The sequence below is a fragment of the Lampetra planeri genome, chromosome 6 (genome assembly GCF_965212315.1).
Source record: "Lampetra planeri chromosome 6, kcLamPlan1.2.h2, whole genome shotgun sequence".
Lineage (NCBI taxonomy): Eukaryota > Metazoa > Chordata > Hyperoartia > Petromyzontiformes > Petromyzontidae > Lampetra > Lampetra planeri.
In genome coordinates, this window is record NC_136112.1 from 17,202,175 (window position 1) to 17,324,070 (window position 121,896).

Below are 121,896 nucleotides of genomic sequence, written 5' to 3' on the forward strand. Positions count from 1 at the left end.
GGACGGAGCCGACATTTCAACAATGCCTGCCGGCCCTGCAGGTGTTCGTAGCAAGCGGCGGTGATTGGGGTGGGTTCCAGCGCCGGTTCCTCGCCCACCAAGAAATGGCTGGGTGGACAGACAACGAGGCGCTGTGTGCTCTCCCGGCGATGCTGGATGGCGACGCCCTGGGCACCCTCACCGCTGCACCCAAGTCGGCACGCTCCACGCTTCAGTCGGCGCTGCAGCTGCTGGCCACAGTTTATGGGCCGCCTTCCGATTGTCGCCAGCTCTTCTACGAGCGACAGAAGGGCGACAAGGAGTCACCACTTGCGTATCGCACGGCCCTGCTGTCATTGACGAAGGAGGCCTTCCCGCGTATGGACGAAGAGGGGATCGATGCGATGGTGGCCGAGAAAATTTTGCTGCTGGCCGATGACTTGGACTTCGTCATCCTAGCACAGGATGATGCAGACATGTCGTCATTGCGGGCTGCAAGGCACATTCATGCCAATCTCATTTCCCAGCGGAGGAAGGCTAACAAGACAGCTGCGAGACACACCGTGGCGGCGACCACTTCCGAATCTGAGGGGGCCTTTGCTGCCGACTGTTCTGCGGGATGGCGATCTGCCGAGCGACCGGCTCGGGACTTACCGAGCCACCGAGAGCAGCCCAAGTCTTCGGGAGCGCTCGTCGCGTGCTACAATTGTGGCCTCCGGGGCCACGTGGCGTCGGGATGCCGGGCTCCTCGACAGCGCGGAGCGAGACCTGGGGCTGCGGACGGTCCTCTTCACAAGCCTTCGCAACATCCTCGGGCAAGTCGTGGCACCCCACATGTTCGGCCTGCACGCACACCCACTTCCCTCTCACATGGTCCGACACACGAGTCTCGGGGTTTGGGTGCTGGTGCGTCGGTTCGCGGCTTGTCGGGGAGGGCGCTCCAACCGGGCCAATGGTACGAGATGGCTCACCGGGTTGTAGCTGCGTCGGCGGGGTTGTCCGTTGTCACGGGGCATATTGACGGGGTGGAGGTACGGGTACTGGTCGATACGGGAGCTTCGGCGACTATCATTTCGGATTTGATTTATAATATCCTGCCCGTTCAGAGTCGCCCATTGCTCCCTGTCGACATACCGTTTTACGCTGCGAACGGGGGCTCGTTAGGTATTATCGGCCAAATTCGAGCGCAAATTTCTATCAGGGACATTAAACTATCTGGCCCGGTGTTCGTCTCCTCCTCGCTGGCAATTCCGTGCCTGTTGGGGACGGACTTTTTGGCCAAATTGCCCATCAAAATTTAGATTGACCAGCGATGCATCGAGCTTCCATCGGGCCGACGTATAACGTTCCTGCCTTCCACCCCTGCCTTGCATACTGCCTGTGCAACGGTACAGGCGCTCGTTGCTCGAACGGTGCGCGTACCCCCGGGGGCACAGATGCTGGTGCCCCTGCGGTTGCATCGACCATTCGCTAAAGGGGTCTCAGACCAGGGCATTATGCTGGGCCCGTCTAGGGCCGGGGTGAATGGGCCAGATTTGGTGACGGCCCAGACTATTGTTAAAGGGGATGCGGACCCGTTTATCGCGGTCCTAAATGTCGGAACACGGACGGCGGTGGTTTCGCAGGGAACCGTGTTCGCACATGCAGTTCCAGTACCTGCGGAGATGCCGATCATTGGCCAGGTGGCCACCGATTCTCAGTCGCGGCTGCCCTCAGACATTGACGAGGGTTGGCTCGAGGCGCTGTGTGCTGAGTCACCTGACCTGTCCGACTCACAACGTGCTAAATTGCGCACCCTTTTGCGGGAATTTTCCGACGTCTTTAGTAAACATAAATACGATATCGGATGTACCAATTTGCTGCGCCACCATATTGACACCGGTGACAACGCTCCTATCCGACAAAATCCTTTTCGATTAAGTCCCGCCGAAAAGGATCATGTCAAATCGTCTGTAGATGACATGTTGACTTCTGACATCATTTCTCCCTCGACCAGCCCCTGGGGTGCACCCATAGTGTTGGTTAAAAAGCACGACGGGTCCCTAAGGTTCTGCGTTGATTTCCGGCGGTTAAATAAGATCTCGGTGGCCGATGCTTACCCGCTTCCTCGAATGGACGAATCGCTGGATGCCCTCGCGGGATCGCGATTCTTCTCCACTTTGGATTTACTCTCAGGATTTTGGCAACTTCCCTTGGACGACGAATCTAAGCCCAAAACAGCTTTCAGAACGCCGCACGGCCTCTTCCAATTCAATCGGTTACCCATGGGGCTCCACTCCGCTCCCGCGACGTTCCAGCGCCTGATGGAATTGGTTCTCGCTGGCATGCAATGGGAGGTGTGTTTGATTTACCTGGACGACGTTATCGTATTCAGTAAGACGTTCGAGGAACATCTTGATAGGCTTCGGGCCGTCTTTCTCAAAATGCGCGCAGCTAATTTGAAATTCAAGCCACAAAAGTGCCATTTGCTGCGCGAATCTGTAAAATATTTGGGTCACATCGTCGGCCGGTCAGGCATCTCAACCGATACCGCCAAAACGCGTTGTGTCAGCTCCTGGCCAACTCCCACCTCGGTGGGGGAGGTTAGAAGCTTCATCGGATTTGCTTCATATTACCGCCGGTTTGTCGCGGAGTTCGCTTTCATCGCTAAGCCATTACATGCCTTAACGGCCAAAGGGGTCAAATTTCATTGGGGACCGGAGGAGGAGGCCGCTTTTAACTCTCTTCGGGACGCCCTGGTGGGGGCCCCGCCGTTAAGCTACCCCGATTTTTCTATACCCTTCGTGCTCGACACGGACGCGAGCAACACCGGGATTGGAGGCGTGCTGTCACAAATTGTGGGTGGCGTGGAGCGCGTTGTGGCTTATGGTAGTAGAGTATTGTCTCCGGCAGCAGCGATACTGCGTCACCCGCCGCGAACTGTTGGCTATTGTTTTCTTTATCCAACAGTACCGGCCATATCTGTACGGCCGGCGTTTCACCGTCCGTACAGATCATGCGGCGTTGCAGTATGCCCTGCGTATTCACCAGCCATTGGGGCAGTTGTCCCGATGGCTGGAGATAATTCAGGATTTCGATTTCGAAACAACTTACCGTAAGGGGATTCGCCACACCAATGCCGATGCCCTGTCACGCCTGCCGGTCGCTTCTGATTGCACCTGTTTCTTGGGCTCGGGGCGTTGCAAATCGGCAAACGACGGCCACAATCCGGTCCTAGCGGCCGCCGTTGAGGCCCCTTCGGACATTGACCCTATTGCGGTGGGAGGGAAGGATTCCCTATTGGGCTTGTCATGTGCGGAGTGGGGGCGCCTCCAAATGGAGGATGCTTCCCTCCTGGCGCTACGGCGTCGCGCGGAAGGATCCGCTCAGGGAAAGTCGGGCGTTGACTCATGGGGGTTGTGCCAGGGCCTCCTCATGCATTGGGATGGTACGATCCGCCGCCACAGGCTGGTGGTGCCTTCCGCGTTGAGGGGTAGGGCTGTATGGGCCGCTCACGAGCGGCTCCTGCACCTGGGCACCCTCAAAACCCTTGCCATGCTTCAGCTTAATTTCTTTTGGCCGGGCATGGCAAGGGATGTGGACGATCTCTTGCAATCTTGTACCCAGTGTGCTCAACGGAAACCGCCGGCGAGGGGAGCCTGCCCACCGCTCCAGTCTATTTCGGTCACCCGGGTTAATGAGCTTGTCGTCCTCGATATTTTGGGGCCGTTTCCCTCCACGCCGAGGGGTAATAAGTACCTGCTGGTTGGCGTCGAGAATTTCACGCGATGGCCTATGGCTTGGCCCCTCGCCAACCAGTCAGCAGCGGCCGTTGCGGAGGCTTTTGTTCACGGCTATGTCCTTGACAAGGGCGCTCCGGAACGGTTGTTAACCGATCAGGGAAAGAATTTCACTAGTGCCCTTTTACACGAGGTGTGTGAGCTTCTGGGTACGAAGAAAATTCGTACTTCGCCTTACCACCCACAAACGGAGGGGATGGTAGAACGCCTGCATAGGACTATTACGTCCATGCTATCCCACCAGGTATCTGAGTCCCAAACCGACTGGGACCTTCAGATCCCTGGAGTCCTAGCAGCATACAGAATGGCTCCTCACGCGGCGACCGGATTCTCGCCGTTTTTTTTAATGTATGGCCGCGAAGTTGACCCGCCTGTCGCGACTCAGCTGACGTGTACCGCGCCGCACGCTAAATCTAAGTTGGCGGACCATGTTAAGTTTAACGTCCTCCGGTTGGCTGAGGCACGGGAGGCGGCCATGCAAAACTCTGCCTCGCGCCAGAAGCAAAATGAAAAGTTGCGATCGCGCCGGTCACACACGCACGAATGGCACCCGGGTGACAGAGCGTGGCTGCACTGCCCCCAGGTGCCATTGGCCACCTCGTCTAAGTTGTTGAGGCCATGGAGGGGCCCCGTGGAAATTGTGCAGGTTATGCGGCCGCAATGTGTTCGCATTAAATGGGGGAAACGTCGGTGGTTTGTCCACCCTTCACAGTTGAAGCAGTTCTTTGCTTCACATGCTTCCTCTCATGACTATGGCCGAACATGTGGGGGGTCCACTGACTTCGGGAGGGCGGGGTCGCTGTCTGCCTCTGATCCGCTGCTAACTGTTCCATCTTCAGGGGTCCGAGGACTGATGCCCTCTCTGCCGCCAGCCTCCTCAGAGGAGGTCGACGCTGGCTCGTCCAGGATGCCGGTGCGCCGCGCACCTGTACATTCACCACCTGCCGCCGACCCTACCGGGTCGGGCCTTTGTGACGGGCCCGCTGCACGGACATGCGCCAGGACGCGCCGGTTATTGTAAAGTGCTTTCCGCGCGCGTTCCGCTGCTGGTGGGCTCACTCACCTGTTTTTTTTTCCCTGTTGTGTGCATGGGGATGGGGAACCACGTTCGGTATATGTTGCATTTTGGGGAAGTGGGTACGTATAGGGGACCGTCGGTTGTTGTTGTTACACTTGTTCTTGTTATTGTTACGGTTACGAGGCACACGCGTGTTGACTGGGGTTAATCTTTATTCTTGGGGGTTGAGGGATTGTTGCAGCCGGGACGGCTGCGAGCTGTACAGGGGGGGGTGATGTAGGGGTTATTATGGGAGAAACGGCGGACGAGAAACACAGGGGTGTCTGCACTCACACACACGGGTGGTCACACCGATGTCCGCATCCGTTATCCCCCACTCCCCCGGCCCTCTGAAGGGATCCCTATAAAAGGCGGGGAGCCAGAGAGCTCGAGGCCAGTTCGACACGAAGCTGACCAGTGAAGATTGAAGACTCGGAGATTAGGCCATGGGACTCCCCTGTCTCGCTGCCCTTGTAATGGCCGAGCTGGGTAAGCCAGCGGCGTGGACCAAGAGCTCCCGGACCTCTGCCCTTGTCAGGGCAAGGCCGGCTTAGCTGGTGCCGAGATCTGTGCTTGCCAGGGCCAGATCAGTCAGCCTCCCATAGCCCACTAGAGGTGGACTGGGGAACAGGACAGAGGGCTTAGTACTAGGGTGGGTTTCCCATAGTACGGGTGAAGGGGCCGATACCCCTTCAACGATTGTGCCTGTCACTGAGTTAATAAACAGAGTGTGCCTCAACTCCGACCTCGTCTCCTCGAACTTACTACACATGCGTCAATCGCACATCCCCACCCTCGCCCACGTGCAGCATGTGTGATGCCGCCGTCACGAAGCCGTTCGGCAGGCGCTCCATCCCCGACCTCGCCACCAGCAAGCAATGGAGCCAACCCCTCGTCCCCCTCACCTCACCTCACATGAACACACCTGCACGCATCCCCCCCCCCCCCATAGAGCTGGAAGGGGAGCTCACCTGATCGACCGGTTTTTATCCAAGAAACCCTTATCGGGATTAACTCTTCCGGTTTCCGGCGATCAGGGAATTGGACGGCCTCCCCCGACGCTACTTTGCACCGCGGCGCTGCGACCGGCCTTAAGATGGTATGGCCGCGGCGAGGGGCAGTTGGCCACCGCAGTTGAAGCGCATCCCCCACACACACCACCCACGTGACGACGGGGCAAGCAGGGGAGGGACGGGACAGCATGAGTAGCGGGACCGCAGGGGCTCTTGCGCATAGTCACGGATGGTTGGGATAATTACGCTTGAGCGCGCAGGCACCATTGTTAGGGAGGGAAAGGGATTAATTAGAATTTACGCCGCGCAATGCCGCACATTGATTAGCATATCACAGGCGCCCGGAACCGCGGTGCGCGTGCTAGAGGGTGCGAGCCCATTGTTAAGGAAAAGCTGAGGGCCGCCATCCCGCGCGGAGCCGCATCCCTTTGATGTAGGGAGGATAAAAAGGGGGGCAAAGGAGAGATCGGGCTCTCTCACTCCAGTGCCAGGCGACAGGACGCTCTGCAGTCCAGCGACCCGAACGTCCGTGAGACGCATCGAGGTACGCTGCGAGGACGGGATCAACGAACCGCCGTGGGCACCTAACAGTGAGTAAGAAGGTGAAGTAGGATAATAGCCGATAAATAGAGAATAGATTCAGGGGTGGTAGAATAGGCCAGCCTCGTCGACTCATACTGATTTAGCATCAATTCGCAGGTAGCAAATAATAAATCATTAATAGCTGACCGGGTCTACGTGTGATCTCGCTGAGAGGTGGGAACGCGTGTGGTGCGGTGTACACAGCGGCTCGCCGCGTGAGAGCGTTGCGTAGAGCGGCGCACGAGTGGGTGTCGCGTGTGTGCAGGTGTGTGTGCTTGTGGGGGAAGGGGTCGGTGCGTCCGCAGGTCCCCGCTCCATCTATCGCTGCAGGGACTCGCGCAGTGTGAGGGCAGCGTCATTCGCCTCCGACCCCTGACCCCCGTTTAATAGCGCGTGATTTATGGAGAGACAACGCAGCGTTTGCAGGTGAACGAGAGCGTGCGGCGAGCTATGCCTCTCACACGAGCTCGCGGAGGGACGGACCAGGGAGGGGAGTCGTCGGGCGATGAGCCCAGCGACGGCAACAGCTGCTCGCAGAGTAGCGAGGGGTCGACGAACGGCAGAGCCCCTGCCATAGGTACGGAGCAGGGAGGGACTTCGGGGACCAGCGGCCCCAACACATGTGTCATTGGCATGGTTGGGAGTCTAACCCAGGCACACACCTGCCTGTCAACCGCCTAGAACTATTGACCATAACAATCAATGACCCTTATTTGGCGGACATCCTTTATTTAACCACGTTAGAACCCATTGATAGGAGATGATGCATCAAGCATCCTCTATGATTAGCACAGTCTTACATCACCACCCCCACTCACATGAAACATCTGTCACTACCAATTTCCACGACTGAGAGTCTAACTCAGGGGTTTCAACTGCCAGGAGCTTAGGCAGGCTCCACTGAGCACAGCTCAATCATGGGCAGGCGGTGAGCTGGAGTCAAACGCAGGCCCTTGGAGAGGGCATGCTCAGGGTAAGTGACATGGCCATTATGAGCCGTGTTCTATCACTCACTGTGAAGTTTTGGTGCAGGTGCGGTCGGTACTCACAGGGCTTCTGTTTCCCTTGGATGACATGGTCTCTTGTTCCAGTAGAAAAAAAAAACACTCCAGCAACCGCAACCAGAGCAGCAATGACTCCAAGGGCGATCCAAACTACATGTGATAAAGCTGGAGCTTGAGTTGGCATGGGAGTTGTATCTGTTGGTTCTATTAAACACACATGACACAGAAAGACGTGAATACCCAACAGATGCACACAGTTTACATCTCCTTCCTCTTCCTGCTATTTCCTCCTCATCTTGTGTGGTCTTTGCCTTCCTGCTCTGCTCATTGCTGTCTTGGGCCACCTCCGTGTCCACTCCCCAGTCTCTTGAATCCGCGTTCACTACTTCTACTCCCTTGCTCTTGGACTGCCCCTGGTGCCTCCACCACAAACTCATGTGCGAAGACAGCCCCAGCCGTGTGAGCCGTGCACACAAATAAAGTCAACATTTTCATTCCGGCATTTTCCCCAATCATTTGATCTCTGTATTATCTGTGCACCTCCTTCTCCGCTAATTCCTGTCTTGAGCTATCTCCATATCCACTGCACATGCTTGATCAGCAATTAAATTATAACAATAACGTTTAGTTTTATACAGCGTTGCCATTAATCACGCATCTCAGAATCGCCGAGGACTCACAGAAGAGCTGGAATGTAGCCAGGCGGTGAGCCAACGCTAACCCTTGGCCAAGCCCTGCAGTGCTCTATATATTAAGATGTTTTCAGCCAATTCACAAGTGTTTGTACATGACATGATCGTACAAGCAATCTCTAAAATGTGAAGAAGGAGTCTAGGTGTATACACTATAGGATGTGACATCTGTGAGGAACAACAGAGCCTGTAGCACAGGGTGGATGACAATCAGTGGTTGTGAAGTTCTGGGTCTTAGGAATTGAATGAATTTGAATTATAGCTTTGGGTTATGGGGAGAATGATGAAGTAGTGGATGTTAACTAGATCCAAGGAGGACATAATGCAAGCCTGGTCCATTGTGAACGTTCAGCTGCAGATACCCAATGTCTTCCATGCTTGGCTTGTCGTATCGATAAACCGTGATCTCCCAGCGATATCGTCCAACGTCATGGGTCTGGATGTTGCTGATGGTGATGGAGGCGTTACACTTGAACTCATCACCCACCCACGTCACTTGCAATGGTCTATGGCTTTTCTTTCTGTTTATAATCTTATACACCATGTGGTCGACAATGGTGATAACGCACACAGATAAATGATGCGATTCGAGGGTGGAAATGTGTGTACTCATAATACATAGTTTAACACGTAGGCTTTCCCGACTAATATTATCCATAACAAACGTTGTTTACTCTCCAACACACCGGTGTGCTGAACTAGTGACAAACCTTACTAATTGGCTATGTCGGGTGGTGGGTTAACGTCAAATTTATAATTACGCAATCTAAGCCAAAACACCTTTATTATGAATAATATTGGTTATCATTTAAATAGCTGTCATTATTTTAAACATTATTTAAATAGTTGACATTATACATCACTAACGCTGCATTCTAACATAAAAAGATGAGCCAATATTTTGGACAATGGCTCTTGTTCGGATGAGAGATAGAGCAGAGAACTGGATATAATTATAGTTGGATACTATTACACTGGTGTCTGAAAAAAAACATGTCATCATCTTTCTAAGCAGAGGGCGTAGATAAGACTGTGCAAGTGTGATCGTGACACACCTCATAGTGTCCGTCTTTGGTCCTGAACCACTCGACCAGCATGTGTCTAATTTCCGTGATCTTGCAGGTGTAAGAGTAGGACAGAAGAACCATGCTGCTGACGGGTCTCCTTTGATTGGGTGACAACGGCGAGGTCTGTGGAAAAACTCACGATGGTTACATGAGCAGTGGGAATGAACCTCTGGAAGAGGTGCTGTGCTCACATCTATTTGAAGTACAATGCTTCATGTTAGAGAACAATTTGCAGATGCAAATATCACAGAGCTACCTAAGCGTCCATTCAAGTAACGTCTGGTCCACAAAAAAAATCTCCACACACTCATCCGCAACACTGTGCCCTAAAAAATAAACGCATAGCCGTGACGTTTCAGGCAATAACCCTTCCTCAGAGCTCATTAAATAGAGAGGCCAGAGAGATGGTGTGATTCGCGGTTTGAGACTGCACTTCACACCATGGTGCCTGATGATAATTCAAACTTGGAAATATTTTGTGATGACCGTTTAACTTAAAAAAGAAACAGATCTTCAAATGCTCATGGAAACTAAGTGCAGCTCCCAGCTGTCTATCTCTCTCAGACCTCTGCGTATGTGCTTCCAAGAAAGGCCACGATCCATAATGTCACCGATTATTGTTTAAAACCTCAGTGTCATGGACAAAAGTGTTGAATATTTATTTGTTAAGTCTGATCTTGATTTGTTAAATCTGCTTGTGCACCACTGCCAATGCACCATACAATCTGGACCAGACAGTAACGCCTTCATAGACTGTACCGTGTTTCCACACAGAGCAATGTTGAATGATTGACAGTGAAACAGACATATTTTAAATGTTTAAATCTTGAATATATTTATTTACGCTGGTTTACCCTGGAAATGCTGAACGAGTCTCAGCACTCTTTTGTCAGGAGGGTGCTGCCAAGTGGTCTCAGTAAAGGACGATATTGCATCTGCTTGTGGAAGCAATGCCAACGGCTGTTCCCCTCGTGGCACTCGTAGCCACCACAGCGGCCAATGGTGGCTCTGGACGGGTGATTGGGGTGAGAGGGGCTGGTGACCCCTCCACCTTCAATTAAATATCAAACTAAGCTTGTGCCAGATGCCTCGGGAGGGGACAGGCACCTATGACAGCTCTTGGTCAAGCCCCATTTTGCGGAACCAGGAGACTGAACACGCACCCTTAGAGTTCCTCCAGAAATGGCAAAAAGCCACTGCGAGTGGCCATGTAGAATATTAAAATGCTCACTATGAAGTAGAGGATGCCATTCTTCTGTCGGGAGCTATACCGGTATCGCCTGGATCTCTGTGCTATTCAGGAGGTGCTGTGGACTAGTTCTGGCTCCATTCAATTTGAGGGGTGAACAGTCCTCTATTTGGGGCAGAAAGAAGCCAAACCACAGGGAGTGGCTCTTCTTCTGAACAGTTTAATGAAGGGGGCGATGGAGTTTTGGGGGACGGTGTGGGAAGCTGTAAGTCCCAGGCTTACACCCCCCACCGAAGATGAACATCAGTTGGAGGGATGCAGGCAAGGCCGATGAGTCAGAAGCTTTTTATGACCTCCTGTTCCAGGTGCCTGCAATGGTCCTTCTGGATAGTCATCCTTTTGGGTAACTTTAATTCCAGAGTTGGTCATGACGCAGGCACCTGGGCTGGAGTGATTCGAAGGCATGGGCCTGATAAGTTCAATAACGGTAGGAGGCTGCTCGACTGCTGTGCAGCCCATGGGTTTGTAATCACCAACAGGCGTTTCCTGCATTGACACATTCACACAGCTTCATGGATGCACGCCGGGTACAAATAGGAACATCTGCTGGTTTTTTAGTGATGGAACAGTGGATGCAGGTGAATATCCTTGCCACCAGGACCTACCGTGAATATGATCTGCTCACTGATCATCGTCTTGTAATCAGTAAAATATGCCTACCATTTTTTCACTCTGGTGGTGGGTGTCCATTTAGACCCCATTCAAAACCCAATTGCATGGTCACAGCTAACTTGTGAAACTTGCAAGCAAGAATATTATCATCGTCCACCCTCCTCTTGATGCGGAGTGAACATTGGTGAGGTTCAAGACTGTGGCTCATACAGCTGCAATAGCTGCTTTGGGTATGCGGTCCAGACCTCCCCAGAGTCTCTGACTAACAGAGGAAGTGTTCCGGCTGGCTGATAAAAAGTTACAGGCCCACACCAATCATCTACAGCATCCCACATCGGAAAATGCGGAGGCTTACCGCAGCCATTGTTCAGAGTGGTGGTGACGAGTTGCTAAGAAGATGGTATCTGCGTCAGTAGCTCGTGATCACAAGCCATTCTTAAATTCCTTCAAAACGATTACTTGCAGAACCACACCTATCACAATCCTTAGGAAAAAAGAACTGTGATTTGATCTCCGACCCTCAGGGACTGGTTTGCAGGTTTAATAAGCTCTGGTGCTCCCGATATTTAAGAAGAGGGATCACACAGACTGTAACAAATAGAGAGGTATCTTCCTCCTCAGTGTACTGGGAAATGTCCTAGCAAAAATTATTCAACATTGTTTTGCAAGGAACGCTGAGGATAGGCTTGCAGAGCCCCAATGTGGTGAAACGCCAGGGTGGACCTGCATTATTCTATGTTCGTTTGCTACAGGAGAAATTTAAGGAATTTTAACAGGATCTACATCACTGCTTTATTGACCTGGTCAAGGGCTATGATACCATCAATAGGACAGGGCTCTGGGTTTTCTTCGTGCTTTGGGAGTCCCTGATTCCCTGCTCACATTCATTAGGGATCTTCATGATGGTGAGCAGGCTCAGGTAAAGATTTGTGGCCGGGAGTCACAGCCATTCACTGTTTACCTTAAGGTGCGACATGGATGTCCTCTGGCGCCTAAATTATTTAACATCTTATTTGATCACGTTGTTCGAGAAGTTTTCCATGACTCTGTAATGCGAGCGTAAATGGGCAGGTCGGATGTGACGATCCGAGAGGGAGGAGTCAGGGTCACGTGGGAGAGGGATGAGTCAGGGTCACGTGGGGGAGAAGTTAGAGCGAGGAGACAGGAAGAGATCTGGGGCAGTCGAGGGAGTGAAGAGGGGAGACCACGTTGGGTGGTCGCCGTGCCTCAGCCTGGTGGCTGAGGGGCTCATGACGGCGCCAGCCAGCGGGGTGAGGAGAGAGCAGAGTGCGCGGGGCGCACAGGGCATGCAGGGGTTGCACGGAGCAGCCGAGTAGCTGTAGACTAGCGGAGGCTAGCACAGGGCGTGCGAGGTTGCACGGAGCAGCCGAGTAGCTGCAGACTAGCGGAGGCTAGCAGAGGGTGCGAGGTTGCACAGGGCAGCAGAGTAGCTGCATAGAGAGTAAGCGGGGCGCAAGGAGAGACAACGCTGGACTGAGGAGGAGGCCAGCGGGGTGAGCGGAAGACGAACACAAATAAAAGACCGACGGAGATCAACATCGTGTGACGGAGTCCTTTATTACAACTCTACCAGAGGAACTTCCATCTGGTACAGATACAATGGGAGGCTGAGCAATGCCTGGGGGCAGTCAAGGGATTGCTTCCTATTGGTCAATTATATATATGCTGATGAGCTGGTAATTGTTGGTCACTGAGAGCAGGAGTTGGAGGCACTGCTGCTGAACCTGCAGCGTGCCACTTAAGAGGCGGGGCCTTACCATCAACTCCACCAAAACTAAGCACTTTCATGGCTCTTTTAAGTAATCAAACATTCCACCCTCAACTCCCCATTGGTGACAGGGCAGTTGTGAAGAGTATGGAGAGGTTTTCATACCTGGGCAATGTGCTTATGACCAGCTCCCGTTTGATACCAGAGGTATCACTCCAAATAAGTTGAGCGGCATTAGATTTTTATCGGCTGTGTAACACTATATGGAAGTTACCTGGACTGTTACCTGGTGCCACACGAAGCATGCGTGTGTTCTCGACCGGTCATGCCATCCATTCTCTGTTTGCGACATGTTAATTTCCCCTAATGGAACATCTAAACTGGTTGAAAACCTTTAGGCTGGCCTGCCTATGATCCATCCTGGGTGTAACCAGGCTGGATTGTGTGAGGAGCTGAAAAATCCTTGAAAGGTCTGGACACAGTCCCATTGATGAGCTCTGGCAGCCAAAGCTGCGTTGGCAGGGGCATGTAGCCTGCATGCCCAGTCATTGCATGCCCAAACACATTTTGTTTGGCCGTAGTGGGGGCTTAACGGGCTCAGTACTGGCTAAAGAAAAGATTTACTGATTTGGTATGGGATGATGTGGAGCTGAGTGGACTTGCTGATAACTGGTACCAGCTGATAACTGGTACCAGCGAGGTCAAGTTCCGCCTCTATGGAGGATGCTAGTGAAGGATGCTACTGGGCAATTGGAGGCAATCACTCTCCAACAACAGTGGGGGCAGAGTAGTGATGCTCACAACAATGAGCGGAGCGCCGGGCAGATGAAACACAGCAAGTTGGCACAGTAGGGGTCACAAGAGGTGCATCTGCCAGTCATCTCAACCGATGGCACCTGGTTCTGTCCCGTGCCCTTCTGCACATCGACGTCACTATCAATTGTATGTATGTTGAACTTCATACTAATCGGAGGTGCAGGGGAAGGACAAACACAAAAAGCAGCTCTAAACAAATTAGTTTTGAACCTAAGTTAAAAAGTGCATAGCTCCACCGGCTTTCTAACATTGGGAGGAATAGTGCTCCAGGTGGCTACAGAAGTGCATCTGAAAGTTTACGATACAGTGACCGTATTTGTTCAATGGTTAGCCAAAAGTGGTCTGTGTGATGGTTTATGTTCCTTGACAAGATCAGCAAGGTATCGTGGTTCATTTGCGGCAAGCACTTTGTATGTACTGAGTGCAACCTTTTACTGTATTTGTAGTGAGTCCAACTGAGTCGCAGACGTTGTTCCTTTTAGAGGCAACACATTTATTTGTAACACCGTAACATAAAGGGGTTACTGCCACTTTACCAGATACAACCTAGGGTGGTGACCACCCAGCTAACTACACTATACAGAGGAGTTATTGCTACGAAGGGTTGGACCCTCACTCGGGTCTACGACCACGTGATTGCCTCGTAAGACAAATAGCTTGAGACGTAGAGCTTCCCGCTTGTAGGTGTTGACCTTCCAGCTTGTAGAATGTAGCGACCCCGGTCCCTATCAGGGACCGGGGTCTTATATCCCCCTATGATCAGGGCCGCTCCGCCCTTGGCCCCGCCCGCCTTCTCGAGCATTCTCGTTCCCTCTCGATTCTTCTCAAGAGCTCTCCCCGGACACGTGATCACCCACTAGCCCCCCCCCCCACCTGGGGCCCCCTGTGTGGACACTCCGGATCACGTGTCTATGGGGTCAACCAGAGTGTCATGGACCGGGGTAACCCTGCACCTGGGCTGACACTCACCCACTCCCCCTCGTGGGAGCCCCCACCACACGCTGTGTGTGGTGCCCGCACTATCCCAGTGTTCACCAAGCCCCGCTAGGGCTGATATTACACACAGCCACCAACATGGTGCTGTCCATAATGTAGGAGCATCGAACGGCACGGCCCTTCTGGTCCGGCGCCATACAGTGCCATCCCCGATGTCACTACACATTCATTCAGCAACCGGAAGTCAATGCAGCTCAGCGAGTACTGGAAGGAAATTATAGCATCTCACGACATGTGCCAAAGGATGTTATACTTGCTGCAGCTTGGTAGAGTAGTGAGTTGCAATAACCGAGCCTTGTCGATATTATGATACATGCCACTGGTTTGGCTATGTCATGACTCAATAGTGGTCGGATGTGTCATAGAGCCCTGATATGAACCTTGGAGGACCTGACTATATTTTGCACGTGGTGATCAAACGACATATTCTGGTCAAGTATGGTGCCGAGGCTATTTAAATGAGTAGAAAACTGAATCCTGGAGTCTGCGACGGCCACACCTGATTCTTGCACAATGTATCTCCGCTGATCCTGAGTCCCAACTAGCAGAACGCCCAATGTTACTGAATTAAGGAGAATTTCGTTTCATGCAAACCACACGTGTACCGCTCACATACAATCTTCGAGGTTACTGAGGATCTCCATATCAAACGTTTACTTCTCTGCAGTGTACAATTGGGTATCATCAGCTTGTTGATGGAACTTGATGTCATACGATGAGATGACATTTGCGATCGACAAGACGTATGTTGAAAATAGGAATGGTCCGAAGATGGACCCCTGTGGTACACCAACTAGGCATAGACAATGAATGTTCATCGCCAAGCTTGACAAACTGTGATCGACCATGCAGGTATGACTCAGTCCACCCCAGTGCCCAATGAGCATCTCATGGTTAATGGTGTCAAAGGTGGCTGAGATATCGAGGATTTTGACCCCAGATCTCAGTGTGGTCAGCTCAATTCTCTGAACTCTGCCCCATCAAACCATCTCTATTCCAAACCTGTTTACATGCCTAGCCGACTTAGGCAAGGAAATATATAAACCCGTGGTCAATAAAGGTGAAAGCACGCACAGATCATAGGCGTGACTTTGTGCTGGTGGCGTTTGCTGGTCGGCCCGTTCACCTCAACTGGTGGTGATGTTGCCATCATGAGTGCTAAATTAATCCTGGTATCCATGTGTAGTAGGTTCCAGGAGACTTGGACGACGTAGTTGGAAGCACACTTAACCACAATGTACATAACAGGCCGAGATGTACAACACTCGAAGGGGTATCGGCCCCTTCACCCGTCTAACAGGGAGATCAAACAATCTATGTCACGGCTAGCCTACTCCTAGGTCCTCCACTACAGGGCTAGGGGAGGCTAGCTAACCCAGCTCTGGTTAAGCTGGGATTACGGCACCCTGAGTCCCCAGACCGGCTCTTACAAGAGCATCGGCTCTGGGCTCTTGGGGCCACGCCACTGGCTTGCCCTGGTCGATCCTGAGAAGGACAGCGATCCAGGGGAGTCCCAGGGCCTATCTAGCAGGTCTTCTTGCTTCGCTGGTTAAGGCTGAACACTGAACCCCGAGCCCTCCGGCTCACCGCCTTATATAGCAACTCCCCCACTGAGGAGTGGGGCCGTGGGGGATCCCATCGCCGTGTTAGCCCCCCCAGGCTAAACGGTGCAGACGGTGGATGTGAAGTACCGTTGATGACTCCTGGACACCGTTGGTGAGGCACACGTATTTATTCCGTACAAGTAGTCACAACTGTGGACATACAATACTAGAGGGGGTATCGCCCCCTCACCCGGCTAGCTGGGAATACACTGCTAGCTATCTCTGACCTACCTCCTAGTCCTCCACTAACAGGCTAGGGGAGGCTGTCTGGCCCAACACTGGTAAGTCGGGCTACGGTACCCGGAGTCCCAGAGCACTAGCTCTGGTTCTCGGGACCACGCCGCTGGCTCGGTCCTGCGCGGCCCTGACAAGGGCGGCGTCCCAGGGGAGTCCAGGGCTCTAGCTAGACGATCTTCGGTCTTCACTGGTTTAGCTTTAACATTCTGCCCCGAGCCCTCTGACACATCCCCCTTTATACTCCACCCCCGCTGAGGGGTGGGGCCCCGGGCTGCCTGGTGCGGACGTCGTTGAGAGCACCCCCCCCGTGCACTCACGTAGCCCCGCCCACTGTGTTTGTTTCCCATAAGCTGCCATGCATAACGGCTCTCTCTCTAACACCCCTACATCACCCCCCCCCCCCCCGCATAGCTTGCAGCCGTCCCGGCTGCCAACATACAAAAAAAACGACAATAAAAGCGCATTTACCCCCTGACCGCGTGTGTGCCTCACTATTTTTCAACACAACGCGAAGAGAACAACAACAAGAACCAGAAAACCCCGAAGGGAAAACAACCCGACGCACCCCCCCCGAATAAATACGAATTCCGTAAAAGCAACGTATATACAAATCGCAAGGAACCCCCAACACACACACAACACAACACAATGTGCCAGGAGCACACCACCGACGCAGCGCACAGTAACCATACACGTGAAAATAAAAAAACAAAAAAAATTTCTTCTTTTTGTGCATCACAAGAGTCTGCGCATTCTTGCGCGTGTCCTTGCCGCAGGCCCGTCACACGGGGCAACCCCGGATGGCGGACCATCCGGTGGCAGCTGTCCATTTCGAAGTGAGTCTGCGCTTGATGTCGCGAGACCCTCGGCATCCCCCGTAGGGGTTGTTGGGCGGGAGCCCGTCATTCCTGGTGCACCTGGGGGCGGGACAGCCGGCAACACGTCAGGCGAGAGCAGCAGAGACGGACCCTTTGAGTCGGCCGACCCCCCACATGTTTGGCCACGCGTGTGTGGAGTGGGGCCTCGCACCGCAACGAAGGGTTTCAGCCTAGAGGGGTGCACAAACCACCGGCGCTTCCCCCATTTGATGCGAACGCACTGAGGCCGCAAAACCTCGACCACCTCGACGGGGCCCCGCCACGGCCGCACCAGTTTTGAGGAGGTCGCGAGTGGTACCTGGGGACAGTGCAGCCATGCCCTGTCCCCCGGCTTCCACTGTAGCACGTGCGCGCGACCCAGTCTGAGGCGCTCATTCGCTTTCTGACGCCTGTCGGAATTTAGCATGGCAGCATCCCGTGCCTCAGTCAATTTCGCAAGGTTAAATTTAACATGGTCGGCCAATTTAGTTTTTCCCAGCGGCGCAGGGATCTGCAGCTGTGCCCGAACAGGTGGGTCAGGTTCGCGGCCATACATGAGGAAGAAGGGTGAAAATCCCGTCGCAGCATGGGGGGCCAATCTGTATGCTGCCAGGACCCCTTGAATTTGCAAGTCCCAATCGGTCTGTGAGTCCGAAACCTGCTGCGACAACATAGACGTGATGGTTCGATGCAGACGCTCGACCATCCCGTCAGTTTGCGGGTGATAGGGAGAGGTACGAATTTTTTTCGTTCCCAGGAGCTCACAGACCTGTTGGAGGAGTTTGCCGGAAAAAAATTTTCCCTGGTCGGTCAGCAGCCACTCCGGAGCACCTTTGTCCATGACGTAACCTTGGACAAAGGCCTCCACGATGGCTGCTGCCGACTGGTTGGCCAGGGGCCAGGCCATAGGCCAGCGCGTAAAGTATTCCACCCCAGTCAACAAATATCTATTGCCCCTAGGGGTGGCGGGAAATGGCCCCAGAATATCCAGCGCGACAAGTTCGTTCACTCTGGAGACTCTGATAAACTGCAAAGGCGGGTTTGACTCCCGTGCTGGTGGTTTTCGCTGCGCACACCGAGGGCATGATGCTAACAGATCTGCGACATCCCTCGTCATGCCTGGCCAAAAAAAATCAAGCTGGAGCAAGGCGAGGGTCTTTTGGGTACCCAGGTGGAGGAGGCGCTCATGAGCAGCCCACACCACCCTACCCCATAACCCAGAAGGGACCACCAGCCGGTGTCGATGGGATTTCCCGTCCCAATGCATCAGCAACCCCGCGTGCATTTCCCATGCGTCGGCATCACCCGTCCCCCGCCCCGCCTCCCCGGCGCGACGACGCGACGCGAGGAGGGAGGTATCCTCCATCTGGAGGCGCCCCCATTCATTAACAGGCAAACCCAGCAGGGAATCTTTTCCCTGTTGTGCGATAGAATTTGGAAGCAATGTTTCGTCGTCGGCGGTGGCCGCCAGGACCGGAACCGGCAATGTCCCCTGCTGGCTTGCAACGTCCCGACCCCAGGAGGCATGCACATTCGGAGGTGGTTGGCATGCGCGACAGAGCGTCCGCGTTGGTGTGGCGAACGCCCTTACGGTAGGTGGTTTCGAAATCAAAATCCTGGAGGATCTCCAACTATCGGGACAATTGTCCCGATGGCTGTTGAACTCGCAGGGCGTACTGCAGTGCCGCATGATCTGTGCGAACGGTGAAATGCCGACCGTACAGATATGGGCGATACTGTTGGATGAAATAGACAATTGCCAACAGTTTCCTACGGGTGACACAATATCTTTGCTCCGCTGGAGACAACACCCGACTGCCGTACGCAACCACCCATTCCACGCCGTCAACCACCTGGGAAAGCACGCCCCCAATACCCGTGTTGCTCGCATCGGTGTCGAGCAAAAATGGTTCCGAAAAATCGGGGTAAATCAAGGGAGGAGCTTTTACCAGGGCGTCCCGAAGGGAGCAGAAAGCAGCCTCCTCCTCCTAACCCCAGTGGAACCGAACCCCTTTTGATGTTAAAGCGTGTAGGGGTTTGGCAATCGTCGCAAAATCAGCGACGAACCGTCGGTAATACGACGCGAAGCCAATGAAACTCCTGACCTCTCCCACCGAGGTGGGAGTCGGCCAGGAGCTGACACACTGCGTTTTGGCGGGATCGGTAGCAATACCTGAGCGCCCCACGATGTGCCCCAAATAACGCACCGAATCGCGTAACAAATGACATTTTTGGGGTTTGAATTTCAAATTAGCAGCCCGCATCTTTAGGAAAACCGCCCGCAACCTCTGGAGATGTTCGTCAAAAGTTTTACTAAAGATGATAACGTCATCCAAATAAATCAGGCACGACTCCCATTGCAATCCAGCCAAAACCAATTCCATCAAACGCTGGAAAGTTGCCGGCGCTGAGTGTAAGCCCATCGGCAACCAATTGAATTGGAACAGGCCGTGCGGTGTACGGAAAGCAGTTTTAGGCTTTGAATCATCGTCCAGAGAAAGCTGCCAGAATCCCGAAAGTAAATCCAGTGTGGAGAAGAATCGCGCTCCCGTCAAGGCGTCCAGCGATTCGTCCATCCGTGGGAGCGGGTATGTGTCGGCAACCAAAATTTTGTTAAGGCGCCGAAAATCAACGCAAAACCGCAACGAGCCATCCTGCTTTTTAACCAGGACGATCGGCGCTCCCCAAGGGCTGGTGGAAGGAGAAATGATGTCGGCGGCTAACATGTCATCAATAGCCGATTTGACATGGTCCTTTTCGGCGGGACTTAACCGAAACGGATTCTGGCGTATTGGCGCGCTGTCACCCGTGTCAATATGGTGACGCAGCAGATGAGTGCAACCCAAATCCTATTTGTCCCGACTGAAAACGTCGGAAAATTCCCGCAGTAGCGTTCTAAGCTGTTGGCGCTCTGAATTTGACAGGTCCGTCGATCCCGCACAAAGCGCATCGAGCCACCCTCCATCGCTGTCCGAATGTGGGTGCGGCCGGGGAGCAGTGCCGACGTGATTCGCAACAGGTTCCTCGCAAGGCACCGGCGTCGCGTGAGCAAGCACCGTCCCTTGAGGAACTACCACTGTCTGCGACCCCACATTGAGGACCGCGATGAAAGGGTCCCCGTCCCCTCTTACGACGGTCTGGGCCGGAATCAAATGAGGTCCACTAACCCCGGCCCTAGATGGTCCCAGCAGAATTCCCTGGTCCCCAATGCCCTCAGCGAAGGGCCGACGAAGTTTTAGAGGCACCAATATTTGAGCTCCCGGCGGCACACGAACTGTTTTAACGACGAACGCTGGTACTGTTACGAACGCCGTCCGAGCCGCAGTAGGGGAAGGCAGGAACGCCATGCGTCGTCCCGACGGGAGCTCAATGCATCCCTGGTCTATTAAAATACGAATCGGCATTTTGCCCAAGAAGTCCGTCCCCAGCAGGCACGGAACCGCCAGCGAGGAGGAAACAAAAATCGGGCCCGACAATTTGATATCCCCGATACAAATTTGCGCTCGAATCTGTCCAATGATGCCAAGAGAGCCCCCGTTAGCAGCATAGAATGGGACGTTAACCGGCAGTAAAGGACGGCTCTGGACAGGTAGAATATTGTAAATGCGTTCGGAAATGATGGTCGCCGATGCCCCCGTATCGACCAGGATGCGTACCTCCACCCCGTCAATGTGTCCCACCACGGCCGACGACCCCGACGACGCGGCCACAACGCGATGGGCCAACATGGACCACTGCCTGGGTTCGATTTGAGTCCCCATAGTGGTGCGTGTTGGCCCGTCGCAGCGCAATGTCGGCCCCCCGTTCGTTGCGGTGTGCGAGTGTGTGACGAGTGTGTACTTGGGCCAAACATGAGGGGTGCCGCGACTCGCCGGATTATGTTGATGGAGCTTGGGAGGAGGAGGGCCGGCGTCCTGTCGAGGCGTCGTCCCGCGCTGCCGAGGAGAGCGGCACCCCGAGGCGACATGGCCCCGGACGCCGCAGTTGAAGCAACGCGGGAGCGCCGGCGGCGATGACGGACGGTCGAAGCGGCTCGATCCATCCCGGCCCGACCGTGCTCCCGTCCCCGGCTGCCGTCGACGGTCGACGGCGTAAACCTCCTCCGCCGGGAGGGTGGCTGCAGCCACCGCACGCCCGGCCGCTGCCCTGCTGGCTTTCCGACGCTGTGACAGCAGGTTGGCGTGGAGGAGCCGCGCAGCCTGGAGGGAACTCATCTCCGTGTCCTCCTGTGCAACGACGGCGATGTCCAGGTCATCTGCCAGCAGGAGGATTTTTTCTGTGACCATGGCGTCCACGCCGTCGTCGTCCATTCGAGGGAAGGCCGTCTTCCCCAGTGCCAGGAGACTCGTCCTGTACGCCAGGGGCGACTCCTTTGCACCCCGCTGGCGATCGTAAAACTGCTGCCTGCATTCCGCTGAAGGTCCGTAGACCCCGGCCAGCAACTGCAGCGCCATCTGTAGCGTGGAGCGCTTCTCCCTCGGCGCCGATGTAAGGGCGGCGAGTGCGTCGCTGTCGAGGAGCGCCGGCAGCGCGCAGAGAGCCTCAGCATCCGACCACCGTGCCATTTCTTGGTGGGTGAGGAAGCGTCGCTGGAAGCCGCCCCAGTCGCCCTCCGCGCCAACAAACTCTTTGAGCGGAGGCAGCCGTTGGTGCAGCGCAGCGGTCGCCATGGAAGCTCGCAGGCTGCTGTCCCCGTAACTCGGCTGTGCTTCGGCGCGAACGGCAGATGGTATCGCCTGTCGCAGCCGTGATGACGCTCCCTCCGCTGGCGGTGACGCGGCAGCCCCAGCGAGAGCGATGTTGGACCCGAGGTTCAGGCCGGCCACGCCCTCAGCAGCTGCTGCGGCGATGGCGGGAGATTCAAAGTTTGAATCCGTTGAGATGGCGGGAAGGCGCATCGGACGTCGGTTCTCCTCGCCCCGTGGTGGTCCACCAGCCCCCAGCCGCGTGATGTGTTCGAGTGTGGCGGCAGCGGCGTAAAGCAGCTCCGCCAGCCTCGCGTGAGCCAGCCTCAGCCCTTCTGATGGCGGCTCCTCTTCATCCTGATGCCCCGGTAAGAATGCGTCCGGCCCCGGCTGCACGATGTCTTGTTGAGCCGTCTCGGGCTCGACAATTTCAGCGGTGTCCTCCACCTGCGGTACTCCGGCTCGAGCTGTCCGGCGCGTGTCCATGTTCGTAGTTGTTCTGACACCAGATGAAGTACCGTTGATGACTCTTGGACACCGTTGGTGAGGCACACGTATTTATTCCGTACAAGTAGTCACAACTGTGGACATACAATACTAGAGGGGGTATCGGCCCCCTCACCCGGCTAGCTGGGAATACACTGCTAGCTATCTCTGACCTACCTCCTAGTCCTCCACTAACGGGCTAGGGGAGGCTGTCTGGCCCGACACTGGTAAGTCGGGCTACGGTACCCGGAGTCCCAGAGCACTAGCTCTGGTTCTCGGGACCACGCCGCTGGCTCGGTCCTGCGCGGCCCTGACAAGGGCGGCGTCCCAGGGGAGTCCAGGGCTCTAGCTAGACGATCTTCGGTCTTCACTGGTTTAGCTTTAACATTCTGCCCCGAGCCCTCTGACACATCCCCCTTTATACTCCACCCCCACTGAGGGGTGGGGCCCCGGGCTGCCTGGTGCGGACGTCGTTGAGAGCACCCCCCCCGTGCACTCACGTAGCCCCGCCCACTGTGTTTGTTTCCCATAAGCTGCCATGCATAACGGCTCTCTCTCTAACACCCCTACAGATGTAAGCACCTCTCGGCGTACGGGCATAACCACGCCCAGTGTGTTTGTTTGCCCTCCGTAACACCTCTACACATGTGTAATGAGTGACTTCCACGACACGTCGTGTACAGGGTACTCTTCTTTATTTTAAATACGGCACAGCACAGGCCAACATTATCTTCTTTCTTTTCCGAGAACACACTTTAGATATTAACGTTCTTACTGACTACACACATGGTTGATCACACGGCGGGTTCCGCCCATCCACTCCCGGCCTCGCCACTACTGACGGCGTGCCAGTAAGGGCGATGAGAGATGACGGCAAGCAATGACGCATTTCGGACCCAAGACTCCATACACCGACCCCGAGTCCTCCTCTGCCCTCACTTATATTGCCGTAGGCGCGGCTAGGCTCCGCCTCCGGCCACGCCCTCTTGTGGAACCTTCTAGCCAGTTCCCGGAGTTGCTTGGCCAGCCCCGCCCTTTAGCTTTTGGCCCAGATACTTCTCTCTTTGGGATTGGATGATGTTTATAGTGGTGCCTGTACCTGTGCTTCCCTTTTACAACCAGTAGATGTCACTATGTCATTACACATGCACAAATGGGAGCAGAGGTGCAGCAATTGGCGCACTGAGCTCTGAACCCGGCATCTTGAGTCCGATTCGCTGCCACGGCCAACTTCAGCGGCAAGCGATTTATAAACTGGTCCTGAACCCCCTATTCACCAACCAGCAAAGACCAGCATGGTAAAGTATGGTTAAACAATACCCATAGATGACATGGCACTGCGATGTGTTCATCCAAGGGTAGATTGACAAATATGTGCGTCATAGTTTAACGTGTCTTTTTGTCTGTACTAAGCTGCGGATACCAGTGGTAACCTGAAAGTTGGTGGCATACTCATCGTGTCGCATGCATTGGGTCTGCATGACTGCAGCAAATGGTCAGATAAAAGTGTGTGGATAAGCACGACTAATACAATCTGACACTAGTGTAATAAACGACTGGACCACGATGTCTGGCTCAGTGTCCTTTATTCGGTTCGTGCTGTACACCCACACGGCTGTCTTTACTCTGTAGCTTCTCCACGGTGCTGACTCCAATGTCGGCCCGATCCACAACAGCAGCTCCGCTGCTGTTTCTCTCACACAGCCCCCCTTGGCTGTACTCGCTGCAACTCCTCTCCCTCCGCAGCTCTGACAGCCTCTTGCTGTCTCTCTCTCTCTCCGCAGCTCCTCCTGGCAGCCACACCGCTGCCTCTAACACGCAGCCTTTCTGGCTGTCTCCTCTGCAGCTGCACACCACTCCGCAGCTTCCTCTTATCTTCGGGGTTGGCTCCCGATGGCCGTCGGCGCCCCCCCCTCTCCACACTCGCCCGCGTGGCCTCACTCTATTCCGCTCACACCCCGACTGACTTCCCCTTCCGGTTTACCCGCTTAAGGCCCCGAACCTTCCACCCACGTCACATGACTCCACCCCCCGTGACGTCACATCCGGAAGGTCGCTTACGCCCGCATTACACCACCCTCCCCCGTAGAAAAATCCCAGCCGACCTCGGCTGACCAATAGCAAATCGTAATGCGGCGAACCGAGCTTCCCCCCCTAAAGGACACTAAGCATACAATGTAACAGCAAGAACAACAACAACGCAATTAACATCAACGAACGTACAAAAGCATGCAATAAATACAACTGTAAGAAAAAAACAACAAGACAGCAACAATCAACGAAACGTAAGCGATTTGGAACGTGTGCGGGTCGCCGGGCCGTCCCGGACGGTCGGCGGCCCACTCGCAGAACGGGAACGCAATGAAAGTCGAGGAATGACAGGGGGTAATCCCCCTGTCGCAGCTGGAAGTCCACCGACGTCCCGTGTCCCTAAAGAGTTAGTCTTGGGCTTGTCCTGTGACCGTGCCCGCAGCTGGGTCGGAAGGGCTGCAGGGCTCGAAGGTCCCGCAGACCTGGCAGGCGTCCTCCGAGCAGGGCCCCTCGTCCCCCGCAATGTCACGGCCGGCCTGTCTGGAACAGGTACGACAGGCGCTCTAGCAAGATCAATGGACGCAGGCAGGGGAGAGTCAGCAGCAACAGACCCCGGCAAGGCAACATTGGGGGATGACGCATCATGTAAGGGAGCAACATATGGTTTCAAGCGCGACGTATGCACAACCCAGCGACGAGACCCAATCTGGACGCGTGCTGACTGTGGGTTGGGAACCGCAATGAGGCGTACGGGACCATGCCAGGGTTTGTGCAATTTCGGCGAGGTCCCCGGACGTACCTGTGGACAATGAAGCCAAGCTAGGTCCCCAACCTTCCAAGGGCACTCCCCCTCAGACCGTCGCGCATATCGCTCGTTCCGGGCCTGGGCTTTGGCCGTAGCCACGCGGGCATTCTCCCGCGCCTCCGTGACTCGGCGAACCGTGTCCTGGATGTATTCAGGAAGTGGTTTACGAGGTCCCTTCACCCCAGTTCCCAATTGCACATCCACCGGCGGCACGTTTTCCCGACCATACATAAGGTAAAACGGCGAATATCCTGTAGCCGCATGAGGCGTCATCCTGTACGCCGAAAGCACCCCGGGGATGTGCAGATCCCAATCTGATTGTTGTTCACTCACGGTATGGCAAAGCATGGCAGACAATGTCCTGTTCAGCCGTTCAACCATACCATCCGTCTGCGGATGGTATGGGGATGTCCGTACTTTCTTAGTCCCAAGGCCCGCGCACACTTCCGCCAATAATTTAGAAGAGAAATTCCTGCCCTGGTCCGTGAGGAGTCTCTCAGGCGCCCCCTTATCCATAATATACCCAAACAAAAAGGCGTCGGTAATGGCCGCGGCCGACTGATCGGGCAACGGCCAGGCCATCGGCCAACGGGAGAGGTACTCAACCCCTACCAGCAAATATTTATTACCCCTCGCCGATGGTGGAAAAGGTCCCAATATGTCCAGTGCCACCAATTCATTGACTCGAGACACCTGAATCGACTGGAGAGGCGGCACGTAAGGATGTTTCGGCGGCTTACGTCGTGCACACGCAGGGCACGCGCGCACGTGCCCTACGACATCTGTCGCCATGCCGTGCCAAAAATAATGACGTTGCAACGTCAACAAGGTCTTCTGCACCCCTAAATGTAAGAGAGTGTCACAATGGAGGGTTCTAATCAACTCGAATCGCAAGGACGTTGGTACCACCAGGCGCCAACGTTCCTGGAACCCCTCCCGCCACATAAGCAGACCATCTCGGAGAGCGGTTTGCGGCCCCATAGCCGTACTCGGACTCCCATTGTCCCTAGCAGACCGCTTCCGCAAGGACACCAATGACTCATCCATCATCTGTTCCCGGATCCAGACAGACCTCGGCAGATTCAAAACCCCGTCAGCCGGTCCCGGTTCCATCGGAGTGTCCGACTTCTCGACGGCCAACGTAAGCGGCTGAGGGGGGTTTGGAATCAGCGAACACCTATGCGTCCCCGACTCACATTTACAAGGGGCGCGCCGCGGTAATCTGGAAAGTGCGTCAGCGTTCGCATGGCGCACTCCCTTCCGATGTTGAATTTGGAAGGAAAATTCCTGTAGCGTGTCCAACCAACGTGCCAACTGTCCGGATGGCTGGTCAATTTTAAGGGCATATTGCAAGGCCGCATGATCCGTACGCACAATAAAAGAACGACCGTAGAGGTATGGTCGAAATTGCCGTAGGAAAAAAACAACCGCCAATAGTTCTCTGCGAGTGACACAGTAGCGGGTTTCCGCAGGAGACAAGACTCGGCTACCATACGCCACGACACGCTCTACACCCCCTTTAGACTGTGATAACACCGCCCCAATACCTGTGTCACTCGCGTCCGTATCAAGAATGAATGGGTGATCGAAATCGGGATAATCCAATGTTGGGGCCGTGGCCAATAGATCACGCAGACTCCGAAAGGCCGCCTCCTCCGGCTGTCCCCAAACAAACTTCCGTCCTTTACCCGTAAGGAGATGCAAGGGCCTCGCAATCGTCGCAAAACCCGGCACAAATCTTCGGTAATACGAGGCAAATCCCAAAAACCGCCGAACATCCCCCACGGTGGCCGGAGTCGGCCAATCCCGGACGCACGCCGTCTTTTCCGGATCCGTGGACACTCCCTCAGCACTCACAATGTGCCCCAAATAGCGGACGGACCGTTGCAGTAGGTGACATTTCTTTGGTTTGAATTTCAATTTGGCAGAACGCATCCTCGTGAACACTGTCTCCAGCCGCGTCAAATGTTCATCAAATGTGCGGCTGAAGACAATGATATCGTCCAAATATATAAGACATGTCTCCCACTGCAACCCCGTCAAAACGAGCTCCATCAATCTTTGAAATGTAGCAGGGGCCGCATTCAATCCCATCGGGAGACAGTTGAATTGAAATAACCCCTGCGGCGTACGGAATGCGGATTTCTCCCGTGAGGACTCGTCAAGGGGAAGCTGCCAAAATCCCGAAGAGAGGTCCAGTGTGGAAAAGAACTTAGCCCCCGACAATGCGTCGAGGGAGTCATCCATACGCGGCAGGGGGTACGCATCTGCCACCGATATCTTATTCAATTTGCGGAAATCAACACAAAATCGCAATTTGCCATCCTTCTTCTTAACCAAGACGACTGGAGCGCCCCATGGGCTGTTAGATGGCGATATAATGTCCGCAGCCAACATGTCTTCCACTGCCCCCCGTACGTGTTCTCGCTCCGCAGGACTCATCCGATGCGAATTTAATCGAATAGGGGCAGCATCGCCCGTCTCAATGTGATGGTAAAGCAACGAAGTGCGGCCCAAATCCAAATCATCGGAGCTGAACACATCGGAATATGACAACAACAATTTACGCAGCGCACCACGTTGCTCCATGGACAGGGAAGAATTTTCGTCACATAAATGAGCAACCCAACGATCATCCGAACTCCTTGGCTCGGAAACCCCAGCAACAACTCCCCGGCTATGTGGACAATCATGGGTCGCAAACGCCGTAGTGGCATGTGCCACAACCGTACCGGCCGGGACACGGACGTTTTCTCCCCCCGCATTAAGCACCTGTAAAAACGGTAATTGATCCGGCCGGACGATGGTCTGTGCCCCCACTAACGCCAACCCGGTTGTTATCGTGGCGGACGGTGACAACAAGACCCCTACTGCTCCTAGCCGATCAGGCAGGGGCTTCCGATACCGCAAGGGTATAAGCATCTGTGTACCAGGTGGGATGTCCACAGATGCGACGGACAGCGCCTGCACTTGTACGGCCGAAGCAGGTCGCCCCCAGGGCGACGGCAGAAACGAGATTTGACGGCCCCCCGGCAGTTCAATACAATTCTCATTGATTTTGATCAAAATGGGCATCTTAGCCAAAAAATCGGTGCCTAACAAACAAGGAACCGCCAAAGATCTCGATATCAACACAACACCCGAGGCCGACACATCCCCAATAGATATCTTAGCATCCACCTGACCCACGATACCCATGCTACCCCCGTTCGCAGCGACGCACGACCCATAAACCGGACGCACAGCCCCCGGCGGAATGCCCAACAGATGGAAAATGACATCCGATATAATAGTCGCAGACGCCCCCGAGTCGACCAAAATGCGCACGTCCACACCTTGTATGGACCCCGGTACAGTGGACGAACCCGTAGCGGCCGCGACAACTCTCCGTGCCAATTTGCGCCACTGCGTAACTGAATGACAAGGCCCCGTCGATGGCCTTTCTTTAACAACAACAATAGGATCGCGCAACACAGGTGGTGGGTGAGGTGGAAAGCCTTGCCGAGTGTCTGGTGCGTGCCGACATGCCTGTTTCGGAGGATCTTTAGCCGACTTGACCGGTGCCGAGGCCTCCTGCTGCGGCGGAGCCGGGAAGCGGGCCCAGCAGTCTCTGGCGTAGTGGCCCCTACGCCCGCAGCGGAAACATTCGGCCTCGTTGCGCCGAAGCGCAGGCCTCGCCTCCTGACGGCCCCGTTCTGGTAGCGCCGCGCGCGGTCTCGGCCCGCCGCGTCCCGTCCATGGAGCAGAGGCGGCCGTCAGTTGTTGAGGGCCCCGGTCATCCGGAACATAGACAGCCTGCGCAGGGTTCCACCCCAGCGCATCCCCTTCTTTGACGGGCCCCCCCGTCCACGCCGTCACTTGTTTCCAGCGACGGAGGTTGAATTGCGCATCGAGACACTTACCAGCCGTCCGGGAAGTTAGCTTCTCATGCCCACACACAGGCATGGGGATCCCTAGATCCCGAGACAGCTCCAACATTTTCCCTAATATGAGAGGCTCGAGCAGGTCCTGTGGCGTCTCAGGATAAGCTGCCATGGCCAGCTCCAGCACCGCACCCCTGAACGCCACGGGCGACTCCTCTGGTGCTCGTTGTCGTTGAGCGAATCGCCGATGCGCATCATCTGGTGGCTCATAAGCATCGGCCATTTCTTGAAAAACACCACGTAAAGTTGCCTTCTTATCGGTCGTTATGGAACGGAAGAATCGGACAGATTCGTCGTCCAGGAGAGTCGGCAACACCTCCAAAGCCTCCGCATCGGTCCATCTTGCTGTGCGTACCGCCGCCAAGAAGCGGCAGGCGAACGCGCTCCAGTCCCCACCGACGGAAAATTCTTTAACCGTTGTAAGGTGGCGACTCCGACTCCTCTTCCCGCCGTCTTCCAATGGTGGTGGTTGTGATGGCAAATTCAAAATGGCGTCGGCCCGCGGCGTGGCCAAGATGGCGGTTTGGCGCCACGGAGCGCGCAAAATGGCGGCCTCTTGCCGCGTGGGCAATGGCGGCGGCAGGACAGGCAACGTGGCGGCCCGCTGAGCACCACTTGCATCATCCATCGTCCCTGGCGCGACGAGATGGCATAGATGCGCCAGGACGTCCTTAAGTGCCTCCAGTTGTACCGCCATCGCTTGCCATCGTTGATCCGCGTCTGATGATGTCGACGGACCCGCCACCGCGCCAACATCCTCCACTCCCGTTCCCGTGGTCGCCTCAGCCGGGCTCTCCTCCACCACCCCAACAGGATCCGTGGTTGGAGGGAGTTCGTCGTCGTCGGACGAAGAAGCCGATGCAGGCGCCGGATTAACTTTCTTCCTCACTTGTTTCGACATGCCGTTGCACTTCCGACACCAGTGTAATAAACGACTGGACCACGATGTCTGGCTCAGTGTCCTTTATTCGGTTCGTGCTGTACACCCACACGGCTGTCTTTACTCTGTAGCTTCTCCACGGTGCTGACTCCAATGTCGGCCCGATCCACAACAGCAGCTCCGCTGCTGTTTCTCTCACACAGCCCCCCTTGGCTGTACTCGCTGCAACTCCTCTCCCTCCGCAGCTCTGACAGCCTCTTGCTGTCTCTCTCTCTCTCCGCAGCTCCTCCTGGCAGCCACACCGCTGCCTCTAACACGCAGCCTTTCTGGCTGTCTCCTCTGCAGCTGCACACCACTTCGCAGCTTCCTCTTATCTTCGGGGTTGGCTCCCGATGGCCGTCGGCGCCCCCCCCTCTCCACACTCGCCCGCGTGGCCTCACTCTATTCCGCTCACACCCCGACTGACTTCCCCTTCCGGTTTACCCGCTTAAGGCCCCGAACCTTCCACCCACGTCACATGACTCCACCCCCCGTGACGTCACATCCGGAAGGTCGCTTACGCCCGCATTACACTAGTATTTCCATGTGAGCATGGGAAGGAGTCGTGTCATATTCTGGTTTTAGACGGATTCATTTTACCAGACAGACAATATAAGTGTTATATATCATTTTCACACGCTTTCAATATCGTAATTTTTACCTGTTTGTTCAGTGTCCACCTTGTGACTACACTTGTGGCCACTCCAGTTCTTATCTTAACGTCGTATTCATAATTGGTGTCTGAAGTGATTGTGGATATGGAAATCGCTCCCTTATACCGCACACCTTGGGGCTAGGTGCATTACCTCCACAGAGCAATTCGTGAGTTACAAGGCGTTGTTATCAGTGGATTATCTTCATATCAAATTGGGCTCAGTGGAGTGTAAGCACGTTGTATGTAGATCAGTGTCAAGATAAGCAACACAATGGTAATTATGGTAAAGGTGCAGCGCTGCTATGTCTCTTTCATGCCACTGCTGGCAGAAGAATCCCCACTAGAGGGTACCTGGCCTGTACTGCGCTATACAGTGATTATAACTCACACTATCTTCACGTCCGTCTATGATACTCATCCACTCCACCAGTGTGTGGGTAACGCCACTGATTGTCAATGTGTAGAAACAGGGCAGGAGAATCGTGCTGCCTGCTACAGCATTCATTTTCTCTGGGGTGACAACCACGAGTTCTGTAGACAAACAGGACAAGTTCAAGTTCAAGTTAATTTATTAGGTAGAGCCCTGTGAGCCATTCGGCTCTTGAATCGGGTGCAACCGCAACAAACAAAAAACAAAAACATGAACAAAAAACATCTTAAAGTGAATATGTGACTAAGTGCAAACAGAAAATCCAAGAAAAGACAGCAAAATATTGCAGAAAAAAACACCGTACACCAACGCTGTGTGCAAAAATCCCAGTGGGATGCAAGTCAAACAACAATAACAACAACCATAAGACAACTTAGATTAAGGCCATCAGTCTAACTCTGTACTACAAAAAACAAACATGGCTAAACCAATACACTTTTCGAAATCACCAAAATAAAGCTATGAAAGCAATGAAAAAGCAATCATAGGAACAGTGACGGAATTTTCACAATAAATCGCATAAACATGTACTACCAAAACCTTGCAAGCCATAGCTGGCTGCATGAGCCACTCCACAACAGCAGGAGCATCAATAGGAGTATTATAATTTTTCAATGCACCTTTAAGATCAGCACACTAAATCAAAACACAGGTCATACTTTGTAGCGATCATCCGGAGCGAAACATTTTATTTTAGGCCACAGAATAGCACTGAATAGACAAGAACACCTTTGTCAAAGCTGAAGCTCTGCAATTTAGTCGCGAGGTAATGCATTCTGTATTGTGCTCACACATGTATAGACAAGATTAGAAGATAGCATTAATATGTTTGTATACCAACTCCTAAAGACCAAGGGGCAGATTCCCATAGTTGAATAAAGGGCCGGAAACAATGCGGTTTTGGCAGTTATCCCCGTTCTTCTTAATGGAGCGCGTTTTCACAAAATATATGAAGAAAATAAATCCAGGTTTCTGGGTTATATCGTGTAAATAATAATGTGTCATTCACCCACCACCATCCGACAGCCAATTAGTAAGGTTTGTTGGGTAAACAAAAAGTGTCAATTAGTGACTACTTCAGCATACCGGTGTGGTGGAGAGTAAACCCACAACATTTACAATTTGAGTACGACGTTTGGCTGGTGATTACAACAACCCAGTCTTTCTGTTTCCGGTCTCGTAGGAGTACAGTAGAATGCATTCATGAGTACAGTACACAATACCTACTGATCTTATTTGAATGTTTTTAATTCTTGAAATTTCTACCATTTGTGTTTTAGCACTATTACCGATATTCCAATGAAGCCCTGATATATTGCTCATACAAAATAAAAAAAACTATGTCAGGAACGCATCCCCATATATACAGTGGTATAATGACCCGTTTTAGTGCCGATTGGATTAGCGCTCAGTTCTCCAGGCGTACATCATGAGCGCTAAGCGAGGACTATCTATACTAAGTTTTGTCAACCAATCCAAGAAGGCAGTAGACGTATGGATGGCAAAATTATATTTCCCTTCGTTGGGTTAGGAAAATGAATATTAGGCACTCACACACCAGTTTATTATCATGCGACAATAATTTATCGAGAGCAGTGTTTTTGGGGAAATTATAAACCTATGGAACCTGGGTCTGTCCTATGACCTCCTATAAATTGAAAAATAAGAAAAATCACTAAGACCTTTTGCCAGTATCGAAATTATAAAAAATAAGAATAGGTTGAACCTTTTCAGGAAATAAATTGCCAGAAAGGGTAAAACCTATTGTTTTATATTTTCAAAAAAAGGTCCCTTAGATATAAATGCTCGACCCGAGCAATAAGTGTTCTGATATGTGGCACATTAGGAATGGATCACTCTTTTAATTATATCCTTGTGCAGCAAGGAAGTAAAGTGTGGTTCTGTGAAAGTCCTGATATGCTGTGCAGTGCATCAATGTGTAATAAAAGACTTGACCACGATCTCTGGCTCAGTGTCCTTTATTTGGTCCGTACTGCATTCCCACACGGCTGTCTCTCTTATTCTCTCAGTGCTGGTTCCGATGTCACTCCAGTCACCATCAGCAGCCCCGCTGCTGTTCTTTGTCGCTCTTGCAGCCCCACAGTAGCTCCGCTGCTGTTACTCACTCTCAGCCCCCTTGGCTGTAATCGCTGCTGCTCACTCCGCAGCGCTCTGACAGACTCGTGCTGTCTCTCTCTCTTCGTCGCTCCTGCGACTCTCTGCAGCCACACCGCTGCCTCTAACACACAGCCTTCCTGGCTGTACTCTTCTCTCTCTTCGTCGCTCCTGCGACTCTCTGCAGCCACACCGCTGCCTCTAACACACAGCCTTCCTGGCTGTACTCTGGGGTCGGCTCCCGCTCGCCGGCGGTGCCCCCCTCCTCTCATTCGCCCTCGTGGCCTCACCCTTTTCCATTCACAACCGGACTGACTTCTCTTTCCGGTTTACCCGCTTAAGGACCCCAACCTTTCACCCACGTCACCTGGCTCCGCCTCTTCGTGACGTCACATCCGGAAGGTCGCTTTCGCCCGCATTACACCACCCTCCCCCATAGAAAAAACCCAGCCGACCTCGGCTGAACAATACCAAAGCGTAATGCGGTGAACCGACCTTCCCCCTTAAAGGACACTAAGCATGTAATATAACAACAAGAACAACAACAGCACAAAGCACAACAACGCACATCCGCATGTCGTACACGACAGCCACCCGGCCCCCAGGGTAGTGGAGATGATGTAATTCCGGGCCGCTTAAGAAAACCCCAATAATTACCCAAATAACCGCGATGGACGCCCCAGTATTTACATTTTAACAACAATATTATTTACACGTGAAAACAACAACAACAAAAAAATTTCTGCTCTACCCACCAGCAGTCCTCCCTTGAGGACCAGCACAGACCTCAGACGTACACAGCATGTACCCACAGTCACTCTCAACAAACCAACAAAACCCCTAATCGCACACCCTCGCGTGGAGAGAGCCACGCTCCCCAGCGGTAACGTTTAATTCGCCGTAACCCTCACCGTGGTCGTCAACCCACGGCAACATCCATTTACCATACTCTCAGCTAGTGCCATTTCGGGGATGAGCAGCACTCGGCCATGCTCCTCCCTTACTATCCCATCAGCGATGGACACACACCAGCCTTGCCAAAAATAATGACGTTGCAACGTCAACAAAGTCTTCTGCACCCCAAAATGCAATAGTGTGTCACAATGGAGAGTTCTCATCAACTCGAATCGCAAGGACGTTGGTAGCACCACACGCCAGCTTTCCTGGAACCCTTCTCGCCACATAAGCAGACCATCTCGGAGAGCGGTTCACGGCCCCACAGCCGTACTCGGACTCCCATTGTCCCTCATAGACCGCTTCCGCATGGACAACAACAACTCATCCATCATTTGTTCCCGAATCCAGACAGACCGCGGCAGATTCAAAACCCCGTCAGTCGGTCCCGGTTCCATCGGAGTATCCGACTTCTCGACGGCCAACGTAAGCGGCTGAGAGGGGTTTAGAATCGGCGAACACCTATGCGTCCCCGACGCACATTTACAAGGGGTGCGCCCTGGTAATCTGGAAAGTGCGTCAGCGTTCGCATGGCGCACTCCCTTCCGATGTTGAATTTGGAAGGAAAATGCCTGTAGCGTGTCCAACCAACGTGCCCACTGTCCCGATGGCTGGTCCATTTTAAGTGCATATTGCAAGGCCGCATGATCCGTACGCACCATAAAAGAACGACCGTAAAGGTACGGTCGAAATTGCCGTAGGAAAAACCAACCACCAAAAGTTCTGTACGAGTGACACAGTAGCGTGTTTCCGCAGGCGACAAGACTCGGCTACCATACGCCACGACGCGCTCTATGCCCCCTTTAGACTGTGATAATACCGCCCCATTACCTGTGTCACTCGCGTCCGTATCAAGAATGAAAGGGCGATCAAAATCGGGATAATCCAATGTCAGAGCCGTAGCCAATAGATCACGCAGACTCCGAAAGGCCGCCTCTTCCGGCTGTCCCCAACAAATTTCCGTCCTTTACCCGTAAGGAGATGCAAGGGCCTCGCAATCGTCGCAAAACCCGGCACAAATCTTCGGTAATACGAGGCGAATCCCAAAAACCGCCGAACATCCCCCACGGTGGCCGGAGTCGGCCAATCCCGGACGCACGCCGTCTTTTCCGGATCCGTGGACACCCCCTCAGCACTCACAATGTGCCCCAGATAACGGACGGACCGTTGCAGTAGGTGGCATTTCTTTGGTTTAAATTTTAAATTCGCAGAGCGCATCCTCGTGAACACTGTCTCCAGCCGTGTTAAATGTTCCTCAATTGTGCGGCTGAAGACAATGATATGGTCCAAATATATAAGACACGTCTGCCACTGCAACCCTGTCAAACGAGCTCCATCAATCTTTGAAATGCACTTCATAGCCAAGGGAAGATCAATCCCTCGGCAAGGCCAGATATCAACGACCCCCCCCACGGGGTAATGTTCTCTTATAGAGACAATAACGCCCTAACCCAAAACCCGTGAGCCGCCGGCACACCAGGTTCAGTCTGCCACCGCACAACTGAACCATGACTCCCCGAGCCATATGAGCACACGGCCCATTAGTTTAAGACATACCACGGAGGTTTCGCCTCCGGGCTGTCAGGTCAGCCATCAGCCATAGGCCGACGTGACCACCACTCGTGCATCACCCAATCAACAATGGCAGGCATAACAGATGGAATATTTGCCCCACCGAAGTTTTTCCCGCGCGCTCAAAATGGCGGCCCCCTTCGCCCAGCGCGTTCGCGCAATATCTCGCGCGCACTCAAAATGGCGGCCCTTTCCGCAAAGCGCTTCGACGCCATACCCCGCGTGTGCGCAAAATGGCGGCCCAACGTGCGAACACGTGGCCAGTTTTCTCCATTCGTGCACCCCAGCTTCCCTTTGCTGGGGGTCACAAATTGCATCCCTCGTCTTATTGTAACAATCCCAACAACGATAGACGCACAGCCCCAGCTTGCTGCGCGCAGCAGTCATATCGGGGAATTTTTAACCAATATTTTACCAACCACATTGGTTACACAACCCAACTCGCAAAGCAACTCGTGGCTGCATGCGACCAACCGAATACGCGCCGCAACTTGGCGCCAATTTACGGTCCCATTAGCATTAACCCTTGAGACACCCACAACGGCGTCATCACGCACCCTCAAAGCGCGCTCTCTCTCTCACAAAGCGCCGTTACCCATAATATACACAAAATCGCGTGTACATAACATCCATACGACCAAATAATAAGGTCCCCCTCGAATTTGTTACCAATTTCCAAACAGGTACGCACAATTAATAACATCCCAACCCCAATAGTCAATCAATGCATCGCACCCCATAACCGTACAGAACGGTGTAACAGCACATACAGTCAGCATATCGCGATCACATGCGCACATTTAAGCACAATAGCAAACCGATCTGCAGGTAACCAACACACCATTAATCCAGTCGTAACATTGCAGCAACAACACAAATATTCTCTCTCTTGCAACAACCACATCGCACATAGCACCTCGCAGCACAATACACCAAAAAAAAAATATATATATATTTTTCAATTAAGCCCATCGCACAAGGTAACCCACGAGATGATACAGCGCAAGATACCCGACGCTCCCGAGTTAATAATTAACTTCGCCATCAATATAACAACTCCACACCGCAGCGCACACACACAATTTAACACTCAGCAAGCACAGCATACTCTCCGTCCATTCTCAACACACGTACACACTTTAATTGACACCGAGCAACAAGCAGATAGCGCGTTCATCGTTATTACACACACATACCCACAGTCCGAACCGCGCTCCGCACAATCGAGTCATGAGAGAAAACAAAATCGCCCCCACCCGGCCCTCGAAAGATGGGTGAGGTGTGTGTAAAGGCCGGGTGCGTATCGTTACGACCCGCCCGGGGCTGCAGCAAGAAGAGGACGGCAGGGCGGCAACTTGAGTCGTCTCGCAGAACTCGTTCGGCGACTTGACTGCTCCGTTGTCACGCACCCGAGCCAGGACGGGAGAGCTCCCGCCCCAGCAGCTGTAGCGTCGTCGTCCTCTCCTCGCAGCTCCCCCTCGCAAAACAGCAGCTCACAGCAGGCTGCTCTCCCCGCGGCACCTCCAGATGGCAGCGCAAGGCTGCCTCCCCGCCGCGATGTTGAAGATGGCGGCGTCTCCCCGCCGCGGTGAAGACAAGATGGCGGCTTCCCGCCGTTTCTCCCCTGCCACGCCCAAGATGGCGTCTTCGTGCCGCGTGGCAGATGGCGCTGGCAGCGCAGGCAAGGCGTCGGCCTGCAGACCACCATCGGCTCTCCCCACTGCCGTCGTCGGCGTGGTGAGCTCACACGGTTTCGCCAGCACGATTTTCCAGGTCTCCAGCTGCGCCATCTGTCTCAATCGTAAGTCGGATGATGTAGCAGATGATGGCACAGGAATATTCTTTCTTCCGAGCCGTCTTGACAAGCCGTTTCACTTCTGACACCAGTGTAATAAAAGACTTGACCACGATCTCTGGCTCAGTGTCCTTTATTTGGTCCGTACTGCATTCCCACACGGCTGTCTCTCTTATTCTCTCAGTGCTGGTTCCGATGTCACTCCAGTCACCATCAGCAGCCCCGCTGCTGTTCTTTGTCGCTCTTGCAGCCCCACAGTAGCTCCGCTGCTGTTACTCACTCTCAGCCCCCTTGGCTGTAATCGCTGCTGCTCACTCCGCAGCGCTCTGACAGACTCGTGCTGTCTCTCTCTCTTCGTCGCTCCTGCGACTCTCTGCAGCCACACCGCTGCCTCTAACACACAGCCTTCCTGGCTGTACTCTGGGGTCGGCTCCCGCTCGCCGGCGGTGCCCCCCTCCTCTCATTCGCCCTCGTGGCCTCACCCTTTTCCATTCACAACCGGACTGACTTCTCTTTCCGGTTTACCCGCTTAAGGACCCCAACCTTTCACCCACGTCACCTGGCTCCGCCTCTTCGTGACGTCACATCCGGAAGGTCGCTTTCGCCCGCATTACAAATGCATGTGTACAGCAGCATGTGATGACTGAGTTGGGCCTGTAGGTGGCTGGCAGGGTTAATGAATAACCGCACGTGTAAACCAGCCACATGGTTAATGCGACTCGGAAGAATTGCTGTGTGACACGTGCTGTTGTATTTTACAGGTAAAGGACCCAAAGGTTGTTTTTGATCGTTACATACATGTTCTAGACTTGTTCTAGACTTGTTCTAGACTTGGCGTTGAATTGTTCGTTTGTGATATATGCAATTAGAGGCGGTTTAGCACTATGCATTGTAAAGGGATGATGCACTGCAATTACCTACTGTTATTGTAATTCTGTAACTCTAATACTGTTTAGTCTATAACCATGCCCATGTACCCAGAGTATGACTACTTGCAATGCTATTGAGAATAGAACACATGTAAAGTAGCAAGCTGTACAATGGTGATATACAGTACGTATACTGGATACATACAGTACATATACTGGGTGTAAGATACCAATATAAGTGGATGGTATAGATAGACATACAGCTTAGGATTAAATTAATATTCGAATAGTGATGTGCAAATGTGATTGTCAAAGACAAAGATGGTTTATCAGTAGAAGACTTGGGTTTAAGAGAAAACTGTTAATGAATAACTGCACGTGTAAACTAGCCACATGGTTAATGGCGACTCGGAAGAAATACTGTTGTAACACGTGCTGTTGCATTTTACAGAGTGACGGTGCTGTTCTTCACAAGATTAATATTAACCACAATAAATGTGCTTGCCCTCGAACCTGCCCATGTCCTTCATTTCGAGTGCGCAACAGATACTTGCATTGTCTTTATACTGTTCACCTTTTGGCGTTGTTCTCTGATGTAACACTGGTGGTGAGAAAAGGCCATAAATAAGGCTACTGTCTCTCATGTAGGCCAATCAGTTTAAAATACAATGGATACATTATTATCAGAGCATATTTGTTTGCTGCAAGTATGTGTGGTTAATGCAGACATGATGCCTTGTTTTATTTCCAGAAATTGTAAAACCTGTTCTGATATTTCATAAAAAAATCACCAAGTCTGTAAGAGAGATTTTTTTCCACTGTCAAAATTGAATACGTTATGTAAACAAAGCCATTCGAGGTCTAACCGCTCATAAATGGGCGTCACTGATTGGTTGAGGCATGCTGAGCCCACTTATAGGTGCTTGGAGTCGTCAAAATTGGTGCCCGTGTGCATTACGTAAACCTACCGTTAGTCAATATTTCAACTTTAGTCGAAACCATGGGTCCTATGGGAGGTGAAACATTAACCAAAAACATCGTTAACTGATGTCACTGTTAACCGAGGGACTACTGTAATAACAATACAAATGACTACTCTCGAAATTCCCAAAAAAAAAGAATTGTGTCAAAAGCAAATAATAATAATTACAGAGTAATCAAATCAGGCCCATAACGTTATTTTGATGACGATCCCCATTTACGACGTTAACAGAGGGTGTTTGAACCAATTTGGACCCAATTTTAAAGCAGTATATTTCACGATGGAAACATGTTACAGATGTAATGCGAACGTATGTGGGGTTTCGCCGCCCCAGCCCCTAAGCCAATCAGGCGCCACGAAGCATCGGGGGCAGGGTCTAAGGGCGAAGCCGGGGGTGTTAAGAGAAGGTTCTTAAGGGGTGTGGCAAAGGGTGGAGTCGGGGTGAGGGGATATAAGGGGGAGCCGGAAGGGGCTCGGAGTCAGTTGGTGAGAGCTGGAAGCTGGGCTACGTCAGGAGTCTCCGCGAGCCATCGGCCATGTGGCGACGCGGAGATGGCTCCCAGCGCGCCGTCTGCCAGTGGTGCGCGGGAGCGGGGGAAGCGCGAGAGCGGCGTGGGAGCGGGGCGTCAACTCTGCGACGTGCTGCGGAGTGACCGGGAGAGCGGAACGCAAGCTGTCCATAACGAAGAAATAAGAGACGGAGACACAGTCGATTGTCGTCGACCCGTTTTATTACACAATTACACAAAAAGATACCATGGTTTAATGAGTTATCAAGTTTTACTTACTATTTTATTCATGTTCTATGTGCCCTCCACCTGCTGTATGGACTAAATCCAGACGATAGTTGAATTGTCCCAAATGCCTCTCTTCTCACGTTTTCCTCTGAGGTGCGTGGTTGCCCTGTGCTCTTCCCCTTACATACACAGCCTGTTTCCTCAAATTGTCGGTACCAAAGACGAATGCTCTTTGGCATTCGCGGATCAATGCCAAAGCACCGTTGAAACGCACGCTGCACTCCAATTACGGATTCACTCTTGCTGAACTGCAGAACGCAAAACGCCTTGTAATGCGGGGTTACCATCTTGCGAATGACCGAGGCTAGGGGCTGTTTGTGCGCTGGGAGAGGCATCTAGCGGTAATCATTTGAAACTCTATGCCCCGCCCTTTCAAGTGGTAAGAGTTTCATTAATGGGCGGTTCGTGGTTGCAGATATATATATATTTCAAATCGGGTCCATCTTTTTAAAACACCCTGTATAATGCCACCATGCATCGATTTATGATGCAAAAAAACTTCCGACATAACTCCAAACACATTTGAACAGTGAGCCTGGTTTCTCATATGACTGAGAATTGAGCTTTTGTTCTTCCCGAGTGTTTGTGTGGATGTTTCTTATTAAATACGACCGTTAAACGGAAATACACATCTGCAAATGAGGTTTCTCCTGTTTCTATCGTCTCTGGGAAAAAGGGGTCCAGTCTACGATGATCCAATTTTGGAAAACGGCATTTCCAGGAAGGCAATGTAACGTCGTAAATGTGGGGACCATCTGTGCTCGTACTCATTTACTGACAATGAAGAGAGGTCGACGATGAGTTGGCCCCAAATGGTATTTGAACTCACCACGATTAGAGCGTTGTCTGAGCACTCTTGGTTGAGGGGGATTGTCATCTTGTGGGCCGTGCAGTTCTGTGGATACACAGACAACAGTCACATCAGTGTACTGATCGTCCACTCAAGGGCAGTGGCACGGCTCAGCGGTAGCGCATTCGCCAATAGTTGCAGTGACACATAATTCGAACACGGCAGGCCGCCCTGGTTAATACTGCGGGTGTATCGAACATCTTATCTTATATAGATTTATATATTAAGTGCCTAAGCCCAAGGCGCATTACAATAATTATAAAATTGCACGTAAAATGATCGTAGTTAAAATATAAAATGGGGTTATTAAAAGTGGTGGTGTAGCTATGGGGACAGGACAGGTGGGAGTGGTTCAGGAGGGGATGGGGTAGTGATAGAGGTTGGGGCAGTGATAGAGGTTGGGGTAGTGATAGAGGTTAGGGTAGTAATAGGGGTAGTGATAGGGGTAGTCAGTGATAGGGCTTGGGGTAGTGATATGGGTTGGGTAGTAATAGGGGTAGTGTTAAGGGTTGGTGTTGGCCTGATCGTAGCTGGGGAGCCAGGGCATGGAGTAGCAGTAGTAGCATGATAGGCCAGGGGATAAGAAATGGGGGTTATTTTAAGGGAGGAACAGAAGCTGAAGTTTATAGTGAAGACGACTGTTTTATGTGTAGTGGGTGTTGGTTTCAGTGAAGGGGCGCAAGAAGAGAAAAGGAATAAGAGCGAAACTGGGTGCAGGGCGTGGGAGGCATAGAGAGAGATGGCAGAGACTGGGAGCGGAGTGGATGGTGGGTGTTAAAAGATCACGTGATGTCAATCGAAAAAGAGTACGCCATTGGATCATTGTACAATTTTGCCAAGTTTCAAAAATTATCTGCAAACTAATGAAATTGTATTACACATAGCAACTTCACCCCCTCGTGTGAGGCAGCAGACTGTGTCTGTAAAACAAAGCGACCTTCTTCGTGATAGCCCTGCACGATTAGAATGACGCAGAGTGATTCCAGAATCTCACGTGGCACGGTATCGTATGTTTCACACGTTATGCAACATGGAGGCCAGAGAATGGGCATGACTTGGGAGCTGGCTCACAAAATATCCGGGACGAATGTAAGGGTTAAAAGTGATATTTGGCCCATTATATAAAACACTTCAGATTCACGTTCAGATCAAAACAGATATGGGGAGCATACCCAATGACAAAGCGTTGCCGTATTTATCCATAAGCACCAGCTAATATATACATATAACAAAATATATAACTATTTATATATATAAGCTAGTGCTTATAAATACATATACAGGCTAAATTTACAGACGTTCGGTTCACAACATTAAGCATTAAAGCGTTCGACAAATTATGGGCATTTTTCAATTAACGAAATCGAATTTCCACGTGAACAAAATCTCACACGGCACATCCCATGAGATCATCAAACAAGGCCATAGGAGTGCCATCACAGCCAAGTAACCCAAACTATGGACCGCACAATAAACCCATAGATATACAGAGAGACCTAGAGACTCATAGAGACGCAGAGACTCAAAGACATGCAGAGTCACATAGACATACAGAGAGCTTCAAAAACTCAGAGGTCCAGAGACTCATAGAGATGCAGAGCCACATCGATATACATAGAGACGCACAGAATCGTAGAGATACAGACACACACGTAGATACATAGATACCCAGAGATATATAGAGACCCACAGAAATACAGGAACATGCTGATTTATACCCTCACGCTATGTACCTCTCCGTAACGCATTCGAGATTTAGGAACTTAACCATTTAGCTACAAAAGTAAGTTATATTTATAAACTAAAACACATATCGTATAATAGACAATGTATTATATTTGAACATAGCAATAACAACACTTACTCTTCACGCCAATGGTTGTACATTATAGATGCACAATGGAGCAAAATTATTTGATGTAAGTACTTTCTATTTACGTTCTGGTTTTCAGAAACAAATTCTGGGCATAAACTAGGGTATGCATGTGTAGTGACATAGAATCGGTCACGTAGCAGCATAGCGCTGGCTGCTGGCAGGGAAGGGGATCTGCAGCTTACAGCAGCCTTGATTGACAGCAGGCCACGTGATAGATCACAGAGGGATCTAGAGGAAACGTTACGGAAGGGGCACATCGATAACCTGCTAATAAGTTCCAGAAGGGGGCGTGGCCTAGGGCGGAGCCAGGCCACGCTGACAGTATAAGAGGGGCCCCGGGAGGGGACCTCGTGGCTGTCGTTTGGAGTGGGATCCTGTCGTGCTGCTGGAGTCTACGCCATCGTCGCCGTCGTCACCGTCTTCACCATCTCGGCGTCGCCAGTCAGGCAGTCTACCAGCTGTCCTGACTGGGAACTGTAGTTGCTAAAAGTTACTGTGAGGCCATGTTAATAAACAGAATGCCTCCTACTCTTAGTGTCTCTGAGTCAGTCACTACACATGTATGGTATATATAAGCTGGCGTTCATATATAAGCTGGCACTAATAAATACATTTATACACATTTATACTATACAATCATATATACATATTATCCATAAGAGGTTTAAGGTTAGATCGCATTAATATAAATGAGGCATTAAACTCGCTACCACCTGACACAGCCAATTAGTAAGGTTTGTCATGTAAACAAAACGTCCCAATTCGTTACTAGTTCAGCATACGTGTGTTGGAGTGGAAACCCACAACATTACAATTTGCCGGTAATTACAACCAGCATCATTAGGCGACAGCCAGAGTTGTAGAGAAATCCTGCTGCTTCGGTATTAAATAGAGGGATAAATGTGATGAAATGTGATGATGTCACTTGCGAGCCAATCAAGTTCGAAGTCGAGTGGGGGGGGGGGTTAATGTACGAATATAAATTACATTCGATATCCATTACCGTTTGGGTTATTCACAGGGTAATCAACATACATATCGTATATGCACATGCGCGATGCAAATACATTACACTGTGTAACACAATTTTTTTGTTCCTGGGTAGTAAGTGTCATTTCCTAATTGCTTATGCCTCAAAAGTACAGCATATGCCTGTTATTCCCCACAAACATAGCCTTTGTGACCAGGACAGTGATATTTAGAAATGTACCTATTTTCCAGAACATTCCAGATACATTCAGTGCTGAGTAAACTTGGAGTAACTTCTAGAACATTATAAAACTTTCCAGTAATATAAATAGTATCATAAATACAGGGGCCTTAAGCCCACTAGTTCATGATAATTGTTTTTTTACCCTTTTATCTGGCAACAAAACTGATACCTTTTTTACAAGGAGTCATGTTTGCATTAACCACAATACCTGCAGTCGGAATGCAAACAAAAAACACAACTCTGATAATGTATGCACTGTTCTTGAAATTGATTGGTCCACACCCGAGACAGCTTTCTTTAGAGCCTAGTCTCACATGGTGTCGGACCAGATGACGCCAAAAGGCTTTTTGGCGTCATCTGGTCCAATCAGATGACGCCAGATATTGTGGTCAATGCAAACATCACTCCTTGTAAAAAAAGGTGCCAGTTTTGTTGCCAGATAAAAGGGTAAAAAAACAATTATCATATTTTGCTACTGGCAAATGAGGTCCCACCAGTTCAGTTTAGTTCCAGCTGCCTAAGTGGATACATATCTACATTTTTCTGAGATGGCATCAAGAGGCTGGAAGCATCCAGCAGACGGATTTTGCTATGTCTGTCAAAATAAACAAATGTTATAAAATAAGCAATAGAGCTATTTCATAGACAGGAAAACTCACCTTGCGCTGATGACACGAGGAGTTTGACTACACTGCGTCCATGATCGCGGGAGACCTCGCAGCTGTAGCTGCCGGTATTTGCAGTCTCGCAGTTGTCGATTCGCACAGAAGCATCGCATCGTAACGCGTCTCCGGCCCACTCGACACGGGCATCACAGGCCTACGTCAAGCCTTTCTTGCCAAGGATCTGGCATCAGTCAGTCAAACAGTCAAAATCGCGCACCCTTCACCATACCATTGTCACAGAGCACTTCACAAGTAAACATAGCATTACACCAGGGAAATTTGAGCTTCGCGAAACAATAAGTATACAGTTAAAAACTAGATTATGAACTACATCTTTAACCTGAAAAAGCACAAAACCATCTTTATCAGATGGTGTTCGTGGTGCCCTCCACATGAACACAACATCCACCAGTACGCTGCACCATGAATACCCTACACGCAGATACACGTAACCCTAAAACTGGCCCGATAAACCCAACAAATAATAGAAGCCAAACGCACTTGACTAGCGTCATCATTAACGCTGCCCTTTAACATTTTCTGGAAATATAATTATGTCATGATCATTGTCAGTAGGAAATTTAACGCGTAGTGAGGCTTCTTTTAGGTGGATCCTGAGACTCTATCCTGGTCTTGTGAGCTCTCACCTGGCTTAACAAATCGATGTGTTTTTTGCATGTAACAGCCATTACGAATCATGATAATCGTACGGCGGGGGGGTTGGGTCTGGTTGGCTGAGAGCGAGTGTCACTCTGATTGGCTGAGAGACTGATGGGGGCGAGGCACGTTTCTTCGCCAGCACTGCTGTTAAGCGCTTTGTAGATGTGTTTAAACTTAAAATGTATCAAATCCAAATTTGTAAAAAAAACATTCTTCAGGACAAAAGAGAGTGCTGTAACGAATCAGCGTTCTATGGGATCGCGCCAGTATGTTGTAGTAAATATTGCGTTTGTTAAATAAATTCTACTGAAGTTACATATGTGTGGCACATTAGGAATGGATCACTCTTTTGGGTGTGTCCTTGTGCAGCAAGGGAGTAAAGTGTGGTTCTGTGAAGGTCCTGATGTGCTGTGCAGTGCATCAATGCATGTGTGTACAGCAGCATGTGATGACTGAGTCGGGCCTGTAGGTGGCTGGCAGGGTTATTGAATGACCACGCGGATATACCAGTCACATGGTTAATGGCGGCTCGGGAGCAAGACTGGTTGTAACACACGTGTTGTTGCATTTTACAGGTAAAGGACCCAAAGGTTGTTTTTGATCGTTATATAAATATTCTAGACTTGTTCTAGACTTGTTATAGACTTTAAGCTTGGCTTTGAATTGTTCGTTTGTGATATATGGAATTAGAGGCGTTTTAGCACTGTGCATTGTTAAGGGATGACGCACTGTAATTAGTTACTGTCATTGTAATTCTCTAACTCTAATACTGTTTAGTCTATAACCATGCCCATGTACCCAGAGTATGACTACTTGCAATGCTATTGAGAATAGAACACATGTAAAGTAGTAAGCTGTACAATGGTGAGATACAGTACGTATACTGTACACATACAGTACATATAATGGGTGTAATATACCGATATAAGTGGATGGTATAGATAGACATACAGCTTAGGATTAAAGTAATAGTCGAATAGTGATGTGCAAATGTGATTGTCAAAGACAAGGATGTTTTTTAGTAGTAAAATTTGGTTTAAGAGAAAGGGTTAATGAATAACCGCACGTGTAAACCAGCCACAAGGCTGGTTGTAACACACGTGTTGTTGCATTTGACAGAGTGACGGTGCTGTTCTTCCCAAGATTAATATTAACCACAATAATAAATGTGCTTGCCCTCGATTTGGAGCACCTGCCCACGTCCTTCATTTCGAGTGTGCAAAATATGGGCAGCGTCAACAGCAGAGTAGTACAAGGAAAAAGCAGAAAGTGTGTTGATCTGTAGAGTATGAATGTACGTTCAACTTCTTTCAGACCGTACGTAGCCAACCCTGCAAATCGGAGTGGAATGGTCGAACACAGTACGACCGAAACAGTCAGTTTGGTAGACCGCATTCTCAACAAGTGTGGATAAATCACTGAGTGAGGTTCATGGAAACAGTAACCATGCCAGTAGCTGACGAAGAGTGATAAGGACATTCTCCCAATAGTCGCGTTAATTTTTTCTCCGGGTCCCTCCACATTTAGAAACATACGTTTTATAATTAATTATATTATTTGCCTGCTAAAAATGTCCATGTGATAAGCCACTTCGTTGAGCTATCATTTGTACCCAGGTCGCTTCTGAAAAATAAGCTAAGAGTTCAGTGGGCTTTACCTGGTAAGTTAAACAGGTTGTTTTTTCAGTCGTATTTTTGGATTGTTTGTTGCAACCTTCTGACCCACCCCTCCTGGTCATCTGTAAAAAGGGCTGTATAGCTCATCGGATTCTTCCAGTATGAATAAATATTCGTATTCTATCTGCCTGTTAGTGGATCTTCCACTTCCTTTATGCTGATTTGTAAAGTGTAGTGAGGTTTGCACTAGGACTCGGTGTTCAGTATAGCGGTGTTTCAGATTCAGCCTAATTGTGCTTCATATAGTGGTGTTAGTTTGGTTATAGGATAAATCATAGTGCAGATTGGTTATTTAACGAAACTATGAATCTGGCTCCTTGTCTTTTTTATAATCAGACACTCGACCATTGCACTGTGGTCTCAGTGTCTGTCTTAGGGTTGCAGCTGTAGGTGCACTTGAGCGGGGCTGTGTCTCCCTCGGAGACCCGAATCTCTTCGTCCGTTCTCACATCCAAAGATGAGAGACAAAGCTGAACTGTCAAGACAAGAAACATTCGGCGTGAAACTATGTAGGGAAAGTCCTCGCTTAATGCGCAGTGTTCACACAGCGACGCGTCTATCGCTCCATTCGAGAACACTTTTCACGTAATGCGGAACGCGCGCCGTTAGAACGCGTATTGCGCGCCGGTATAACGTCAAATGCGTACACCGTCATAACGCGGTTTCGGAGCGGACTACTTTACACACTACTTTATTGAGCTGTGCGGTACAGTGATGCAATACGCGGATCGATAAAGTAACGCAGTGGCAGTGCACCCTCAGTTATTAGTACCGCCATCTCACTGCGTGGCATGCATCGTCGTACACTTATTATATTATCACGACACTTAACACGGCACTTTTCAGGAACGCATCTACCTCATTAAATGAGGACTACCTGTACTCGTGACAAGATGTTATCTCTCTTGCCTGGTATACAGGAGGTCGTGGGTTTGATACCAACCCTAACGCCTGCATAATTGGGGGTTGCATGTCTCTCTCTCTCGCTCCCCGTGGACGCGTTGATTTTTCCCCGGGTCCTTCGGTTTTTCCCTCCACAGTTGGAATAAACGTGTATTTGGCTGCTGTTATATATTTCGACGTGATTAAACCACTTAGTTGTGCTATAATTTGTGGCCAGGTTGCTTTTTAAAAGAGCTACGAGCTCAGTGGGCCTTGCCCGGTAGAATAAAAACAGCTTTTAAAAGTTTCAGTTTATACTGTGTCTCTACCCTGTATTCTTGTAGTTTAAATCGGTCATTATTTGAAACATCAAAACTTCCATGTAAGATTATTGTGTAAATAAGTAACGTGCCATTGTTTTAGAGTGCTGCGGTTCGGGAAGAATATACTGAAATATATTTACACAAACACAATGCATTTATCTGTTCATGCAATAGACATATTTGCAAGCACTTTTCATGGAATTAAACTACAATGTATGCATAGCTATAGTGAACATTCAGTGTTGCTGATGGTTGATACATTATGGGGTTGGAGTAATGTTTGGTCACAACATCGGATAGAATCTCATCGTATTGTATATTTATAGAGGCACTTCCACTCAAGAGATGGAGGGGTGCTTAGGGATCATGAAAGGGCTACAGCTGGTTGGAACTGGAAGGCGTGGCAGGAGCGAGAAAAGAGGAAGAGATTTGGTGATGAAGAAAAGGTGAAGCTTCAAGAGAGGAACGGAAAGATGTTAAGGAGGGGACTGCTTAATGCACAGGGGTAGTGTTGAGCCTGTGAGCGATGTTGAGTCTATTGGGTGGTGTTCAGTCTGTAATAAAAGACTTCGTCAGGCACTGCTGGTCTCCGTTTTGTCTTTTATTTAGTTTCCTCCTCGCACCCCGCTGGTCCTGACCGCGGACCAGCGTCTCCTCGCACGCGCCCCGCACGCGCTCCCTCGTCGGCTCCCTCGTCGGCTCCCTCCTCGCACCCCACTGGTCCTGACAGCGGACCAGCGTCTCCTCGCGCGCGCCCACGCGCGCTCCTCCAACAGCTCCTCCGCTCCCTCTCGCACCCCGCTGGTCCTGACAGCGGACCAGCGTCTCCTCTTGTGCGCTCGCGCGCGCTCCTCCGTCAGCTCCTCCGCTCCCCCACTCCGCACACCACTGGCCGACGGTGTGCCGAAGCCCCATCAGCCACGTGGCTGATGGCGCGGCGGCCACCCAACGTGGTCCCGCTTCTTCACTCCAACAACTGACCCCGATCCCTTCCGGGCTCCCACCTATATCCTCTTTACCACGTGACCCTGACTCCTCCCCTTCCGGATCGTCAGATCCGGCCTTCCCATACTGCCCTGCTGGCTCCACCTCCATTCTCCTCACTTCCAATTGGACCCGAGGTGAACGGCGCCCCCCCCCCACATGCCCCCCATACTGGGCTCCGCCCTCCAATACCCCGGGCCGTGTGATTGGGCCAGAGCCCAGCACGAACCCCATTAACGCTCGCATTACAAGTCTATGGACAGTATTGAGTCTATGGGGAGTGTTGAGTTTATAGACAGTGTTGAGTCTATGGAATACCTTTCAACCCCTTATCAGTGCCTACATTATTTCAGACCTTATTGGTCACCATGTGCCCTTATACATTCCAGCATTCATCCTACGAAGTCCAATCACAAGGGAGAAACATAAACAAATAGTAATTTTTTTGTCCGTATTGAAACGGCTGTATGCCGTATGGAACTTAAAAATAAATTTCCCTGTACAAGAATACGGGTAAACTGTATGGATTGACAGGTATGCTATGGACAGTGAGGAGTCTATGGATAGAATTGAGTCTATGGGTAGTGTGATTTTGTGGACAGCGTTGAGTCTATAGGCAGTGTTGTGTCTGTGGACAGGGAAAGTTGATTCTTGTTTCGGGGTGCAAGGAGGGAGAAGGACGGAACACGGGATTGGGACAGGGAGGAGTGACAGGTATTTGAAGACTGCGGCGGACTAAGTAGTGCCCATAATAAAGGTTTTTTTTACGTTCGATCGCTTAAGTATGAATGTGTTGTTAACCTGCCATCACCCGACACAGATAATTAGTCAGGTTTGTCACGTAAACAAAACGAGCCAGTTAGTTATTACTTCAGCCCACCGGTGTGTTGGGCAGTAAATCCACAAAATGTATAATTTGAGTACGACGCTTTGTTGGTAATTACACCCAGCATAATTGGGCATTTTTTTTAGAATTGACAATTCTCACAATTATAATTGGCTGTGTCGGGTGGTGGCTGAATAATGCTGCATTTATACTTACGCACTCTGTCTCGGCCTCGCTGTGCACTGCGTTGCACCGCTATCCGAGTAGATAACCCCGCATTCAAAAAACCTTCAGAGCCAGGGTGAACATCCGACTCCAAACGAATTTAATGAATTGAAGGAGGTAAACTGATGGAAAAACACAGCACAAATACAGCATCTGTTAATACTTGGTAATATCAATACAATGAATGAACACTACAGCATCATAAAATTGTCTTAGATAACATGAAACTCAACAATAGATCCTGGATGTACCAGGCACATATATTAGTACTGAATAGCTATACAAGAGAATAAGCTACTGTGTTAAGTAAGGGCACATCGTGTAATCAACATGCTACAGCCTATAAATAAATTTGCCAGCCAGCGCTGGGAATAGGCTATTCCTTTATCACGTCAGTCACCTTTAAATTAGTTAAATTAGCGATTTAGTGGGATTTTGCTATATTTATTTATTTATTGAGCGACATCGACCTACCAACTCACGCCAATTGCGTGGGGGGGCGGACCCTGCCAAGTGATGCGCGTTCGGTAGAGCTCACGGGGGACATTTTCTTTTATGCGTTTAACATGCAATACATTTCCACATAACGCTGCGGCTATTTCCTAACAGTGTGATGTCCTCTTCGCCCCCCCCCCCCCAACACGATGCGTGCAGTTACTGCTACAAAGTCCGTAGATATTAATATTATTACAGCACTTAGATAGCATTATTGTAGTATTGTTTACTATTATTGAACAAATACGTTGGCAGATATTGCAATAATAATGTTTTTGTGCAACAAAACAAATTTTTCATTATTAGGTTGCTAAATATTCCCATTTTAGCTGTGCTTTTATGACGCTGCGACGGTCTACAGCCAGTCTGTGATTTGGCCTGCTGCCTGCTGATTCATTAACGTCAGTGCACTGGCACTCTATTATCTACACTGCTAATTTTCCTTTTCACCATTACGAGTGTATGCCAGTCTATAATCTGTTGCCTGCTTCTTTACCTCACTCAGTGTACTGCCAGCCTTTCATGTCGACTGTATTTTGCTTTTTCTGCTGCTGCCTGTATTGCCAGCTTTTTACATCCAATGTAGCAATGCTTATGTCATTGAGTCCGCGTACCGGCAGTCTATAATCTAGACTGTAGCCTGCTTCTCAACTTACCGGTGCGTACTGCTGCTATTTAATGTACACTTATTTCAGATGATTTATTCTATGCATTTCTATTGTTCATATTGCTCACGTCCCGCAATTTACTGATACGTAGTACTGCGATGCTGATAGCTGTGCCATCATGGGGGATTGCTTTGCACGTCGATGTGTGTGTGTGAGTTGATGTGTGTATTTGAGTCCATATGTGTGTGCGTGTTGGTCTATGCGTCTGTGTATAAGTCCATGTGTGTGTCTGTATTTTTCGAACGGACAACGCTCGATGTGTCTGTGTGTTTAAGTCGATGTGTTTGTGTCTGTGTGTCAGTCCAAGTGTGTGTCTCGGTCCATGTGTGTGTATCAGTCGCTGTGTGTGTTAGTCGATGTGTGTTAGTCAATGTGTGTGCATGGCTCAATGTCAGTGTGTAAGTCAACGTGCGTTTGTGTGTCTATGTGTGTCAGTCAATGTGTGTGTGTGTCAGTCCATATGTGTGTGTGTTAGTCCACATGTGTGTGTAAGTCCATACATGTGTGCGTGTCACTCGATGTGTGTGCGTAAGTTAATGCGTCTGTATGACTTGATATGTGTGTGTAACTCCATGTGTCTGTATCTAAAGTGGATGTCTATGTCTGTGTGTGCCTATGTGTGTGTGCGAGTCGCTGTATGTGTTTACGTCGATATGTGTGTGTAACTCCATGTGTGTGTATCTCAAGTGGATGTCTATGTCTGTGTGATTCCATATGTGTGTGTGTAAGTCGATGACTTTGTCTGTGTGAGTCGATATGTGTGTGTCAGTCCATGTGCGTGTGTTAGCCGCTGTGTGTGCGTGGCTCCATGCTAGTTAGTGTAAGTCCATTTCTTTGCGTGTCTGTTGGTCCCTGTGTGTGTCTTAGTCCATGTGTGTGCTTTATTGAACTGGTCAAGGCCTATGATACCATCAGTAGGTCTGGCCTCTGGGTTGTTCTTCGTGCTTTCGGAGTCCTTGACCCTCTGCTCACGATCATTAAGGACCTTCATGATGGTGAGCGTCCCTGCGTCAAACTACGTGGCCGTGAGTCAGAGCCATTCCCTTTACACCTTCGGGTGCAACAGGGATGTCTGACTTCCACATTATTTTACATATATTTTTACCACGTAGTTCGGAGGAATTACCATCTGGTACAGATACAATGGGAGGCTGATCGATGCCCAGGTGCGGTCAAGGGATGGCTCCCTATTGCTCAACCACATTATGTATGCCAATGATCTGCTAATTGCTGCTCACTCGGAGGAGGAGTTCGAGGTGCTGCTGCTGAACCTGGAGCTTGCCACCAAAAGGTGGGGCCTTACCATCAGCCCCACCAAAACTAACCACCTGCCTGGGTATTTTGTACCATCGGGCACTCCACCCCCACAACTCACAATTGGTGATGGGGCAGTTGTGCAGAGAGTGGAGAGTTCCCCATACCTTGGCCGTGTGCTAATGACCAGCTCCGGTTTAACAGCAGAGGTCTCACTCCGAATCAGTCGAGCCACATTATCTTTTCATCGGTTGTGTAACGCTGTGTGGAAGCTACCTGGTCAATCACTCCGCACGACACTTCATCTGACCTCAAGGTGCACATAGCCTGGCACAAGCGTTGTGATGAAGTCACCGCCACTTAGTGGCGAATGGCGGTTGTTGTTGTTGCTCAGTCTATGTATGTGTAATAAAACAGGTCGACGACAAGCGACTGTGTCTCCATCTCTTTATTTTTCGTTATGGACAGCTCACGTTCCGCTCCCCTCAGTCACTCCGCTGACTGACGTCCCGCCCCCGCGCGGCTCTCGCGCTTCCCCGCTCCTGCGCACCGCTGACCGACGGCGCGCTGGGAGTCGTCTCCGCGCTGCCACGTGGTCGATGGGTCGCAGAGACTCCCGACGTGGTCCAGCTTCCAGCAACTCACCTTGAGCCCCTTCCGGCTCCCCTTTATATCCCCTTTCCACGTCACCCATACTCCGCCCTTCGCCACGCCCTTATGAACTTTCCAGATAATACCCCTCCCTTAACGCCCCCCGGCTCTGCCCCCAGACCCTGCCCCCGATACTTAGTGGCGCCTGATTGGCTTAGGGCTGGGGCGGCGAAACCCCACATATGCTCGCATTACATCACCCCCCCCCCCCCCCCCCGGTGTAAAAGACTAGCCGTCCCGGCTAAATCAAGACGAGACAACAATGCGAGCAACATTGACACCATAACAGACAATCGGAATAAGAACAACACAACAATAAACGGTAGCAATCAATGGAAGGGAAGGGACTTGGATTTGGTACGGGACGCCGGCCTATCCTTTGCGAGAATAGGGGCCCTCGCCGACTGCAATCCCGGTGGGGTTGGAAGAGCGGTGGGATCGACATCCCTTGCCGCTGGTGGAGGCCCATCCAGTGCAGGATCCCCCGCGTCAGGTTGGCTCAAGGTCGCCGAGCCTGCGGGAGGCACAACAGGCACCTTCGGAGGTTGAACAGGCAAGGGGGGCGGCACGCCGGACACATCAGACACCGGCAAGGCAACTTTAGGGGATGACGAACCGACGCGAGGGGCGAAGAAGGGCTTCAACCGGGAGGTGTGGACATGCCAACGGCGCGCCCCCACCTGGATGCGTGCGCACTGGGGACATGGAACTTCAATCAATTCCACCGGACCTTGCCAAGGTCTATGCAGCTTAGGAGACGTCCCCACCGGCACCTGTGGGCAATGGAGATCCAGGCCCGGTCCCCCACATGCCATGGCGATGCGTGTTGGGAGCGCCGAGCACACCGCTCGTTACGGGACTGGGTTTTAGACGTGGCCATCCGTGCCGCATCCCGCGCCTCTGTGACGCGGCGAATCGTGTCGCGAATATATTCGGGGAGAGTCTGCGCGGGCTCCTTGGGGAACACACCCAACTGCACATCAACAGGCGGCACGTTTTCATGCCCGTACATGAGAAAAAAAGGTGAAAACCTAGTGGACTTGTGCGGAGCCATCCGGTAGGCGGAGAGCACCACAGGGATGTGCAGATCCCAATCAGCCTGCTTCTCGCTAACCATATGGCAGAACATCGCCGACAGGGTCCGGTTCAATGCTCCACCATCCCATCCATTTGCGGGTGGTAGGGCGAAGTACGTATTTTCTTGGTGCCCAATGCGTCACACACATTACGCAACAGCTTAGACGAGAAGTTGCGGCCCTGGTCCGTAAGCAGCCGTTCGGGCGCCCCCTTGTCCATCACGTACCCGTATAAAAATGCCTTCATGATGGACAACGCCGACTGATCGGGCAAGGACCAAGCCATCGGCCACCACGATAAATATTCCACCACTATCAACAGGAACTTGTTACCCCGGGCGGATGGGTGAAAGGGCTCAAGGATGTCAATGGCCACCAGCTCGTTAACGCGCGTAACCTGGATCGATTGCAAGGGAGGAACATAATGCTGTCAAGGTGGCTTCCAACGAGCGCACTCTGGACATGCTTGAATGTCCTTAGCGACGTCAACCATCATGCCGTGCCAAAAATAGTCCCGTTCCAACGTAAGCAAGGTTTTCTGCACGCCAAGATGTAACAACTTCTCGCGAACCAATTCATACCGCAGCGCGACCGGTTACACAAGGCGCCAACGGCCCAGCAAATCATCCCTCCACATGAGCAACTTGTCCCAGAGAGCCGCTCTCAGAAAAGTGTATGTAGACGAGTACCCCTGCGGCTTGCTTGCCTGACTTCGCAACGAGGTCAGTGATTCGTCCAACAGCTGCTCGCGGACCCACACCGAACGCGACAAGTTCAACACCCCGTCAGCCGGCCCCGGAAAGGTCGGGTCCGCGGAATCCGCCATCACGGACATGACCGGCCAAAGGGGCTGAGGGGGGTGCGTGCACCGATTAGTACCCGAGGTGCACGAGCAAGAGGATACCTGCGGCAGGCGGGAGAGCGCGTCCGCGTTACCATGACGAGAACCTTTATGGTACTGAATGTCAAACGAGAATTCCTGCAGCGTCTCCAACCATCGCGACAGCTGGCCAGAGGGCTGTTCGATTTTCAAAGAATATTGCAAGGCGGCATGGTCTGTGCGTACCATGAATTTCCTGCCATATAGGTACGGCCGATATTGGCGCACGAAATGAACAATCGCCAACAATTCCCGACGGGTCACACAATAGCGGGTTTCCGCCGACGTGAGAACGCGGCTCCCATACGCCACCACGCGCTCGACGCCGTTCTTACACTGGGGCAGGATGGCGCCAATGCCCGTATCGCTGGCGTCCGTGTCCAGAATAAAGGGCAATAAGAAATCGGGGTAATCAAGTGTCGGCGCGGTCGCCAATCGATCGCGAAGGTCGCGGAACGCCTTCTCCTACTCCGGTCCCCACTTGAAACTCTGATTTTTCGCCGTGAGGAGGTGCAGCGGTCTTGCGACAGTGGTGAAGTTGGGTACGAATTGACGGTAGTAGGATGCGAACCCGACAAACCGACGCACCTCCCCCACCGAGGTGGGGGCCGGCCAGTCCCAGACGCACGACGTCTTGTTCGGGTCCGTGGCCACACCGTCTGAGCTGACAATATGTCCCAAATATCGCACGGAGTGTTGCAAGAGGTGGCACTTTGTGGATTTGAACTTGAGATTCGCGGAACGCATTCTGCTGAACACAGCGCGCAACCTCCGAAGGTGTTCCTCGAACATACGACTGAACACAATGACGTCGTCTAAGTATATCAGGCACGCATCCCATTGTAACCCGGTCAACACCAGTTCCATCAACCGCTGGAACGTGGCGGGAGCAGCGTTCAGTCCCATGGGAAGACAGTTAAATTGGAACAGCCCCTGAGGCGTCCGAAACGCCGTCTTTTTCCTCGACAACTCCTCGAGGGGAAGTTGCAAAAAGCCAGAGGAGAGATCGAGAGTAGAAAAGTATCGCGCCCCTGACAAGGCATCGAGGGAGTCATCCATTCGCGGCAGAGGGTACGCGTCCGCCACAGATACTTTATTAAGCTTCCGGAAATCAATGCAGAAGCGGAGGCTGCCATCCTTTTTCTTCACGAGGACAACGGGAGCGCCCCATGGGCTGTGCGACGGGGAGATAATGTCAGCGGCTAGCATGTCGTACACCGCGCCACGCACGTGGTCCCTCTCCGAGGGGCTCATCTGATGTGGATTCATCCGTATAGGGCTAGCGCCCCCAGTATCAATGTGATGGGACAACAGCAAAGTGCGCCTCAGGTCGAAATCGTTTTTGCTGAAAACGTTGGAGTAGTCAGACAAAAGCGCCCGAAGCGTGTCCCTTTGGTGCGTGGCCAAGGACAAATTTTCCTGACATAACTCGGCGATCCAGCGATCGTCGGACGTTTCCGAAGGCTTAACCCCCGCCGCCAACCCTTGCTGGCGATCCCCATCATGGACCGTAAACGCGGTAGTGGCATGAGCCAGAACCGTGCCGGCCGCAACCAACACGCCCTCCGCCCACCCCGTTTAAAACTTGCAAAAATGGGGGCTGACCCGGTCGAACAATCGTCTGGGCCCCAACCAGCGCCAGGCCCTTGGTAGCGGTGTTAGACGGGGACAGCAGCACGCCCGCCGCCGCGTCTATCCCGCGAAATTGTTTACGATACTGTAATGGGACGAGCATTTGTGAGCCTGGAGGAATTTCCACCGAGATATCGGAAAGCGACTGCACCGGAACGTCCGGCGCGGAACGGGTCAACGGAGACGGCAAACAAATCTTACGTCCTCTTAACCGGCATTCGACCGAGAAAATCGGTACCCAACAGGCAAGGCACTACCAGCGACCTGGAAATCAAGACCGTCCCCGAAGCCGCCACGTTCCCAATTGAAATATGCGCTTCGACCTGACCCACAATGCCCATACTACCCCCGTTGGCAGCAATATACGCATCGAAAACCGGCCGCACGCGCGAAGCGGGGATGGACAGGAGGTGAAATATGACATCAGAGATGATAGTGGCCGACGCGCCCGTATCCACCAACACCCGCACGTCCACCCCTTGAAAAGAGCCCGGCACCGTAGAAGAGCCCGTCGCGGCCACTACCACGCGACGCGCCAACTTTCTCCATTGGGTAACCGTACGAAGCGAACCACCGACGGCCCCATCGGAAGCACGGACATACGAATTATGCGCGGTAGAAGATGCATGAGGTGACAGAGCTTGCCAGGTGTCTGATGCATACCAACTTGCCTGGCTAGGGTCACAGCTCGACGACGATGGTGGCTGCAGCGGCGGGGATCCGGGAAGAGGCGGAAGGTGGGGACGGCTCCGGCAGTCCCACGCGAAGTGGCCCAGCCGGCCACATCAAAAACACGCCTTGCCAGCCCGCCGGTCGGCCCCCCCAACGTCCCGGAGCAGCGCCGACGAAGCGCCCGAGCATGCACCAGGCCCCCTCCTCGGAACCCAGTGGCCCGCTGCGGCCACGAGGTCGTCGATCTCCACGTTGTCCGGAGCGCGGACGACCCATGACGGCGCCCATCCTGTAGGTTTGACGTCCACAGCAGGGTCGCCCGTCCAAGCGGCCATCTGCGCCCAACGGCGCAAGTTAAACTGGGCGTCGAGGCACTTGGCGGCCAACCGGGAAGTATGCGGCTCGTGGCCACACACCGGCATCAGGATGGCAAGGTCCTTAGACAACTCCAACATCTTGCCGAGTATAAGTGGTTCGAGCAGATCGGGCTTGGCGTCCGGGTAGGCAGCCATCGCGAGCGCCACCAGGGTGCCTCGGTAGGCGATGGGAGATTCCTCCGGACCACGCTGCCGCTGCACGAACTTTCGGTGAGTATCGGACGGAGGCTCGTACACTTCAGCCATTTCGGCAAACGCCTCCCGTAGCGTTGCCTTCTTCTCGGCAGGAATGGAGCGGAACACTGCGAGAGAAACATTGTCGAGGAGCGTAGGCAAGGCCTCCAACGCCTCCCCCTCCGTCCACCGAACGGAGCGAAAATTGAACTCAAAGCACCACGCGAAAGCACTCCAGTCCCCTCCTGCACTAAATTCTTTCAAGTTGGGAAGACGATGGCTGCGCCCCGCGCCGCTGCCCCCATCAGGTCCAACCCCTTGCGCTGGTGTTTCACGCGGTGCCAACAAAATGGCGGCTTCCCGCCGCGCGCCCGCGGACCCGTCCAAAATCGCGGCAGGTTCCCGCCCGAGTGAATCGCCCCCCTTCGGGAAGCGCCATGCGGTCGTCCCGGTGCCATCATTGGCGCGATGAGCATCACCAAGTTGAGCAGCACGGGACGTAGTGAGTCGATTTGCTCTGCCACGTGCCGCCAGCCGTCGTCCGCTCCCGGGGAAGAAAACGGCCCGGCCCCGGCGACCACCTCTTGCACCCTAGCAGAGCCGTCCGTAGCCGCCCCGTCCAGGCCCCTCGCTCCCAGGACCGCCAGGTCCTGGCTAGGCTCGTCGTCGTCGTCGTCGGAAGACGGCGTAGGTGGAATTTATTTTTATTCTTCGTTATGGACAGCTCGCGTTCCGCTCCTCTCAGTCACTCCGCGGCACGTCGCTTACTGACGTCCCACCCCCGCGCTGCTCTCGCGCTTCCCCACTCCCGCGCACCGCTGACTGACGGCGCACAGGGAGTTGTCTCCACGCTACGTGGCCAATGGCTCGCGGAGACTCCCGATGTGGTCCTGCTTCCAGCTCCCACCAACTCACCTCAAGCCCCTTCCGGCTCCCCCTTATATCCCCTTTTCACGTCACCCATACTCCGCCCTTCGCCACACTCCTTAAGAACCTTCCAGACATAGAATTGTAATGTATTACTTACTGTTAGTAACTCAGCTTATTGGAGAGTATATTTAGTATACTGATGATACTATGTAGTTTATACTTGAGATTTTTACGTGGTTGTTTAGTTACTGCAGCTACATATTATTAACATTCCTTCCTTCTATTAACGCTACCCCTATCCCCTCCCTTTGATGCTGCTAATCCTGCATAATGCACGGGCATAATGACTTTGAAAACCCCCCGCCCACCTCCTACGCATTTCACCAGTAGTACTAATCACATACCTGCATTTCCCATAAATATGCTAAATTCTTCTTGATATGCAAATTATTTTGTCAAGGCGCCCTTCCCCCCTTCCAACCCAGCTGAAATATACGCTCCAAGCGTGGTGGTGTTTCATTCAGACGCTGTCTCCCCTACAGACCTGGTCTTCACCTGAGGACAGCTGCTTGCGTTGTGACCGAAACGTCGTGAGAATTGTATTATGTTTTATTTTTATATTACTTCTCTTCTACGTGACTTTACCTATGTGTCTCATGTTTCTATGGGTCTCTAGGAGTCTGTAGAAACATCCGTTTAGATTGTGGCTGCTGCTATAAATGTCTACATGATGATATAAGCCACTTCGTCGAGCTATCATTACGTGTGGACAGGTCTCTTCTGAACAAAAAAAGCTATGTAGCCCTACATGGTTGCAATGAGAAAAAAAAAGTTTAGTTTCAGTTTAAAATAGAGATGGGAGTGCATTCATTGTTCATTGCCGCTGACTGCCACATGGGGATGACCGATTACAATAGGAAGTGTAATAATATAACAATAACCATACGTTAACAACAATGTGTTCATGAGGAAGGCGTGTAGAGTTATGACCCAACACCTGTCGCGTGAACACTGGCGTTTCCTGGTTGTGCGTCCGTCTAAATGGGGGCACGTTCGGCTCAGCCTCACAGCCCAATCAGTGTCAACTCCACGTTGCCATGGCAGGGACCAGAAAACCTACACAACAGCAACAACAGCCGGAATATTTGTCGTCCAAAAACCCGCACAACAATCAGAGTAGAGAGTTGCCTATCACCAGCTCCCAGAGTAAATGGTAATGCCCATGATGCTGCTGCTGATGAAAATGCTGCTGATTGCTGCCAAGGTCGCAGGGCCTCGGTTCGTACTTGGTTCGAGCTCCGAGCAGAAAAAGAGCCCTGTTGATGGTGATGATTAAACGCTGACGGGTCTCCGAGTTGGTGCGGGCGCGTCCTTCCATCGTTACAGCAAAAACGAAAGCACCTGGTCTGCCTCACCGCAACTTCCTCAGTGGCGAGGGAGGGGAGCGAGGGGGGTGATCGTGACAGAGATAGCGCCCTGGGTCTCAAGTTTAGCGGCTGATGCAGTCGGCTCGCGGACCGTGTGTGTGTGGGGAGCAGTGGCGCAGTCGTTAGCGCAGGAATGTCCTCTGGCTCCCACATTATTTAACATCTATTTCGACCACGTAGTTCGTGAAGCCTTCAATATGTAATAAACGACTGGACCACGATGTCTGGCTCAGTGTCCTTTATTCGGTTCGTGCTGTACACCCACACGGCTGTCTTTACTCTGTAGCTTCTCCACGGTGCTGACTCCAATGTCGGCCCGATCCACAACAGCAGCTCCGCTGCTGTTACTCTCACACAGCCCCCCTTGGCTGTACTCGCTGCAACTCCTCTCCCTCCGCAGCTCTGACAGCCTCTTGCTGTCTCTCTCTCTCTCCGCAGCTCCTCCTGGCAGCCACACCGCTGCCTCTAACATGCAGCCCTCTCTCTCTCTCTCTCCGCAGCTCCTCCTGGCAGCCACACCGCTGCCTCTAACACGCAGCCCTTCTGGCTGTCTCCTCTGCAGCTGCACACCACTCCGCAGCTTCCTCTTATCTTCGGGGTTGGCTCCCGATGGCCGTCGGCGCCCCCCCCTCTCCACACTCGCCCGCGTGGCCTCACTCTTTTCCGCTCACACCCCGACTGCCTTCCCCTTCCGGTTTACCCGCTTAAGGCCCCGAACCTTCCACCCACGTCACATGACTCCACCCCCCGTGACGTCACATCCGGAAGGTCGCTTACGCCCGCATTACACCACCCTCCCCCGTAGAAAAATCCCAGCCGACCTCGGCTGACCAATAGCAAATCGTAATGCGGCGAACCGAGCTTCCCCCCCTAAAGGACACTAAGCATACAATGTAACAGCAAGAACAACAACAACGCAATTAACATCAACGAACGTACAAAAGCATGCAATAAATACAACTGTAAGAAAAAAAATAACAAGACAGCAACAATCAACGAAACGTAAGCGATTTGGAACGTGTGCGGGTCGCCGGCCCGTCCCGGACGGTCGGCGGCCCACTCGCAGAACGGGAACGCGATGAAAGTCGAGGAATGACAGGGGGTAATCCCCCTGTCGCAGCTGGAAGTCCACCGCCGTCCCGTGTCTCTAAAGAGTTAGTCTTGGGCTTGTCCTGTGACCGTGCCCGCAGCTGGGTCGGAAGGGCTGCAGGGCTCGAAGGTCCCGCAGACCTGGCAGGCGTCCTCCGAGCAGGGCCCCTCGTCCCCCGCAATGTCACGGCCGGCCTGTCTGGAACAGGTACGACAGGCGCTCTAGCAAGATCAATGGACGCAGGCAGGGGAGAGTCAGCAGCAACAGACCCCGGCAAGGCAACATTGGGGGATGACGCATCATGTAAGGGAGCAACATATGGTTTCAAGCGCGACGTATGCACAACCCAGCGACGAGACCCAATCTGGACGCGTGCTGACTGTGGGTTGGGAACCGCAATGAGGCGTACGGGACCATGCCAGGGTTTGTGCAATTTCGGCGAGGTCCCCGGACGTACCTGTGGACAATGAAGCCAGGCTAGGTCCCCAACCTTCCAAGGGCACTCCCCCTCAGACCGTCGCGCATATCGCTCGTTCCGGGCCTGGGCTTTGGCCGTAGCCACGCGGGCATTCTCCCGCGCCTCCGTGACTCGGCGAACCGTGTCCTGGATGTATTCAGGAAGTGGTTTACGAGGTCCCTTCACCCCAGTTCCCAATTGCACATCCACCGGCGGCACGTTTTCCCGACCATACATAAGGTAAAACGGCGAATATCCTGTAGCCGCATGAGGCGTCATCCTGTACGCCGAAAGCACCCCGGGGATGTGCAGATCCCAATCTGATTGTTGTTCACTCACGGTATGGCAAAGCATGGCAGACAATGTCCTGTTCAGCCGTTCAACCATACCATCCGTCTGCGGATGGTATGGGGATGTCCGTACTTTCTTAGTCCCAAGGCCCGCGCACACTTCCGCCAATAATTTAGAAGAGAAATTCCTGCCCTGGTCCGTGAGGAGTCTCTCAGGCGCCCCCTTATCCATAATATACCCAAACAAAAAGGCGTCGGTAATGGCCGCGGCCGACTGATCGGGCAACGGCCAGGCCATCGGCCAACGGGAGAGGTACTCAACCCCTACCAGCAAATATTTATTACCCCTCGCCGATGGTGGAAAAGGTCCCAATATGTCCAGTGCCACCAATTCATTGACTCGAGACACCTGAATCGACTGGAGAGGCGGCACGTAAGGATGTTTCGGCGGCTTACGTCGCGCACACGCAGGGCACGCGCGCACGTGCCCTACGACATCTGTCGCCATGCCGTGCCAAAAATAATGACGTTGCAACGTCAACAAGGTCTTCTGCACCCCTAAATGTAAGAGAGTGTCACAATGGAGGGTTCTAATCAACTCGAATCGCAAGGACGTTGGTACCACCAGGCGCCAACGTTCCTGGAACCCCTCCCGCCACATAAGCAGACCATCTCGGAGAGCGGTTTGCGGCCCCATAGCCGTACTCGGACTCCCATTGTCCCTAGCAGACCGCTTCCGCAAGGACACCAATGACTCATCCATCATCTGTTCCCGGATCCAGACAGACCTCGGCAGATTCAAAACCCCGTCAGCCGGTCCCGGTTCCATCGGAGTGTCCGACTTCTCGACGGCCAACGTAAGCGGCTGAGGGGGGTTTGGAATCGGCGAACACCTATGCGTCCCTGACTCACATTTACAAGGGGCGCGCCGCGGTAATCTGGAAAGTGCGTCAGCGTTCGCATGGCGCACTCCCTTCCGATGTTGAATTTGGAAGGAAAATTCCTGTAGCGTGTCCAACCAACGTGCCAACTGTCCGGATGGCTGGTCAATTTTAAGGGCATATTGCAAGGCCGCATGATCCGTACGCACAATAAAAGAACGACCGTAGAGGTATGGTCGAAATTGCCGTAGGAAAAAAACAACCGCCAATAGTTCTCTGCGAGTGACACAGTAGCGGGTTTCCGCAGGAGACAAGACTCGGCTACCATACGCCACGACACGCTCTACACCCCCTTTAGACTGTGATAACACCGCCCCAATACCTGTGTCACTCGCGTCCGTATCAAGAATGAATGGGTGATCGAAATCGGGATAATCCAATGTTGGGGCCGTGGCCAATAGATCACGCAGACTCCGAAAGGCCGCCTCCTCCGGCTGTCCCCAAACAAACTTCCGTCCTTTACCCGTAAGGAGATGCAAGGGCCTCGCAATCGTCGCAAAACCCGGCACAAATCTTCGGTAATACGAGGCAAATCCCAAAAACCGCCGAACATCCCCCACGGTGGCCGGAGTTGGCCAATCCCGGACGCACGCCGTCTTTTCCGGATCCGTGGACACTCCCTCAGCACTCACAATGTGCCCCAAATAGCGGACGGACCGTTGCAGTAGGTGACATTTCTTTGGTTTGAATTTCAATTTGGCAGAACGCATCCTCGTGAACACTGTCTCCAGCCGCGTCAAATGTTCATCAAATGTGCGGCTGAAGACAATGATATCGTCCAAATATATAAGACATGTCTCCCACTGCAACCCCGTCAAAACGAGCTCCATCAATCTTTGAAATGTAGCAGGGGCCGCATTCAATCCCATCGGGAGACAGTTGAATTGAAATAACCCCTGCGGCGTACGGAATGCGGTTTTCTCCCGTGAGGACTCGTCAAGGGGAAGCTGCCAAAATCCCGAATAGAGGTCCAGTGTGGAAAAGAACTTAGCCCCCGACAATGCGTCGAGGGAGTCATCCATACGCGGCAGGGGGTACGCATCTGCCACCGATATCTTATTCAATTTGCGGAAATCAACACAAAATCGCAATTTGCCATCCTTCTTCTTAACCAAGACGACTGGAGCGCCCCATGGGCTGTTAGATGGCGATATAATGTCCGCAGCCAACATGTCTTCCACTGCCCCCCGTACGTGTTCTCGCTCCGCAGGACTCATCCGATGCGAATTTAATCGAATAGGGGCAGCATCGCCCGTCTCAATGTGATGGTAAAGCAACGAAGTGCGGCCCAAATCCAAATCATCGGAGCTGAACACATCGGAATATGACAACAACAATTTACGCAGCGCACCACGTTGCTCCATGGACAGGGAAGAATTTTCGTCACATAAATGAGCAACCCAACGATCATCCGAACTCCTTGGCTCGGAAACCCCAGCAACAACTCCCCGGCTATGTGGACAATCATGGGTCGCAAACGCCGTAGTGGCATGTGCCACAACCGTACCGGCCGGGACACGGACGTTTTCTCCCCCCGCATTAAGCACCTGTAAAAACGGTAATTGATCCGGCCGGACGATGGTCTGTGCCCCCACTAACGCCAACCCGGTTGTTATCGTGGCGGACGGTGACAACAAGACCCCTACTGCTCCTAGCCGATCAGGCAGGGGCTTCCGATACCGCAAGGGTATAAGCATCTGTGTACCAGGTGGGATGTCCACAGATGCGACGGACAGCGCCTGCACTTGTACGGCCGAAGCAGGTCGCCCCCAGGGCGACGGCAGAAACGAGATTTGACGGCCCCCCGGCAGTTCAATACAATTCTCATTGATTTTGATCAAAATGGGCATCTTAGCCAAAAAATCGGTGCCTAACAAACAAGGAACCGCCAAAGATCTCGATATCAACACAACACCCGAGGCCGACACATCCCCAATAGATATCTTAGCATCCAACTGACCCACGATACCCATGCTACCCCCGTTCGCAGCGACGCACGACCCATAAACCGGACGCACAGCCCCCGGCGGAATGCCCAACAGATGGAAAATGACATCCGATATAATAGTCGCAGACGCCCCCGAGTCGACCAAAATGCGCACGTCCACACCTTGTATGGACCCCGGTACAGTGGACGAACCCGTAGCGGCCGCGACAACTCTCCGTGCCAATTTGCGCCACTGCGTAACTGAATGACAAGGCCCCGTCGATGGCCTTTCTTTAACAACAACAATAGGATCGCGCAACACAGGTGGTGGGTGAGGTGGAAAGCCTTGCCGAGTGTCTGGTGCGTGCCGACATGCCTGTTTCGGAGGATCTTTAGCCGACTTGACCGGTGCCGAGGCCTCCTGCTGCGGCGGAGCCGGGAAGCGGGCCCAGCAGTCTCTGGCGTAGTGGCCCCTACGCCCGCAGCGGAAACATTCGGCCTCGTTGCGCCGAAGCGCAGGCCTCGCCTCCTGACGGCCCCGTTCTGGTAGCGCCGCGCGCGGTCTCGGCCCGCCGCGTCCCGTCCATGGAGCGGAGGCGGCCGTCAGTTGTTGAGGGCCCCGGTCAACCGGAACATAGACAGCCTGCGCAGGGTTCCACCCCAGCGCATCCCCTTCTTTGACGGGCCCCCCCGTCCACGCCGTCACTTGTTTCCAGCGACGGAGGTTGAATTGCGCATCGAGACACTTAGCAGCCGTCCGGGAAGTTAGCTTCTCATGCCCACACACAGGCATGGGGATCCCTAGATCCCGAGACAGCTCCAACATTTTCCCTAATATGAGAGGCTCGAGCAGGTCCTGTGGCGTCTCAGGATAAGCTGCCATGGCCAGCTCCAGCACCGCACCCCTGAACGCCACGGGCGACTCCTCTGGTGCTCGTTGTCGTTGAGCAAATCGCCGATGCGCATCATCTGGTGGCTCATAAGCATCGGCCATTTCTTGAAAAACACCACATAAAGTTGCCTTCTTATCGGTCGTTATGGAACGGAAGAATCGGACAGATTCGTCGTCCAGGAGAGTCGGCAACACCTCCAAAGCCTCCGCATCGGTCCATCTTGCTGTGCGTACCGCCGCCAAGAAGCGGCAGGCGAACGCGCTCCAGTCCCCACCGACGGAAAATTCTTTAACCGTTGTAAGGTGGCGACTCCGACTCCTCTTCCCGCCGTCTTCCGATGGTGGTGGTTGTGATGGCAAATTCCAAATGGCGTCGGCCCGCGGCGTGGCCAAGATGGCGGTTTGGCGCCACGGAGCGCGCAAAATGGCGGCCTCTTGCCGCGTGGGCAATGGCGGCGGCAGGACAGGCAACGTGGCGGCCCGCGGAGCACCACTTGCATCATCCATCGTCCCTGGCGCGACGAGATGGCATAGATGCGCCAGGACGTCCTTAAGTGCCTCCAGTTGTACCGCCATCGCTTGCCATCGTTGATCCGCGTCTGATGATGTCGACGGACCCGCCACCGCGCCAACATCCTCCACTCCCATTCCCGTGGTCGCCTCAGCCGGGCTCTCCTCCACCACCCCAACAGGATCCGTGGTTGGAGGGAGTTCGTCGTCGTCGGACGAAGAAGTCGATGCAGGCGCCGGATTAACTTTCTTCCTCACTTGTTTCGACATGCCGTTGCACTTCCGACACCAGTGTAATAAACGACTGGACCACGATGTCTGGCTCAGTGTCCTTTATTCGGTTCGTGCTGTACACCCACACGGCTGTCTTTACTCTGTAGCTTCTCCACGGTGCTGACTCCAATGTCGGCCCGATCCACAACAGCAGCTCCGCTGCTGTTTCTCTCACACAGCCCCCCTTGGCTGTACTCGCTGCAACTCCTCTCCCTCCGCAGCTCTGACAGCCTCTTGCTGTCTCTCTCTCTCTCCGCAGCTCCTCCTGGCAGCCACACCGCTGCCTCTAACATGCAGCCCTCTCTCTCTCTCTCTCCGCAGCTCCTCCTGGCAGCCACACCGCTGCCTCTAACACGCAGCCCTTCTGGCTGTCTCCTCTGCAGCTGCACACCACTCCGCAGCTTCCTCTTATCTTCGGGGTTGGCTCCCGATGGCCGTCGGCGCCCCCCCCTCTCCACACTCGCCCGCGTGGCCTCACTCTTTTCCGCTCACACCCCGACTGCCTTCCCCTTCCGGTTTACCCGCTTAAGGCACCGAACCTTCCACCCACGTCACATGACTCCACCCCCCGTGACGTCACATCCGGAAGGTCGCTTACGCCCGCATTACAAATAGATGGACTGAAGGAATTTCCATCTGGTATAGATACAATGGGAGGCTAATCGATGCCCTGGTGCGGTCAAGGGATGGCTCCCTATTGCTTAGCCATGTTATGTATGCCGGCGATCTAGTAATTGCTGCTCACTCAGAGGAGGAGTTGGAGGCGCTGCTGCAAAACCTGGAGCTTGCCACTAAGAGGTGTGTGTCTGGTAAGTGACTGTGGAAGCAGTGACGCAGTGATTAGTGCAAGGTATGTTTTGCGGGGGGGAGCGGTGTCGCAGTGGTTAGGGCACTGTGTGTGTGGGGAGCGGTGGCACAGTGGTTAGCGCACTGTGTGTGTGGGGGGGGAGCCGTGGCGCAGTGGTTAGCGCACTGTGTGTGTGGAGAGTGGTGGCGCAGTCGTTAGGGCACTTTGTGTCTGTGGTGAGCAGATGAGGAGGCGGGTGCGCAGTTATTTGCGCAGTTTGTGTTTCTGGTGAGTGACTGGGGGAGCGGTGGGGCAGTGGATAGCGCACTGTGTATGGCTGAGGTAGAGAGTGGTGGCGCAGTGGTTAGCGTACTGTGTGTGGACAGCGGTGGCGCAGTGGTTAGCACACTTTGTACGTGTCTGTTGTGAGTGGCTGAGGGAGCGGTAGCGCAGTAATTAGCGCACTGTGTATGTGGCTGAGGGAGAGTGGTTATGCAGTGGTTAGCGCACTGTGTGTGTGGTGAGTGGCTGAAGGAGCGGTGGCGCAGTGGTTTGCACACTTTGTGCCTGTGGTGAGTGGCTGAAAGAACGGTGGGGCAGTGAATAGCGCACTGTGTGTGTGGGGAGCGGTGGGGCAGTGGTTAGCATACTGTGCATGGCTGAGGTAGAGAGTGGTGGCGCAATGGTTAACACACTATGTGTCTTTGGTGAGCGGCTGATGGAGCGGAAGCGCAGTGAATCGTGCACTGTGTGTGAGGAGCGGTGGCGCAATGGTTATCGCACTGTGTGTGTGTGGGGAGCGGTGGTGCAGTGGTTAGCGTGCTGTGTGTGTGGAGAGCGGTGGCGCATTAGTTACCGCACGGTGTTTGTCTGTGGTGAGCGGTTGAAAGAGCAGTGGGTCAGTGGTTTCCGCACTGAGTATGTCGTTGAGGAAGGGAGTGGTGGCGCAATGGTTAGCAAACGATGTGTCTTTGGTGAGTGGCTGATGAAGCGGTGGTGCAGTGGTTGGCGCACTGTGTGTGAGGAGCGGTGGCCCAGTGGTTAGCGCGCTGTGTGTGTGGGTGAGATGAGCGGTGGTGCAGTGATTAGCGCACTGTGTGTGTGGGGAACGGTGGCGCAGTGGTTAGCGCGCTGTGTGTGTGTGGGGGAGATGAGCGGTGACGCAGTGGTTAGCGCACTGGGTGTGTGTGTGGGAAGCGGTCGGGCAGTGGATAGCGCACTGTTTGTGGGTGGGGAGCGGTGGAGCAGTGGTTGGCGCACTGTGTGTATATGTGTGGAGCGGTGGCACAGTGGTTAGCGCGCTGCGTGTGTGTGTGTGGGAAGCGGTGGAGCAGTGGTTGGCGCACTGGGTGTGTGTTTGTGGGGAGCGGTGGAGCAGTGGTTGACGCACTGTGTGTAGGGAGCGGAGGCGCAATGGTTAGCGCACTGCGTGTGTGTGGTGAGCTATGAGGCAGTGGTTAGCGCACTGTGTCTGTGGTTAGTGGCTGACGGAGCGGTGGCACAGTGGTTAGTGCACTGTGTGTGTGCGTTAGGATGAGTGGTGGCACACTGGTTAGCGCACTGCGTGTGTGTGTCTGGTGAGTGACTGGGGAGTGGTTGCGCAGTGTTTAGCGCACTGGGTGTGTGGGGAGCAGTGGATCTGTGGTTAGCACACTGTTTGTGTCTGTGGTGAGTGACTGAGGGAGCGGTGGCAAAGTGGTTAGCGTACTCTGTGTCTGTGATGAGTGACTGAGGGAGCTGTGGAACAGTGGTTAGCGCACTGTGTGTGTGTGTCTGGTGACTGGGGAGTGGTGGCGCAGTGGTTAGTGCACTGTGTGGCTGAGTGAGCGAGGCAGGTGGTGCAGTGGTGGCGCAGTGGTTAGGGCACTGTGTGTAGGGAGCGGTGGCACAGTGGTTAGCGCACTGTTTGTGTGGGGAGCGGTAGCGCAGTGGTTAGCGTTACTTGTTTGTGTTTAGGGAGTGGTGGCGCAGTGTTTAGCGCACTGGGTGTGTGGGGAGCGGTGGAGCTGTGGTTAGCGCACTGTTTGTGTCTGTGGTGAGTGACTGAGGGAGCGGTGGCGCAGTGGTTGGCGCACTGTGGATGTGTGAGGAGCGGTGGCTCAGTGGTTAGCACACCATGTGTGTGTGTATGTGTTGGGAGCCGTGGCGCAGTGGTCAGCGCAAGGTGTGTGTTTGGGGGGGGAGCAGTGACGCAGTGGTTAGTATACTGTGTGTGGCTGAGACAGGGAGTGGTGGCGCAGTGGTTAGCGCAATGTGTGGGGAGCGGTGGCGCAGTGGTTAGCACACTTTGTACGTGTCTGTTGTGAGTGGCTGAGGGAGCGGTAGCGCAGTGATTAGCGCACTGTGTATGTGGCTGAGGGAGAGAGTGGTTCTGCAATGCTTAGCGCACTGTGTGTGTGTGGTGAGTGGCTGAAGGAGCGGTGGTGCAGTGGTTAGCACACTTTGTGCATGTGGTGAGTGGCTGAAGGAGCGGTGGGGCAGTGGATAGCGCACTGTGTGTGTGTGTGGGGAGCGGTGGGGCAGTGGTTAGCATACTGTGTATGGCTGAGGTAAAGAGTGGTGGCGCAATGGTTAACACACTATGTGTCTTTGATGAGTGGCTGATGGAGCGGCAGCGCAGTGGATCGTGCACTGTGTGTGAGGAGCGGTGGCGCAATGGTTATCGCACTGTGTGTGTGTGTGGGGTGCGGTGGTGCAGTGGTTAACGAACTCTGTGTGTGTGGAGTGGTGGCGCAGTGGTTAGCGTGCTGTATGTGTGGGGAGCGGTGGCGCATTGGTTAGCGCACGGTGTTTGTCTGTGGTGAGCGGTTGAAAGAGCAGTGGGTCAGTGGTTTCCGCACTGAGTATGTCGTTGAGGAAGGGAGTGGTGGCGCAATGGTTAGCAAACGATGTGTCTTTGGTGAGTGGCTGATGAAGCGGTGGTGCAGTGGTTGGCGCACTGTGTGTGAGGAGCGGTGGCCCAGTGGTTAGCGCGCTGTGTGTGTGGGTGAGATGAGCGGTGGTGCAGTGATTAGCGCACTGTGTGTGTGGGGAACGGTGGCGCAGTGGTTAGCGCGCTGTGTGTGTGTGGGGGAGATGAGCGGTGACGCAGTGGTTAGCGCACTGGGTGTGTGTGTGGGAAGCGGTCGGGCAGTGGATAGCGCACTGTTTGTGGGTGGGGAGCGGTGGAGCAGTGGTTGGCGCACTGTGTGTATATGTGTGGAGCGGTGGCACAGTGGTTAGCGCGCTGCGTGTGTGTGTGTGGGAAGCGGTGGAGCAGTGGTTGGCGCACTGGGTGTGTGTTTGTGGGGAGCGGTGGAGCAGTGGTTGACGCACTGTGTGTAGGGAGCGGAGGCGCAATGGTTAGCGCACTGCGTGTGTGTGGTGAGCTATGAGGCAGTGGTTAGCGCACTGTGTCTGTGGTTAGTGGCTGACGGAGCGGTGGCACAGTGGTTAGTGCACTGTGTGTGTGCGTTAGGATGAGTGGTGGCACACTGGTTAGCGCACTGCGTGTGTGTGTCTGGTGAGTGACTGGGGAGTGGTTGCGCAGTGTTTAGCGCACTGGGTGTGTGGGGAGCAGTGGATCTGTGGTTAGCACACTGTTTGTGTCTGTGGTGAGTGACTGAGGGAGCGGTGGCAAAGTGGTTAGCGTACTCTGTGTCTGTGATGAGTGACTGAGGGAGCTGTGGAACAGTGGTTAGCGCACTGTGTGTGTGTGTCTGGTGACTGGGGAGTGGTGGCGCAGTGGTTAGTGCACTGTGTGGCTGAGTGAGCGAGGCAGGTGGTGCAGTGGTGGCGCAGTGGTTAGGGCACTGTGTGTAGGGAGCGGTGGCACAGTGGTTAGCGCACTGTTTGTGTGGGGAGCGGTAGCGCAGTGGTTAGCGTTACTTGTTTGTGTTTAGGGAGTGGTGGCGCAGTGTTTAGCGCACTGGGTGTGTGGGGAGCGGTGGAGCTGTGGTTAGCGCACTGTTTGTGTCTGTGGTGAGTGACTGAGGGAGCGGTGGCGCAGTGGTTGGCGCACTGTGGATGTGTGAGGAGCGGTGGCTCAGTGGTTAGCACACCATGTGTGTGTGTATGTGTTGGGAGCCGTGGCGCAGTGGTCAGCGCAAGGTGTGTGTTTGGGGGGGGAGCAGTGACGCAGTGGTTAGTATACTGTGTGTGGCTGAGACAGGGAGTGGTGGCGCAGTGGTTAGCGCAATGTGTGGGGAGCGGTGGCGCAGTGGTTAGCACACTTTGTACGTGTCTGTTGTGAGTGGCTGAGGGAGCGGTAGCGCAGTGATTAGCGCACTGTGTATGTGGCTGAGGGAGAGAGTGGTTCTGCAATGCTTAGCGCACTGTGTGTGTGTGGTGAGTGGCTGAAGGAGCGGTGGTGCAGTGGTTAGCACACTTTGTGCATGTGGTGAGTGGCTGAAGGAGCGGTGGGGCAGTGGATAGCGCACTGTGTGTGTGTGTGGGGAGCGGTGGGGCAGTGGTTAGCATACTGTGTATGGCTGAGGTAAAGAGTGGTGGCGCAATGGTTAACACACTATGTGTCTTTGATGAGTGGCTGATGGAGCGGCAGCGCAGTGGATCGTGCACTGTGTGTGAGGAGCGGTGGCGCAATGGTTATCGCACTGTGTGTGTGTGTGGGGTGCGGTGGTGCAGTGGTTAACGAACTCTGTGTGTGTGGAGTGGTGGCGCAGTGGTTAGCGTGCTGTATGTGTGGGGAGCGGTGGCGCATTGGTTAGCGCACGGTGTTTGTCTGTGGTGAGCGGCTGAAAGAGCAGTGGGTCAGTGGTTTCCGCACTGAGTATGTCGTTGAGGAATGGAGTGGTGGCACAATGGTTAGCAAACGATGTGTCTTTGGTGAGTGGCTGATGAAGCGGTGGTGCAGTGTTTGGCGCACTGTGTGTGAGGAGCGGTGGCGCAGTGGTTAGCGCGCTGTGTGTGTGGGGGAGATGAGCGGTGGTGCAGTGGTTAGCGCACTGTGTGTGTGGAGCGGTGGCGCAGTGGTTAGCGCACTGTGTGTGTGTGTGGGAAGCGGTCGGGCAGTGGATAGCGGACTGTGTTTGTGGGTGGGGAGCGGTGGAGCAGTGGTTAGCGCGCTGCGTGTGTGTGTGTGGGGAGCGGTGGAGCAGTGTTTGGCGCACTGTGTGTGTGTTTGTGGGAAGCGGTGGAGCAGTGGTTGACGCACTGTGTGTAGGGAGCGGAGGCGCAATAGTTAGCGCACTGCATGTGTGTGGGGAGCTATGAGGCAGTGGGTAGCGCACTGTGTCTGTGGTTAGTGGCTGACGGAGCGGTGGCACAGTGGTTAGCGCACTGAGTGTGTGCGTGAGGATGAGTGGTGGCACACTGGTTAGCGCACTGCGTGTGTGTGTCTGGTGAGTGACTGGGGAGTGGTGGCGCAGTGTTTAGCGCACTGGGTGTGTGGGGAGCAGTGGAGCTGTGGTTAGCACACTGTTTGTGTCTGTGGTGAGTGACTGAGGGAGCGGTGGAACAGTGGTTAGCGCACTGTGTGTGTGTCTGGTGAGTGACTGGGGAGTGGTGGCGCAGTGGTTAGTGCACTGTGTGGCTGAGTGAGCGAGGGAGGTGGCGCAGTGGTTAGGGCACTGTGTGTAGGGAGCAATGGCGCAGTGGTTAGCGCACTGTGTGTGTGGGGAGCGGTAGGGCAGTGGTTAGCGCACCTTGTTTGTGTTTAGGGAGTTGTGTCGCAGTGTTTAGCGCACTGGGTGTGTGGGGAGCGGTGGAGCTGTGGTTAGCGCACTGTTTGTGTCTGTGGTGAGTGACTGAGGGAGCGGTGGCACAGTGGTTAGCGTACTGGGTGTCTGTGGTCAGTGGCTGAGGGAGCGGTGGCGCAGTGGTTAGCATACTCTGTCTGTGATGAGTGGCTGAGGGAGCGGTGGCGCAGTGGTTAGCGCACTGTGTCTGTGATAAGTGGCTGAGGGAGCGATGGCGCAGTGGTTAGCGCACTGTGTCTGTGATGAGTGACTAAGGGAGCGGTGGCGCAGTGGTTAGCATACTCTGTCTATGATGAGTGGCTGAGGGAGCGGTGGCGCAGTGGTTAGCGCACTATGTCTGTGATAAGTGGCTGAGGGAGCGATGGCGCAGTGGTTAGCGCACTGTGTGTCTGTGATGAGTGACTAAGGGAGCGGTGGCACAGTGGTTAGCGCACTGGGTGTCTATGGTGAGTGAGCGAGTGGTGCCTCAGTTATTAGCGCACTGTCTGTGGGGAGCGGTGGCTGACTGGTTAGCACAGTGTTACTGTCACGCTGCCTGCAGCACTGCGCTCCAAACCCAACCGAGTTCGAATCCCACTCACGACCTATAAGCATGAGTGAGAGCGAATGTTTGAACCGGTCCTGGGCCTCCCCTAGGTCGACTCAGCCTCGAATCAATACTGCACCGCATTTTACAATTTAGGCCCCGCTCCAATCATTTTAGGCCTCGCCCCTGTATCGAATGCCCCGCCCATTCTGCCTACCCCGTCGACTCATAATTAGGCCCCGCCCATCTCATCTGTAGGCCCCGCCATCACGCGGGCGTCCGCGGTTTGGTTAGTGGAGTCAGTGATGTGAGATATTATATCATAGTTGATGTTATTGATATGAATAACAATCCTTTTGTTGTTGATGTTGAACATCCACACTTACTAACGAGCTCCCATAAGATATTCATGTTTTAACCATCAGACTTGCGAACCATCGAACATTGTACAGTGTTACATACACTGAGGGAAAAAAGTATTTGATCCCCTGCTGATTTTGTACGTTTGCCCACTAACAAAGAAATGATCAGTCTATAATTTTAATGGTAGGTTTATTTGAAGAGTGAGAGACAGAATAACAACAACAAAATCCAGAAAAACGCATGTCAAAAATGTTATAAATTGATTTGCATTTTAATGACGGAAAAAAGTATTTGACTCCCTCTCAATCAGAAAGATTTCTGGCTCCCAGGTGTCTTTTATACAGGTAACGAGCTGAGATTAGGAGCACACTCTTAAAGGGAGTGCTCCTAATATCAGCTTGTTACCTGTATAAAAGACACATGTTCACAGAAGAAATCAATCAATCAGATTCCAAACTCTCCACCATGGCCAAGACCAAAGAGCTTTCCAAGGATGTCAGGGACAAGATTGTAGACCTGCACAAGGCTGGAATGGGCTACAAGACCATCGCCAAGCAGCTTGGTGAGAAGGTGACAACAGTTGGTGCAAATAGAAGAAACACAAAAGAACTGTCAATCTCCCTCGGCCTGGGGCTCCATGCAAGATCTCACCTCGTGGAGTTGCAATGATCATGAGAACGGTGAGGAATCAGCCCAGAACTACATGGGAGGATCTTGTCAATGATATCAAGGCAGCTGGGACCATAGTCACCAAGAAAACAGTTGGTAACACACTACACCGTGAAGGACTGAAATCCTGCAGCGCCCGCAAGGTCCCCCTGCTCAAGAAAGTACATATACATCCCATCTGAAGTTTGCCAATGAACATCTGAATGAGTCAGAGGACAACTGGGTGAAAGTGTTGTGGTCAGATGAGACAAAATGGGGCTAATTCTAGATTTGAAGCTTTACCTACGTGACTTTACCGAAAAAAACCTAAGAATACAAAATGCTCTGGCATCAACTCAACTCGCCGTGTTTGGAGGAGGAGGAATGCTGCCTATGACCCCAAGAACACCATCCCCACCGTCAAACATGGAGGTGGAAACATTATGCTTTGGGGGTGTTTTTCTGCTGAGGGGACAGGACAACTTCACCGCATCAAAGGGACGATAGACGGGGCCATGTACCATAACATCTTGGATGAGAACCTCCTTCCCTCAGCCAGGACATTGAAAATGGTTCGTGGATGGGTATTCCAGGATGACAATGACCCAAAACACACGGCCAAGGCAACAAAGGAGTGGCTCAAGAAGAAGCACATTAAGGTCCTGGAGTGGCCTAGCCAGTCTCCAGACCTTAATCCCATAGAAAATCTGTGGAGGGAGCTGAAGGTTCGAGTTGCCAAACGTCAGCCTCAAAACCTTAATGACTTGGAGAAGATCTGCAAAAAAGAGTGGGACAAAATCCCTCCTGAGATGTGGGCAAACCTGGTGGCCAACTACAAGAAACGTCTGACCTCTGTGATTGCCAACAAGGGTTTTGCCACCAAGTACTAAGTCATGTTTTGCAGAGGGGTCAAATACTTATTTCCCTCATTAAAATGCAAATACATTTTTTACATTTTTGACATGCGTTTTTCTGGATTTTTTTGTTATTCTGTCTCTCACTGTTCAAATAAACCTACCATTAAAATTATAGACTGATTATTTCTTTTCATAATCAACGTTTTTGGGTTTAGATCGCGTTATTTATAAATGTGTCGTAACCCTCCACCACCCGACACGGCCAATCAGTAAAAATGTGTCACGTTGACAAAAGACAAATAGTTCACTGCTTTAGCCCACCGGTGTATTGAAGCCACACCATTTACAATTTGAGTACGACGTTTCCTGGTAATTGCGATTTAAAGGTTTTTATTAACTTCTCAGCGGGTACAAGGAAAACCAAAGAGAGTACTGAAAACCACTCCTTCCCGGGCGCCCCGGTTGGCCCCTTCGAGTCTCCGTCACATCCGCGGACTCCACCCACATACAATGCAACAAAAAAAGCTCGCCGCCATAACGCACACCGCCCCGTTCCCCTTATTCACATTCATCACCACCATTCACCCATGCGCTGCTCCATCACATCGCCTTCCCCCGATCGAACACGTACATTCCTCGCCCACACGACTTAGCAGGCCGGCTAAAATGTGCGTGGCCATCCTTCACTATCCCTTCCCTATACCCGCCGGTCCCCTCGCTACCCCACCCCGGGTAGGGGCCACTTCCACTTCACACCTGCGGCCTTGTATCCCAGCCTAACCCGGTCTACTTCCATCACCCTTTCTAGCAACCTCCTCGCCCAGTAGCACACCTCCAACGGTGATATAGGGGACCCATCCAACTCTTTTCTGCGAGCTCCCCACAAGGCCTCCTTTGTCGCGCCTATTATGGCCCACGTTCGATCTCTGTCATCTCCCTGCACCTCCCTTAAGACTCCCCACATAATGTCCCGACTTATCACCTGCGACGGGTAAAACCAGGACAACAGCGGACTGCTCAGTCTACACACCTCCTGTGCGAAGGGACACCTCACCATGACGTGCACCGCGTCCTCATCTGTGTTGCAGCCCCTCGGGCATTTGGGCGAACGTGCCATTCGGCGAGAAAACATGAAGCCCCTCGTCTCCAATCTATCCCACACCGCCAACCAGGACAGATCTCTCTGTTCTTTTGTGAGCGCCGTTGATGAAGTGTTCCTCCACACTTGACGGTACATAGTCCTCTTCGCGCCCATCACCCCCTCGCAGGCCTCCCCTTCGTTTACTTTGGCCAATACCTCCTTGGAGTTCCACGGTCCCCCTCTCTGACTCAAATTGTACTCTTTTATGTAGTCACCCACCGCCGCATTCAGCCATCCTTGTGGCAATGCCAAGGGCGTGCCCGCCGGTAATTGGGTCATCCCAAGCCCCCTCAGGAGCCACATCAGGCGATACCTTAAATAACAAGCGGCCTTCCCCCGGGGCTCTTCGGAAAAGAATAACCTCAAAGTGTTGCACACAAAAATTGAGGACAGCACACGTGCAATATTTGGGGCACCCTTCCCCCCGTTCTCGACGCGTTTACACATCACCACCCTCTTCACTCTATCCATCCCGCCTCCCCAAATGAATTGAAACAACAGCGATTCCAGGATTTTTGCCTCCCTCCTACCTGGCGGGTACACATATGCGAGGTAGTTGAGTGTTGGTAAAACCACCACCCTCACTACCAGAATCCTCCCTTCCATCGTGAGCCGCCTCCCAGCCCACTTGCCTAACTGTCCCTTTACCTGCTTTATCCTCCCGTCCCAGTTTCGTTCCGCCGACCTCTCTCGGCAAAAGGACACTCCCAAGACCTTGACTTCCTCCGTCTTTATCCCCAACTCAGGCGGCCGGCCCTCAAATAGTCTCGGGTCCCCGAAGGCCATCAATTCGCTCTTCCTCGCGTTCACCTTCAAGCCGGAGGCCAGGCCGAAGCGGTTTGTCTCCTTCATGGCCCCCCACACTGATGCCACGTCCCTACAGAGCACGACTACGTCATCCATATATAGCGCCACCTTCCCCTGTTCCTTATTCCCGGGGATGGTCACTCCCTTAATCTCCTCATTGTTTCTCATTGCCTGTGCAAGGGGTTCCATACACATTACAAATAGAACCGCAGACATCGGGCACCCCTGCCTCACCCCTGACTCTACTGGAATTGTCCCCGAGAGCTCCCCATTTATCAGTAGTCTGGTCTTGAGCCCTTGGTAAAGACGCCTCACCCAATCGACCAAGGGTCCCCTCACTCCTATTTTCTCCAACACTGCGAACATATACTCGTGCGAGAGGCGGTCGAAAGCCTTCTCAAGATCCAGGCTAAGAAGCCCTAGGGGGCATCCCCTCTCTCCTTCTACCTCTATTGCCTCCCCGAATAATATCAGGGAGTCCGAAATCCTTCTTCCTGGCACCGCACACGTCTGGTCGGGTTCGACTACTCCCTCCACCACCTTCCCCAGGCGCGTCGCAGCTATTTTTGCCATAATCTTGTAGTCCGAGTTCAGGAGCGTAACTGGACGCCAGTTTCCCAACTCTCTCCGGTCCCCCTTCTTATACATCAGTATGATGAGCCCCTCACACATTTCTTCTGGCACCAGTCCGCCCTCCAGCATTTCCCTATACATCTGCAGCATGTCCCCTTTAATTAAATCCCAGAATGTAATATAGAATTCTGCTGGAATTCCATCCAGTCCTGGCGTCCTATTCTTATTCTGCCTCCTCACTGCCTCCTCCACTTCCTCCATCTGGATCCTCCCTCCCAGTACCTCTGGGTTCTTAACCTCATGTCTTAGCTCCCCTAGTAGTGCCTCCCCTATTCCCTTATCCGTTCCCTTCCTCCCATACAACTCCCCATAATACTCCTCCGCTATCTCTATCATACCCTCTGTCGTTGCCTGCCTGCCTCTGACCGGACTCACCAATTCCCTAAGTGTGTTGTCTCCTGCCTTGCATTTCTTAAAGAAGAGACTCGTACATTTCTCTCCCTGTTCCGTTGCCCTGACCCTTGCCCTGTATGCCATTTGTTTGACTCTTTTCTCCAATACCGAGGATAACCTTCCCTTCAATCTCCGTATATCCTCACCCACCGGGAATCCCAGCTCAAGTAACCTGTGCTTCTTCTCGATTCTAGCGTTCCACAGCTGCAGTTCCCTGTTTACACTCCTCCTTCTACTATGTGTCTGGAAGAGGGCCTTTATCCGGCCCTTCACCATGCTCCACCACTCCACCCTCGTGGCAAAGCATTCCTGCAGGGTCGTCCAGTCTTCGTACTTCCTTACAAATTCTTCCACAACCCTTCTGTCTTCCAACAGGCTCACATTCATTTTCCAGGTTCCCTTCCGCATCTTCAGGCCACCTGGAATACCGAGCTTTGCCTTCACCAAATTGTGATCTGACAAGGGGAAGAGTTCCAGGTCTGCTCCATCCACCTTCACATTAGCAGACACAAAGATGAAATCTATTCGTGATTGCCTTCTACCGCCCTTATCCGACCACGTGTATCCCGGTCTCACCGGGTGTACCTTTCTGAAGGTGTCAGTCATTTTAAAATCCTCTATCAGCTCCTTCAACTTCCTAGAGGAAGGGTCGAGCCTCCTCCTCCCAGCCACCGATAATAGGTCTGCCAGGCACAACGGGCAGTTAAAATCACCCCCCATTATGACTTGCCGTCTCGTCACGAGTAGGGTCACTACATTATTCCATAGGTCCACTCTTTCTGTGCACATCGTGGGGGCGTACACATTTATTAGGTCTCAGGTCTGCCTCTCCATAAGACACGTCCACATAATGGAGGCGGCCTGGGATCACCTCTTGGGACCCGACTATCTGTATACCCCTCCTGCCTAGGAGGGTAACCACCCCCGTGCATCGATTTTCATTACTCCCGGACCAAAAGTAGTAGCCATCCCAGCTCTCCAACAGCTCCTCCCGGCCCAGGGTGTATGGTAGGTGGCATTCCTGGAGGAAGACCACCTCCCACTTGGTAGCCTGTAGCAGTTGTATTATTGCTCCTCTCCTCCCCTTTCCCTTCAAGCTCCTCACATTTACGGACGCCACGGAAAGTTCCATGTTGGGATGTGTCTCAGTCCGAAGTGGCCTTCTCCGCTCGCCCTCCGTAACCGTCTTCATTCGCCAGTTCCCGCAATTTCATTTTGCCCCTTGTTCTCAAGGGTTCCCCCCTGCGCCGGCTCTCCACCCTTTCCTCCATCCCCTCCCTCGAGGCCTCTGCGTCCGGCGAGGAGTCCGAGGATTCTGTGCTGCCTGAAGGGGCGCCTCTTTTTGGGGCTCTCCGTATCCTCCTTTTCCTTCCGATTGGTCCCTCCCATGTCTCGCTACCGCCTTCCTCCTGCTGTCGTTCCCCTTTTCCTTCATCCTCCTCCACCGCCTCCGCCCAGTCTTCCACGGTCGTCTCGGAGATGCTGCCCATGCCGTCGCTCCCCTCCCCCGCCAGCCCCTCTTCCTGCTCGCTCGATGTCGATTCTGCTCTTTTTGCATGCCTCTCCCCTTCTCCCCCTCCGTCCGTTGCTGGTGGCTGCTGCTCAGCCGCCTCCCCACGGCCTTCCCTCACCAGTTCCTTATCCGGGTCCAGTTTGGTCCCACCCCCTTCCTCATCCCTCGCTCCTCCTACCCTATATGCCCTAACCTTGTTGGCGTACGACTCCGGACAATTCTTGTACAGATGTTCTCGGCTACCACAGAGGTTACATTGTGCCGGAACACTGCATTCTTCTACCTCGTGGTCCAGTGCCTTGCATCTATAGCAGACTTTTGTCTTGCACACTGCGGCCAGGTGACCGCTGCCCCCACACCTCCTACACAGTTTAGGTTGTCCGGCATACACAACATATCCCCGGTTGCCTCCTATGTTCAGGGCACTCGGGATGTGTCTCAAGGTCCCTCCGTCTGTTTTCAGCCGCACCCTCCATTGTATTGCCCCTGTCCATATCCCCACTGAGTCCCTCACCTTTTTACAGCCCGACAGTACCGAGCAGTGCTGTCTTAGCCAGACCTCCACGTCGTGGTCATGTAGGGCTTCATTGTATAGGAAAAGTCACCACCTTCGTGTCCAGCTCTGATAACAGTTGTAGCTTCATTGATATCAATGGCTTCTCCTCCGCCTTTTCCTCGAAGCGGGTCATAAATCTTTGTAGCAGTGGGCTTGAGTTGAAGCTTACATCAAACGCCCTCCCTCCCGGCAGAGTTATCAAACAGTACAAGTCTGTCGGCTCTATTTGTAGCAAGCTCATCATTATTGACCGTACAAAGGTTGCTCGGTCGATGGTCACTTCTTCTGCTACCTCGTCCTTCATCATTACTCTGATGCAATTATGTCGTTTGACATGAGGTGGTGTCAGACTCACCCCTGCCCCGCCTCGCCATTTCCCGTCTCATTCCCGGGGCCTTCCAGCTCCCACCGGTCCAGCGTCCACTGTCGCGTTCTCCCTCCGGGCCTCCCCCTGCCCCAGGGTTGCTGGCGTCTCCCTGGCTTCGTTCCCCACCCTCCGCTCGGGGGCGCCCGCCTTTCTGCTTCCGGACGCCATACCTTTTTCTCCTCGGCCTCCCTCACCCACTCCATCAGCTCCCACCCTCCCATCCAGTTCCTCCATCCTCTCCTTCTGCCGTGCCTCCGCCACGTTCCCCTCCATCCGTCTCCGTGCCTCCTCCACGCATCCCCCTGCTGCCAGCGGGTCGGTCTGGTTGCTCCAGTGCCCTCCGGCGGCACAGGTGGTGTTGGTGGCCCTCTGCTTTCGCCACGTCTTCTTCTTGTCTCCTGCAGTCACCGTCTGGCCGACTCTGTCGTCCCTGGCTCCCTCAGCAGTGCAGGTGGCATTCATTTCTCTTGGCGCTCTCCCTGCTTCCTTTTCATCTGCTGCGAGCATAAGCTGGGCGGCACGGTCATCCCGGTCTCATTCAGCAACTCGGTTGGCCCTCGTGGTCCTTGACTCTCGCCGTTTCCCCTCTTCGTCTGTTGCGATTTCCGTCTCCATTCTCCAGCAGTCCCCGCTTCTTGGCAGCGTGGTCATCCCTGGCCACAGGGTCAGGGCCCTCGCAGGCCTCGGGGCTGGTGGCTAGGTCTCACTTGAGATCCGGACGGGCTGGAAGGATCACCTCGATGCTCCTGGTGTCTCCCCTGGCGAGCCAGGGCAGTTTCCCCCTCATCGGGCAATTCGCCAGAATGGTGAGGCTCTGCTGTGTCTCCCGTTCTTATATAGAGCAGCAGCAGGGTGACGTCATCATTAACTCATTAACTCATCAGGTGCAAAGATTCAAGGGGGGAGTGATTGTAATTATATACTAGATCAGTAATCAGGCTGTTGTTACGATGCGAGTTGTAGATTAGTAATCATTTGGAATGTGTTTTATTGTGATTATGCTACATTAGTAATCAGTTAGTGTTTGTTTCCCTTATAAGGAATTGTAATGTATCTTATTTAATAATACGCTTCCAGGCCGCACTAAGCCTGTAGCTGTCTGAGCGATTAAAGTTATTTCTGTTTCTCTCAATTTCAATCGATTCTCTAATTAGTCTTTGCCAGTAGTAACTAGTTTTGCACAACACTTCCACGTTGTCAAAATCAATTGAGTGTCCCTGTTGGCATGCATGTTCTGCCACTGCCGACAGTTGTGTTTGTGATAGTTTAATATTTCTCTGGTGCTCTTTTAGTCTTACACTAACGTTACGCCCTGTCTGTCCAATATAGCATCTGCCACATACACAATTAATCCGATATACACCTTCTGTTGATAATTTAGGTAATTCGTCTTTAGTGCATGTTACTAGTTGTTGAATTTTGTGTACTGTACCAAATCTTACTGTAATGTTTTGCTTTTGCAAAACACGGGCTAATTTGTCAGTTACTCCTGAGATAAATGGTATTTTTATTGTTTTAATAATCTGATCGCTTTCAGCAGTGTTGCTTTGCGATTGTGATTTGGCTTTTAGTGCTCTGTTAATTTGAGCATTATTGTAGCCATTCTGTCTTAGTGCTTCTTTAACATGTTTAATCTCTATCACTAGACTTTCACCATCTGACACTGTTTAGCCCGATGTATGAGCGTCTTGATAAGAGAGGATTTCTGAGCTGGGTGATGATGCGAATCTGCATTCAGATAGGCATCAGTGTGCATTTGCTTTCTGTAAACGCTGTGTGTTATTTTACCATTTAGGCCATGCCCAAGTAAAATATCCAGGAACGGGAGTGTGTTATTCACCTCCATTTCCATGGTGAACTGAATGGCCGGGTTTTGTGCATTGAGATGATTTAGAAAATCGTTAAGTGTATCTTTACCATGTGGCCAGACAACCAAAGTGTCATCCACATATCTAAACCAAAAGGATGGTTTTAATGTGCTCGAGGCAAGTGCTCTGGTTTCAAAGTTTTCCATGTACAAATTTGCTATAGCAGGAGATAAAGGAGAGCCCATTGCTGCTCCCTCCCTTTGTTTAAAGAATTAGCCTCTCCATAAGAAGTAAGTGTTATTTAAACAATGGTCTGCGAGTTTCGGAATATCTTTTGGTAAACCTGTATTCTTTACCAGTGTATCAAGTAATTTAAGCGACTCGCTCACTGGAACCTTAGTGAATAGCGAAATCACATCAAAACTCACCAAAATATAAATAACGCGATCTAAACCCAAAAACGTTTATTATGAATAACATTGGTCGCGAAAGCCTACGTGTTAAACTGATTATTTCTTTGTCAGTGGGCAAATGTACAAAATCAGCAGGGGATCAAATACTTTTCCCTCACTGTACAGATGTACGTTTCTTACTGGTAGGAACCCCCTGGTTCCACCAGCCCACAGGGGATTATTGTGTCCGTCCATCGTGCATCCAAAAAAACCTCCGCACAGTTTCTGGAAGTTTTCCAAAAAAACCTCCACACGGCTTCTGGAAGTTTCTTGCGCAACACGTCCGTCACGACGACGCCCAATCGACCAATAGCGATGTACGGTGGTGGTCGACCACGCTTCAATGAGACGTCCGAGCAGCACGCCCGATCATCGCGTTTGCGGTCGCGCTCGTTCCGATCCATGAGGCGGCGCATTGGCAATTCCTGCTGATTGCCCATACGGCCAGCCCAGCCGGTGCGACTGTGTTTGTCCTCGACTCGCTGGCGCGAAGCAACGGCAGGGAGGACAACGCATGATCGCTCCAGGCGTTCGCCGCCGAACTCGTTCGCAGGGTCCTGCCGCCTGACGCGCCTGTCGCAGCGCCGCTGCGTGTCATTCGGGCGGTTGTGCCGCGGCAACCAAACACAGACGACTGTGGCGTGCACGTCATCATTAATGTCATGCACGCCGTGCAATCGTATGACCGCTTTGTCGCCAACGATGGCCACGGCATCCTGAAATGCCTCTAGTGGTACGACCTGGACGCGATACCCGTCTTCCGCCACCGCCTGCTGGCGGAATTGCACTCTATTTAGGCGGGAGAGAGGCTGCTTTAGGTGCTACATGCACATCCAGGTAGAGTAAGTATTGTATGACAACTTGTTCAACAACCCCCCCGATGGGTTTTGTACTATTCTTTTTTTTTGAGGAACAGCTTTTTTTCCTCTTTGCCATCCCAGGTCCCCACTCGGTCCCCACCCTTCACGCCAGCTTGTGCCCGCCCTTACAGTCGGGCATATTTGCGGAATACACCACGCCGCCGTTGACCCTGGCCATTGACCGAGCAACCCAACATTCCTACCAGCTCCCTCTGCAGGAATGTGTTTTTTATTAATGAGTCGAACAATATTCCCGTTTTATGTTCCGATTTAAAAAATACCAGGTCTCATGCACGGTACATGTTCGTAAGTCAGGGACTGTATGTGGATAAAATAAACTATGACTCGTGAAAATGATGACCGTACAATTTCTATGCTGTCACGTCATCATTAATGTCATGCACGCCGTGCAATCGTATGACCGCTTTGTCGCCAACGATGGCCACGGCATCCTGAAATGCCTCTAGTGGTACGACCTGGACGCGCCTGTCGCAGCGCCGCTGCGTGTCATTCGGGCGGTTGTGCCGCGGCAACCAAACACAGACGACTGTGGCGTGCACGTCATCATTAATGTCATGCACGCCGTGCAATCGTATGACCGCTTTGTCGCCAACGATGGCCACGGCATCCTGAAATGCCTCTAGTGGTACGACCTGGACGCGATACCCGTCTTCCGCCACCGCCTGCTGGCGGAATTGCACTCTATTTAGGCGGGAGAGAGGCTGCTTTAGGTGCTACATGCACATCCAGGTAGAGTAAGTATTGTATGACAACTTGTTCAACAACCCCCCCGATGGGTTTTGTACTATTCTTTTTTTTTGAGGAACAGCTTTTTTTCCTCTTTGCCATCCCAGGTCCCCACTCGGTCCCCACCCTTCACGCCAGCTTGTGCCCGCCCTTACAGTCGGGCATATTTGCGGAATACACCACGCCGCCGTTGACCCTGGCCATTGACCGAGCAACCCAACATTCCTACCAGCTCCCTCTGCAGGAATGTGTTTTTTATTAATGAGTCGAACAATATTCCCGTTTTATGTTCCGATTTAAAAAATACCAGGTCTCATGCACGGTACATGTTCGTAAGTCAGGGACTGTATGTGGATAAAATAAACTATGACTCGTGAAAATGATGACCGTACAATTTCTATGCTGTCAATTACTCGGCAATTTTTTTTTTCTAATCACTATTCTGACGGACAAAATCGCCACTTACGTGCGACTTTAACTCTTGGGTTGATATACGTTATGTTTATAAAACACGTGAAAGAAAAATTAAAGCAGCAACGATTCCACGATTTAGTTTTTCATTTCCTGAAAACAGACCAATCTTTTATCGGAATTTGTATTGCACTTGCAACGTACATGTGGCCTATCACGCCTTCCTGGCATGGAATGGAAACAGATGTTCACTGAAATTTGCGTGGGTTTTTTTCAGAAACTGACTAAACCAGCAGAGCAGAAAAAAGCTCCTGGTTGGTTTCGTATTTTTTTTCCTTGTTCTGTAACAGAAGCGGTCGAAGTGGAATTCAAGGCTCGCCGCTTCATAAAGCGACCGACAATTTGGTGAATATATTGTCTTCGCATTCCTCCTAACCGATACCTTACACTTTACCGTGATGTTAACTACCTCGCCTGGTATGCAGGATTTCGTGGGTTCGATCCCGACACTGACGCCTGCTGTATATTTGGAGTTTGCATGTCTCTCTCCCCGTGATGGTATGGATTTATCTGCGGGTCAACAGGTTTTTCCCTCCACGTTTAGAATTAACATCACGCGTTTTAGAGTATTTGGCTGCTCGTATGAATTCCCTGTGTACGTATCTCACGAGTTATATCGGACTATCTTACCTTATCTTACCTATATAAGATAGTTTTCTGTCTGTCTGTCGACACACCCTTGTGACGCATTTCACTCACAAACTGCTGGGTTTATGTTTCAACAAACTACACACATACGACGCAATAAGCCCCCGACCGACAAATCGCGATTTATTTTTCCCATCCGTCGAATGTAAAGTAGTTAAATTAACAATGGAAACTATTTATAAGCACAGGGTGGCGCTAAAGCACGCATCTGCGAGAGAACACTGACTCGGTGGGGGGGGGAATTCTTATTTGCATTCAAAATGCAACAAAAAAAACATAACGCTGAGGTAAATTCTTCAAAGTGTGATGTCCCCGTCCCCCCACCGCAATGTGTGCAGTTACTACTATAGAGTCGGTAGATACTACTATAGTCTGTAGCTACTACTACTGTAGTGCAGGCGGGGGGATGGTGGGGGGGGGTAGCGGCCCAGCCCCAGTCGGCCAAGGCGCCACTTTGGCCGGCTGGGCAAGCCAGGCGAGGCCGGGGGCTCTGCACGGAACTAGGCATCACCATGGCACTCTGTTAAGTTAGTAGTTCACTGCTATAGAGTCATAGGATACTACTGTAGAGTCGGTATATACGACTATAGAGTAGGTAAATACTACTGTAGAGGTAGATACTACTGTAGAGTCGGGAGATACTACTGCAGTCGGTAGATGCTACTGTAGAGTCAGTAGATACTGCTACAGAGTAAGTAGATACTACTATAGACTAAATAGATACTACTGTAATGCGGGCGAAAGCGACCTTCCGGATGTGACGTCACGAGGAGGCGGAGCCAGGTGACGTGGGTGAAAGGTTGGGGTCCTTAAGCGGGTAAACCGGAAAGAGAAGTGAGTCGGGGTGTGAATGGAAAGGTGTGGGGCCACGCGGGCGTACGAGCCGAGGGGGCACCGTCAGAAGCGGGAGCCAACCCTGGGAACAGTAGGGAGCTACTGGGAGGTGTAAAGCTGCAGATAGAGATAGGCAGTAAGGCTGTGTGTGAGGGGCAGCGGGGTGGCTGCCAAGAGTCGCAGGAGCGACGAGAAGGCGAGACAGCACGAGGCTGTCAGAGCTGCAGCAGGAACAGCCAAGGGAGCTGTGTGAGAGTACAGCAGCGGAGCTGCTGTGGGGCTGCAAGAGCGACAAGAACAGCAGCGGGGCTGCTGATGTGGACTGGAGTGACATCGGAGCCAGCACAGAGAGAATAAGAGAGACAGCCGTGTGGGAACGCAGTACGGACCGAATAAAGGACACTGAGCCAGAGATCGTGGTCAAGTCTTTTATTACACTGGGGTCAGAAGTGAAACGGCATGTCTAAGCAAGTAAGGAAGAAAATTCCCCCGGCGCCAACATCGGCTTCTTCGTCCGACGACGACGAATTCCCTCCGACCACGGATTCTGCTGGGGTGGTGGAGGAGAGCCCTGCTGAGGGGAGCACGGGGACGGGCGTGGAAGATGTCGGCGCGATGGCGGGTCCGTCAACAACATCGGACGCTGACCAAAGATGGCAACAGGTGGCAGAACAACTGAAGACACTCAAGGACGTCCTGGCGCATCTATGTCACCTCGTTACGCCAAGGACGACGATGGAACGAGAAGGTGCTCCACGGGCCGCCACGTTGCCTGCCCTGCCGCCGCCATTGGCCACGCGGCAAGAAGACGCCATCTTGCGCGCTCCGCGGCGCCAAACCGCCATCTTGGCCACGCCGCGGGCCGACGCCATTTTGAATTTGCCTCCCGAACAACCATCATTGGAAGACGGCGTAAAGAGGAGTCGGAGTCGCCACCTTACTACAGTTAAGGAATTCTCTATCGGGGGCGATTGGAGCGCTTTCGCCTGCCGATTTTTGGCGGCGGTTCGTTCAGCAAGATGGACCGATGCGGAGGCCTTGGAAGTGTTGCCGACTCTACTGGACGACGAATCTGTTCGATTTTTCCGTTCCATAACGGCCGATAAGAAGAAGACTTTATGTGGAGTTTTTGAGGAAATGGCCGACGCCTATGAGCCACCTGACGACGCGCATCGGCGATTCGCTCAACGACAACGAGCACCCGAAGAATCGCCCGTGGCGTTCAGGGGTGCGGTGTTGGAGCTGGCCATGGCAGCATATCCTGACACGCCACAGGATCTGCTCGAGCCTCTCATATTGGGGAAAATGCTGGAGCTGTCTCGGGATCTGGGGATCCCCATGCCTGTGTGTGGGCATGAGAAGCTCACGTCCCGGGCGGCAGCAAAGTGTCTGGATGCGCAGTTTAATCTCCGTCGCTGGAAGAAAGTGGCGGCATGGACGGGTGGGCCCGTCAAGGAAGGAGGCGCGATGGGGTGGGACCCCACAAGGGCGATCTATGTGCCGGATGAGCGGGGTCCACAGGAGCTGACGGCTGCCTCCTCTCCATGGCCGGGGCCGCGCGCTACGCCATCGGGACGGGGCCGCCGGGATGCAAGACCTGCGCTTCGGCGCAACGAGGCCGATTGCTTCCGCTGCGGCCGTAGGGGCCATTACGCCAAAGATTGCTGGGCCCGCTTCCCGGGTCCGCCGCAGCAGGAGCCCACAACACTGGACAAGCCGACCAAGGAACCTCCGAAACAGGCATGTCGGCACGCACCAGACACTCGGCAAGGCTTTACACCTCACCCACCACCTTTGTTGCGCGATCCTATTGTTGTTGTTAAAGAAAGGCCATCGACGGGGCCTTGTCATTCAGTTACGCAGTGGCGCAAATTGGCACGGAGAGTTGTCGCGGCCGCTACGGGTTCGTCCACTGTACCGGGGTCCATACAAGGTGTGGACGTGCGCATTTTGGTCGACTCGGGAGCGTCTGCGACTATTATATCGGATGTCATTTTCCATCTGTTGGGCATTCCGCCGGGGGCTGTGCGTCCGGTTTATGGGTCTTGCGTCGCTGCGAACGGGGGTAGTATGGGTATCGTGGGCCAGGTGGATGCTAAGATATCTATAGGGGATGTGTCGGCTTCGGGCGTTGTGTTAATATCGAGATCTTTGGCGGTTCCTTGCTTACTAGGCACGGATTTTTTGGCTAAGATGCCCATTTTGATTAAAATCAATGAGAATTGTATTGAATTGCCGGGGGGCCGTCGAATCTCGTTTCTGCCGTCGCCCTGGGGGCGACCTGCTTCGGCCGTACAGGTGCAGGCGCTGTCCGTCGCATCTGTGGACATCCCACCTGGTTCACAGATGCTTATACCCTTGCGGTATCGGAAGCCCCTGCCCAATCGGCTAGGAGCACAAGGGGTCTTGTTGTCACCATCCGCCACGATAACAACGGGATTGGCGTTAGTTGGGGCACAGACCATCGTCCGGCCGGATCAATTACCGGTTTTACAGGTGCTTAATGCGGGGGTGGAAAACATCCGTGTTCCGGCCGGTACGGTTGTGGCACATGCCACTACGGCGTTTGCGACGCACGATTGTCCGCATCGCCGGGGAGTGGTCGCTGGTGTTTCCGAGCCAAGGGGTTCGGATAATCGTTGGATCGCTACCTTATGTGACGAAAATTCTTCCCTGTCCGTGGGGCAACGTGATGCGCTGCGTAAATTGTTGCTGATGTATTCGGATGTGTTCAGCTCCGACGATTTGGATTTGGGACGCACATCGTTGCTTTCCCATCACATTGAGACGGGCGACGCTGCCCCTATTCGGTTAAATTCGCATCGGATGAGTCCAGCGGAGCGAGAACACGTTCGGGGGGCGGTGGAAGACATGTTGGCTGCGGACATTATATCGCCATCTAACAGCCCATGGGGCGCTCCTGTGGTCTTGGTTAAGAAAAAGGATGGCAACTTGCGATTTTGTGTCGATTTCCGGAAATTGAATAAGATATCGGTGGCAGATGCGTACCCCCTGCCGCGTATGGACGACTCCCTTGACGCATTGTCGGGGGCTAAGTTCTTTTCCACACTGGACCTCTCTTCGGGATTTTGGCAGCTTCCCCTTGACGAGTCCTCACGGGAGAAAACCGCATTCCGTACGCCGCAGGGGTTATTTCAATTCAACTGCCTCCCGATGGGATTGAATGCGGCCCCTGCTACATTTCAAAGATTGATGGAGCTCGTTTTGACGGGGTTGCAGTGGGAGACGTGTCTTATATATTTGGACGATATTATTGTGTTCAGCCGCACATTTGAGGAACATTTAACGCGGCTGGAGACAGTGTTCACGAGGATGCGCTCTGCCAATTTGAAATTCAAACCAAAGAAATGCCACCTACTGCAACGGTCCGTCCGTTATTTGGGGCACATTGTGAGTGCAGAGGGGGTGTCCACGGACCCGGAAAAGACGGCGTGTGTCCGGGATTGGCCGACTCCGGCCTCTGTAGGGGATGTTCGGCGGTTTTTGGGATTTGCCTCGTATTACCGAAGATTTGTGCCGGGGTTTGCGACGATTGCGAGGCCCTTGCATCTCCTTACGGGTAAAGGACGGAAATTTGTTTGGGGAGAGCCGGAAGAGGGGGCCTTTCGGAGTCTGCGTGATCTATTGGCTACGGCCCCGACATTGGATTATCCCGATTTTGATCGCCCTTTCATTCTTGATACGGACGCGAGTGACACAGGTATTGGGGCAGTATTATCACAGTCTAAAGGGGGCGTAGAGCGCGTCGTGGCGTATGGTAGCCGGGTCTTGTCGCCTGCGGAAACACGCTACTGTGTCACTCGTAGAGAACTTTTGGCGGTTGTTTTTTTCCTACGCCAATTTCGACCGTACCTTTACGGTCGTTCGTTTATTGTGCGTACGGATCATGCGGCCTTGCAATATGCACTCAAAATGGATCAGCCATCGGGACAGTGGGCACGTTGGTTGGACACGCTGCAGGAATTTTCCTTCCAAATTCAACATCGGAAGGGAGTGCGCCATGCGAACGCTGACGCACTTTCCAGATTACCAGGGCGCGCCCCTTGTAAATGTGCGTCGGGGACGCATAGGTGTTCGCCGATTCTAAACCCCCCTCAGCCGCTTACGTTGGCCGTCGAGAAGTCGGATACTCCGATGGAACCGGGACCGACTGACGGGGTTTTGAATCTGCCGCGGTCTGTCTGGATTCGGGAACAGATGATGGACGAGTCGTTGTTGTCCATGCGGAAGCGGTCTATGAGGGACAATGGGAGTCCGAGTTCGGCTGTGGGGCCGCGAACCGCTCTCCGAGATGGTCTGCTTATGTGGCAAGAAAGGTTCCAGGAAAGCTGGCGTGTGGTGGTACCAACGTCCTTGCGATTTGAGTTGATTAGAACTCTCCATTGTGACACACTATTGCATTTAGGGGTGCAGAAGACTCTGTTGACGTTACAACGTCATTATTTTTGGCACGGCATGGCGACAGATGTCGTAGGGCACGTGCGCGCGTGCCCTGAATGCGCCCGGCGTAAGCCGCCTAAACATCCTTACGTGCCGCCTCTCCAGTCGATTCAGGTGTCTCGAGTCAATGAATTGGTGGCACTGGACATATTGGGACCCTTCCCACCATCGGCGAGGGGAAATAAATATTTGCTGGTAGGGGTTGAGTATCTCTCCCGTTGGCCGATGGCCTGGCCGTTGCCCAATCAGTCGGCCGCGGCCATCACCGACGCCTTTTTGTTTGGGTACATTATGGACAAGGGGGCGCCTGAGAGACTCCTCACGGACCAGGGCCGAAATTTATCTTCTAAATTATTGGCTGAAGTGTGCGCAGGCCTTGGGACTAAGAAGATACGGACATCTCCATACCATCCGCAGACGGATGGTATGGTTGAGCGGCTGAACAGGACATTGTCTGCCATGCTTTGCCATACTGTGAGTGAACAGCAATCAGATTGGGATCTGCACATCCCCGGAGTGCTTTCGGCGTACAGGATGACGCCCCATGCGGCTACAGGGTATTCGCCGTTTTACCTTATGTATGGTCGGGAAAACGTGCCTCCGGTGGATGTGCAATTGGGTACTGGGGTGAAGGGACCTCGTAAACCACTCCCTGAATACATTCAGGACACGGTTCGCCGGGTTACGGAGGCGCGGGAAAATGCCCGCGTGGCTACGGCCAAAGCCCAGGCCCGGAACGAGCGGTATGCTCGGCGGTCTGAGGGGGAGTGCCCCTGGAAGGTGGGAGACCTGGCCTGGCTCCATTGCCCGCAGGTGCGGCCGGGGACCTCTCCTAAATTGCACAAACCTTGGCATGGTCCTGTGCGCCTCATTGAGGTTCCCAATCCACAGTCGGCGCGCGTTCAGATTGGTTCTCGCCGTTGGTTTGTTCATACGTCGCGGTTGAAACCATATGTTGCTCCCCTACGTGATGCGTCATCTCCCAATGTTGCCTTGCCGGGGTCTGTTGCTGCCGACTCTCCCCTGCCTGCGTCCACTGATCTTGCTCGAGCGCCTGTCGTACCTGTTCCAGACAGGTCAGCCGTGACACCGAGGGGGAGGAGTGGGCCTGTTCGGAGGGCGCCTGCCGGGGCTGCGGGACCTTCGAGCCCTGCAGCCTTTCCGACCACGCTGCAGGCACATTCGAAGGACACGACCAAGACTGATTCGTCAGGGACACGAGACGTCGGTGGACTTCCAATCGCAGCAGGGGATTTACCCCCTGTCATTCCTCGTGTTCCATCGCGTCCCCGTTCTACAAGTGGGCCGCCGACCGTCCGGGACGGGCCGGCGACCCGCACTCGTTCCAAATCACTTACGTTTCGTTGATTGTATGTTGTTATTGTTCTTGTTCTTGCCGTCGTATTTATCGCATGCTTTCGTACGTTCGTCGATGTTACTTGTGTTGTTGTTCTTGTTGTTATATTGCATGCTTAGTGTCCTTTGAGGGGGAAGGTCGGTTCACCGCATTACGCTTTGGTATTGTTCAGCCGAGGTCGGCTGGGTTTTTTCTATGGGGGAGGGTGGTGTAATGCGGGCGAAAGCGACCTTCCGGATGTGACGTCACGAGGAGGCGGAGCCAGGTGACGTGGGTGAAAGGTTGGGGTCCTTAAGCGGGTAAACCGGAAAGAGAAGTGAGTCGGGGTGTGAATGGAAAGGTGTGGGGCCACGCGGGCGTACGAGCCGAGGGGGCACCGTCAGAAGCGGGAGCCAACCCTGGGAACAGTAGGGAGCTACTGGGAGGTGTAAAGCTGCAGATAGAGATAGGCAGTAAGGCTGTGTGTGAGGGGCAGCGGGGTGGCTGCCAAGAGTCGCAGGAGCGACGAGAAGGCGAGACAGCACGAGGCTGTTAGAGCTGCAGCAGGAACAGCCAAGGGAGCTGTGTGAGAGTACAGCAGCGGAGCTGCTGTGGGGCTGCAAGAGCGACAAGAACAGCAGCGGGGCTGCTGATGTGGACTGGAGTGACATCGGAGCCAGCACAGAGAGAATAAGAGAGACAGCCGTGTGGGAACGCAGTACGGACCGAATAAAGGACACTGAGCCAGAGATCGTGGTCAAGTCTTTTATTACACTACTATAGATTCAGTAGATACTACTGTAGATATACTACTGTAGAGCCAGATACTACTGTAGAGTCAGATACTACTATAGAGTCACTAGATACTACTCACTCTATTGTATGTTGGGTGTGTAGGTATATATGCCTACGCAGGGGTAAAAAAATAATTTGAGGGGTGGGGTCGACAATTTTCGGAAACCTTTAAGATCAACTATTTACCCCCCACTTTCTATAACTTTTTGGACTACTGCAAGCCTCTTATAATTTTGACAGACAAATTGACAAACGGCACGCTGGGCTTTCACAATAGCTTAGTATTTGTTTATGTGTCTGTTATATTTTTAAGAGAAGTTTTGAAATATATTTTTCTCCCGGGCAACGCCGGGTACTTCCCGCTAGTATAAGATGTCATCTATATATATAATAAAGGAAATTTGTGAATGTGTCTGTTCGAAATGTTTAGCATACATCCCAACATGCTACAAACTTGAAATTTGGAATGTGGGTAGTTTCCAGACAGTACACAATGCAAAAGTATAAAAATAGACTTTTGCTTTTCTTTTGGGGGGGGGGGGGCACAATAATGGAAAAAATATATTGCATGGCAATTGAGCGGTGACGTCACATCTGTGATGTCACCCGCAGGTGGCAGTGTTACGCAGTGTGCCTGCTGACGTCACGCATCCTCCCCCCTAACCCTCCGCGTACGCCGTGTATCCCGCACAAATGCGCGGCATAGCTGTCTCGATTTTCTACGTCAACGCGACTATTTTCAGCTCGCTCTTAAATATGTAATGCGGGCGTAAGCGACCTTCCGGATGTGACGTCACGGGGGGTGGAGTCATGTGACGTGGGTGGAAGGTTCGGGTCCTTAAGCGGGTAAACCGGAAGGGGAAGGCAGTCGGGGTGTGAGCGGAAAAGAGTGAGGCCACGCGGGCGAGTGTGGAGAGGGGGGGGCGCCGACGGCCATCGGGAGCCAACCCCGAAGATAAGAGGAAGCTGCGGAGTGGTGTGCAGCTGCAGAGGAGACAGCCAGAAGGGCTGCGTGTTAGAGGCAGCGGTGTGGCTGCCAGGAGGAGCTGCGGAGAGAGAGAGAGAGAGGGCTGCGTGTTAGAGGCAGCGGTGTGGCTGCCAGGAGGAGCTGCGGAGAGAGAGAGAGACAGCAAGAGGCTGTCAGAGCTGCGGAGGGAGAGGAGTTGCAGCGAGTACAGCCAAGGGGGGCTGTGTGAGAGAAACAGCAGCGGAGCTGCTGTTGTGGATCGGGCCGACATTGGAGTCAGCACCGTGGAGAAGCTACAGAGTAAAGACAGCCGTGTGGGTGTACAGCACGAACCGAATAAAGGACACTGAGCCAGACATCGTGGTCCAGTCGTTTATTACAAATATAAAGCAGAAAATACATGTTTGTGTGAAGTGGCAAAAACTCTCCAACGCTGAGCTCTGACGTCATGAAATTTGCACAGCTTACGCTGTCTGGAATTTCTAAGTGAACGCGACTATTTTCAGCTTTGACAGACAAATTGACAAACGGCACGCTGGGCTTTCACAATAGCTTAGTATTTGTTTATGTGTCTGTTATATTTTTAAGAGAAGTTTTGAAATATATTTTTCTCCCGGGCAACGCCGGGTACTTCCCGCTAGTATAAGATGCCATCTATATATATAATAAAGGAAATTTGTGAATGTGTCTGTTCGAAATGTTTAGCATACATCCCAACATGCTACAAACTTCACGTCATTCCCTTCCCGAGTTGCTAAAATCGATCTTATGTATAAGTGGGTTAACGTTGAGTGAAAAACATCCGATTTAGTTAAATTGATTTGTTTCTGCTTTATCTTTCTTGCATAAAAAAACATTTCAGGGTTTTTCAGTGAAATATATCAGTAAGGTTTGCCAAGTGAACAAAATGTGCAAATTAGTTACTACTTCAGTACATCCGTTGTTCTGGAGAGTAAACCCACAACATTAAACATTTCAGTACGACGTTTCACTGGTGATTACAACCAGCTTCATCAGGCGATTTGCCAGAATTGTGAAGAAGTCTTCCTGTTTCTGGTCTGACAAAGGCAATTATTATTTTTACAAAGCATTTTAAATATCAGTAGCAGTTTCAAGCATGGGTGCGGTTCTCCCCTATATAAACTCAGCCTTAAAAGAGTACTTACCTGGTGTGGTGTACAAGCACAAAGCACTCAGAAGACAAAGGTAGTAGAACGTGATTTTGGCTATGCTAATCGTGCTGTTTGTGTGGCATTGTGTTTCCTAACAATGGCGAGGTGTCTTCAGTACGACCCCAATCAGCATGAGGACAGCGATGGTGATACTTGGAATGGTGATGGTGGTAATGGTGGTGATGGTAATCAGTTCTGAAAGGACGGGTAAGATCTGATATTGAGATATGTGTGTGAGCTTGCTAATAGCACTGTTAAGGCTACATAGGGGATCTTTGTCCATATTGTGGGTAGCGTTGGCACAGCAGTTAGTGAGCTGCACTACGTTGCCGGCAACACGAGTTCAATTCCGTTGATGGCCACCAACACCAGTAACGATTATCTGAACTGGTCCTGGGACTCCCCTAGGTCAACTCAGCCTCAAATGTGTACCTTGTGTGATGTATAAACATTGCCACTGGCCACTAACCACCTCGTGTGCCGTGGCGGCCTTCATAGGTGGTCGCTAACAGCACTTGCCCCAACAGTCTGTTAAGGCTACACAGGAGACCATTGTCTTTGTCCGCAGGTTGCTTGCACGGCTCAGGTTGAAGTGCCACTGACTGCCTCCCCATCCCTTGCATCGCTCGCATCTCTCGCTCGCCTGTCACCACGGTAGCAGCCTATGTTACAGTTCTTCAGGGTACAGTACACCCGCGAAAGACTAAAACTAACCCCCGCAATAGCTAAATTAGTATACAAAGAGCTTGCCCGCAATAGGTTGAATCCGCGAAAGATGAACCCGCGATATTCAAGGGTCCTTCTGTACAATAAACTCGGGCACATTTTTAATTGATCATCAGCCATGGTCAATCAATGGAGTTGAAGATGGCAGCCTTCAAGCGGTCCACTCTTTTACGTGAGATAACTTATGCCATCAACGCAGTGACCAAACATCAACCATCAATCCCCCAGTCTCCATAGCAACAACACAAGCTACTCCAATGGCCCTGTTCAGGGCCAAAGAACGTGCCAGATAGGCCCTGGGACAAGGATTCTACAACTGAACATTGAGAGACTTTCCTGGGCAAAACCTATAAAACCAGATGCATCCCAAAAGCATTGCGGGAGGTGGTGATTTCTAGACCCAAATCGGGCAAGCCAACCGACAACACGAGACGCTGTAGACGGATATCATTCCAGTGCATGACTAATAAACTCCTGGAATGCATCATCCTCCGGAAAATCAGCAACCTCGTCGGGTCAGTGATTTCTAAATAATATTTACAAAAATGGAGGCTAAAGCCAAATCCTCAAAAAACAAGTCACTGCATTTCATCTTGATAATAGGAGCGCCAAGCACACTCTGAAAATGACATTTTACACAAACACTGTGCAACATGACCCCACTACAACCTATTTCGGAGTGAAGCTGGACCGTACGGTAATCTTCCACGACCACCTGATAAAGGTCGCTGCCAAGACAAAAACAAGGGTTAACCTGGTTCAGAAACTGGCAAGCAAAAGCTGGAAAGCATCAGCACCAGTGCTACGGATATCAACTATGGCCCTTGTGTACTCTGTAGAAGAATAATTTGTAACAGTATGGAACAGAAATAGTCGCACTCGACTTGTTGATGTCCAACTGAACACTGCAATGCGATATATCAGTGGAATCCTCAAGTCGACCTCTACACCCTGGCTGCACGTACTCTCACATCTCTCTCCCACCCTTCCACCACAATGCTGCAATCCTCTGGGAAAATCAACGAATTGAGGAAAACAGCCGCCTTCTCATTCATTAGTACCTCAATAATGTCCCTCATCATCGCTTTTTAATCGGCAAACCCGCGATGTGCAAACTCAAAGGCATCAATGTGAAAACTCGGGTTTTGTTACCGGTTCGTCATACAACACCCACACCTTCTTTTGCTTATCGTTACCCTACATCAACCCAAACATTAAACAGGAAGAACTTTGAATGTAAAATGTTTGTAATATTTTCTAGTGTTCAATATAACTAGTATGGTAAATGTATAGAATAAAAAGGGATGTAATGTGCAGTACTGTACAGTATCTAGATTTGAAGCTTTCGTGACTGCAAGGAATCATCTTCTTAGGTTTTTTCGGTAAAGTCACGTAGAAAGTAAAATAAAATAAAAACAAAAATCACGACGTTTCGGAGGCAACACAAGTCTCCGTCATCATTACTTTCTACGTGACTTTACCGAAAAAACCTAAGAAGATGTACAGTATCTGTGCGGTTGAACCTTCCCGCCTCCTCGCGAGGGGCTGGGAACACCACGTGACCTGGGACCCGCCATGGGTACTCGGGAGACAAGATGAAGACAAGACAGAGATAAGATGGAGACAAGACGGAAGACAGGACAGGGTCACGATGGAGACAAGACGGAAGAAAAGACAGACAAGACGGAGACAAGATAGAGACAAGACGGAAAACAGGATACGGTCAAGATGGAGACAAGACGGAAGAAGAGACAGACAAGACGGAGATAAGATGGAGACAAGACGGAATCAAGGTGGAGACAAGGTGGCACGTGTGTTCTTTCTCAGCAGTAGCATCACCGCGAGCAGTACAGTTAGGACTTGTACAGGAATCTCATGGTCAACTGTGAATGGTCGAGCCATCAAAGGGATGACACGATAGGCAAACTGTACCTCAATAGATTCGGTGCGAAACCGCAAAACCACGATAGATAAGCCTGAGAGGGAAGGGTGTTGCTGTGTATTACACTTTTAATTAAGGTTCCTTGTCAATATCCAACGCTCTCGCAACTAACGATTGTTTTCCTCTTCACACACAAACAAGCAGATGCCTGCCGTGATGGCCAGCACGTCGTCAGGGTGAATGAGAAGAGAACCATTCTCAACTGTTCACTGTCACTGAGCTCTGGAGACCATTTGGTCAAAATTGAATGGAGAAGAGACACTGTTGTTGTAAGTTAAGAAGAATTGTGGGCGGTGCGGAATCTTATCTGTACATCATAAACATAATTCATATATAAAGCACCTTTGTACAAGGTGTGTTAAGTACAATGGGCTTTGCTATAATCATAAAATTGTACATACGATGATTGTGGTAAAAAAATAGTGAAGTGATTGAAAGCGGTTTAGTAGTTATGATGACAGGAGGACTGGTGGGGGTGTTTAATAAAGGGTTGGGGTAGGGATAGGAGTTGTGATAGAGGTTGGGGTAGCTATAGGGGTTATGGAGCGGTAGCGTAGCGGTTAGCGCGCTAAGCTACGAACCCGGTAACCCGGGTTTGATTTCCGCTCGCGGCCAACATCAGTGACAATTATCTGAACCGGTCGGGGTTGTAATGGGGATAGTAATAGTGAGTAGGGGTAGTTCTGGGGCAGTGATAGGGTTATTGTTAGGGGTAGTGATACGGGTTTAGGTAGTGATAGGGGTTGGGGTAGGCCTGGTCGTATTTCAGGCATAGACAGTATCAGGAATATGATGATGATGCTGCACTAGGGGAGAATAGATAGGGGTTGTTTTAAGGGAGGAACGGAAGCTGCAGGTGGTTGGCGTTCTTGTTAGAGTGATGAAGATGGTTGTTCTGTGCCATGCAGTAGAGGAGTTGGTTCCAGTGAAGGGGAACGAGAAGAGAGCAGGAACGAGAGAGTGTGACTGGGCACAGTAAGGTGGCAGGGGTGGCACACTTTGAGGGATAGTAGATACTCGGAATGGGAATAACCAGATGGGGGTACAGAGGAGTGAGAGACGAGAGAAACGAGACGAGATGACAGGGTTGGGGCTATTTATCCCGTAGTGGATTTTTTTTACATCGGTAGAGGATTGGCAATGGTCAGGGGTCGTCAACCAAAATAATAATAAAAGCCATTTTTAAATCCTTTATATTAAGTTCGCTTGCTTGCTTAGGACCGTGCAAATCTTTCGGTCGTTTTTTAACCCACTTCCCGTGATCCAATCCAGCTGACATTTTGCACACAGACTCGTTGTGCGTGACAATGCATTTTCGTGAGAAAAAAAAAATTCCAAAATTTTACACTGTTTAGGGAACATTTTTTTAATATTTAATTACCAATTGTTTAATGCTGCCAGACAATCATCTGACCCATAGGTGGCAGCCATCTCAAGCCAGAGGACGAGAGGACTCTAGCCGCCCTGATGCCACGCATATAAAGGATTTATAGTGAAAAACTTTGTTTTTACGGGTTTACTTGTTCTTTCATTCAGTAAAAAAATCCTCAATATTTTATGAGCCGCAATGCACGTGGTGATTAAGAGACGGTGGTCCTAAATACATCATGCATTTCCATATCCACGAGTTGCCAACCTCTGACCATGAGGATACTGCCGTGATGTAACGGTCAGCAACGCAATGGAAAGGTCAGGTTCCATCTTCCGGCATGGCAGTTTAAACAGTGGGAAAGTTACACAACAATCCCTTAAATCCATTTAATTTCATCCCCTTTTCCCAGCAGTTAACCGGATATAGGCGATCAACAGATAGTGTGTGGTGGGGTAATGTCTGGGTGCTCCCACCTCTTCCAAGACATTTTTGCCAGCGTGGAAAGCATAGGCCAAATTTCACATGAGTAAATGCATTTGTTCATGTAAAATAAATATAGTACAGGACTTAAAAAAATGTCCTGGCCTTAATCAGGGATCGAGGGAGACGCCTTTGATTAATCCTGATCCTCAAGTCAACCAATTGTATGGTTTCACCATCGCTACCAATTTTAACGGAAGAACAAAACCCAACATCACATTCACTTGGGTTCAACACTCAATTTGGCAGAATTCATCTGTGAGAATGAATACAAATGTCGGTTTGACTCTCATGCGACGAATGTTACCTTCAATGCCAGAGCGAGTGATGAATCGCTGCCCACTCCTTTATGGACCAGAAGTTCAACCGACAGGATTTTATATGTAGTTCTTTGGTAGCCTGATCTGTAGGCCGATCTCTAACGTGGAGGGTTGCACTACTCTATGTGCGAGAGTTCCCAATGGATTCTTTGTCCCTTGGAATGACCACCGGAATGGGACAATCGCAATAAAACTGTGGCTGGAAGAGACGAAACATTACTTTACAGAAATGAATTTAATGTATTAATTAAAAAAATACACATCAGGTATTGGGTTAGACTCCAGCTCGTTTAGAATACAGCTGCTAGAGTCCTTACACGCCTCAGTTTTGCGAGCACGTCATCATCATCGTTACCATCACACATCCGCTCTCTTGTCATTGGCTGAGTGAGTGGGTGAGTCTTTGAATGAGTGAGTAGGTAAGTGAGTGAGTGAGAAGGTGACTGAGTGAGTGGGTGAGGGAGTAGGTGAGTGGGTGTGGGAGTGGGTGAGGGAGTGGGTGAGTGTGTGGGTGAGTCAGTGTGTGAGTGAGTGGGTAAATTTGTCTTTACTCCCCGCCATGGTCTGCCCGTGCAACTTTCCAGTTCTGCGTATTCCCTGATTTCCATACACGGGCCGCATTGGTGGGATGTACTACTGGGCATCTATGAAAAAGAGCTACATTGCTAATCGAATTTCTTCAGGATAATTAATGATTCTGAAATGCACCACTTTACAAATTGTTCCATATTATTTCGTAATATGGTTTTGCGCGTGTGTGTTTTACCTTCCCCTTTAGATATTTTACTATGGCGACACGATAAATCCTCAACTGGAAGCATCTGAAGGATATACGTTCTTTGGGAACATACAGAGTGGAGACGCCTCTCTGGCTATCGAATATGGTTACGCCGTTAAATTCAGATCATTCTCCTGTAAGCTGATCACGTGGAGAGAGCTACATATCGACCATGCCTTTTGTTTAATAAGTGGTTCAGGGGGGACACGTCATCCTACAACTGCTCTTACTGCCAACCCATCAACACAAAATGGTAAACTCAAGCAGTGGTGATGCTGTTATCTCCCTCGCCTAGTATGCAGGAAGTTGTGAGTTCAATCCCGACCCTGACGATGCCTGTTGTATATTTGGAGTCCACGTGTTCTCTCTATATCTCTCCGTGGTCGCTTGTATTTATCTTCGGGTTCTCCGGTTTTTCCCTCCACATTTAGAATCAACATTACACGTTTAGATAATTTGGCTGCTGCTATGACATTTCCACGTGATACGCTACTTTGCTGAGCTACCATTTGTGACCATGTCACTTTTGAAAAATGGATGCTTGTCCAGTGGGCGTTACCTGATAAAATACAAGTTTAGTTTTAGTCTGGGTCTCGAAGAGTATGGGTCTCTGTGAGTTTATGTGGGTCTATATGAGTCTCTGGATCTCTGGTTCTACATGGGTCTTTAATTAAGGGTCTCTATGGGTGTATGTGGGTCTATGGGTCTCTATGACTGTCAAAACTGCACGTTTAGAGTACGTGGTTGCTGCAATATTGTTCCACACGATAAGCAACTTCGTTAAGCTATCATTTGTAGCCAGGTTGCTTCTGAAAAAGAGCTACATTACAGTGAGCTTCACCTGTATTTTTTTTTATATAGACGTGGGTGGCACTTCATCTCCCCGTGTGTCGATCGGAGGTGGCAAAGTCTACATGGAAGATTGGGTGTGGATGGTGATAGCGGCCGTGGGCTTCGTAGTCCTCGTCATCATCATTGCACTCCTCGCCGTGTGGACCTACCGCAGGAATCAGCAGCGGATCATCGAGCGCTACAACAACAGGAGGACGAGGTGGGCTCATCATCACCGTGACTAGCTCTGCAGAACCACTAGCTTCCTCGCAAGTTGGTGATCCTATGATACCTATCTCACTACATATTATACTTGTATAATACGACGAGAAACACGGTTTTTTTAGCTGACTGCCTGGCTAGACTATTGCCATTACCTGTTTAAGAGTTGATGGTCTATGCAAGGCTGAGATCAGTCTGCATGCAATGTATAGGTCACACGACGTGCACGCAAGGCATGACGCAAACACCATTACGTCTTGTTATTCCTGCCAGTCACATTTGTTGGCACGTATTTCCTCTGGCTCCTGCACTTGATTAACATACTTCTGACAATGTAGTTCCGATGGCAATTCAATCCTCGCACAGATACAATGAGAAATTGCTAGAATTCGCGCAATTTGGATCAAAAGTAGTTAATAAAGCTGGCCAAAGTATTTGGAACCACCTAGTTTCGTCTCTTGGCATCTCAAGTCTGCCATCTTTGTCCTCATTTATACTTACTCTGTTATTAAAATCACTAAAGTTTAAGTGTAAATGTAATTTTACAACATAATTTTTTTTTAAATTATGTAATTGAGGATTGCTTTAATGTTGTCTGGCGGCCTAGTCACCCTTTTAAATAGAGCTTCTTAGCTTTACTGGACAAATGCACTTTTGATTATTCAATTGATCAATGGACTGTTTCGGTCATATTCCCAGCAGCGGCGTTTGGCTAGCCATCGAACAAAGTCGGTCACCTCATTGCGCACATTCAGATTTTAAGAAGCTACTTGAGCTATGCACTTTTAAATCAAGATTTAAAACTAATTTCTTTTGAACTGCTTTTTGTGTTGATGTTGTTGTCTTCATTAAGCACTATGGCTACGTCCGGTGCTAAAGAAGTTCAACATACATACAAATGTTCCAAACACAATAAATTTTGGCGACCACATTTCTGGGACGCTCGCATTCACATTACCACGCTCACGCAACAGCCATCCCCTCCCACAAAATGAGTGGCTCTGTTGCTGACATTGGCCCCGCCCACTGTTCATAGGGCCTGCCCACTCCGCTGCCTTCTACGCCCACTAATCAGGAAGGCCTTCCCCCCATTAACACATTCCTGCGGAGGGAGCTGGTAGGAACGTTGAGTTGCTCGGTCAATGGCCAGGGTCAACGGCGGCTTGGTGTATTCCGCAAATATGCCCGACTGTGAGCGCGGGCACAAGCCGGCGTGAGTAGGTTAAACGTTGAGTTTTATAAGGGCACCACGGGGTGAACAGCCCCTCCCCACCCAGCCCCACCCCTCCCACCCCCCACCCAGCCCCACCCTCCCCACCCAGCCCCTCCCCACCCTCCCCACCCAGCCCCTCCCCACCCAGCCCCACCCTCCCCACCCTCCCCACCCAGCCCCTCCCCACCCTCCCCTCCCCACCCAGCCCCTCCCTCCCCACCCAGCCCCTCCCCGGACGACGGATGGACACAATAATCCCCTGTGGGCTGGTGGAACCAGTGGGTTCCTACCAGTATCATTATTCTTGTGTAATAAAAGACTCCGTCAGGCACTGCTGGTCTCTGTTGGTCTTTTATTTAGGTTCTTTCTCCGTACTCCACTGGTCCTGTCTGCGGACCAGCGTCGTCTCGCGCGCGCCCCGCACGCGCTCCCTCGTCAGCTCCTCCACTCTTCCTCACACCCCGCTGGTCCTGACAGGGGACCAGCGTCTCCTCGCGCGTGCCCACGCACGCTCCTCCGTTAGCTCCACTCCCACACTCCGCACACCGCTGGCCGACGGCGTGCTGAAGGTCCTTCGGCCACGTGGCCGATGGCGCGGATCTTCTCTCACCACCCAACGTGGCTCAGCCTCTTTACTCCCGCAACTCCCCCGATCTCTTCCGGGCTCCACACTTATATCCTCTTCCCCATGTGACCCTGACTCCTCCCCTTCCGGATCGTTAGATCCGGCCTTCCCATACTGCCCTGCTGGCTCCTCCCCCATTCACCTCGCTTCCAATTGGAGCCGAGGTGAACGGCGGCCCCTCCCACACGCCCCCCATACCGGGCTCCGCCCCCCAATACCCCGGGCCGTGTGATTGGGCCAGAGGCCAGCAGCAAACCCCATTTACGCTCGCATTACACTTGCTGGGTAGGAGGAAAGGTTATTTTTTACTTTGGCAAAATTCTACGTATTTTTGCAAATGCTTCAGGACACTGGGACACACTATCTAAAATGGCAAGTGTCCTGGCCAAACGTTGGATATCCATTAGTCATTAGTCCCAATGTTCTTGTGTTCAGGTGGTCTGACATTCCCTGTTTTTTCCCAACAGTGAGCTGCAGGAATCAATGTCCTACATTAACATCAAGGTAAGCAACGGTTTTGTTGATGATGCTGCGACTGCCAAAGCCATGGGTTATTTTAAGCATGATGATGATCATCATCATAGTTTGATGTACACACCACACACCTCGTGTACTATATCTTGATGCTAACCTACCAGGCACTCGATGGTTTTGCCCCACGATGTATACAGGAACTGATCCATTTTAATACTCGAACAATGTCCCTGAGATCTTCGGATCTCGTTCATATACCCGTCTCTCCACAGGTCCAAATAAAATCATTTATCTCACAACCCATCGGCCAAAGAGCCTTCTGAGAGTACATTATTTCAGCATCCTTGGTTCAAGACAAGCAACCTCTGGACCGGCTTTGACACTCATGCACTTGCAAAAGGCCGCGTGAAGGAGGCGATTTGCTTAGTTATCTTAATATTGAATGTCGTTGATTTAAAATCACTGCACTTTGGTATCAGGCCAAATAAAGCCCTGATCCCCCTTCTGGGATCACTGTCACCTTCCTAGAATCTCACCCAGATGCAAAATATTGTATGTATGTTGAACTTATTTCGCATCATACGTAGCCAACCGTGCTTAATGGAGAATGCTGGTGAGCAGTGTGGAACAAAGCAGACACCCAGAATAAACACCTAATTACATACCCAAATATTGCACCGCCTGGCTTTGATATTCCTTCTCGAAGACACTGATGGATTCATTAACTGCATCAGAAAATTAGCAAGCTGGTGTGCACAACTTCATGAATGGAAAATTATCTTTCAAAAACAATGCAAATGATTATATTGGCATTCTAAAATGTCTTCATCATCACCATCATCATCACTTCTGATTAATACCACGCCTCTCATGCAGGAAAACTGGGCGACAGAACAAAGGGGTATTAGAGATCATTGCTCAGGAAGCAAGTTGGTACAGAAAACATACAAATGTTAAACGCAGTACATTATGAACAAATACACAAAACAAACAGGAATAATACATGTAAAAAATACAAACAGGCTTAACACAACCCCCATGTTTGTCCACTTAATTTGAGTCTTCTTTATGCGATCTAAACATAGTTTAGTTTTAAATTAATGCATAGATGGGGTGCATTAAGCATATTTTTAGCTATGTTCTTCCACAACTTCCGTGCCAAATCATAAAATACGCCTTCCACTAATTCCTAATCCCGTCCGTAGTTTTTGTAATAAAAATATCTACTAATGAAGTATACGTTATCATATAGAATATATAATTATGCCAAATATAGCAGGTCTGAGTTGTGTAACAAGATAAACCTATCACCAGTATTCCCCATAACTGAAAGACTGAATTTTCAAGCTGAAGCTGCGTACACTTAATGCCACACACGTAGAGCTGCCACTGGGACGCTCCCTAATTCCCTTGGCAAGATGACAGCAGGACGATGGCATAGCGGAGATGAGATTAGGGCGCTGGGAGTTGCTCTGAGAGCCTTGTGAGCAAGCTCCCTGTTACATGCGTAGAGGACACTCCTCTCCCCAAACACACAGAGACAGGTCAGGGTTCCAGTCCGTTTATTCCACATCCATAACACACATCTCCCTCTTTCATCCACAGCTCTTTCCTTCATCTATAGCTCTCTTCCCATCTCATCCCTTCTCTGACATCCCCTCTCATCCCCACGGTCCCCTCTCCTATTTCCTGCCCATCCCCTCATCCCTGTCACCTCATTCCCAGCTACCAATCACATATAATCACATCTTGGACTCTCCTCATTTCCCACCACCAAGCACAGATAGTCACATCTCGGACCGTGTCTCCTCATCTCCCGCCACCAGTCACACATCATCACCTCAGGTTACTTCTATCAACTGGTGATGTCAGTGTGTAGGGAATGGATATGATGAGGGGACCGCTATGGAGGAGTGTTACACTGCATAATCCGTGTCCCTGTGAACTTAACTCTTGCGTTCTAGGACGTTCCTGAAGAATTTCTTTACGAAAACTAAAGATTTTCCATGCGGTGACAATGTAGGCATCAGTGTGCTCCTGCATTGTCCATTCTCTATCTACTGCTGGGTGAAGGAACAACAACAATGGATATGACACGTGAGGCACGATATGGCGATACGACTGCGGTACAGCGTGTGATGTAAGACGGTCGATAACGGTCGTACCATCAGCTTTGCGCAAGATCGTCGTATAGCGATAATTGTTGCTAATTTCATTAGTAAAACAGATGAGATTTTACTTCCTAACAATACATTTCTGAAATAACAATGATTAACGCGTCACATTTATAATTAAACATGCTTAAAAAATAAATGGGCTTTTTTGTTTCTGGCAATAATACAGGAGGTGTTAAGATGTTTAAACACCAAAGAGATACATATTGCAAGGCATCAAGTCTGCATTAACCACACATACTTGCGATAAAACATGCAAACAAACATGCTTTAATAATAATGTATGCATTGTCGTTGAAACTGATTGGCCTGCTCCAGAGTCAGCCACCTTCACAGCTTTGTCTGACCAGTGTTAGACTCAAGAACGCCAACAGGTGAACAGCACAAAGGCAATGTAAATATCAAAGCATTAATAGCTCTGGTTGAGCAAAATTATATAATTAATCACTTTTGTTGGTCATACTGAAATGCAGTCATGCACAGGCACAATGAACAAAAACAACAATGGTGTGCTATTATGAGAAAGCACCATTGTTCGAAACGTGTCCCATTCTATTGATTTTTATTTTACGGCAGTGTTGTTGATGAGTGTTTCTTGTGCGCGTTAATTATAATTAAAGTTGGTCGTACAAAAATATTCTCGATACAGTTTTCTTTGTTGGGTTAGATCACGTAAATGTGTTGTGAATCCACCTCCACCCGACACAGCCAGTTAGTAAGGTCTGTCACACGTCAACAGACTGACCATGTTTAACAATTTTAAATTGTGGTTTTACTCTCTAACAAATCCATTATTGTTTTCTGAAGTTGTAACATACCAGGCACGTTCTGTTCACGTGACAAACCTTACTGATTGGCTGTGTCGAGTGGAGGTAGCTTTGCAACATATTTACATTTACGTGATCTAACCCACGACAAAAACACTTTATCGTGAATAATATTTGTCACGAAAGCCTACTTGTTAGATTTTTATACACCTTAAATTAGGACTTTTGGTAAAACGTCATGTTTCTTCTGAGGGCCAGTGGTGGCAATTATGACGTCATCGTTTGACCGTGTGCGAGGTCTGTGAGTAGCGGTGCGGATTGTGAACAAGTTACGGTGAGGGAGAATCATGGCTGGCAAAAATGTCGAGAAATATACGGTCTAAGGCTTAGACTCTAAGCGATATTCATTCATACCGGAAGCACGGACAATCTCAGCAACAATACGATAACTTGCCAAACTCCTCTGATATAAAAAATCAAGCGTCAAAGCTGCTGAATGGTGCCGATGAGGAATTATTCCCAGTGAGCAGCTCGCATCTGGCTCCAATTCCAAATGGCTCACATGGCGGAGCCTTAACAGACTGAGAGTGGGTTTTGACAGATGCAACTCTCTCATTAAATCATGGCGGGGTATTCTGCACAACTGAACAATTTGCCTGTCAGAAGAAACAAACCACAGATCATCTCCTGCGATGCCCTGCAACAGTCCAATGTACTCCTGAAGATTTGGCAATGCCACACCAGAAGCGGTGGCCTGTGCAGAACATTGGGGAATAACAATATAGGTTGGACGGAAGACACAATGAAGAACACTTGACAAACGCAAGGGGTGCCACCAATGGCTTGGACATGTTAAATCCCTCGCCTGATGTGCAGAAGGTCATGGTTTCGATCCTAACCCTGACGATGCCTATTGTATATTTGGAGGCTGTGTGTGTCTCTCTCTCCCCGTGGTGGTCGCGTGCATTTTTCTCCACATTTAGAAACATGTGTTTAGAGTAGTTGCCTGCTATATCGTTGAGCTATCATTTGTGGCCAGGTCGCTTCTGAATAGGAGTGACATAACTCAATGGGTTTTACCTGGTGAAATAAAAAATAGTTTCCTTCATTGTAATCACATAGTTAATGGAAAACTGATATCGCGTGAATTGCCACACGGTGACATGTATTAACATATCATATCGTATCATGAACAATGGCATCATTGCAATCATTGTTTATTAGCAGTTCTACGTAATTAAGAACAAAACACGTGTATCTGATTATCCTCGTAATTAATAATTCACTGTGTAACAAAAAAAATGTGTTCCTGGGTAGTATTGTTTTCTTATTGCTTATGCGTCAAAAGTACAGAAAATGGCAATTATCTATTATTCCCCAAAAACTTTGCTTTTGTGACCAGGACAGTGATCTTTTGAATGTACCTATTTTCAATAAGAAAACGTGTGCATTTGTGTCATTCTTTCACATAAAGTCCTGGTAAGTGTGGAGTTGTGAAGGCGGAGGGAGCATAGGAGTACGATGCAACAATGAAGTGCTGGTGCTGCGCGATAATTTTGTTCCGTGCGTGGTGGTCGCCCATCCAAGCACGATCCGGGCTCTGCCTTGCTTAGCTTCCGTCTGTGGAGATCGGGCGCATTTTATGCACATGTCTGGAGGTTTTAGGCACATGTTGACGATTTCTGGCGACTTCGCCCTTTTCTGGTGTTTTTGGGTGATTGTGCAATTTTGGCGATTTCAGGCAATTTCGGGCGAATTTGTTGTTTCATTATAGGCTTTGTAGGCGTCTATCTCTCTATGTTTCTGTACATATGTGCAGATGTGTCCATGTTCAATTTGCTTGTCCATATTCAATGTCCGGGTCCGTGTGTCCGAGGAAAGTTCACACACTGCGCTACACAATTAGCGACCCTCAAGTGGTGGCGGGGGAGATGTTGTATCTCCCTCGCCTGCTACGCAGGAGGACATCATGGGACTCCACGAGGGGGTCATGTGGATCGTTCTCCAGATTCCTCCGGCTTTGCTCCCCTCCTCCACGTTTAAAATCAACACGCACTTAGATTATTTCGTGAGTGCGTGGGTGAGCGCATGAGTGATTGAGTGGGTGAGTGAGCTGGTGGATGAGTGGGTGGATGAGTGGGTGGATGAGTGAGCGAATGGGTGAGTGAGCGAATGGGTGAGTGAGTGGATGGGTGAGTGGGTGGGTGAGTGAGCGGATGGGTGAGTGGGTGGCCGAGCGGGTGGGCGAGCAGGTGTGTGAGTGGGTGAGTGAGTGGATGGGTGAGTGGATGGGTGAGCGAGTGTCTTGTTGCGACCCGCAGTGTGGATGAGACGATACTCAGTATGGTGGAGGAATCAATTATTGAAGTTGGCAGGTAAAGGGAGCACGTTGTGTAAGATGTTTTGTAAAACCTGATGGACGTGAATGAACATTTGCATCACGTTATCATTGTACACACAGAGGTTTACGCAATAACTTATTGAATGTTCAAGTTATAAATTAGCATTGAATTCCAAGATATAATCGGGTAGCTCAGAGACAAGAGCATTAATCTAGGCTCCCATGAGTGAACAAAAACAGAGACAAAGATCCCTCCTATAGCCTTGACAATGTTTGGACACCTATGAAGGCGAAATAACCAAATAATAATTCCTGCAGTCACGAAAGTTCTAAAATTAAGATTGAACCTATGAAGGCCTACATGGCGGCGCACGGTTGGGTGGGTGGCACCATGTATGGCCGCCTTTGTCTCTCTAGAGACGATGTTTACACACCTCAACAGGTACTAATTTGAGGCTAAGTCGACCCAGGGGAGGGCTATGACCGGTTCAAATAATCATCATTGGTATTGGCATTGAGTAGGTATCGAAACCGTGTCGCCGGGTTCATAGCGCAGTGTCCTAACCATTACACTAGCGCTTACCAACCTACTCAACAACAACCGCCATTCGCCACTAAGTGGCGGTGACGTCACCACGACGCTTGTGCCAGGCCATGTGCACCTTGAGGCCACGTGAAGTATCGAACGCCCGCTGGCAGGAGGTCACGGGGCAGACCCAGGTGCCACGAGTCGACTGACCGAGATGAACGAGATGACTAGCTGATGCACCACCTAGCCCGTGCCGCGCCCGTTTAGCCCCCTCGATCCGGCCGAACAAAAGCTGTTTAGGCATGCGGTGGCTGGGCATGCGGGCTCCATGACCCAGCCAACGCAGCCTTGCCTGCCGGAGGAGCTCACCGATGGGACTTTGCCCAGATCTTTCAAGGATTTGTGAGCTCCTCACACAATCCAGCCTGGTTAAACCCAGGATGGATCGTAGGCAGGCCAGCCTAAATGTTTCCAACCGGCGAAAATGCTCCATTAGGGGGGTCCACGTTTCGCAAGCATAAATAAGGGAGGGAATGACTGTGGCCGAGAAGACCTGAAGCTTCGTGCGGAGCGACAGACCAGGTAGCTTCCACACAGCGTTACACAACCGATGAAAAGATATTGCCGCTCGACTGATTCGGAGTGAGATCTCTGCTGTTAAACTGGAGCCGGTCATAAGCACACTTGCCCAAGTATGGGAAACTCTCCACTCTCCACTACAGCCCCATCGCCGATTGGGAGTTGTGGGGGTGGAGTGTCCGATGGTACAAAATACCCAGGCAGGTGCTTATTTTTGGTGGGACTGATGGTAAGGCCCCACCTCTTAGTGGCACGCTCCAGTCTCAGCAGCAGCGTCTCCAACTCCTCTTCTGAATGAGCAGCTATTACCAAATCATCGTCATACCTAACGTGGTTGACCAATAGGGAGCCATCCCTTGATCGCACCCGGGCGTCGATCAGCCTCCCATTATATCTGTACCAGATGGAAATTCCCCCCACCTACTCGGTCACTCAATCACCCACACTTTTTCATTCGGTCACGCACCCACCCTACCCGCCCAGCCACCCACACAGCCACCCAGCACCTGCAGTCGAACTTGTCCACGGCCACCGAAAGGTGGCGTGGGTTTTTCTGCCCGCAGCGGTCGAGGTTGCCGTTGTCCAGGTGGAGGACGTCGACGTTGGAGAAGACGAAGCAGTCGAAGGGCGCCTCCCGGAGCGCCTCTACGTAACCCACGTTTATCAGCTTGGGTGATTGAACGTCCCGCTACCAGCCTGGGAGGTGGCCACGGTTTGAGCACGGTGGGGGTATGGTGGGGGCACGATACGGTGCACGGTGGGGTTGTTAAGTGGGCTGCAAGGGGTGGGTAGCAAGGGCAGCATCATCAGTAACAGTGTCAGTAGGACGATAGGGATGTGGAGTGGACCCATTATCACCTCAACTTGGCGCGGTTGAACAGCCCGCTCCCCGCCTGGCACGGTGGGTGCACGGGTGGGATTGGGGGGAACGGGGTGGGGTGGGCGGGCACGGGGTGGGAGTATCGGCAGTAGCAGCAGTGTAATCATCAACACTATCACTAGCTTGATCATCATCAACAGCACTTTAAAAATGATCATCATTACTCTCATAATTGGATACCACAACCATGACCACCTTAATCACCACCACAATTGCCACGAGCACCGCGTTAATCAACATCATTCATCACCACAATCATTAATCACCACCTCTACCACCACCGTGATCATCATCACCCCCACTTGCAGCACCACCACCAACACCATCTTAATTATCATCATGCAGATATTCATTACAAATACCACCGAGGTCCACCCCCGCCTGCACCCCCCTGTCCACACCCCCCAGCGCGCACCCCTTATCGCTCACCTGGCAAACCTGGTAGACTGAGCCTGCTGTCTCAGGAGCATTGGGGTGCAGCTGCCTAAGTAGCAGCGCCAGGTGGCGCTGTCGAGCTAGGAACGGAATCACCACGTCGGACGAACATCACCACCTCTATCACGACCACCGCTGTCACCTCCACAATCAACACCATCACCACCAAACATCACCTCCATCATCACCTCAATAATCACCATCATCACCTCCATTACCGCCATCACCAGCATCAACACCTCCATCACCATCATCACTACCTCTATCACCACCACCACCGCCTCCACCAGCACCGCCATCTCCACCGCCATCACTTCAATTATCTCCATCAAGACCATCAACAATAACAGCACCCGCCAATCGCCACAAAGTGGCGGTGACGTCACCACACCGCCTGTGCCAGGCCAGGTGCACGTTGATGCCATGTGAAGTGACAGGCGGTAACGGGTCAGACCCAGGTGCCATGGGTTGCGTGAGCAGCAATCACCAGATCATGAGATCATCAATAGGGAGGCATCCCTCGACTGCACTCGGGCATCTATCAGCCTCCCATTGTATCTGTACCAGATGGAAATCCCTCCAGTACAGTTATGGAAAGCTTCTCGAACTACGTGGTCAAATATTGTGTTAAATAATGTGGGAGTCAGAGGACATCCATGTTTTGCTCCAAGATGAGCAGGAATGGCTCTGACTCCCAGCCATGTAGCTTTACCCAGGCCTGCTCACCATCATGATGGCCCTTACTGATTGTGACCAGAAAGTCAGGGACTCTGAAAGCAGGAAGAACAGCCCATAGTCCTGGCCTGTTGATGGTATCATAGGCTTTAACCAGGTCAATAAAGCAGATATGGTCTTATTATATTCCTTACACCTCTGCTCTAGAAAATGGACAGATAATATGGCATTCGTGTAGGACCTCTCTGGTCTGAGCCCACATTGGCATGAAATATTTCGCAGCAGGGTTGTCCCCATCTTGCCCCATGACGTTGTCTGGGCTGAGGGAATTCTCCTCCCAAAAGACCTCCTGGAAATGCTCTGCAAGCCTGCAGACCAGTTCCCTGGGTTCGGAGATCGGAACACCGTTTTTTCCCCGAAAGATGTTGATAGGTGAGGGGCTGCATGTTACTTTTTCGATAAATTTAAAGAGTGATTTGTGATTGCGGGCTACTGAGGCAGATTCCATCTCCTCAGCATCCCGTGCCCACCACTCATACTTGCAGCGCCACACGGCTGCCTGAACCTCTGAGTGAAGGCTGCGAGCGAAGGCTGCGGATATTATAGACGATAAGAGTGAGCCTGTAGTTGTCTCTCAACCAGTCAAAACTTCTTCAGCCAGTCTCTGTGAAGGTCTGGACTGCGTACTCAATGCAGCAATTGCAGCTGCATGAGTCAAAGTTCTGAACCTCACCCATTTCCCCTCAGCATCAGGAAGAGGTGGGGTGACGATACTAACCCCAGATGAAAGTGATGTTGAAATTCCTGCTTGCAACTATCCTCAACTAGCTGAGACCAGGATATTGTGAGTTTAAATGTGGTCCTAAATGAACACCCACCACCGGAGTGGAAGAAAGGCAGATATCTTAAGATGTCAAACCGATGGTCAGTGGGCAGATCAGCTCCATGGTAGGTCCTGGTGTCAAGTACATGGGCCCACATTCACTTGTCTGTCACTATGTAGTACAGATGTTATTGTTTGTACTAAGCATGTATTCAATGTTATATGGATGCACCGATGCTAGAACAGCATCTGGGACAGGTTGTAGAAGGTGTCTGACTCATCGGCATTGTCTGCATCCCTTCACTGATGTGAATCTTTGGTGGGGGCGTAAGCAACCGTGACCATTCCTCACCTCTTGTTGATGGGGAGGTGGGTCCACAGCACCCTGGGACTTACAGCTTCCTACAATTCACCACCCCTTTCATTCTTTTATAAAAAAAAAAACTTCACTCCTTGTTGTTTGGCAGTTTCCTGCCCCGATTGGAGAACTGTACACCTCTCAAGCTCAATGGAGCTAGAGCCAGTCCACCTGACCTACTGTATTCCACAAAGGTCCAGGCAGTACCAGTTCATTTCCCAACAGAGGAGTGGTAGCCTCTCATCTGCAACTAGTGTCCGAACATTCCACGTGACCAATTGCAGTATTCTACCGTTTCTTGAGGAACCCCAAGAGGGGTGGTTCAATCTGGCTCTGCCAGATGGAGTTTAGCCAGAAGTCATCATAAACTAGTCCCCTGGGGCCTTCAGCACGAGCTTATTTCAGCGTTTCCACCGTGATGTTTGGTAGAATTGGCAAGTGGAGGGGTTACCAGCCCCTCACACACGAACCTAGCTACATACACACCACCACTGTCCCACACACACAAATAGCTTGCACCACCCCCACACACAACCTGCACCACCAAGTATCAAGGCCTATACACACACCCTATACCAGGGGTCGGCAACCTACGGCTCCGGAGCCGCATGCGGCTCTTTACGGGCTGCTTCTTGACGATATATACGTATGTACAGTATGTACATAGATGCATTGCGGCTCTTGAAATACAGAATTTTGTACCGAATTGGAAAGAAATGGCTCTTCTTGTTATTTTGGTTGCCGACCCCTGGTATAGTGTGTGTGTATGTATGGTATAGGGTGTGTGTATGTATGGTATAGGGTGTGTATGTATGGTATAGGGTGTGTGTATGTATGGTATAGGGTGTGTGTAGGTATGGTATAGGGCAGGGGTCTGCAACCTTTAAGACATAAAGAGCCACTTGGACCCGTTTCCGAAGGAAAAAATAAACTGGGAGCCGCAAAACCATTGCAACTATTAAAACAAATATAACACTGCATATATTGTTTCTTACCTTATTGCTATATACAGGATCGTGCAGTCAGCTGTCAATCTGAATAAAAAAAGGACTTTTTCACTTAACAATGTAAAATATATTTTTGCAAATTAATAGCTAAATTACCTGGTTAATGGGATTTTTGCTCCTGAACCTCAGTGCACAGTGTCTGCACATCAGGGCTGTAAGACGTCACCTTCATTTTCACACAGGCTTGCAAGCTGTCATCTGTGAGGCGTGATCGATGTTTGTTTTTAATATAGTTCATGTTGGAGAAGACCTGCTCACATACATATGTGGAGCTGAAGATCGACAGGACTCCAAATGCATACTTTTTCATGTTTATATAAGTGTTGGGGATGGCATTCCATGTTTCGAATACAAGTTTGTCCTGTTTGGGAAGGTTTTCAATATCACTCCATTTATGATTCTGAGCCAGAATGGCCTTCTGACGGGCAACATCCTCAAGAGTAGCGGTCAAGCATTTGAACTTGGACACCCATATATCTTTGTCGGCTATATCGGCCAGTTCCATCTCAAGATCAGGTTGACTTACACCTGCAAATGCAGTCATATTCAATAGGGATGGATCGATCGCCAGGGGAGTGACAGGGAAGGATAATGTCGTTTTTTCCTCTCTGAACTCACAGAATCGTTTCCCAAACGAACTTTGCATTGTGGTGATTGCAGACTTGAAATATTCCAAATTTATCGTATCATGACTTTGTTTGAACTCTCTCAAAGAGGGAAAGTGAGACAGTGTACCTCTCTGTAAATCTTTGACAAACACTGTCAACTTGCGCTCGAATGCCAAAACCTCCTCCAGCATGTGCAGGGCTGTGCCTCCTTTCCCCTGAAGGGTTGTATTTAGCGTGTTTAGATGTGCTGTCATGTCTACCATAAAATGTAATTTTTCCAGCCACTCTGGCTGTTCCAGCTCAGCAAAGGTGAGCTCTTTGCTGCCCAGGAAGGTTTTTACTTCTTCCAAACATGTGACAAAGCAACCGCAACGTTATTGCCTGTCACCGGGCGGGCAGTGTGGAGCGGAGCGGCGACCTGTCAGCAGCGGCAACGCCAGAGCAGGTGTCACAGTGCGCCTCCTCCCCTCGCTAGCATCCGCCCCGGAGCCGCGGTCAAGGTTCAAAAGAGCCGCATGCGGCTCCGGAGCCGCAGGTTGCCGACCCCTGGTATAGGGTGTGTGTATGTATGGTATAGGGCAGGGGTCGGCAACCTACGGCTCCGGAGCCGCATGCGGCTCTTTACAGGCTGCTTCTTGACGATATGTACGTATGTACAGTATGTACTCAGATGCATTGCGGCTCTTGAAATACTGAATTTTGTACCGAATTGGAAAGAAATGGCTCTTCTTGTTATTTTGGTTGCCGACCCCTGCCCTATACCATACATACGCAGAGCCTGCATCGCACACAGCCTGCACCACACGTACACCGCCCGCACCGCACTATACACCACACACTACGCCATACAATCCACAGTGCACAAGCTACATTACACCACACACAATACACCACACGCGACTAAATACGATACAGTAAGACACTCTATGCTGTACTGCACACTATTGTGCATAGTCCATTACATTAAAATCGAACAATGCACACGTAAACACATATAGACACGAACACACGCAGACCGATACACACACACAGGCACGATGACACAAAAATGCACAGATACAAATAAGACAGATGTAGAAGGACTCAGGACACCGACGTCGGATACGAGGACCTTTATTTTTGCACTCCGACTCACAAGCCTCCTGCCACCATTCCCCCCCTTCCGTCTCCCCCTTCTCGACCCTCTCCTTTCATCCTTGTCCCCCCCTCCTCTTCCTCTATCAACCCCATCTCTTTGCCCCCCCCCCGACCGACTCCCCACTGTCTCTTCCCCCTTTTCCACTTTCCCGCTCTTTTGAGTTTGAACCAAGCTGACCAATCCTAGTTCAGTATTTCCTCTGGCACCTCCCCGGGTTGGGCCCGCCCTCTGATGTTGAAAGACTCCTCCCTCTCTCCCTGTTCCCGAGATGTACTCCTGTCCTAGGATACTATCCTTACACAGATACTGTACGCAGACTCACATGTTGGCTCACATGCACGCGGAACAAAAAAAGGCCCGAGAAATCGCCAAGGAAAACGTTCAACAATAATGAATGCTATATTAACGCACACTAAAAAAAACACCTAGACATATATATACCCACGGATTAAGATTCGCGTATAGCCCACACCAGACTACGAGCACCTACATTCACACACACATTTTCACACCAAAAACACAAATCTGACTACTACAAAGACAAAGATCCCCCGTATAGCCTTAATGGACTGTTGGACCAAGTCCTTTTAGCGAGGGGTTGGGTGGCCAGCGCCACGCTCAACCACCACTATCACCACTACCACCATTACCACCACTACCAGCAGCGCAACCAGCATCATCACCACCACCATCACCTCCACTACCCCCATCATCACCATCAGAAACCATCACCTCCACCGCTGACATCATCACAAACACCAATACCTCCACCACCACCCTCCATTTCCACCGTCCCCCATCGCTCACCTGGCTGACCAGGTAGACCGAGTGGTGCACCTCCTGTCTCTTGAGCATGGGGGCAGCTGCTTGAGTAGCAGTGCCAGGTGGCGTTCGGAATGGAATCACCACGGCAACGTGCTGCTGGGACCACTCAGCCCTCAGGGTGGTAGCTGCCCTCAGGTCTCACCAGGGGGTTGGCATGGGACACCGTCTCCAGGCTGGGAGTCGAGGAGACCTGGGCATTCATGGGACCCATTGTGTGGGTGTGAGTAGGTGTGTATCGGGGTGTGTGTTGGTGTGGATATTTAAAAAAAAAATATCCCTACATCTCTGCTTCATTGACCTGGTCAAGGCTCTTGGTACCATCAGTAGGCCTGGGCTCTGGGTTGTTCTTCGTGATTTCAGAGTCTCTGACTCTGCTCACAATCGTTAAGGACCTTCATGATGGTGAGCAGGCCCGGGTAAAACTACGTGGCCGGGAGTCCGAGCCATTCCCTGTTCACCTTGGGGTGCAAGAGGGATATCCTCTGGCTCCTACATTATTTAACATATATTTCGTCCACGTAGTTCGTGAAGCCTTTGATGGTTGTAACAGAGAAATCTACATCTGGTACAGATACAATGGGAGGCTGATCGATGTCCAGGTGTGATCAAGGGATGGCTCCCTATTGGTCAACGATGTTGTGTATGTGATGATCTGGTGATTGCTGCTCACTCAGAGGAAGCGTTGGAGGTGCTGCTGCTGAACCTGGAGTGTACCACTAAGAGGTGGGGCCTTACCATCAGCCCCACCAAAACTAAGCACCTGCCTGGGTATTTGGTGCCATCAGATACTCCACCCCGACAACTCCCAATTGGTGATGGGGTAGTTAAGGAGAGAGTGGAGAGTTTTCCATACCTGGGCAGCGTGATCATGACCGGCTCCAGTTTGACAGTGGAGGTCTCACTCCAAATAAGTTGAGAGGCTGCGCAACACTGTGAAAGCTAGCTGGTCTGTCACTCCACACGAAGCTTCGGGTTTTCTCGGCCATGGTCATGCCCTCCCGTCTGTACGGTTATGAAACGTCGACCCCACTAATGGAACATCTTTGCCGGTTAGAAACATTCGGCTCACCTGCCTACGATCCATCCTGGAATTAACCAAGCTGGATTGTGTGAGGAACTCAAAATACTTGAAATATCTGGAACAAGTCACATTGGTAAGCTCCTCCAGCAGGCAAGGATGCGTTGGCTTGGTCATGTAGGTCCGCATGCCCAGTCACTGAATGCTTATACAGCTTTTGTTCGGCTAGATAGAGGGGGCTAAATGAGTGCGACTTGGGCTCGAGAAGAGATGGAGTGAAATGGTACAGGAGGATGTGGAGCTGAGCGGACTTGCCGATGACTGGTACCAGCGGTGTCAAGATAGGCCTCTGTGGAGGAGGTTCGTGAAGGATGCTACTGGGCAGTTGGAGGCAGTCGACCTCCAACAACAACGGAGGGCAGAGGAGCGACGTTCACAACCCACAGCAAATTGGCACAGTAGGAGGCACAGGTGGTCCATCGGCCAGTCATTTCAGTCAGTCAGCCCATGGCACCTGGGTCTGCCCCGTGACTTCCTTCCAGCAGGCGTTCGACACTTTACACGGCCTTAACATGCACGTAGCCTGGCAAAAGTGCCGTAGTGACGTCACTGCAACGTATTGTCGAATGGCGGTTGTTGTTGTTGATGGGGAGGTGAGTTGATGTGCTTGGGGAGCGGTAGTGTAAGCGGATTTACGTGCTCCGCTACGTACCTGGCAACCCGGGTTCGATTCCCACTCACGGCTAACTCCAATGACGTTTATCTGAACTGGTCCTGGGCCTCCCTTAGTCCGACTCGGTCTCAAATAAGTTCCTAGTGAGGTGTGTAAAGATCGCGACTATGGAGATAAAGGCGCTGGGCGTGGTGCTGGCCATGCCCGGCCCCTCATGTGCCATGCTGTCCTTTATAGGTGCTAATTAATAGCACTTGCCGCAGCTTTCTTTAAGATTATCGAAGGGATCTTTATTTTTGTAAGTGTGTGTGTAGGTGGCACAGTGGGGAGGACAGCAAGTTGGTGCAGCTGCCAGTCATCTCAATCTACCCATGGGTCTGTCCCGTAATCTCCTGCCAGTAGCGAGCCTTCAACACGTCACGTGGCCTTAAGGTGCACCTAACCTAACACAAGCTTCGTGGTGACATCATTGCCACTTAATGGTAAACAGAGGCTGTTGTTTTTTTTACATGTGTGTAGGTGTGTGATGTTGATACCGCTGATGATGTTGGTGATGGTGCTGCTGATAATAATGCTGATGTTGCGACTAATAATGATGCTGCTGCTGATGATGCTGAATACACGAGGTGGGTGGAAGGTTCGGGTACATTCCGCTCATTGCGCTCTTCCCATTGCGCATTTCTGCACTGCCACAATCACTGCTCCTCTGTGCCAGGGCGCGAACTGGTTCAGCCGAGGTCCCAAGCCAATTCGTCATCAGCATCATCATCCGAACCTCGTCCTTCCCTCCTACTCCAGGCATCTCCTGCCCCCCCCCACCTTGTCCACTCACTTGGAGCTAAACAGCGAGGAAGAGGAGGCAGAGGAAGACATAGAGGCGACTTCTCCGAACCATGAGTTATCCAAGCTGCAGCGCGCAGAACACGGTGAAGAGTTTCATGATGAATCTGAGCGGCGAGGAAGGGACAACGGGCATGGTCCTGAGTGCGGGAGACAGGGGGAGGGGGAAATTAGCGGGTGGGTGTGAGTCAGTGTGGGAAGTTGTGTATGTATATTGAACCTCTTTCGCACCGTACATCGACAACCATGCTAATAGGAGGTGCGGGGGAAGCACAACAAACTAAACACCAAAAAACACTCGCCTCCACCTATAGAAAAGTAGCCACCCTAGATACGCTTAACGTTGCACAGAGGCAGCTGAAGACAGCCCTAGACACAGCTCTTTTGTTAGGAAGCCTTCCCCATTCCATGAACGAACCTAGGTTAACGGTCTTCCATAAACCGGGTTCCCCAGAATACACGCTGGGCAGCTATTGGCCAATTTGCCCAAAACTCTGGTGGCGTACTCTGGTTTAACATCGTTTGACACTCGGCTCGAAAAAAAGCTGTCTCTGGTGTGGACCAATCAGTTTCAAATACAATGCATATATTATCAGAGTATATATTTTTTGCATTCTGACCACAAGTATTGTGGTTAATGCAGACGTGATTCCTGGTAAAACGTTTCAGTTTGGTGTTTTAACATCTTAACACCTGTTTTGTTGCCATACAACAGGGGGAAACCTATTCTTGTCTGGTGGAAAGACTAGAGAAGATTCTCCAATCCATTATAGATAAGGCCCAGACAGGTTTTTTTAGAACAGGGATTCAGCTGAACATATCAGGGTCTTAGTCAATGCTGTAGAGCTAGCCACAAGAAATAACTTCCCTGCATGGTAGACATGTAAAAGGCGTTCGACAGAGTGGAAAGGGCATTGTTTTTACGGGAAATGGACAAATTCGGGTTCCCCTCCCAATTCACAGATGTGTGTGGGCTTATTTTACACAGACCCGATGACCTCGGTTGTAACAAATGGAATGTTTCATAACGTTGCGCTGGAGAGAGGAACGAGGCAGGGGTCCCCCCTCCATCTGCTGTTCCTTAGCCTCGCAATGGAAACTTTGGCTGAGAGCACTAGGACGAACCACTCAATTACGGGTGTGTCATATGGTACGGTTGAGAATAAAATAAACCTCTATGTGGACGATGTTTTAATTATGTTTAGGAAACCGGAAACATCAATCCCCGCCATCTTATGCATCGTGGCGGACAACAGGAAGGCATCAGGATATACATTAAACTCTGAAAAATCCGAGGTAATGGCCCTTTTCTTTAGTTACTCCTAAAACCCAGGAAGACTTGATGCTCTTCAAGTGGTCCTCATCACACGTTAAATAC

General features: G+C 51.5%; 2 long non-coding RNA genes and 1 pseudogene across 5 annotated transcripts; 1 reads left to right on the top strand and 2 right to left on the bottom strand.

Moving 5' to 3' along the window:
* Window positions 1–40,207: 40,207 nt before the first annotated feature.
* Window positions 40,208–45,792, bottom strand: LOC144719625 (uncharacterized). The gene is made up of 2 exons (XR_013585627.1): window positions 44,890–45,792; window positions 40,208–41,186 (listed from the first exon to the last, which is right to left on the bottom strand). It is a non-coding gene; the product is annotated as an uncharacterized LOC144719625 (long non-coding RNA).
* Window positions 45,793–60,710: 14,918 nt separating this feature from the next.
* On the top strand, window positions 60,711–109,231 carry LOC144719626 (uncharacterized). Of its 4 annotated transcripts, none has more exons than XR_013585630.1 (9): window positions 60,711–60,846; window positions 67,643–67,836; window positions 85,943–85,997; window positions 95,971–96,072; window positions 98,678–98,802; window positions 101,484–101,736; window positions 102,345–102,534; window positions 104,842–104,878; window positions 106,813–109,231. It is a non-coding gene; the product is annotated as an uncharacterized LOC144719626 (long non-coding RNA). The 4 variants fall into 4 exon arrangements; XR_013585628.1 differs by having other exon boundaries at window positions 95,981–96,072; XR_013585631.1 differs by having other exon boundaries at window positions 95,981–96,072; window positions 102,384–102,534.
* Window positions 109,232–109,701: 470 nt separating this feature from the next.
* Window positions 109,702–120,654, bottom strand: LOC144719668 (beta-1,4-galactosyltransferase 2-like; annotated as a pseudogene).
* Between the last annotated feature and the right edge of the window lie 1,242 nt (window positions 120,655–121,896).